Source organism: Dipodomys merriami, unplaced genomic scaffold (genome assembly GCF_024711535.1).
Source record: "Dipodomys merriami isolate MVZ:Mamm:240054 unplaced genomic scaffold, mDipMer1.0.p SCAF_41, whole genome shotgun sequence".
Classification (NCBI taxonomy): Eukaryota; Metazoa; Chordata; class Mammalia; order Rodentia; family Heteromyidae; genus Dipodomys; species Dipodomys merriami.
In genome coordinates, this window is record NW_027205715.1 from 1,440,696 (window position 1) to 1,584,874 (window position 144,179).

The 144,179-nt window shown below is 44.1% G+C and overlaps 1 protein-coding gene and 1 long non-coding RNA gene across 6 annotated transcripts; one reads left to right on the forward strand and one right to left on the reverse strand.

The window, feature by feature from the left end:
• Positions 1-49,057: 49,057 nt before the first annotated feature.
• On the reverse strand, positions 49,058-89,751 carry LOC138806896 (uncharacterized). Of its 5 annotated transcripts, none has more exons than XR_011365999.1 (6): positions 87,580-89,217; positions 85,809-85,947; positions 84,125-84,252; positions 78,364-78,495; positions 66,366-66,554; positions 49,058-49,439 (listed from the first exon to the last, which is right to left on the reverse strand). It is a non-coding gene; the product is annotated as an uncharacterized lncRNA (long non-coding RNA). The 5 variants fall into 5 exon arrangements; XR_011365998.1 differs by lacking the exon at positions 87,580-89,217 and adding an exon at positions 89,392-89,751 and having other exon boundaries at positions 49,063-49,439; positions 78,364-78,434; XR_011365997.1 differs by having other exon boundaries at positions 49,063-49,439; positions 78,364-78,434.
• Positions 89,752-91,399: 1,648 nt separating this feature from the next.
• Irx5 (iroquois homeobox 5) lies at positions 91,400-95,132 on the forward strand. The gene is made up of 3 exons (XM_069992316.1): positions 91,400-92,098; positions 93,161-93,566; positions 93,750-95,132. The coding sequence occupies exons 1-3, from the start codon at positions 91,850-91,852 to the stop codon at positions 94,544-94,546; spliced, it is 1,452 nt and encodes a 483-aa protein (XP_069848417.1). The 5' UTR covers positions 91,400-91,849; the 3' UTR covers positions 94,547-95,132.
• The last annotated feature ends 49,047 nt before the right edge of the window (positions 95,133-144,179 follow it).

A 144,179-nucleotide genomic window follows, 5' to 3' on the forward strand; every position in this document is an offset into this window, starting at 1 on the left:
GGAAGGGGTGAAAGGCTTAAAATACAGAAGAAAGATTTAAAGACTTGACGGTTATCTACTTCTGGGATGGACTCACAGTTGCCAAGCCAGGCAAAGTGGAGCTTTGGCTCTAGAAGGATTCAAAGCTCTGTAAATCCCCAAAGCCTGGATGTTAAGAGCAGCAGCTTCAGTAACAGGATGCAGTAGAAAGATAAAAAGCCAGGTGCTGGTGGTGCACACCTGTAAACCTAGTTACTCAGGAGGCTGAGATCTAATCATCATTCGAAGCCAACCAGGCAGGGAAATTTGAGTCTCTTTTCTCCAGTTATCCACCAGAAGGCCAGATGTGGTAGTGCTCAAGTGGTAGAACATTAGCCTTGAGAAAAAAATAAAACAAATAAACAACAACAACAAAGAAGCTTGGGGACGGAGCCCAGGCCCTCAGTTCAAGCCCCAGGATCAGCACAAAAAAAAGAAAGATTTTTTTTTAAAAGCTTGACTGTCAAGATTAGGTGGGGGAAAATTGTAAATGTCTCTATGGGATTCAGAGCAACAAGATTGCTTTCACTCTAGATGGGGTTCAGTTGGAACGCACAAGTTGAGTGGTTTCAAACCGGCAATATGCAAGGAAGGATGCGTGACAGAAACACACATATGAGAAGGATATAGTGACAGATTTGACCCTACAAGGTTCTTACACGTGAAGTTCACCAAAGATGAGGTCACATGCAAAATTACAAGACATAGGAATGAAAAATCAGCATCTTATGAACACAAAAATTTGAGCCTTCATGCTTTCTCCTCCAGCAACCAGGAAAAAAAAAAAGCCTATGTCTGAAGGAGATTTGTCTTTTTATCTTTCCACTGGCTGCATGTACAAATCTGCCAGCTTTTTTTTTTCCTCCATGAACATGACTTCTAACCCAGGACCCTTCATAAGCTCCATGTGAAAAGCTAGCAAAAACAGGGAAAAAGAAGTCTCATGATCATGAGTTCCCAGTTCCCAGATCTCACCAGTCTTAGGTGCTTGTCCACTGAGAGCTCAGCTTTCTCTGCTTGGGACAGCTTCTGGCACTGAATATGATGATTCTTTTTTTTTTTTTTTTTTGTCGGTCGTGGGGCTTGAACTCTGGGCCTGTGAATATGATGATTCTTACAGCAGTCACGCTGAAACATGGAGCCCAGATGGCATGGATTCCTATGGATGGAATTTTAAACAATGTAAGGTATACTCTGGTCACACTTCTGGGCCTGACAATAAAGCCAGTGAAATAGCTGGCCTCAGCTAAGAGGAAAGAACTAGTTTGAGAAATTGCAAATTCCTACCCAAGTCACAACCACTCACTTGCCTGAGGTGTGGTTAGATATTTTTATTTCATGCAGAAACTAATCAAGCCAGGCACTGATTGTTCATGCCTGTAATCCAGGCTGAGATCTGAGGATTACCATTTCAAGCCAGTCCTGAGTTCAAAACCCCAAGGCCAAAAAAAAAAAAAAAGCACTAATACAGTCAGATTAGTTATTTGACACATAACCACACACACACACACACACACACACATACACACACACACACACACACACACACACACACACACACACAAGTGTGTTCACTCTTCTGAAATCTTGAATGGATCTCTTGGTAACTTCATTGTAATTATTGTTTAAAAAAATTAGCTAGTAGAGGCAAAATGGAAAAAGAAATTAATGCAGAAATAGACCCTATCCTGAGCAGCCTAGTCTGGTTTTGCAAAGATCACTCTAAGAGATTTTTTTTTTAAATCCGACAAAGTTGGAAATGTCTCAAGTGTGGACGATCAAAGCTCTTCCTGTGGGATAGTGCTTCATAATTGAATCATGCAAACTGCCTAGAAGCTTATAACCAGCCTGCATTTTCTGTGATGTTAACCTATTATTCCTGGCCCCCTTGTGTACTTATATTATCCTCAAAGATATCTAAATAGTCCCTTACGTTCTATTTTACCAGTCAAACAAACATGTACAGGAGAAGTTGAATGCATAAATAGTCTCGGCTCATCTATTTGCAGTTCAAAAGACTAGCCCACAAAGGGGGAAAAGCAGACTTGAAATGTTCTCTTTAGAAGTGTTTAGATATTCACAGAAGAGACAAAAACATTTATTTTGAGGAAAGACAGAAAAGCTATATGTACACTCTCTGGGTAAAGATACATGTGCTTTTTTGTTTGTTTTTATGTTTTTTGTTAAAGACTGGTCATTATTTAGAGAGATCTTACTAATGCATTTTTGTTTCAGTCTTGTCAGAGGTGAAAAAAGCCAGATTCTCATTTGGAGTATATGAAAATCTTCTCACCTTTAGGTCTGAATTAATCCCAGACCTGAGCCAATCTCTTCTATCTGACACAAGGGGAAACAGAGTCCTAAGGATATAAATGTACTCTTCCAAATTCAAACAACAGGATAGTAAAAAAAAACAGAATTTCAAACCAAAATGTAATTCTTTTTCTCCCTCCCTCCCTCCCACCCTCTCTCATTCCTTCCTTCCTTCCTTCCTTCCTTCCTTCCTTCCTTCCTTCCTTCCTTCCTTCCTTCCTTCCTTCCCTTTCCTTTCCTCCCTCCCTCCTACCTTCCTTCCTTCCTTCCTTCCTTCCTTCCTTCTCCTTCTTTCTCCTTTCTCTCTTTCTCTTTCTCTCTCTCTTTCACCTAACCTAGCCTTGACTACTGATCCTCTTGCCTCAGCCTCCCAAGTTGAAGCCAAAGTTCTTAACTTAAGCTATCCCTATAGCTTCCGGGCCCAAGTGAGTTTAGACATATTTTCAGAGTCCCCTGGACTGGTGCAGGGATGGTCATGTCTACCCAGAAGTTGGCTATAAGACAGAAGTAAAATCTGACTATAAAACAGGTGTGAGGGAATCTCCACGTGTGAGGGAATCTTAGCCTCCCTGGACTTTCCGAGGAGAGACTAAGCCTAGGAAATACATTTTCAAAAAGGATTCAGGAGTTATCTTTTAGCTATGGGCACCCTAGAAGCTGAGGTCCACAACACCCTTGGGAAACCAATGTTCTGTATAAGTTCAGGACTGAAGTCAGGCAAGAAGAGATAGGGCTGCAGAAGAGCTAGGGCCAATAGAGTCATGTCAGAACCAGTTCCATCCCCAGGACCATTATGAATCCCATGAGGTCCCCAGTGGGGTCACCCTGCTGCCAGTTTGAATCATATAAGTAAAGCTCTCTCACCAGTCCCCTCTAGCTTATAACTATGTACTGTACAATTATGGCATATTTTTGAGACCACAAACCAAACATTTCATTTCTGTCCATAGAGTAATATCATAGCTGGCTACCGGTGGCACATGCCTGTAATCCTCGCTATTCAAGAGGCTGAGATCTGAAAATCATGATTCAAAATCAGCCTAGGGAAGAAAAAAAATCTGAGACTCGTATGCCCAGTTTACCAGCAAAAAACTGGAAAGAATGGAATGATATGTGTCAAGTGGTACAGCACCAGCCTTGAGTGAAAAATCCAAGCAAGAGTACATGGCCCTGAGTTCAAAGACCCTAGTACTGACACTAGATAGAAAAATAGATAGATAGATAGATAGATAGATAGATAGATAGATAGATAGATAGATAGATAGATAGATAGAAAATCTTCCTTCCACTCCCAGGTACCCAGAAGGCACAATGTTATCAGTGGAAAAATTGCACATATTCAAATCTTTCCAACTTTAATGTTGTTCCAAAGGAAATGACATCATTTATTTCCCCTTGGAACCAGCCAAAATCCCTCTAGGTCAGAAGGAAGCAGTTGTAATTAGTCAACTAATATGGACAAATGATAGAGGGCCTGTTTGCCCAGATTATACAAATAATTGGATGTTGGTAGGCATGTCCCCCAAAATAACATAATCAGCGTAAGTTTGAATCTTGTTGGTGATTGTGCTAAAGGAAATAGCAAATTACACTATGTTATTTGGAGAGACTGTCTTTTTTTTTTCCTTTTTCCTCTTTCTTTCTCTGACATTAGATCGATTGGAAACTGTGGCAAGAGAATTCCACATGGGGAAGAGAAAATGGGTTGCAATTAAGTTAGAAATGCTAACGAGCTTCCTGAGTGAGCTATGAAGCATGCCAGGATAATACCATGTCCACAAAGAAAATATTAATTTTAAACTCAAAGAAAAAATATCAGAACGAGAACTTAAGTAGAGAGGAGAATAAGAAAAAGTGTCAGGACACTTATATAAACTGTCAGCCTGTGTTTTCGTGAAACCTCTTGCCTCTAAGCAGTCAGTCAACGCTCTCTGTGATCACAGCCTTCATCCTGATTGAATGGGGAGCTGTCAGCTGAAGAGAAAAACATGTGGAAAATCTGTTAACCACGTGTGTCATTTCCGATGTCAACACGAAGGAAAGCCAGGAGAGGCCCTGCATTGGTGTGTTTCTGTGCCAGCCCCAAGCATGCTAAGGAGCACTGTTAGCATTCTAAAACATCAATTTGTTAATAGGGCTTGGGACTACCTAAGACTTTTTTTTGGAGTGCTAAGGACCAGATCTTTTCTTGGAAACACTGAGAATTCTTTTCTATTCCCTGGTCTTGCTTTTGAACTGTTTTCCCAATAGTGCAGGGTATAGAACTCAAGACAGCTCCCAGTGAGAGTCTTTGCAACAGTGATGTTCAACAGCTGTGCTGGGTGCCAAGGAGAGCAGAGGTGGGCAGTCAGAGCTGAGTTCGGATAGAGGCTGCAATAATACCTCATCTTTGTGACCCTGAACCCCTCTGAGCCTTGGTTTCCTGCAGAGTTAAAGTTTGGTTCAGAGCAGTACTTAGCATACCATAACATATATGTAAATCACCTGGGTTTCCATCTTTCTTGTCCAATGAACTTTTTAATTTTGTTGTTGTTGTTGCTGGTTGTGGGGCTTGAACTCTTGGCCTAGACACTGTCCCTGAGCTATTCAGCTCAAGGTGAGTGTTCTACCACTTGAGCCATAGCGCCACTTCTGGTTTTCTGGTGGTTAATTGGAGAAAAGAACCTTGCAGATTTTCCTGCCTGGGCTGGCTTTGAACTGTGATCCTCAAATCTCAACCTCCTGAGTAGCTAGGATTACAGGTGGGACACCAGCCCCGGGCTGTTGTTTTTTGTTTTCAGTAGTAGGGATTGAACTTAGGTCAGGATTTTATTGCTTGAGCCATACTTCACATCCTTTTGCTTTAGGTATTTTGTTGAGATGGGGTCTTTAACTTTTGCTTGAACTGTAATTCTCCTATCTCTGCCTCCCAAGTAGCTTGGAATTATACATATGCATTATACATATACAAATGCATATACATATACATTATACCACTACCCCTGGACCCAATGTAGATTGTTGTTCAATAAGTCTGGGATAGCACCCATGACTCTATGTTTCTAATAAACTCCCAGCTGGTCACCAAAATGGCTGACCCCAGACCCCACTTCACCCTTCCAGCAATGAGGAATACATGGGTATTTCAGTGCACACCTAAAACACCCTACTTCCTGTTGGAGAGCTGCACTGATTTTGACCCCCAGCTCCAAAGAGGTTTTCGTATGCTGGACTGAGCCAATTACTTTATCTCTGCGATTGGTGCACACGTAGGCATGTGATTCATGCAGTCCAAACCAACACAGGTCTTTTGCTGCTCTAACTAGAGCAAAAAATAATGTTCTTTTAGCTGGTGTTCCTAAACTATAGCTAAGGTATTAGTAACATGAAAAAGTCTTTTTAAAAAAATCCCCAGAATAATGATGCATGAAAATAGAGAAGTAAAGCAGAGTGATCCAATGACAAATCTGAACCCCTAGATGCAGCCATTCCTGAAGACACCTAACAGTGGTCTCTTCCATTATTCAAGTTACCCTAAAAATGTGATAGTTGTAGGCCTGGTACTCATACATGTCATCTGTATTTCCAACATTATCACCTTCAGGTATATCAGAGATCAGTGGCTAGTCTGCAAAGAGGCAAACAATGGCTATTTCAGGCTTGCAGAACATATAGCCTGGGCACAAATTACTTATTTTTGTTGGGATAGCATTAAAGTAATTGTAGATAATATACATACAAATGTTCCCGCAAGCTTTCTGTACTAACAAGACATCCAGTCTGTAGATCAGAGTTTGCCAGACCCTGGTCTAAATAATCAACAAAGCTCCCATTTGTAGTGTCTGCTCCTTTCCCGGGTGCATCCCCCTTCCCTTCCTCCCTGCATGGCTGAGATCATTCTACCAATGAATGCAATGTCACTGAGCACAGAGCATGTAAAACACAAAAACACTGGGCTGGGTGCCGGTGGCTCATGCCTGTAATCCTAGCAACTCAGAAAGCTGAGATCTGAGGATTGCATTTGAAGCCAACAAAGGCAGGAAAGTCTATGAGATGCTTGTTCTTAATTAACTAGCAAAAAGCCATTAGTAGAGGAGTAGCTCAAGTGGCCGAGCACCAGACTTGAGCAAAAAATCCAGGTGATGCTCAGGGCCTTGAGTTCAGGCTCTAGTCCCAGCACACACACACACACACACACACACACACACACACACACACACACACACACACACACACACACACACACACACACACATTTTCCCACAGAGATAAAATAGGTAAACTTCAGAAATGAATATAATAGAAAAATACTTTTAAGTATTTATCTTTGCTTTGACATAATGTTTTTAATTTTAAGTTTATGACATTTGCTCTGTGTGTGTGTGTGTGTGTGTGTGTGTGTGTGTGTGTGTGTGTGTGTGTGTGTGTGTGTGCCAGTACTGGGTCTTGAACTTAGGGCCTGGGCACTTTCTTAGCTCAGCTCCTTCTGCTTAAGGCTGGCACTATACCACTTGAGCCATACCTCTGCTTCAGGCTTTTACTAGTAAATTAGAAATAAGGGTCTCACAGACATTTTTGCCCCAGCTAAGTTCAAACCAGAATCCTCAATTCTCAGCCATCTAAGTAGCTAGGGTTACTAGTACCCAAGTTCCTGGCTAATGGTTTTGTTTGTTTGTTTGGTCATGGGTCTTAAACTGAAGAGCACTGCCCCTGAGCTTTTACACTTAAGACTAGGACTCTACCACTTTGAGCCACAGAGCCACGGCTGGTTTTTTTTTTTTTGGTCGTTAATTGGAGATAAAAGTCTCACCTACTTTCTTGCCTAGGCTAGCTCTGAACAGTGATCCTCAGATCTCAGCCTCCTGAGTAGCTAGGATTACAGGCGTGAGTCACCAGTGCCCAGTTAAGTTTTTTTTTTTTTAATTAACTGCTTTATCTAAGCCAGATTGCAAATTTTCTGCAAATTTACCAGTGAGATCTTGCAAGCAGTACGGACCACCTCCAAGCCCCTTCACGTCACCCTCTGCAACCCTTTTTAAATAGTTCAAAAGTGAAAATAAGCCAGGGTCCAAAGATATCTCGATAGTAGATCAAAGTTTGGAAAGGGATTAAGACCATCTTCAGGAATTGTAGTTTAAAATTCCACTGTCTTACCCAAGGCCTTTTTGAAATGGTAATGTCTCCTACCTGAGTAGAAAAGACAATTAAGATAATGTGTTAATTTTCCCCTCGAATCTGACAGTAATATTTTGATCCCGTTAATTATCCAGAGAACAGAAGCTCTATGTGATGTGATAGCTGTGTTCAGAGTTGACATGCTGGCTGCCTACTTAAGCAGGCATGCTTAGCCCATAATTAACTGGTTGGAATGCAATTTCCATTCTTCCCTAAATACATATCCACTGAAAAATAAGCCCGCGTGGTGTTTCCGAGTGACTCCAAGCTGATTCTCCTCCCCCACCCCACCCCAGAAGGCAGCCAAATGAGTATTTACTAGAAGTTATCCCCTTTCAAAACTATCAGAAAACAGCAATCCATTCACTAATGATTTCTGGCAGGTGAGGGTTAGTCGATGCTTTAAGCACACCATGAGACCATGTCATTATAACACCAGCAGGCTCGCCTTCTCCCAAGGATAAACTTATCGATGTCACTAACTGGGCATTTTAATGAGAGTTCATTACAGAAGGGCAACCTCTCCAGTGGGCACATAAATCCATAAGAGGGCTAAACGTGGATGCCGAGTTATTTCTGTAAGCTGAGACATCAGGCCTTCTGCATAAGAAAACATACTATACCCCGGGTAGATACAGATTATGGGATTCAGGACTTGGCTGTTCTGATTGGCAATCCTAGCTGGTTTGGATGGGAATTTTGCAAAATGCATCATATTTACTGTTCTTAAACACACACACACACACACACACACACACACACACACACACACACACACACATTCCCTGTATTTGTGAGGGTCTTTTGAGAGCCAGAACCCTTAGGCTATGGATAGATAGAAAGAAAGAGATTTATTATGGGCATCAGCTCACATGATTGTGGAGACTGAGATCTCATGATTTGTCATCTGCAGACTGGAAGAAAGCTAATGGTTTGGTTTCAGATCCAACCATACAAGCTGAGAATCCAGGAAGTCAGTGGTGTAAATCCCAATTATAGCCCACATAAAGGCCAAGAACCTGGAGCACTAGGCCTGCGGTTGGGAGCAAGGTGGGTGCCTCAGCTCAAGCTGACACAACATTCACCATCATACAACCCCTTCCTCTGTTGGAAATCTCATAAAGGAGGTGAGATCTTTGATCAGGATGGTGGCGTTTAGTCTGTCATTTAATCATTTGTATCTACCTGGGGCATAGTATGTTTCCTAGGAAGGCACAAATCATAGCTCTCTTGGGACCTGCCTGTGACAACTCTGTTGTCTGGTATTTTAAGCAAGCACATTTAACGTAAAAATAACACTGGGCCTGTGGTCCAAACTCATTCTAATTGTGAAACCTTAAAAGAGATAGGTGCATTCTTTGGCCATATCTGTGAGCCAGGCCATTAGACCATTAAGGAAGCAAGTTCTAAACCACTTGACAAGGGGCAGGGGAAGGCTGTCATTGCCTGCCCACAAAAATCTAGTTTTGCAGAAGCATCTAGAAGATATGCATTTGTGTGTTTAAGACTCTTCACAGTTAAGCCAGGAATCATACACAGCTTGAGATCCCTCATTCTAGGGAGCTTGACCACATGGGTTTGAATCCCAGCCTTACCACTGCATAACTATGTGACCTTATATAGGTGACACAGCCCAGCATCTATAAAATGAGAAAATGATAGCCTTTCTTTGGACTATACCGAAGGCGAACGACAAGTCAATTTCCTGCAGCAGAGCCAAGGTGAAGCACTGTGCATTACCACTGTTACTATGATCATAACCAAGCCCCGTGCTGCATTCCAAGTCCTACACTCAGAGCCCCACAGTTCCTGAGAACTGCAGTAATAAGACATGGCAGCTTCTTCTTGAACCTCTGCCTGGGTCTGCGGGGCCTCCATTTAGATGGTCGTTCACTGTCCTCTTCCCTGCCCTGTAGCTAGGATCTGCTCACAGAATCCATTCCAGGAGCCCCAGACACGGGAGGGGCAGATGCAGGCTGAGGATGGCAAGAGTGAGGGACGAGAGCCATGTTCTTCCTGACTAACACTGGCAGCAGTGAGGACCAGCTTCCTCAAGCTGTGCTGGTGATAATGAGGCCTGTTTTCTTTTTTGTTGGCTATGGGGCTTGAACTCAAGTCCTGGGCGCTGTCTCTGAGCTCTTTTGCTCAAGGCTAGTGCTCTACCACTTTGAGCCACAGCTCCACTTCCAGTTTTCTGGTGGATAATTGGAGATAAGAGTCTTATGGACCTTTCTGCCCCAACTGCCTTTGAACCACAATTCTCAGATCTCAGCCTCCTGAGTAGCTAAGATTACAGGTGTGAGCCACCAGTGCCTGGCTCCCCAGTTTTCTTTCTCATCTCCAAACATGACTCCTGTCATTGGCCAGGTAGAAGGAATGAGGGTTGTCTCTAGCTTCTTCTGTTCAAGGTGATAACTCATCTTTTCTGGAGAAGGTCCTCCTCTGGGACCCTGCACCCTTATGGAAGTAATCTGCTTCCTATGGGCCAGATGGCTTAGAATGGAGCCTACTATTCCTTCTTCCTGCATCTCAAGCATGCCTCCTTCCAACATCCCTCACACATTCCCCGGAACACTCCCTTCTGTGTGAACCAGAGGACGTGTCTTTCTCAGCAAGTTGGCCATCCTACCAGCTCCTAGCTAACCTCAATGCCACTGGACTTCACATCACGCCTGGGGGAAAGTTGCTCCTCAAGCACTGCACCCTCAAAATGAAAATGTGTTTTCCTCAGCAGCACATCTATCTTCACAGTGTTGGGTGCACATGGCACAGTCCTGGCTGTCCAAGGGTTTGGCCCTCCATTCTTCAACTCCACCCCCAGGAAGGAGACAGGGAAAGAATACTTTGTCTCTCTAGGGAGAATTAAATTTAAAATCTTTAAAAAAAAAAAAAGAAGAAAAGAAAACTTTATGTTATTGGAGCTTGAACTCAAGGTGTTACACTTGCTAGGCTGATGCTCTACCACTTGAGTTGTGACTCCAGCCTTGCTTTTTGCTGGCTATTGTAGAGATGGAATCTATCAAACTTTTCTACCCTGGCTAGCTCTGAATCATGATCTACCATATCTCAGCTTCCTGAACAGCTAGAATTACAGTCATGAGCCACCAGTGCCCAGATTAAGTCTATTTCTGATTATACAATTAAAGTCCTCATCTTCTGATAGAGGGTTCGGGTGACAGCATGTTTTCAAGACAAAGGAACCTTGCAAGTTCCCCTAATTCACAGACATTCTGTAGTCCTTATTATGCCTTTATTCATTAATTGAATAAACATCTGTCAGGTCCTGCTCTATGTCCAGTATTGTTCAGTCTTTTAGACATAAAATGATAAAGAAAACCCAGTCTGTGCTTGGAGTCCAGGAGGGAGGGGTGGGGTCCAGACTACCTGAGGGGTAGGGAGAGAGGGGCAGAGGATCCTGGTAGGATTAAGGGGACACTGTGGCTGGTTGTTGGCCCACTGAGTTTTACTGTCACTTCAGGGGCTGTCAGCTGGGCCTAGTCATGCCTGTTACAGAAAACCAAGGGGGTGGGCCATCATCAATGACACATGAACCTTTCCTTCTCATATTCCTATCAGCCATGCTCTCCAAATGAATCAGCAGAGTGTGGATGGCTCACACCTGAATGCTAGCTACTCAAAATCTCAGTTCAAAACCAGCCTGGATAGAAATGTACATGGGACTCGTCTCCAAGTAGTACAGCACCAACTTTGAGTAACAGAGCCACGTGGGAATGCAAGGTCCTGAGTTCAATGTTCGTGCCCCAGTACTGGCACTAACACAGAACAAAACGAAACAAAACACAAAAAGCAAAACAACCCCAAACCCACAAAGTTCTGTGTTGTCATAAAGGCACCTCAATCCTGCTTATATCTTAAAATCTAAGGCAGTTAATGTATTTGGGGGATCTTATTATGAAGTGGCATTTGTTTGGAATTCCCAAGTCTCCAAAGGACATTTTCTTGAAATACAGTCAGTAGTAATACATGTACACTGTTGCCAATGATTATAATTATAGCTCTGGGTTATTGAGAAATGGCTGAAATAAACTCAGAAAAACTGGGAAACTACCAAAAAGTATTCTAAAACAATTTTTAAACCCTTCAGCACTTAGATTTAACCCTCTAAGGTTTAGATCTCTCTCTTTATTTTTTTTGAGTGAAACTCTTACTCTTATTGATAGCAGGTTAATGGTCTTCTCTGTGTATGCTTGACTGAATTAAACCTCGGCTTACTGTTTCTCAAAACATTTGTAAGAGCGTGGTGACAGAGGAAGTATCTGGATTTGAAAGGAAGTCTTTAGGGGTTGTGAAGTCTCAGGAAGGTTCTTAACTGACCTAACCAGACATTTGGGAGTCTGATATATCCTTATCCCCACTTGAAATTCATAACAAAGTCAAAAGCAATAGAGTCAAGTGGATTCTAAGCTGCCTGTTATAACAAATCTGACTGTTGACACCAACTGACGTTAATACAGCCCAAGGACCACAAAACAATGAGATGCATAATAAAATTTGAGTATGAGTAAAACTTAAAATAAGTCCTTGGGGGCAGGGGAGGGGAGAGGCTGAGAGAAGAAGATTTTTGAGGCTCTAGGAAATCAAGCAGAAGAGCCAGGCTGCTTGTCCTAGCTCTGCCAACTTGAGCAAGTTGTTTGACCCTTTGGCCCCTGGGTTCCTCATCTGTAGAGTTGGGATAAAAGTGGTATACACCCCATTGGGAGCCTCTGGGGGATAATGGAGACTGAAGTGTCTAGAATACAGTTATGGTCAATAGGTTTTAATCTATTGTTATGATTTTATTTTCTTTGAATGTTAGTGCTCACCAAAACAGTGACATTATGGACAAGTCTTGTATTGGTCATTTTATACTTAAATAGCGGACATATTTAGTTTTTTTCATGGTTATTTAAAGAATAGGAAATAAAAGGCTCCTTTAGTGGATTGATTGGTCTTATGTATTGGGAGAGGTTTTTGGTTTTGCTTTTGTTTTTGCTTAGGATTGAACAAACATTTATTTTAGAAAAGATCGATACCCTAGTAGAAAAATAAAAAACAATCTGACTAAGGAAGTTATAAAACAAAACATAAAAATGGCATATAAACACATGGAAGATGTTTATTTTCACTAGTAATCTATGTAAATTAAATTAAGGTAAAACAAGAAATCAATATTTTTTTCATATTCAACTACATAATAGAACTAACAAAAGAATTAAAGTACCACTGCCCTATCAATTAAACTTCTTACTTTTTCATTTTTGTAAACTTAAAATAATGTAAGAACCTAAAATAATTCAAGGAAATTTTAATAAAAGTATTTCCTGAGCTGGGTAACAGTGGCTTATGCCTATAATCCTAGCTACTCAGGAGGCTGAGATCTGAGGATTAAGGATTTCAAGCCAGCCTGGACAGCTCTTATCTCCAATTAGCCATCAAAAAGCCAAAGTTGGAGTTATAGCTCAAGTGGTAGAGCATTAAGCTTGAGCCCAGAAGGTGAGAGCCAGTTCCTAGGCCCTGAGATCAAACCCTTGACCTGGCACACACACAATTTTCTGTATTTTTAAAAAATACTTTTATAAAGCCAGTAGTGTATACCAAATACTACAAGTATTTTTTTAAGTTATTCTAACAGCTTTAGGTAATTTTCAGGGACTTTTGCTTATGCGTGTGTGTGCATGTATGGTACTAGGGCTTGAACTCAGGGCCCTCCAGCTCTTATAATTATATTCCCTCCTAGCTGATGTTCTGTGCTTGACCCATGCCTCCATTCTGGAAATTATTTTTTCTTTTCTGTTTATTTGTTTTCGTACTGGTCCTGAGGCTTGAACTCAGCACCTGGACACTGTCCCTTAGCTTTTTTGTTCAAATCTATTGCTCTACCACTTGAGCCACATCTCCACTTCCAGCTGTTTGGGTGGGTGATTGGAGGGAAGAACTTCTTGCCTGGGTTGGCTTCAAAGCTCCATCCTCAGATCTCAGTTTCCTGAGTAGCTGAGAATGCAGGCATGAGCCAACAGTGTGTGATGGCTTATGCCACAATGAAAAACTTGGCATTTCTAACCAACAAGTCTGCATTACTCCTCTGCTGTCCATGAGAAAGGAAAGAAATGAGGAGAAGGCACCTTCAACTTAAGAAGACCCCCCCCTTCTAACGTTCTGTTTTGCTTCAGTTCCAGACCTAAACCTCTGGCTCATGTTGTACAGAACTTGCTGAAGCACTCAAATTTTCTTTTGTACATTTGCCAGATAAACTACATAGTTCATTGAAATGGCACTATGGAATGTGACTTATCATTGTTCCCGAGAGAAAATGATCTTAAGGCCATTTGGAAGTGGCAAGGGGACTGTCATGGTCCCTTGGCTCATCTCTCTAGATTTCAACTCCTCTGTAGCCCTCCATTCTTCAGCCACCACCTCTGCACTCTGCATTGAGGAGGTGCAGGTCCAGAAAACCTAAATGACATTCACAGGAGTTCGTGGAGGGATCAGCAGGTCTAAAGGTCATAATGGTCATCCCACATATCACCCTATGTGAGCTTAGGGTGTACAGAGGCTCTAGTGGCTTGAGACACCACCAAAATGGGTAGACAATCAAACAAAATGGTATGGAGCCATGTCCACTCCAGATTCAAAGCTTGGCTAAAAGACTCATGCAAGGTGGAAGACACACTGAGTTGGGGTCTGCAGGTCTAATTTGCATCATGGTTGTTTCCCCAACTCGATGGCTGACCTTCCAGGCAAGTCACTTCCAGTCACCGGGATTCAATTTCCTGATTCACAAAGAAAATGGTGTGGGCTAAATGTCCCAGTTCTCCAGGCTCTCAATGTTCCTGGAAGGTTGCTTGTCTGAGAGTTCAAGTTATAGACTTGACCTTGGACTTGAGCTCTTAGCATCGTGATTGTTCTGATCCACAGCCCACAGTGCACTCAAGCCGGTGTCTCACATCTCCCTTGTCCTCAGTCCTCAGGCACCCAGGAGAAGCAGCTTAGAACACACATCCTGCTGACTTGAGTTCAAGTGGTGTCATGGTCCTAGGAAGCCCTGCTGGCCCCTCCCCCCACACTGTCTGCCCCCCCCCAAGAGTGGAAACCACTTGACTTCAGTCGAGCTGGAGAAATAAATAGGTGATTAGCAATAGCTCATTCTTTTTGAGGACTCCAGGATGAAAGTCCAAGGTAGAAAAACAACACAACAACCGCCAGCATTTGCACACTGAATAGACATGAGCTGCCAGGAGCTCTGAAATGAAGATAGTGTCATCCCTTCTTTATTCCTTCTCTTTAAAACCTGCATTAATTCCGATTTCTATTTAAATAAGAATGATTAAATTTTATCAGCTGAGATGGAAATATTGTGATAAACACTGGCTCTTGGCCAAACTAATCTCCCAAGCCCACAGCTTAGGGCCATTGTCTTGTATAGATATTTGAATGGCAATGGGCTTTTATCAGTATTTCTAAAGGCACTCATTTAATTACGTGGTTGTAAGGATTTGCAAAACCCCAAAGAATACCATCAATACATATTCATTTCTTGGATTAATTCAACATTAACATCAGAAAAATATTGTTATTTAAAGGATGCTCTTACTTGTTTTGGTGGGGTTTTTTTGTTTGTTTTTACAAAAAGGAAGTGGGGGCTTCAATTCTGATCACAATGACATTTGAAAATTTTTCTGTTCAACTGAAATGATGGAAGTACAGCTGGGATTTAGACATCTGGGGAGGGAGGTGAAATTCCACAAGTCTTTAACAAAGATGTATACTTTATGGAGGTGGGATAATGGCAGGGAAACTGAATGTCTGAAGGAGGAAGTTTCTATATATGTGTGGATCTTGTCAAGGAAATATAAGATACTTGAGAGGCTCAGAAGATGAATAAAAGTGTTTAGGTATACAGGCAAGCTTGTCCCAAATTTCCATACCCAGAAAACTGAGTGATCTATATGTCATCAGTGAAGGGGATGTGACCTTTTCTCAAGAGCCTATGAAAGATACAGAAGTATATCTGATAGGCTTATCAGGAATTTAGGTCTCTTAGAAGCAGATGTTCCTTTGTGCCATTATGTGAAATCTCTTCCTGAAGCTGAGACTCACCTAGACTGTCTTCAGCCAGAGGTTTTCATGTGTCAGATCAAGTGAAGGGGACAAATCCATTCACTGGCCCAGCAGCCCATGGGACCAATGCCTGCGAAGTCTGCCATTGCCCTTTTCATTTGCTCAAACTGCCAGTTCAAGCAACTGTGCTCATGGTGGAGAGAAAGTGCAAACCCAACAGGGGAGGAAGGAAAGAGAAGTAAATGCATGCTGAACCATTGTCATTTTTTATGACATTAATACATTTTAGAGTGACTAACTGTCCTAGTTTGCTTAGCACTAAGGGACAGAACAATTGTCCAGGTTAGTATCAAATTCTCCAGGCAAATAGGGAGAGTTACCTACTCTTCTCTGTTTTTCTTTTGCCCTAGGTTTCTAGGTCAAGCTTTCTACAGGCTCCCTTAGATGACAAGGAAGACATTTAGATTTTCTTTCTTTCTTTCTTTCTTTATTATTTTTTTTTTTGCCAGTTGTGGGGGCTGAACTCTGGGCCTGGGTGCTGTCCCTCAGCTCTTCAGCTCAAGGCTAGTGCCCTACCACTTGAGCCACAGCACTACTTCTGGCTTTTTTCTGCTTATGTAGTGCTGAGGACTCAAACCCAGGGCCTCATGCATACAAGGCAAGCACTCTACCACTGAGCCAACTTCCCAGCCCCTAGATTTTCTTAGGGGTAAGAGAGTGGTGGGATTCCTGGCAACACAAAAGCTACTTGAACTCTATGGAAGAAAATTATTTTATAAGATCATAGAAATGAAAACATTTTAAAAAAACCAGTTCTGTTGGATGCTGGTGGCTCATGCCTGTAATCCTAGCTATTTAAGAGGCCGAGATCTAGAAAAACGAGGTTCAAAGCCAGCTGGGGCAGAAAAGCCCATTCATCTGTTAAAAACCTGGACTGGAAACATGACTCAAATAGAGTCTGAGACCTGGTACCAAAAAGAAAAGACCCATTTCCTTCAAAGTGTACTCAGTGGAACACAAATTGCATAAGAAGGCATTCAGTTTTATGTAAAAGATAAAATGACTTAGAGACCAAATTAGTTTGTGTTAGTTGAAACGATTTCTTTATTGCAGAACTTGTCGGAGCCTTTGTTAATCTCATATACATGTTCATTAATAGTACATATTGTTAAATATCTTATCCTAGAACTCTTTTATGCTAAGAAGCACCTTCTTGGGGAACCTACTTAAGGGCACACTGCTCTAGGCTGAATTCTTCATTTTAAAGCAGGAAGAAGGCTCAGGTGTGGTTAGTTCCAGTTAAGTTTGGAACAACAGTCATTTCAGACTGTAGTGTGCCTGGGCCTCCTCTCCTGGGCATCTTATAGACTCCAGAAGCCTGGCCTGGAAGTTCTGCATGTCTCACAACCTTCCAGGTAGTATTAATACCTCAGGTTTACTCGCTGCCTTGCGGCTTAGTGAAGTGAGACTCCAGCAGGCAAGTCCTGGCTTTGGCCTTGTCCCTCTCCTCCCCCGCCTGTTACTGCTTTGTAAGAGAACCAACCACCTGTACTTCTGTCGATGCCATAAGGTTGATTGCTCTGGCTTTTTTGCTGAGCTCATGTTTCTAGTTCCTCAAAGCAAGTTCCTACAGTGGAAAAAAGATCACATAGCAATGAAGGAATTTTCTTTTCTTTTTGGTGGTACTAGGATTTGAACTCAAGTCCTTGAGCTCTTACTAAGCAGGCATTCTACCACTTGAGCCACAACACCTCCCCCACCCCATCCTCTTTAGTTTGGTTTTAGATACACAGAAGCTGGTCTTGGGCCAATTTCCTATATCTATTTCCCAAGTATCTGGAATTGTGAGCATGTATTACCACACTCAGCCCCCACAATTAAAAGTTTTTTCCTATATTAGAAAGTAGAAACAGACTTAAACTTTGAAACAAAGTGGTATATTCTAAGGCTGTGTGTTGAAATTTAGGTTAAAGTTAGACATGGTTGCACACCCTATGGTCCTTGCTACTCAGGAGGCAAAAATAGAAGGACTGTGGTAAGAGGTTGGCTCAGGAAAAGTTAGTATAAAACCCTAAACTGAAATCAAAACGGCTAAAGATATAGTCCCATTAGTAGAGCACGTGCCTAGTAATAGAGACACCATGAATTTAATCCCGGGGGTTAAGGGAGGGGAGAGAGAGAGAGAGAGAGAGAGAGAGAGAGAGAGAGAGAGAGAGAGAGAGAGAGAGAGAGAGAGAGAGAGAGAGAGAGAGAGAGAGAGAGAGAGAGAGAGAGAGAGAGAAGAGAAGGGAAGGGAAGGGAAGGGAAGGGAAGGGAAGGGAGAGGGAGGAAAGCTTAGATAAAATCCATCATTTAAGATAATTACTTGACTGAATTGAATCAATAAAAGGACACATTATGGCCATTTTCACATGTTTTTTTTTGAACTCTGGAAAAGCATGGCACTCATCTAACCAAACTTTGCTCTGTAAATGTGCAACTCTTTGGATACTGCCAAAATCTGAATAGGCAATGCTGCCAGATGTGTGTTCATTTTGAAGAGCCCCTCCTGCCAGGAGAACGCATTCATTCTTGACTCTTGGGGAGCTTCAGCCCTGTATCATCTTCAGACTTTCTTCTTCTTGGTGTCACTAAGAGATGTCAGTTGATGGAGCCTTGTCTGCTTGGGGGGAGGGGGGTGGTTCAGGAGACTGATCCAACGTGTCTGCTTACTGTCTCAATGTTTTTCTTTCCAAGCAATTTTTGTGGCAAAATTCAAAACATGGATGAGGTCCATGTCTCTATTTCACTGAAACAACCAAAAAATAAGCAAAGTTGCCACCAAAAGGCTGGGTGGGTCGTGGATAGAATGTTATTCTTGCTTATAGGCCAGCCTTGCCCTCCAACATGCTACACTGAGCTATTTCAGCCTCTATCCATGGCAATGCATATTTGCTTGTCACCCTACAGAGAGAGCAAAAGGGAATGAGGTTCCTAAGTGGCTGCTGGGGAAAGGAAGACAGACTGCCATCTATCTGCAGGTGCAGATCCTGAATACCTGCAGCAGAATTCAACCCCAGAGCCAATGGTAGTGGTATACACCTGTAATCCCAGTTATTCCAGAGGCAGAAACAGGAGATACCTTCTGCTATGTCCCAGGCAAAAGCATAAGACCCTAACTTGAATGCAAAAGAGCTAAAGGTGTGGTCAAGATAGTACAGTACCTGCTTAGAAAGTGGGAAACCCTGAGTTGAACCCTAGCACTACAAAATGATAATAATAACGTTAATATTAACAACCCAAATCAACTCCAGCAGAAAGTTCAAGGTGCCTTCACTTATTTTTTGTGGTAATCAGGGAGTCCAACAGCCGATAGCCTAGCTCTGGCACTAACACTTCCTAGTTACTGCATCATTTTTGGTTTTCTCATTCTAAAATTGGAAATTGTGCTATCTCACCAGAAGTAGAAGAGGGTTGAATGAGGAAATTTAAAGACATACTTGAGAGCTCATAGCTCAAACCTCCTTCTCCATTTAGCAGATTTCATGCCTGTTCATTGTCCATTTGTTCAAACCAGCCACAAGTTAATAATGAATGAACCCCACCCATGTCTTCAAGAATGTCTCCTGGATTCTGAGGGAGGCCAACATTAAGATCCTGGGTTCTTAGGGAGGCCAGCAACCTTAGGCAAGGAAGTGAGGAGTTATTGGGTGGAAGTACCTGCCGGAGCTTCCCATTTATACCAAATCAGAATATAGCACTTTGTTCCAAAGTTTATCTCTGCTTATTAATTTATACCATAGCCAAAAGGAGATTTATTTCAGGGGGCAAGAAATACTTTCTTAATCTCTCTGTGAGTTTCTGTCTCTAGAAACTGGCTTTGGAAAATTGGAGGGAGGATCAAAAGAGGTGGGAAGACAGTCTAGAGGAGGAACTTTCTCTATCATGTCCCAATGCCTTTGGATATCTCTTCTCCTAGTGGCTAAAAATCTTATTCTAAACCCATTCTCTTGATCTCACACTCTGAATGCTGCCACCTCTTGCTCCTTGGCAGATTTGCATTCCCAACTTGACGTTTCTCTGGCTAAAAATGTAGTGAGGAATTTGAGAGTAATGTCTGTGAACAATAGAAAAAGGGGTTTTATTTAGCCATCACTGGTAAGAAATTCTCACCTTGTTTCTCTCACAAGGCTGCAGTCAAGTATTAGCTAAAGCTCTGGTCTCATCTTGAAGAAGGAATTACTTCTGGATCATGCGGGTGATTGGTGGCAGGATTCAGTTCCTTGCAGATTATTGATTGAAGGCCTCGGGTCACTATCAGCTGTTGGTCAGAATCTGCCCTGTGTGTCTGCAGCCTGTTTCATTAGAGTAAGTACACAGGACCAAAGCCAAGAATATGCCAGGAAAACCAGCTAGTCTTTTGCCACCGAACCTCAGAAGTGCTATCCATCCCATCTGCTGGCTTCTGTCTGTTAGATGTGAGTCACCAGGTTTGATGACTCATGGAGCAGGAGTGCTTGAATATCTGTGAGTGTGGGAGAGGGGTGGGAGGCGTGAGGCACAGAGATCCTTAGAGATCTAGCAGGCAGCATAGGATTAGGGAGGAAGCAAGGTTGTCCAGGGAAAGTGTTTTATCCTGACACAGACCCAACACTTGTGGATGGAAAAGGAGAAGGAAGTGGGATTGGAAAGAAAGAGCTCAGACATGGTATCATATGATAAAGTCTTAGCCAACTCAACAGGAATTCCTTGCCCATTGGAAGAGCATAGAACAACATGAGCAAAAATGACTAGGACTTGATCTTTGGCTGAAAATTGCTTAAGAAGAGCCCTGGCCAATGCTGAGGTAGACCTAATGACCAATTGCTAGAGATTGTTGGGTAATTACTTCCCTTGAAGCTAACTACCAAATTCTGAATGAAGAGTAGTATGACTTCATGGCTGCCATTCAGAAAAATGCTTCCACTACATATTTAACAAACGCATGACTTATTAATAGTGATTATTCAACAACCATCATTTATTATCTATATGGGATGAATATTCATAATCACATTGAGACAAGTGGCCAATGGATGAGCCATGATACATGGAGACACCCAATGTTTTTTCTCAGATCTATTTTGGTACATCCTCAAAAGTTCACTTCTTTACTTCAAACGAACTTGACTTTGTGCTTATAGCCTTGAAAGGGTGGCTTGTGTGAACCAAGGCAGAATTTAATCTGATGAGTCTGTCCCACTGTTGAACCTATATGCTTTTTCCTGAGCATAGAAACTCCCCAAAATGCTGTTGGTTGGAGGAGAATGGAGCATCCTTCTCATGGCAAGTATGCCAGATACCCTTGTACTCCAGGAGCAGGTGATAGGACTCATGTATCACCCAATCACCCTAAAAACCACATGAAAGTTTGACTAACTAAGGCTTCATGGACCCAGGTACATCTCACATACCTTATCTTGTGGTGGAGTCCTCTGTGGAGTGTAATTACACAGTAATAGTTGGGGATCATCTGTCAGATGTCCATTGTTCTTTTAGACTGTAAACTATTTGAGGGAAGCAATATTTTGGATGCCTGACATTAAGTGCTGAGGCAAGAACAGTGTAGGTTAGGCTGGGTGTTGGTGGCTCAGTCCTGTCATCCTAGCTACTCAAGGGGCTGAGCTCTGAGGATCACAGTTCAAAGCCAGCCCAGGCAGGGAAAGCCCATGAGACTCTAATCTCCAATTAACCACCAGAAAATCAGAAGTGGCACTGTGGCTCAAAGTGGTAGAGTTCTAATCTTGAGCAAAAGAGCTCAGGGACAGTGCCCAGATCCTGAGTCCAAGCCCCATGACTGACAGAAGAAAAAAAAAAGAAGCACCTTGCATGGGTGAGTTGTAAGATGTGATACTCCTTGGTTTGGCTTTTCATGTATAACAGTCTGGGTAAGAAGGTGTTCTTTATTTCACAGTCTCCTGAGCATTGACATAAAGCTCTTGTCTAATTCTGGGGCTCTGAGATAATTTACAATTTCTTCTTGGTGCTGGTCCTGGGGCTTGAACTCAGGGCTCTCAGGTGCTGTCCCTGAGCTTTTATGCTCAAGACTAGTACTCTACCATCTGGACCACAGCTCCACTTTCAGCTTTTTGGTGGTTAGTTGGAGATAAGACTTTCCTGTCCTGGCTGACTTTGAACTGAAATCCTCAGATCTCAGCAGCTAGGATTATAAACATGAGCAATCAGCACCTAGCTAATATATTAATTTGATCCAGTTAATGATCATGTGGTGGTTTGTTTCCATTTTGTTTGCTGAAAAGCATCCTGATTTGCATCTATCCACACATCAACTGTGTACCAATCTGAAAAAGAGTGAGTGATTGGAAGTGATTGTCTCTTTTATCCTATTTAGTAATTTATTTTCTTCATTTTTACAGATTTTGGTGTCCATATGTCCATTTGTTTATTTACATACATCATACTTTATTCCAATAGGGTTTAAAGTTGATTCATAAAATGTATAACTATAGTATAAATTACAAGTAGGTTAGAAATGTAAACAAAAAACATGAGCTGAATACATCAGGGCTGAGTCACTGATAAGCTGAAACATCTCTAATAGTGGAACTCTAGCAATCACTGCAGACATTCACCTACTGCAAAATCCCTGTCCCCAATTTTCTACATTACATCAGGATACATCTTTTTTCTCCTTGTGTTGCGGGTGTATTTCAGGGGCTTTTCACATTTCAAGGATCTCATTCAATAATATATTCATTCATTCACTGGCAAGCACTCTTGTATTTATGAAATATTTAATAAGAGCCAAGCACTGTGCTACTAAGGAAAAGGTCAAATTATCACAGCCTGAGAGATATCATCAGTATCTCCTATAGGTATATGAGTGCTAACAACTCAAGCACTATTTCCTATTGAATACTTTGAAAATGGTCAGCCTATCCAGGGGTGGTATTACATGTCTATAATCCCAGCATTGGGAGCCTGAGGCAGGAGGGTCATGAATTCAAAGCCTGCCTGGGTGACATAGTAAGAGTTTAGAAAGAAGAAAGAAAGAAAAAAAGAAAGAAAAAGAAAGAAAAAAAGAAAAAAGAAAGAAAGAAAGAAAAGAATGAAAGAAAGAAAGAGAGAGAGAGAGAGGGAGGGAAGAAGGAAGGAAGGAAGGAAGGAAGGAAGGAAGGAAGGAAGGATGGAAGGAAGGAAGGAGGAAGAAAGAAAGGGGGAGAGAGAAAAAAGAAAGAGAAAAAAAAGTAAAAAAAAGTTCAGGGTTATGTTCTACCTACTCAGAGGCTAAGATCTAAGGATTAAGGTTTGAAACCAGCCCAAGTAGAAAAGACATTGATCTCCAATTAACCAGCAAAAAAAAAAAAAAGCCAGAAATGGAGCTGTATTTCAAGTGGTAGAGCACCAGCCTTGAGGAAAAAAGCCAAGTGAGAGTATGAGGCCCTAAGTTGAACACACACACACACACACACACACACACACACACACACACACACACACACACACACACACACGCCTAAATAAGACCTAAATAAGAGGTGCTTCTGTAATGGAATTCTTGAGTTAGCAAGGATTTAAATGCAGTCATTCTACTGAATTAGGCCTGGTAATAATAGCACTCATGGAGCTTTGCAAAGTCTAGGTGCAGTTTGAGACATTTTACGTGCATCATGTCACTTTGGCAGCTGCCCTGTGGAACACTAATCGGTCTCATTATTGCCTCATTTTACTGACTTCTTACAGAGAAGTTAAGCATGTATCTTACATGGCAGACCTGAGATTTGAACCCAGAACCTGCCTCTTTTCCCCATAGCCTGCCACCCTCCCTCCAGTATCAGACTTGTGGCTCTCTAGGCATTTTGGTCAGTTGTGGCTTTGCCATCGCTGTCATATTGCCTAGTTTGTTTATAATGCAAAACCAGGTCAAGGTTCACCCAGCTACAGGAACAACTTCTTACAACTGATTTTGACCCCAACAATCTAATTTTGATTCCCAACCAAAAAGTACATGAAGATAATTTCACTCTAACCTTGGGGTTGGTGACTTTTAAATAAAAGGCCAGAAGGCAAAGGTCTTAGGCTTCGGAGCCTAAGATTATTGGTCCAATACTTGAACTTCCGTGACAGTGGAGATGACTATGACCATATTCCAAGGAAACTTTATGGACATGAACTTTTAGATTATATGTGATTCTAATGTGTCATAAAGTAATACTCTTCTTTTGACATTGTGTGTGTGTGTGTGTGTGTGTGTGTGTGTGTGTGTGTGTGTGTGTGTGTGTGTGTGCTGGAATTAGGGCTTGAACTCAGGGCCTCATGTTTTTTCTTGGCTTTTTCTGCTGATGGCTGGTACTCTACCACTTGAGCCACACCTCCACCTCCAATTCTTCTGTGTTTTTTTTTTAAGAGTCATTTATAAATGTAAATTTAAAAAACCATTCCTCCCTTGGAGAATGAACCCAACGGGCAGCTTGGCCCTGGCTGGAGTTTGCCTTCTCTACTCTGGACCAGCCACTAAAATCTCATTCCATGTTTGAGATTGAAGAGAGAACTAAGAACAGTACAGTCAATTCCCTAATCCCTTTGCAATATGAATCTACATTCTCTTAGCCACAAGTCGTTGTCTTTTCCCGGAGATGTAAAATGTCATGTGGCTAAATACTTAACCATCAAAGAGGTTAGAATTTCTTTTGAGCCAGTCAACACAAGTCAGGACTGTTGTCTATGTTTTTTAGATTTTTTTTTCAAAATTCAAACTGAAGACCAAGTAAAATATACTCCCAAATATCTCCTGACACACACATGAAATAGAGGTGTATTTTAAAGAAGAACCTAGCAGAAAGCGCTTCAAATTTCCCCAGCTAATGCAGGCAGCTAATCCTATTTACATTCATATTAGTCTTGGTATCTTTTCCCCCTAAGATTTACCTATTTGTATGCTTGCATGAGTTAAACTGCCTTTTGCATGATATCAGTACTTTTGTAATTTAAATCTATAAAAGGCAATTGCTTTTAAATATACCTCCTAACAGTGAGTGAAAGCAGCCCCCCGAAGTTATTTGAGAGCTGTACACCCCAGTAAACATGTGCACAGAACTCGCAGCACTGCGGAGAGTGGGAATTAATCTCAGACGATAGAAGTGGAGCGGAGAATAAAATCGAGGCTAGGAAGACACAGCTGTTGAAAAGAGGTCACCGGACATGTTGTTGAAGAGAATGATGTGGTATAGAACTGCTGTTTTGGCAAAAGAAAACTTTCTCCCTTTCCGTGAAAGTGTTTAAGACTGTCTTCTTCTTTTCACGGTGATAGATATTTTATTTTTTATTTTTATTTTTTGCTACTCCTGGGGCTTGAACTCACGGCCTGGGCATTAAACCTGAGCCTCTTTGTATCCAAGGTTAGTGCTCTACCGCGTTAGCCACAGTGCCACTTAGGCTTTTTCTCAGTAGTTTATTCAATTAAGAGTCTCACAGACTTTCCTGCCCATGATGGCTTCAAACTGTGATCCTCAGCCTTCTGAGTGATTAGGATTATAGGCAGGATTCACTGGTGTATTTTTTTGAACATCCCAAATAACTTTACTCATATGATAAACAAGTTTGACGATTGAACATAGGTGTTGGCTGACCGTGGCTGTCCCTGGGTGGCCAGGGTACAATTGGAATGTCCATAGTGACAGCGCAGTGAGAGGTAGTACAATTGGGTGGTGAGCTTGAGGGCCTGGGAGAGGGGTAGAGGAAGGCAAAGAGGGAGGGTGAGGAGGAGGGTTCAAACCTACAGCACAGACTCACTGGGGTTAGAATTATATTTCCCTCTCATAGGGTTCCTATTAAATGTCCATCCTGGCCATCTCCAGTTGACATAAATGAGATGTAAATAGGTTAATGTATCATCTTGTCCTCGAAGAAGTAGCATCTTCCTGGTATGTAGGACACACACCTCAGTGTTAAGCAGAGCCTGATTTTCCTAGCAAATGGCCCAGAAGTATGGAATCCCAGGTGAGGGACTCCCAGATGCTGCCGCCCCTTCTTCTGGCTCATTGACCATTGTTCTATCAAGAGAGCCAGCCCCGAGGTTCTTGACTGGTTCCTTACACCACCACATGGCTTCTGGAGCTAGCCAGAACTTGGCCTTAGGGGAGCCAACCAGGAAGCCAGGAAAATAGTGTTCTAAGCTGGACCTTACAGAGTGATCAGTCTGAGAGGCATTCACAGCCCAGGAAGGAAGCTCATCCCTCTAATCTCCAAACTTTGTTCCATTCCTTTCCCTCTGGCATGCTGTCCTCACAGAGCTGAATATCTAAAGGAAAGTAGGACATTGCTTTTTTTCTCTACCATTATAGTTAAATAAAGTTTTAGTTACTCATTAATGTCCACTGGACACACCACACACACACACACACACACACACACACACACACACACTCACTCAAAACACATCACCCCCAAAAAATGCCATTGTAAATGTTTCATGTGGAATTTTCACAACCTGTCAGACTCACCAGAGTTTTCAAATTAACTCCCTTTCTGCCCAAGGGGGGATCACTCCAACCTTCTCCTCAAGAAAAAAAAAAAAAGAAAAGAAAAAGAAAAGAAAAAAATCTGAATTTGAAACAGCATGCAAATAATGCATTTTGACTCCCTAATCAACAAATGGGATCAACTTGAATTGATTAAGAACCTTTGAAATGAGCTGTCTTTAATTCTCTCCAAGGCCTGCTGCTGGTGCTCTGAAGATAGGAGTGTGTGTGTGTGTGTGTGTGTGTGTGTGTGTGTGTGTGTGTGTGTGTGTGTGTGTGTGTGTGTGTGTGTGTGTGTGTGTGTGTGTGGTATGGTAGTCTCTTTTTTTTTTTCAGAACTCACATCATGGTCTTTTACAAAATGCCTTTTTAAAAATAATAATGGTGACGCTACACTGTATTCACCCGGTGTAATTATGTGGCTTTTTTTGGGACTATATTACCAAGTTACTTGGCTTGAGTAAACCAACACAACTTTAGTGAAAAGTTAAAAAAAACTATAAAATCTGAAATGAATTCATAAATAATATGCAACTGTCTAGACAGTGTAGGTCACTTGCAAAGAGAACAGGTCGGGGAAAAAATTGTCCATCAGTCAGACAAGCATAACTGATTCTGATGCTAAATAATGGCAGAGATATTCCACTTTCTCTCTGTGCCGAAGGCTCCGCTGAGCACGCGCTCTTCTCAGGCCAGTGCTCCGCTACTTATCTGGCGCTTTATGCGGCCTTTGGAAAATGCACTTGCTATTTAAACATTAAAATTAATGCCCGAAGAATAGCAGTTGAGCGGGGAAGTGCCACGGGCTTATGTGATGGGTCTTTGGTGAAGCAAAAATAACCTTCCCTATCAACAGCTGGAGCTTCATGAATGCACAGAATCTTAAGCAGAGGTAGTTAATGTGAACTTCAGACTAGCAAAGGACCAGCACGTGTGTGCGGGCATGCGCGTGTGCTCACACACACACACACACACACACACACTTCAAGAAGCCTTTTTGCTCTCTAGTAATAACCTGTAATGACATGTTCAGGTATATAAATGTTGCATTTTTAAAATATAATGATATTTGTACATAACGAAAGAAAAATGCTTGCAAAAAAAAAAATAAGTCACCCTAAGCACATTAAATAATTCACAGAGAAACCCAGTGGCTCTTTGGTCCCTGTCCTCTAAGATGGCAGGATGAACAACACTCAGCAGCTTGTGCCCAGAGCTGGGGACAGCTCCCAGCTTGTGTCTATCCTCCCTGTCCTTGCATACTTCTGAGAGAAGACTCCAAAGCATTAGTTCTGGGATTTAGGCCCCACATCCTCAGGAAGAGGCAGGTAGTAAACACAGGAGTTTCAGTCTCCCTACTCTGACCTGAGCCAGCCTCCCTTCCCAAACTGGGCAGACTCTTAAGGAGGCTGGAGATAATCATAATTAGAATAGCAGCTGCTATGTACTGACCACTTTCTTAGCAATAGACATGGAGCTAAATAAGGCAGAGATGGGGTAGAGTCTCAGCCCTCGCAGAAAACCTGCAGAGTTGTACGATTTATTATTTTCATCTTACATTTGAGGAAGTTGGGGATCAGCCAGGTTAAATAGCTTGCTTGAGGCCAAACAGCTAGTAAGTGGCTGGATGCAAGTCTGACTGCAGGTCCATCAAGCTAAGCTCACTCTCTTAACCCCATGGTAATTCTTTCCTCTTCTGACACCTCCCAGAGCTGCCCCTTCCCACACAGGACCAATCCTTTCCCTGGCTCAGTAGAAGGGCTACAAGCATGTTCTGCCTCTTGCAATAAACGAATTATACTTTGACTGTGTCGATATAAAACAAATATAATCAGGCACTGGTGGCTCACATCTGTAATCCTAGCTAGTCAGGAGACTGAGAACTGGAGGATCAAGGTCAAAGCCATCCCAGGCAGAAAAATATGCAATTGACCAGGAAACAAAGCTAGTTTGGAAGTATAGTTCAAGCAGTAGAGCCCCAGCTGTGAGGAAGACACCTGAGCACAAGGCTTTGAGTTCAAAGCCAGTATCACAAAAAAGCCTATGTAGGCTCCAAACTTATCCTCTATGTCTTTTCAACTACAGCATTCATAAAATACAATTTTTACCTATTTATTTTTTTAGTGGAGCAGAGTCTGAGGAAGACAAATACAAGATTCCTATGTAATCCTACTCTCCACTGGCTACCAGAGATCATTTGGACGCAATCTTACTACCTTTCCCCTTTGGGAAACTGAGGCCCAGGACAATACAGGATATGTCCTAGATCATCGAGCAAGTGAGTGATTGCATCTACACCATTTGGCCTCCATCTCATTTCTGACCCATTTCTATTCCAGCTCAGTAAGTCAGAAACTGCATCCAGTTTCCGGCCCCGCCCCTTCTCGTGGTTTTCACTGTAAACTTGTTAGGAGTGAGTAGAATGACACTTGATCAGCTTTTGTTTTCTGTAATTTCTATTTTATTTTTAGTAGTTGTACAAAGGGAGTTCAGTTCAACAAGTCAGAATACAGTGCAATGCATGCATCTTGGTCAGTGTCGCCCTTTCTTCCATTCTCTCCATCTTTCCCCGTGTTTTCTGGAATTTTATGCCTCACAACTTTGTCTCTGTCATTTAAATAATAATAGTAATAATAGCAGAAAATGATGAATGAGGAATAAGTTGACTCCAGGTGTTTCTCCTCTTGAGTTACTCCCTTTGATATGAAATCTAATCCTGAAAGAGAAAGGCGCAGAGAGGGCTACAAAGTCCTCATGGCTGTGAATGGGATTATTATGAGAAAGTCTTTACTGGGTTGCATGCTTAGAACTGAGAGATGAATGCATTTTCCTTTAAATGCTGCCAGTGGAGATTCTGGAATGCCTCCGTCTTTGGGTATTAAATTTCTTAGGCATGCCCTTCTCTGGCCTCTTTATCCTGTGCCCTGGTGGCCGGTCCCTGCACCCGGAGGTCTTCCTCAGCCATTTCTCCCTGTTGAGCTGCTTCCTCCAGGCCAGGCCAGGGACAAGGCCGGTCTCTCCCTTCCTTCCAGTGAGATTTATTTTGAATGCCTCAGATCCATTTCCTTGTTTTAACCAGGCAAACAGCACACGGGTGCTGCCACCAGGAGGAGGAGGCCATGGTTGGTTGACAGCATTCTATTTGTCCCAAACCTAAGGAGGGAGGGAGGGCAGACTCCCCAAAGCCTCAGTCTCAAGTTTCAATTTCAAAGCTTTATGCTGAGCTTTGGGCATTAAAGATTCACAGGCTGAATTCAAGCTTTCCTCTTTAGGGGAGGCACCATTATAAGGCAAATCACGTACGTTCTCATTTTAGACTCAGGGGCTCTTACAATTCTCTCTCTCCCTCTCTCTCTCTCTGTGTCTCTCTGTCTCTAGCTCTCTCACTTGCTAAAAGCTCAATTACATCAGTATCACTCGAGACCCTCCAAGCACTAAGCCAAAAGCTCAGCTTCTAGGTAGCCAGATTCCTACTGCCTTTCAAGGATTAACTTTCCACCAACCCATGCCATTCCTCTCACTGGTCAATTACCCCTTTGCTTATAGCCTCTCCTGGCTTCCTGATGCTCCCAGAAGAAGTTTCAACTCCTCCCTGGGTTTTGTAAAGCCATTGATAGATTGGGTCTTAGTTGAAGGCATCTCCTGTTCTTGACATCAAAGGAGATCAAGCCTAACCCAAAGCATCAGCCTTTCGTACCAGAAGCACCTTCATGTTGCAAGCTCTCTTTAATTCCTAGACTAGATTATCACTCAATCTAGGGTTAACAGCTTCCACAGGGATCTGGGGGCTTCAGGAATTCAGCTTATCCAGCCACACTGTGTGTCCAGAGACAGTGGATGTCTGAACCAAAGGGTTCAGCACAATGGCAGGTCACTCAGGAAATAATAGCAAGTGAATGAATGAATGAATGAATGAAGTTGTACCAAAGTCATAGGCATTGTGACCAACACAACAGAATCACCAATAACTATTCTGGCTAAGCCAGATGGTGGTGTACTCCTGTAATCGCAGCACTTGGAAAGCTGAGACCAGTTTGGGATATATAATGAGACAGTGTCAAAAACAAAAACAATAGAAAAAAACAAAGCCAAATGAGTCAATCATTGTTGCCAAGGACAGAGGCTCCATTCGGATTCCCATATTCAGTAAGTAGAGCAAAGCCTACACATATTCAAGAAATGCCAAAAGCTTTTAATATGGTGTGACCACAGTTAGTACCCCCAAATACTGAGTCTATCTGTACCCCGCACTTCTTAGGTCTGTGCTGTGGAGAAGGGTGGGCACTAAGGATGGGTAGAGATAGGGGAGACCTGTCTTTAGTGTAGATGAGTCAGTCCCTTGGACGTCTGTAAGTGTTAAAGAGTTATTGTAAAAAGGACTAACTTCTAGTCCTTAGGAAGGAGGAACATGTCATGGACAAGAGCCATAGGAAGGTCGAAGCATGATGCAAAGAAATGTCTGCCAGTCATGTCGGCACAGGCCTATAATCTTAGCATTCAGGAGGCTGAGTCAGGAGGATCAAGAATTCCAGACCAGCCAACAAATAAATGCCTAGGAAAGGAAAGTTTATAAAGAAAGAAATCAAACATGGCCAGAGTCCAGTGGCTCATGCTTGTAATCCCAGTTCCTTGGGAGGATTGAGAGGATCCCCTTTGCCACCGAGAGTTGGATGCAGTGGCACACACCTGTAATTTGCACCATGATAGGAAATGTAACATAGGCAGATGGTGGCCTAGGCATGGGACCAAGCAGGAAAAGAAAAAGGCAACCACAAAAATAACCAGCCCCCAAAAGGCTGAAGGCATAGTATAAGTGACAGAGAATGTTCCATGAGCAAGCAAGTTGAATTGGAACTTGAGGCAGGCCCTGAGTTCAAACCCCAGTACCAGCACACACACAAAATGGTCATTTTCATTGGACTGAACCAAGGACATTTTGCAGAAGGAGACACTAATCACTTGTGCAGTTGACCAAAAGGGTGCACTTTCTAAAGGAAGCCCAGGAAGGACAGGGACTAGGGGACAAGCCAGCAGGAGGCAAGGGAGGGAAGCTAAGAATCCAGCCCCAGGACCCCAGGCCACGTTTTCTAACTGAGTTGTTCCAGCGATGATGCTGATGTTTTGATTTTCATCTTTTGATTCTCCTCACTCCTCTTGACTCTGATGTAGAAGGAAAGCTTTCAACTGGCCACTTACGAATGTATCACTGGCATTTGTTTGGCTTGAGTCAAATGACAGGCCTTCAGGCCACAACTGGAAGGCGTGGAATGTCCTCTTCCTGGAGCAAATATTTTGGATTTAAGGGGGTCTGCTCCATTTGGCCCCACTTGGAAGCTCTGTTTGCTGTAGTTAAAGAGATCTGGAGCCTTACCTAAGAGCCAGAAATGTGAACAAAATCAACCTATGGATGGTTCCCTCACTACCACCAACCCCCACCTCATACCCACACACAACAAATCATGTTACCATGGTGAGTTGTGACCCAAACTGGATCTAGCTTGAAATCAGTCAAGAACCAGAAATCGATTAAAAAAAAAAAAGGTTACTAAACAGAATCTAACCTACGTATTTTCTTTAAAAAAATTGAAAAAAAGTCCAAATTTTAAAATAGTTCTGAATTAAGGTGATATTTTACTTACTCCAGCATCTAATATACAAAAGGGACAATATTTTCCATTCATAGAAAAACTGTTCAACAACTTCAGTCGTGTTTCTTGTTTTTTTTTTCCTCCCTCATTCTGTCAATTCCCTAAATTAAATCATGTTCCGTTTCAGTGATCACCTCTCATTTCTCTCCATTTTTGGCAGGACATATGTGTGAATGACCAACTAGAATAGTGAAAAGATTTTATCTAAGTCGGCATAATAAGTCATGTTTTCTCAAAGAAGAAATTTCGAAATTCATGGCTAAAGCCCATATCTTGATGGAATTTCCTCTTTTTAAGCAGCTTTAAAGAGTTTTTGAAGAATGATCTTTTAATAGATTCCAAAAGAGATGAGACCTGCCCCAGTGCCATCCATGCAGCTTGCCTGGGGGGCTTCTAGTTCTGACACGCACACTGCTCAAACCAGGAGGGAGAGGATGATGAGAACAAGAAGCTTGGGGGCGGGGGGGACATCCCAAACCTGCTTGGGCCTTTGTTCATTTGCTGGTTCATTCATTCATCCACAAATAATCAGCAAAGTGGAGGTGATCTGGGAGAGTCAGGACTGACTTCTCCAATAGAGAAAAGGAGAAATATTGGTACATAGCTCACAGATGTAGTGAAGAAATTTTAGAAGTCATTATGTTTCTGGTTAGTGATACTGATCATTTATTAGCCATTGGTGAAATACCTATTTCTAGTAAATTCTAGTTTAAGGAAATGTTTATCCATCTCCAAAAATATCACCACTCAGGAGATATTTTTAACGCCTTTAAAGCTCTGTGAGCAGTATCAGGTTACAGAAGACAGACAGCAAAGGAGCCCATGGTTAGGAATGACATAAGCTAACAGTTGTAGCCAACTCTCTATACACTTACTTTGATCCAGGCAGTCCACAACTCTCTAATTCACTCACCCTCAAGACCATGCTGAATAATGGATACTATTCTAAACCCCATGCACAGAGGCTAAACCTGAGACACAGAGATGATTGTTCCTATTCTCAATGCAGTACCACTCATAGGGGCTCTCTTGCGTGAACACTTTGCTACCATTCCCTTCTCAGTCATAAAAGTAATTTGTGCCATGCACAGTGATTTACGCATATAAATCCTCTTAGCTAGACAGAAAGTTGAAATCTTGAGGATTATGGTTCTAGACCAGCCCAGGCAGAAAAGTTAACAAGATTCCTTTTCCAAAATAACCAGCAAAAAGTAGTGCTGGGAGCTATAGGTGCTGATGGCTCTTGTTCGTAATCCTAGCTACTCTAAAGGCTGAGATCTGAGGATTGTGATTCAAAACCAACCCAGGCAGGAAAGCCCCTGAGACTTTCATGTCCAATTAACCACCAAAAAGCCAGAAGTGGAGTTGTGTTTCAAAGGGTAGAATACCATCCTTGAGTGAAAAAGGTACCCAGGCCCTGAGTTACCTGCACCAAAAAGAAGGAATGAGGGAGAGAGAGAGAGAGAGAGAGAGAGAGAGAGAGAGAGAGAGAGAGAGAGAGAGAGAGAGAGAGAAGCAAGGTTTACCAGAATTAAATAACTACCACCCCTCTCACAACAAAAAATAATTCTACATAATTGTGTTTCAAGGATTGGAGGTTTCTAGGATAATAGGACACTTTTATTTTCTCAAAAAAATTAAGCTTAAAAAAATTAAGCTTTTCACTTATTAATACTCTCATGTGGGTATAAAATACACAGCTTCTATTTTTAAGAAGGAGCAACTTAGAACTAAAGGGTAAGAAATGATGTCATGAAACTTTGTGTAAAAGATATAAAAGCAAAAATGTAATTTTCCCTTGAGGAGACAATTTCAGATAAAATCAGTAAAGTTCAAGTCCCTCAATTCATTTAAGAAATATGCACATTATGTAACTATAAAATTCTAGGCTCTCCCAGAAGAACCTGTGAACAAGGCCTTTCTGTACTTTATAGAAATGTACTTTTTTTCATTTCTTTATAGAAATGAAAGAAGAAAGGGATGGGAAGGGGAAACAAAGGAGGAGGCTACAATGCTTGATAAGAAATGTACTCATTATCTTGCCCATGTAATTGTAACTCCTCTGTACAGTATTTTCACAATAAAAATAAAAAAACAAACAAACAAAAAAGAAATGAAAGAAGAAACATTCATTGAATCATGAAATAAAGATTTCAAGTGTCATCCAGACTGGGGGACTGAATCTTAACTACCCCATCCCTAATTCTCAGCATTAGAAATTTAAGTTGTTAGTCCATCAATTCCACAAGTCCTATGTTCCCCACACCTCTCCCAAGAGGGAAGAAACTTCTCACAATGTATTTGTCAAATTAGCAAACTCCACTTTGGAAAGTGTTTAGGAGAGATGTAAAAGAACGGAAGGGGCGAAGTCCATGATAATCAACGATGAATCTTCTCATAGCTTTTCATGATCTTTGGAGAATGCTACATCTTGCTGATTTGTGGGAGCTCTTTACATATGTTAGGACTGTTTTTGCTAGCATTCCTTCTCCTTTCTTCTGGTAACAGAATCTCTCTGTGTAATGAGAAATACTTTCCAGGCTTTGGAAATGTTCAGCTCTTAATTGTTACATTTGGATAAGTTCTAATGAATCCATGAAGCTGTGTAACTCATAGTCCTACCCTCATTTCTGCTGTTCCAGAAAGTTCCTTCCTGTCTTCTCAGTCTGTTGTCATGGACAGCCCTGCTCTAATAGCATCACCGTTCAGATTTCTGTCACTAAAGAGTCGGGGTTTTCTTTCTCTTTGTTTTTGAGATCAATTCACATACCATTAAATTCAAACTCAAAGTAAAGAATTTAGTGGTATTTATTATGGTCACAAACCATCATTACCACTTTCTAATTCCAGAACAGTTTCATCATCCCTCAGAGAAACCATACCCCCCTAAAGTCCTTCCCCATCCCTGCCTCCTCAGCCCTAGCAGCCCCTAACCCGCAACCCCTGTGCTGTCTCCCTGGATTGGCCGAGTCTAGACATTTCATGTAAATGGAGTCACATGGTAAGTAGTAGTCTGTGTTTGATAGCTCACCATGCTTGTAGATTTATCTGCATAGCGTGTATGCACTCTTCAGGACTTTTTTCTTTTGTGTGTGTGAAATATTTTGTGGTATGGAATAATACATTGTGTTCAAGCCTCCCCATTGGTAGATAGGCTGTTTCCACTGTTTGCTTATTATGATTAATTCAGCTATGAATGTGGGTACACTCATTTCTGTGTAACCACATGTTTTCAATTCTCTTGAGTGTATACCTAGGATCAAAGGTGAATGTTGCCTGTTATAAAACTTGATATAAATGCAGTCATATAGCCCTTGTGTCCAGACTCTTTCTTTTAGCTTGGCTTTCTGTTTGTTTTTGAGACAGAATTTTACTATGTAGTCTAGGTTGACCTCAGATTCATAATCCTCTGCCTCAGCCTCCCTGAGGCTGGAATTACAGGCTTGCACCACCACAAGTTTGTGGCAAAGACTGACACCCGAAATGAGGTCAAGTTGAGGTGATGAGTTCAAGGACAAACAAGTTATCTCATTATCCAAGCTCAGCTAGTTTGTCCTACTTTTTAAAGCTGAAAATTTTGGTGTTTCTTTGGACCAACAGTCAGCAGAAATATTAGTTCTATTATTATCCTTTGTGTGGTACAATTTCCCTAAGACTTCAGTAAACTCTCATTAGAAGTCTTAGCTCCCTCTTGGCCAGGATATGGGCCTGCATTGTGTGTGTGAGGAGTGGAAGTCTGGGAAAGAGTGGAAAGTCAAAGAGGAGAGAACAGAGCAAAAGTTACTAACCTTTGGTTCAAGTTTCAGCCAGCTTAGGGGTTCCTACAGAAAGATGGGGAAAGTCATAGGAACAAAGGCTGAGCTTTCTGGGACAGAAGGAAGGAGGAGGCTTAGTGTTGTTTGAGTATTAAAGGTCTGCCCGAAAGCCAGTGAACAAAGAGGCCTCTGGGCTACACGTATTTCTAGGTATCCTCCTAGATTCCATGGAAAAACAAATGCCAGCCTCAGACTTGAATTCATTTCTTTGGAACTAGTTTTCATTCCTAACCCCAGGTGTTCAATGTTAGAATTCCTTATGCTTAAGCTCTTCCTCAATGGAAGGCCTTACCCAATAGGTCCCAGACCTGAATCTAGCACTTCCTAGGCAGAAGAGCCCAGAAGCTGTCTTACATCTTCTGAAACGTTGCTTCCCCCCGGACTTCTGTAATGACAAGGGAGAATTCAGTGAGATGCTTTCCATCAAGAAGGTTGCCTATGACTTTTTCTGGGCCTTTGGCACTTTCCTCCATACAAAGGACTAAAAGCCAGCCATAGAATCCAGCTGGGATTCATTATTACAGTCATCATTATTGCCTTCGTTCTCATATATAACATTAATTTTTCATTCATTTTATGATTCTTTTCATTGACTTTAAAAATGATCTTTAAAGAAGTTAAAAAATTGTCACCCCTGGCTCCGGGTAAGCACACACCAAGTACCTTCACAATTTTCTTTTCTTCCCCTTTCTCCTCCATCCCTTGTCTAAAGAGAAACGTTCAAAAACTTTCTAGTGGCAAATTAAAATTCAAGGAATAAAGTGGAAAGGAAAGGTTGCCCATGCCAGTGGGTATCTGTAACAGCAGGTTTCACTTAGAGTGAATATCGCTTTACTGCTTTTAACAAACTTCAAAGAAAATCTTGTAAGGCCATTCATTGTACATGTCTGTTTCACATCACTCACTATTATGTCCCAGCCCCAACTCTCTCCCCTGTTGTACCTCATAAATCCCACAACTACGGTGGATGCGGAGGGCATGGATTGCATTAGGAATTGTCAGAAGTAGGCTGATAATAAGCATTTGCTGTCACTTCCCGCCTTCTGCCACATCCAAACCCCTGTGAAAGTACCTTAATCCATGGCACCCATGTACCTCTGGGAAAGGGACCCTATGCCCTTTTCCACCATCCCTTCCCAACAAATGGACTTGCTGCTGCCTCGAGTAAATGGTAGCACGGATGACTATGGATCTGCTGAATGGTCAGAAGATAATGGAAGTAAAAATCCAGTTGCTTCTTCTGAGACTGGAAATCTCACCGTGGCGGGGGAGAGAATGTTCCAGTGTCAGCAGGTGAGTACAGCCCTGAAGATGGCTTTCTGGAAAAATAGTGTAGGATGGGAAATGTTTCTTCCAAAGGCTCTCAATGAAGGAGACTTTTCTGGAATTCTAAACAGCACTGTTCTCTGCTTTCTCCTTTGTCAGAGACCCCCTGGGTGTCAGCAAGTACCTCGCTCATAAGGACACAGCTACAGAGATGGATTCTTGAATCTGCCTCTAGCAGCCCTTTGAAGGCCTTCCTTCCTCTCTCTTCCTCTTTTTCCTCCCTCCCTTGCTCCCTCTTTCCCTTCCTCTTTCTCCCTCCCCCTCCTGCTCTGGGATTTTCATTCGCACTGTAAAGAACCAAGGAAGTTACTCATCAATGGCAGACAACTTTTTTCCTGTTTAAAATGTATGTTTTTTTTAAAAAAAGAAAAGTTATATAGTTAAAGAGTATAGATTCCATGTCCCAAGTAGAAGAGCTTAATAGATTTCTACTTATTGAAGTTTAACACAGTCATATTTATCTGACAGTGTGAGGGAGAGAGCTGTTTCCCACATGTGTTTTTTTTTTCTCCTTCTTTTTCTGATAACCCAAGCTTTATTCATTTTTTAACAGAAAAAAATTTCCAAATATGTCACATGCATTTTAACAACCTTTAAAAAGACATCTGGTACAGGGATCTTTCTTGAAGGTGATGGGGTGGTTTTCTACATATACATGACAGCCATGATGAGAGAATGTTCTGGAACCAGCCAGAATGGATTCACATAAGACCCCACGCTGCTAGACTGGCCATGGGATCTTAGGTAGTCATAAATCACTGGGTACTGCCACAGTCCCATCCACAAAGATGGAATGACAGATCTCACCTTGGAAACACGGACCTGTTAAATATTTATAGTGTTTAGCATGATGCTCAGAAGATAGTCAGCATTTGTGATAACAGTGTCATAAAAATAAATGCACAATAAAGCAAAATTAATAAGCAAAATTAAAGTGCAACAACACTGTAATGAGCTGAGCAGTGCTGGGGTATAGAGATGTCTTCAAAAGCTTTTTGGTAAGCACAGTTAATGTCCCTTCTCTTAGTGGCTCAGGATCATGATGCTTCTGGGGTTGCTTGTCTCCTTTCATGCTTTTCCTAACATTTCTTGGCACAATCTGGCAGCAATCCTTTTTCCCAGGGGCTGGAGCTCACCTGTGGTGACATCTACTCTAGGATCTTGCTTCTAATATTCTGTGAGTTGGGAAATGACATAAGCAAGGTGCATAGAAATATTTCTAAGTAAGAGCAAGGAAGCTCTAGGGTGTACTTTTAGAGATTTTGTTCCCCCTGATGGGAGGCATGTGAAGTTGAACATACTTTATGAGTCAGGATGGGCAGGTTTCGCTACTCTATCAATGAACTATGAAATCTCAGAGGGGTGAGCAGAGTTTCCCATATATTTTAAGTGTCCACTTGCATTTCCAGAAGGATCACTGGGGTAACCCAGGCTGACAGAGGTTCCATCTCAACATGGGCTACCTTAATGCACAGGGCAGGGGAAGAGAAAATAGCCCTTACAACTTCCTCAGGAAATCACACGTGTCTTCACCCTGACCTACTAAATAACATAAATATCACGACAACACCTAACTTCTGGAGAGGAAAAAAATGCCATTCTATCATGGACAGATAATGGAGAGGGGAGGATGGTAAGTTAACCTGTGAATGGCTTTAGGTTTATATACTTTAGCTAATAAATAAGCCCAGCCTCCACTTACTGAGTGTTTTTATACTACATGCTGTTGTTATAGCCTGAGTCAAAGATGTTCTCCCAAAGGCTGGGTGCTAGGCTGCCAGCTAACAGTTTTGAGTTTCTTGTTTCTTTTCATGGCTTTTCTAACTTTTCTTTGTAGTCTTGGATCATGAGCACTGATCTTGTTTAAAATTTAGTTTCTTGTAAAGATGCTGTACAGAGAGGTTACGGTTACATGAGTAAGGTAATGAGTACATTTCTTGTCAGGCATTATTACCCCCTCCTTTGTTGTACTCCCACTTTCCCTTCCCTCCCCAACCTCCCCCACTTCCCCCCCCAAAGTTGTAAGGTTCACTTCCAACATAGTGTCTTGTGAGTATCATTGTTGCAATGGGTCATCCTGTGTCCTTGTTTCAGCATTTTGTTATTCCCCTTCCCAAATTAGATAAATGTATATACAAGATGCAAGGTTCCAAAATCAAATACAGTGACAACAGGGATATACCATAGGAGGAAGAACATATAAAAGAAACAAAGAAAAAAATCACATAGTACATTAAAAACAACAACAACACAGAAAAAACTTTTGTGTCCATATCTTGGGGTTTATTTCACTTAGCATCATCTTATATGGTTGCATGTACATATGTACACACCTTTTGAGCTTTTCTGCTCAAATAAGATTATCCTAGACATATACTAATTATTGCAAATAAAGGAAACCATGGGACCTATATTTCTTTGGGTCTGACTTACTTCATTTAATATAATTTTTTCCAAGTCTTTCCATTTCCTAACCAATGGGGCAGTGTCATTCTTTCTGATGGAAGCATAGAATTCCATTTTGTGTGTGTGTGTGTGTGTGTGTGTGTGTGTGTGTGTGTGTGTGTGTGTGTGTATCATGTGAACACTGACCTTATTGATGGAATTATTCTATTGGTGGGTTCATCATTGGATGGACTATTGGGAGGGGGGTGTATGAGTTAGTCTTGCACTGTGAGGAAATGCCTGACACTAACAACTTAGGGAGGAAGTATCTCACAATTTCAGAGCTATCAGCCCTTGGCCAGCTGGCTGCATTGCTTTGGCGTCAGGGGAGGTAGAGCATCATGGCAGCAGGACCTTGTGGTAAGGAGGCCACTAGGAAGCAGAAAGAGGAAGAAGGGGACAAGACCAGTCATGCTAGAGCATGCCTCCAAGGACCTACTCCTGTGGGGACCCATTCCCCGAGGACGGAAATCTATGCATGGGTGAGCCAAAGTCAGTCTTTCCTTCCTTGGGTTGTTTATGTTGGGCACCTTGGAGTTAGAAGCATTGGAGTTAGACAAGTCAAGTCAAGCATCCACCACCATACAGAGAACACCAGCACCTAAACTAAGATCATCTCACATCTAGCTGGTCAAAAAAGGTAGGTTCAGGTCACGCAAAAGGCCATGTTCTGAGCCAGTATTTTCTGCAAATTGGTTCCAGATTACTAAGGTTGATAAGTAATCTGGAGATGAGTGGATTATATTATTCTATGGGTTGTGTAATTTATCCACCAAAGAATGATCAAAACTTCCTTTGTTCATTCTCTTTTCCTTGTTGCCTTGCCTCTACTGGGACTGCTTTCAATTTAACTCCCGTACCGAGTTCACCTGACTTTCCTGATGATCACGAGACATAATCAACACCAGCTCTTGACCTCTGAGATTCTCGAATCTTTTTACAGGAAATACACTGAATAAAAGAAAATAATTAGAGGTGAGAGATCCGGCATGAAATAGTTAATATAAAAAACAGCTAGAATAGAATTAGGCGCCTTGTGCTATACAAACAGCTCTGCTTGCTGTTGGCACTATTGGTTGAAAAACTGGCAGGGTCTGAATAATGAAGGCACAAATCCTAAAATCAGCAAGATATGTAGAAAAAAGGAGGAGACTGCCTCACCTGGATGGAAAAGAGTGGCAGGAGGAAGGCAGGGCACAGAGCTGGTGGGGGATCGTAGAGCCGTGTCATGTCCTGAGTGCCTATCAACAGGTACCCTGGCCTTGTCACAACTATTTCAGGTCAATCTGAAATTTCCTTGGTGTCCCACCCCCTTCCTTCATACAAATACCTCTCCTTCTTCTAAGAAGAAACGACTATTGTGATCACATGGGTAATATTCCAGCTCCTATATGCAAACAATATGTTCTTGTTTTTATCCTTGTTTTGGTGGAGGCTGTACTGGGATTTGAACTCAGGGCCTGGCACTTGCTCAGCACGCTTGCTTGGCTCTTCCACTTAAGCCATGCTTCCTGTTCATGAGAGATAGAGTCCCATGGACTTTTCTGCTTGGCTAGTTTGAACCACGCCACTGAGCCTCCTGAGTATCTAGGATTACAGGCATGAGCCACCAGTGCCTACATTTGTATGCATACCTAGACCAAATTCCAAAAGATATTATATACTTCCTTCCAAATATGATATGCTCTAACTCTGATTTTCTATGTCACCCTTCCATGGTTTTATTACTTAAAAATGTGTTTCTATTGCTCACAATGAGCTGTTTTTAATTAATATTGAGGATTATTTAACTCTGCTAACATTTTATTCGTTTTTAAATGTTTCTTGCATAGTTCTCTTTTTCATTTTGCCAAAATACATCTTGACTCCCTGCCAAAGTAGCTTCCTGATGTCTGAAATTGACTTTATGTTGCTTTTAATCAGGAGTGTTTTTATTTTATTTATTTATTTTTTGTCAGTTTTGGGGCTTGAACTCAGGTCCTGGGGTGCTATCCCTGAGCCTCTTTGTGTTCAAGGCTAGTGCTCTACCTGTTTTTACTTTTTCACTGAGCAACTGAAATACTTTTTCCACTTTGTTCTACAAGCTATTGTTGCTTTCTAAAAATTGCCCTCAGAAAATTGTCTAATTGTCATTTGTTTGTAGATCATTTGTTTTTCTCTTATAGTTTCAATGGTTGATACTTTGAAGCTAACTACTGTATTTTTAAATGGTTTTGTTTTTAATTACACTTAATGGGACCTGATGTACATCTTGAATATAGCAGAAATCTGTGTCCTAGTACCTCTTTGCCTCTGGTTATTTTTAGTTGGAAGACAATAGACAAAGTTGGAGTTTTACTTGCTAATTCAATCTTCTCTTTGGTGGTATATTCTGGGATATTTCCTCAGCTCTGTCTTCCAATTTATTTATTCTCTCGTCAGCCATATCCTCTTTATAGTCTAACTGATCTAGTGAAGGTATAATGTTCAATTTGTAGAGTTTTCATTTTTAAATTATCTCCCCCATCTTCCTGTTGTTTTCAAATAATTTTTACTCTTTGTTAATAATTTCTTCTTCATGCTTAGAAATGCTCAAACTTATCTTTTTAGACTGCCGTTACTCTGCATTCTGGAGATGAAAATTCTCCATTGTCTTTCCATCCTGTGTATCTGTCATTTGCTTTATTCGTTCTGATTTTGTTTGGTTTGAATGTCTTAGAAACATCCTTATAGAGATAAGGGTGAAAGGGAGCCCATGGTAGTTTCACATGTTTTAGAACATCCTTGTGGAATACTTTTAAATTTACCAATTCTGGGCAAGATTTTAAGGCAACTTCTTTGTTTTCAGTCATTGCAGCAGGAGTGATGGGATACAGGCTTATATCACTGGGGGCACAAACTTGTTTTCTTTGAGGTGATCCCCATCACTGACTTGGCTTAGGCAAATTGCAAGCTTCCTTGCTGTTTCCTTGGGCTAATGGATGGTTTGTCTGGTCCTCAATATAGAAGATGTTAGATTAGCAGCCCTAAACTCCTGGCTTTATGCAGGCATTCCTGAGGTTTAGGCACTGGCCTTGATAGTCCTGTGAACAGGACCTTTGGAGCTTCAGCTATGCAGATATCTCTCCATCTTGATGAAAGTGTGAGCACTTTAATCTCACATATCTCCTCATCACCACCTTAACTTTGAGTCTCTTCTTTGTATCTGGTACTTGAAGACATTTCCTTTCTTGGTTATAAGTCTGAAAATGTACTAAAATGGGAGCTGGAATTTACATATTTGTGACGTGGGAGGAGTTTCTTATCCTTTGTTTTGCATGAGCTCATATTAGTATCGTTGACTACTGAGAAGAATATTTGAAAGGGAAAAATACACAGATATTAGCAGCTGATCACACAGAGGTAGCTTATTTAAATTTGTGTCCTCCTGTCCTCCTATAAAGTTAAAAGTGAGAAATTAATGTAGGGGCTGAAGGAAACAGAAAAGAAAAACATGAGAAAGATAGAAAAGGAAGGAAAGGGAATCAATAAGGGTGTAACTGCTCCAGTTACTATTCTAAAAAAGCTGGCCCTCATTCTCCTGGAGAGCTCCAGGGGTGTTATCCTACCCCAGGGATGAGGAGACTATGCTATTCCAATGAACTATGACATGTCCCAGGTGAGGAGTGTTTGTACTAATGTCCACAGCCTGACATGTGGATGAGCTTAGTTCTATTTCAATGGGCTATATGTTATACAATAATCAATATTAATCATCTCATGCTGTTTGGGAGGGTTGGAAATCTGGAGCTAGCTACTAAGTTTGGCTTGGGGCACCTCATGAGATTGAAGAGAAGGAATAGGCTGAGCTGTAGCATCTCAAGGCTCAACCAGGCCAAGGTGAGCTGCTTTACATGGCTGGCCAGGCATGTGCTGGCCGTGGCTAAGGGACCAAGTTTCTTACCAAGTAAAACTTGCAGTTTGACTGTATGAACCTTTGCTTTATTCCAGTGTGAGTGGGGAGGGAGGGAGGGAGAGGGAAAAGGGGGAGAGAGAGAGAAAGAGAGAGAGAAAGAGCCTTTTATGGCATAGCCTTGAAAGTCAGTCATTTCTACCACATTTTGTTTGACAGAAGCCAGTCAGTCATGAAGTGTGACCCACATTCAAGAGGTGGGCTAGGAGGAATCTGTGACTGTGAACATATTTTTTAGCCATCACAGTAGGCAAGTGGAGCGTTGGCAGATTATAAACAAAGCCCTGGGGCAAAAAAAAGGCAGGTGGTCTGTGGAAATGGGGCAGGCTGAGGGCTGGAGGAGGGGCATCAACAGCGCCCTCTGCAGGAACAGGTTAGCATCAGGCCAGGCCACTGCCAAGGTGAGGGGAACAAACAGACCTGGCAGGCTAATAAGTTGCAGTGCCCAGTGCAAGAGCTATCAGGATAAAAGGGTGAAGACTTGGTCCATACCACATCCAGGACATAAGTAAGTCATTTTATTTCTTTGACTCCTATTTTCACCTCTGCAATGTGGATATAAAGTATAACCCTCACTCTCCCACAATCAATTTTAAAAAAATGAATGCCAAATAGGCTTAAAATTTAAAAGCGCCTGGGTGCCAGAGACTCACACCTGTAATCCTAGCTACTTAGGAGGCTGAGGTCTGAGGATTGCAGTTCAAAGCCAGCCCAGGTAGGAAAGTTTGTGAGACTCTTATCTCCAATAAACTACTCAGAAAAAGCCAGAAATAGTGCTGTGACTCAAGTGGTAGAGCTCTAGCCTTGAGCAAAAAGAAACTCAGGGACGTGCCCAGGCTCTGAGTTCAAGCCCAGGACTGGCAGCTAACTAACTAAATGAATAAATAAATAAGTATATAAATAAATAAATAAAATGTGATTGAGATATGAGGTTTCAGCTCGGTACCAATGGCATATACTGGTAATCCTAGATACTCAGGAGGCTAAAGGATCATGGTTTGAAGCCAGCCCAGGCAGGAAAGTCTAAGATTCCATCTTCAATGAACTAGAACAAAGCAGGTCTAGAGGCATGGATTAGATGGTAGAAGGCCAGCCAAGCAAACCAGCTGATCAAGTGCAAGGTCCTGAGTTGAAACCCAAGTATTACAAGAAGAAAGAAGGAAAAAAAGATGGAAGGAGGGAAGGAAGGAAGGAAACAGAGAAATCAAGGTGCAGTGTGTCATCAATGTTCAGAAGCAAGTATAAAACTAACAGATAGTATGCATAGTATGAAAGCAAAAAATCTTTTCTCTTTGGAAGTTCAAGAAAGTTACTGACTATGCATGCTTAGTCAAACTGGAATAATTCCTGCCTTTAAAGACATATCTTTGTGCTGGTACTAGGGCTTGAACTCAAGGTCTGGGCACTGTGCCTTAGCTTTTTGACTCAAAGATACCACTCTACCACTTGAACCAAAGCTCCACTTCCATTAAATACCTATCTTTGTCAAGAGACAAAATAGGGGAACAGAAGAAAGCAGTTGGAGAATTGGGTGTAGTCCTATACAAAACAGATCCTGCTTGTAAATGCATGTAGAAAGAAACCCAATAATACAATTAGCTATTTTGTTTTCTCTTTCCTTTTCTTTTTTTTTTGTGCCAGAATTGGGGTGTGTTCTCTTTCCTTTTCTTTTTTTTGTGTGTGCTAGTATTGGGATTTGAACTTGGGACTTGGGCACTGTCCCAGAGCTCTTTAGCTCCAGCCTCGTATGATGCCCCAGACATGGGAGACACATACGTCTCACAGGCTGAGTGAGCAAACCTGGTTACTGTTCACACATGGCCATTCATAGCTCATGTCCACATGAACCAAGACAGAGACCGGACAGGGAGTTTTTAGCCAGAAAATCCAGGCTGTCACCTGGGGAGTGGAGAGCTCCCAGGATAAAGAAATGTCACACACCTGAGCAGGTCTGATAGATTTCCCTTCTGCAGAGGACAGTGGGATCCAGTCCCAGGCTATTCATCATGTTGCTAAAATTAGATCCTGCTTAGGAAGAATGATACATTACTGATTACATAATAAAGATAGCTATATTTCTCATGAGAAACAGAAGGGAGAGATATATTTAGGTGTAGGGCAAATATATCCTTGATATGAAAAATGGATTCATTAAGTATTTAATCTTTATACCATTCCTATGAAATAAATGCACACATACATCACACGTGTTTTAAAGTGACTTGATAATTAATATTGTTACACTTGAGAAAAATCCTGCCTCTCCATCCATGCAGGAGTCATATGAGTCAGATAGGGCAGGCTGAGGCATGCCTTCTGCCTAGCTCTGAGTTCAAAGCCTGGCTGTACAGGGCTCCAGGTAAGCTGTCCCACCTCCTATCTTCAAGGAGAGGGTGAGTCACAGGTTTGCATCTCAATTTCATCCTACATTACTGGGGCCCCAGGAGAGTCACGGAGCCTTTGTGGAGTAAAGAAGGCATCGTATATTTTCCAGGGCAGTAGCTGAAAGTATCTCCTGTACCAAAGCCCATGTTGAAAGGCCTGTGTTGATCAGGATGCATTCATTGGGCTTTGTCATTACTCACTGTTTCTCCACCATCGCTACTTCACAGGGAAGGACACACACTTTTTAAAACCTGTAGCTGTCGTGAGATTTCCAGATATCCTGGCCTTCTGACTAACAGGAGAGTGTTTCATTGTTGCAGTTTAAACAAACACACTGACTTGTAGCACCTCAAGTGTCAAAGGGCAGGAAAAGCAAATCTGAGTGATACAAAAGAGCAACACCATGTGAGAATAACATCTCTGAGCTGCAGATTGATGTACCTGCATTTAAAGGGAAGAGTGCTATGAGGAAGATGACACTAAGGTCTAGGGGTTGGGGACTTGTTCTCTGTATATCTGGGTTACAGGAAAAGCAACATATGCCATGAAGTCAGCTCAGGTGAGTGACTGGGATTGATGAATGGAAGCCTACTTTAGCTCTGCTTCTTCCTCTGCCAAATCACTTTGACCCTCTGGCTCATTTGCATGTCCAGCTGCTAGGACTGATGTGCCTGATGTAGAACAGAAAGTCAACAGGCAGAGGGTGCCGTCCCATCTCCATCTACTCTGGTCTTCTGGTTTGGAATGCAGGAAGTGTCTTCCTAGAACTGGCTGTACATGGAGCACCTGGCAGCATATAATAGGTATTATAGTACATGCAGTCCATGGTACAGTATGTGATATGTTACAGTAGACAGTAATAGAGTCCTACTGCATATAAAACATATATAGCATAGATACTATTATATGCATACATATAAAACATATATCCTATATTACATTACAAGATAATAATAGATATTATTACACATAATGTAATATATTCTAAATACTATTTGTGTAACATAGTATATTATAGTGTAATATGTAATGAATTAAAAATAGCATAAAGTGTTAAAATAGTATAGTATTATATAGTAAAAGTATTTAATGACATATATAATATAGCATATATTATATACTACATATAGACTATACTGTAATATGTATACATTATCAATACAAGGTACAATACAACAAATTATATTGTATTACATACTATATATCCTATATACTCTCTATGTATTACACAGGAAGGAAATGCCAGTCTTTTACCCTCTCTTCATGATAAGAAACAGCAATGAATTGCTTCTCCCTTCATCAGGCTGTAAATTACAGTTCTTGAGAGCTCACAGGCATACATTCATGAGAAAGTCCTCTGAGCAGTCAGGCTAGGGCTGGCTCTGCTGCAGTAACAAACAGTCCAGGGCACAGTGGCTCTGTGCCTCTTTCATGCTCCATGTGCAGTGGGAATCAGCTGATGGCTGTGCTCAGTTCAGTCCTGAGAGGCCCATGGTTCCGTTACTGGGCGAGGCTCACAGGGAGAATGAAAGAGCACCAGAAGCAAGAGGTGGCTTTTGTATGTTTGCTCCATGAGGTGCTATGGGACCTTCTGCTTACATTTCTGAAAAGCAGGAAAGTACAATTCACCCAGTTGCCTGGGAAAGAGGAGAGTCTGAAAGAGGAGGCTCCCAGTCAGAGCAGAAATTGAATGTGCCCAGAATCAAGTCCAGGGAGGTTCCCCAGGGGGATGGAAAGGAGCCCCTATCCGTTGCTGTAAGGGCCAGTCCTCTGCTGGCTTCCCGGGAGAACCCTGCTGTGCTGGGAGGGGGGCCTGCAGTCACTGCCAGTGCCTGGGCCAGGCTCTTTCCCTCCCTGTGGAGACTTAGGGGTGTAGTCCACTCTGGGGTCTCCATGACTAATAGGCCTGTGCAATCTGTACCTTTCACAGGTCAGGGCCGGGTTGCCCACCTCTTGAGTGCTTCCCGACTGCATGATTGCTGTGCATCCCCAGATACCTTATTTTTATTTCAGATGAAAGTAACCCTCAGGTCTAGCCCACATCCCTAAAGGTGTTTCCTTTGGCAGAAAGGCTCAGGAAACACTGTCCTTCCTTACTTCCCTGCTGTGGGTGCCTGATGACCTTAATGGCCCACATTTTCCACCCCTGCTTTGTGTTCAGGTCTCTTGCTGATGAGGTAGAGTTCATTTTTTCCATGAATCAAGGAGGTGAGGGAATGCTTCCTGGAAGGGCTCTCGAGTTCAAGGAGACTGACCCATGGAGGTGGTGGGCGGCAGCAATAGTTGGGGCTGCCATGACTGGGGAGAAGGTCCACTGTGGTTCAGCCTCTTAGAACTCTTCCCTCTGAAGGCCTCAAAGGAGCTAAACCCACAGCTCTGGATGAGCAGGCAGAGGTTTGGGCCAAGGGTTCAAGATGGCAGATGAAGCTGAGACCAGACACAAGCTGCTGTTCAGCTGGAGGTGGGTGGGGCTGCGGTGCTTGCACCGGAAAGGAGGGGGTGGGGTTAGATTGGCAGCTGCCTCCAGGGTCACCCACATTTCTCCGGAGTGGATGCCTAGGAGCCTCTGATGCTCTGGTTCTCATCCCCAGCGGCGCTCTCCATTCTGATCTGACTTGGTCCCATGGTAAGGTTGTGCTAGAAGAAACATGCAGTCTGGGTTGAGAAGCACTTGACCCCTTTCCTGCTCACTTCCTCCTGGAACAGGTCTCACACTTGACTTTCTAAACCAGTGTTGTTAGGTGCCTTTCTAAACCAGTGCTAGGTTGTGCTTGAATGAAGACAAGAACTAATTTATATAGGAAGAGTTTTCCATGAAGGGGGAATCCTCTGCAGAAGATGCATTGCTGAATTAGCAAAGAAGAAAGAAGTATCAGCTTGTGTGTGGTGGTACATGCCTGTAATCCCAGTGCTTACGTGGCAGAGGCAGGAAGATCAGGAGTTCTAGCCAGCCTTGGCTACACAAAGGCCAGCCTAGACCACAGGGCTCATCTCTCAGGAAGAAATTGACAGAGATAGGAAAAAGGAAGAGAGGGAAAGGAAATGAAAAAGGAAGGAAGAAGAGGACGAAAAGAGAAAGGGAGAGAAGGAAGGGAGGGAGGGAGGGAGGGAGGAAAGGAAGGAAGGAAAGAGGGAGGAAAGGAAGGAAGGAAGGAGGGAGGGAGGGAGGGAGGGAGGGAGGGAAGGAGGGAAGGGAGGGAGGGAAAGGGAAGGAAGGAACAGAGGGAGGGAGGGAGAGAAGAAAGGAAGGAAGAAAGGAAAGAAGAGAAATCAGGATATTCACTTCAGTTAATTACCCCAAATGCTGAGCACCCCAACCTCTTAAAGAGCAGAAAAGACTTGGAAGTAAATATAGGTAAATATGTTTAAAACCTAACACAGCTAGAGTTATGCATACTATTCTGGTGACAATATGTTCTCTTGTATAATATTTATGAAGAAGAGAGTCAGGTTTCTCTATGAGTGATACAAAATAATCTTTTATTAATATTATTCTAAATGTGTTACCATTGTACATGATCTCAGAAGACCAAGTAGAGAAGGCATTATAGAAATCAAAGGAATAAATGAATATGAAAGAAAAGACAATTATATGCCCAAATAAAAACTGGTGCCCATTCTGTTACACTGCTACACATTTTGTAAATTTAAATATTGCACATGAATGTTACATAAATATATAAATATAACCTTCCTCTGGGTTTTTGAAAACAAGCATCTCAGTAAGCAGAGCCAGTGTTTTGTATTTCCATGTTCTCTCAGATCCACATTTTCCAGACACTGACAATTGCCTCAGGGATGCCAGGATCTCTGTGGGGATGGCAAGGTCGATGGCTGGAACCCTGGGCTAAGGGAAGAGAGAAAGAGGTATAAGTTCTTACATTGTCATTGGGAGGCCGGGACAAGGCACATCAGCTATCCAAACTTTTGAATGTGTAAACTGGGATGACTCTTCCCACTTCAAGTGGTTGTAGTTGGATCAAAGGAAGTGGTGGTCATTACCAGTATCACCTCGCCAGAGGGCCTAGTCACACATGTGGTCATGTAGACACAAGCATCCTGAGGACAGAGTGGGCCAACCACATGGCTCCTGCCCGCAGACTGGAAGAGTTGAAAAGAAAACCCCTCCTCCAGCGATGTCACTCAACCCTGAGCAGAAAAGAGCTCAGGAAGTTGGATAGCAGCTTATTGTCAACTGATCACATATGCATTCAGCCTCTGGGGTTAGACTTCCAATTCTGTATTAAAGAATTTGACAATAATCTTAAGAATGGTTTCTGGAGAGAATTCTTGATGAAACAAGATGTCATCTGAAAACACATACAGAATTACACTAATCCATGTTAATAGGATGCCAGCTACAGTACATTGATTATGCAGTATTCAATCTTAAGAAAAATGGAGATCAGGTTTACTCATGATGGAGAAGGCTTCTGTGTGATTGGCAGCAGAGATTTCAGCACATTTTCCCCCCTTTGCATTCCAAACAAAGTTGACTTGTGCATTAACGACTTTAATTATATAGGGAAGGATTCATTCCAGGTAACAGTTTGGGACACAAGTTAAGGGGACAAGGTGCTAGTGGCTCACATCTGTAATCCTAGCTACTCAAGAGGCTGATATTTGAGGATCATGGTTTGAAGCCAGCCAGGGTAGAAAAGTCTGTGACACTCATCTCCAATTAACTATCAAAAAGCCCAAAGTAGAGGTATGCTCAAGTGGTAGAGCACCAGCATGGATCTTAAAAAGTCAAGTGAGAATACCAGGTCCTAGTTCAAGTGATGGTATTGGCACACAGAATGGAGGGAGGGGCTAGTGAAGAACCTGTAATGAGGGTACACCCACCAGTACCTCATCCACTAGTGGCAGTGCCCTGGCGGGAACCACTGTGGGAGGTTCTGAGCTGTAGTGACTCCACAGCTCTGGGTCCCTGTGGAGTGACTGAATGAACCTCAGCGGACCACTCTGCTTCTGGAAGCCTGGAGACCTTAAAGTCTGAGATTGTATTCATCAAAGGAGTTGTGCACACCTCCAGAGCATCAGTGTGACAAACTTTGAGGGTTTAGAATGTGGATTGTGTTGTGTGGCTGCTGCAGCTGAGTATGGAAGTAGCTTCTCTAACATGTGTCCAAAGCACTTAATAAAAATAGATGGATTCCACAGGACAAAAAGACTGTTGAGGCTACTGGGGGGAAAAAAACCCACAAACATAATGAACCAGAGTAAGGACCTGGGTTTAAGTCCCTGGTTGATTACTGAGTAGCCCAGTGACCTTTGGACATGATTATTTCATTTCACAGCATACGCTTACCATCTACAAAATCAAAATAGTAATATTTATGTTAATCTCCTCTCAAGACTGAAAACTCAAACAGAGCCAGAGACCAGTAGCTCATGCCTGCAATCCTGGCTATCCCAGAGGCTGAGATCAAGAGGATAGAGGCTCCAAGCCAGCATGGACATAAACGTCTACAAGACTCCATGCCCCACTAACCAGCAACAAAACCGGGCTGAAGGCATGGCTCAAGTGGTAGAGTGCCAACTGTGAGGAAGAAAGTCGAGTGAGAGTGTGGGGCCTTGAGTTCAAGTTCCAGTACTGGCACACACACATATGCACACACACATATACACGCAGATTTAAAGGGTATATGTGGCGTGTGTGGAGGTATTGTGAAAATGGAGAGGAGCTGCTATGTACGTGTTGTCCTTATTACCCATTTCTAAGACTTGCTGACCAACAGCTGACACCTGCAAGGCAGAGCTCATTCCCCAGGTGCCAGGCCCACTGTCCCTGGCTGCCTTCCTCCTCAGCAGGTGGGTGCCACCAGGGCCTTCCTTCTCATCTCCTCCTATACACCCAAACAAACATCCCTCTAAATCCTGAAAGCGCAGAAAGGGAAGCACCCGAAGCAGGGAGATGCCTAGGTCAGTTTTCCCCATACTTGTCAACATTTTTTAATAGATCAAGCCTCCCTCAGTCTCTCCACAGCAGCAGTTATTTGCCACGATATATGTACTAGCATTTACTAGTTAGCATCAAGATACGTCTTGATAGAGAACTATCCATTCATTCATTCATTCATTCGTTTACAGTATCCATACAGGGAGAGTTTCACTGTTATATGACTGTTTCCAGTCATATTTACAACATATTCCAGTAGTTCTCACCCCTCCATTGCTCTCCCCTCTCTTCAAAACCATTTCCACAGGTTTTACTGTCCTACTTTCATAGTCGCAGGTAATCTACTGCAATCATATTCGACCTCCTTTGTCTTTCTCGTTAGTCAGGCTCCTCCATTAGTTACCACTCCCCACACAGCCAGCTTCTCTTCCCCTAGTGATCAGCAGCTTTCATTGAGGGCATTTTTGCTATTTGCATAAATACCTGCAAGGTATTACACAATTATTCACCCTCTAGCTTTTCCCCTTCTCTCAAGCAGTCCCTTAGCTAGATTCATCTTCTATGTTCATCCAGTAATTATGTACATGGATATATATATATATATGGATATATATATCCATAAATGTATGCACATGTCCAAGAACACATAGGTCTTTTAGGTCCAGCATCCACATAAGTGGATACATACATAATACATATTATATATGACATAATAGATATGTAAAATAGATTTACATATATATTTGAACTTGTCATTATGATGTCCTCCAATTACATCCATTTTCCTGAAAAAGATGTAACTTCAATTTTCTTTTTCCTTATGACTGTGTAATATTCCAGTGTGTGTGTGAGAGAGTGATAGAGAAAGAGAGAGAGAGAGAGCACTGATGTGGAACCTTTTATTTAATCTTCACAAGAAATGTATGACGTAATATTACTGCTCTGACTTTGACAATTAAAACAGAGGTGAAAGAATTTCCCTGAGGTGACAGAGATCTAGTAGGTGGCAGAGATGGCCCCCAATCCCAGCTCTTCAAAGCCCCACAGCACATGGCCTGGCCACTAAATTGTGAAGTCTTTGCTGAGAAACTGCTCTTCTGTTGCTGTTAGTTTGGTCTGGAATCTACTTTTGAGACAGAGTTTTACATAGCAGCTACAATTCTCTCAGCATCAATCTAGCTATAGTCAACTGATTCACTTTTCTAGCCAATAAGTATTTATTTGGTGTCTACTGTCAGGGGCTGCACAGGGAGGAGGAGGTCACCGGACACAGCTTTCTTCCTCAGTCGGAACTCTAGTGCCACCGAAAATAAATGAATAAATAACAATAATAAAACTCATTGACTTTTACATTTAAAAATCTATGAATTCCATTGTATACAAATTATACTTTTAAAAAAAGATTAAAAAAACATCTTCATGGTAAGTGAAAGCAATTCACATCAATGTGATACCACTTACATAATATTCAAAAGGAGGCTACTAGTAGGCTGGATCCCCAGCACCCAACACACAGGCTCCACCCACAGGAAACAGCGAATGGATATATTCCTCTCTGGGAAATTATTTCCTAAATAATCCTTTACTGGGTTAGAAGTGTTGCCTCCTGAAATTAAAACCCTACCCCTTTGACACTTAAAAATCTGTGCATTGTGACCAATAAAAACAAAGACCAGGACCACAAGCAGACTGCTGAGTTCAGCTTCCGTAGAGGATGACTGACATGTATTTCAAATCCAAAGTTTTTTCTGGTGAGTGAATCTGGAAGAAAATCAACCCAGGGACAGAGTCTACTAGCTGCTGGTTGTAATACCTGGCACCTTGTTACCAGCCAGGCATGAGAGTAAGAGAAAGTACTAGAAAAATGACATTAAATTAGAGAGGGAGCAGATTGTGACAGAACGCTCATCTGCACTTCCTAATTACTAAGTCCCCCTTCCACCCCGCTGACACCATGTGAAGTGGAATTAGATATCGTCTAATTAAGCAAATCTTGAAGGCCAGGATGAGAGACGAGGGGGCAGATGCAGAAAGCCTTGGCTCACCAGGCCCCGGTTACCCAGATCTGCCTGCTCAGCCCACAGCTCCAAAGTCTCCACACATCTTCTTCTCAGCTCTGCTGGAGTATTTACAGAAAAAGACAATGTTGGTATACAGGCTCACACGGGGAGGTGTGAGAATCGATGGGGTTCAAGCCCTGATGGCCCCCGACGAGCTGCCAAAAGTTGTTAGGAATGGCCGAGTGACAGGGTGATGGGAGACAGGGAACATAAATAACCCAGGCAGCTCAGGAAAAACACAGCATGGAGAGACGAGGCCCAGTGGCCGGGCATGAGAATGACAGTTCAGATAATGGAATTTTGGAAGCTTTTCATCAGGGGTCTCCTCTGCACAGTTACTCTGTTAATTCATTCTTGCTGAAAATACTGAAACTGTCACCTTATTTTGACCCCCCCCAAAAAAAATTATTTATGGTTTTCTGAAGAGGCAGGGCTAGCCTTGCACTCGGGGTTGCTGGTCAGTTTTCCATCCTGGTGACTTTTCCCCAAGCAGTTAGGATCTTCATGGATACAGACTTAGATCTGCCATTGAAAGAAATAAAACACCCTCTTCCCAGCTCTACTACTGGAAATGTTTTGAAGTGTTCATCCTTCATTTCTTTCATTTGTAAACCATTTGCCACAAAGCTTTGATTAGAAAATAAATATTGGCTTGCACACACAACTGCTAATATTTTAAAAGAGAACAGCTTAACTGTGGCTGAAGTCAATTTCCAATTCTCATAGCCCATTTCCAGTTTATTTCCTTAAATGAGGCGTGACCAGGCAAGAAAGCATCATCTTGTTAATGTTTTGCCTTTGTACCCAGTGGTTTTTCATGAAGCCCACTGCCGTCTCAGTAGAAAGGACCTTCTTCTTAATGTTTGAGGAAGTAGAAAGATACATGTAAACACTCCCATAAATCCCACTCCAACAAGTACCAAGAGGAAGGGAAGTAAAGAACTAGAAGAATGAGGGCAGGAGAAAATCCTCCATAACTTTGTGTGTGTGTGTGTGTGTGTGTGTGTGGAAGGGAAGTAAAGAACTAGAAGAATGAGGGCAGGAGAAAATCCTCCATAACTTTGTGTGTGTGTGTGTGTGTGTGTGTGTGTGTGTGTGTGTGTGTGTGTGTGTGTGTGTGTGTGTGTGTGTGTGTGTGTGTGTGTGTGTGTGTGTGTGTGTGTGTGTGTGTGTGTGTGTGTGTGTGTGTGTGTGTGTGTGTGTGTGTGTGTAATTTTAGCCCAAATCAGAACTTCCATTTTAATGACTTTCCATGTGATTCCCATGTAGATCCAGGTTTGGAGAAGCTGTAAAATTTAGATAACTGATTCCCCTTAATAGCTTAACTTTTTTCGTTGCTATAAAGGTTATGTATTTGCTCCATGCTTTACAAACATTTGAAATTGTGTCATTAATTATTTCAAGTTCTCTCAAAGTAAAATTGAATGTCTTCACTCATACTTCGTATTTCCTTCTCTTCCTCCTGAAGGAATCTTATAGAATGTTCTTTCGGGGCAGAGTATGGTGGCTCATGACTATAATCCCAGATACTCAGAAGCAATTGTGGGAGAATAGTGGCTGTAGGCCAGCATAAGCAAAACCTAAATACCACCTGAAAAATAATTTTTAAAACTGGACTGTGATGTGATTCAAGTGGTAGTGTGCATGCTAGCAAGTGCAAGGCCCTGAATTCAAATCCTAACACCATTTAAAAACCAAAAGCCAGCCGGGCGCTGGTGGCTCTCGCCTGTAATCCTAGCTACTCAGGAGGCTGAGATCTGAGGATCGCGGTTCAAAGCCAGCCCGGGCAGGAGAGACCGTGAGACTCCTATCTCCAATAAACCACCAGAAAACCGGGAGTGGCGCTGTAGCTCAAGTGGTAGAGCGCTCGCCTTGAGCTGAAGAGCTGAAGGACAGCGCCCAGGCCCAGAGTTCAAGCCCCACGACCGACAAAAAAAATAAAAAATAAAAAATAAATAAATAAAAACCAAAAGCCAAAACCAGTGTCCTTGAGCTTCCTATGTCTTTTAAGGAGATTTATCTCTTCCTCAGTCTTTTTATTTTTATCCCAAATATTCAGAGTTCCATTCAACGCATTTCAGACAGCTAGTCAGTGCGTGCTGTCTGGATTTTTTACCAAGGTGGTGAAGCTTAAGAGTTCTTAGGACATCCTAAGACATTTCTCAAGTTGTGTCTTCATTATAGGACCAGCTGTTTCCATGCTTCAGTAGAAGGGAGGGTGGCAAGGTGGCCTTTGCCTCTCTACCAGGAGATGCCATCTCTTTTATGTATTATGCTTATGTGTAGAGTTTTCCTATACTTGGCAGGAACTTGAGGGCTAAGCCAACAAGCTTCCTGAGCATTGATCGACTTAAATAGGTATTAATTTTAAAACCATGGCCTGAAAGGAAAATGACAAAAGACCAAAGTTGAATCAGAGAAAAGAGTTGCAATGCATATTTCTTATAAGGGTTCCTTCCCTTAATTGAATAGTTTGTGTGATTTGATTGGAAAGAGACACATCCACTGGAAAAAGAAAAATCCCAGAGAATAGATGTACAGAGGGCTACTCACCTTCTCTCCTAATTATAGACGCACCAATGAACGCAACTACAGTTTACTGTCAGACTGACACAGAAATAATGACATCTGATGACACTAATTATAGGCAGAAAGGGGCATTCCCATCCCATCCTGGTTGGGAGAATGAGTTGTTTCAGCAGATTTGAGGAGCAACAAACAAAAAATCTGTCATAAGCAGAAACATGCGCCTACATGCACACACGCGTGCATACACACACACACACACACACACACACACACACACACACACACACACACACACACACACACACACACACACATTTCCCCAGCAATTCCATGCTAGGACTCATCAAGGAAAACAAAAAGGTCTTTAATGGCCCAGGGATCTGCAGGCTGCCTGGCTATAAATGGACATCTGGAGGTAGCCTCAGGGAGTACCAAGTATGGAGGCTGAGCACCCTGAGGCACAATGACCCGTGAGGGGCCGCCTCCCCACTAGGTCCCCAGCTAGATCAGCACGTGCTCTTCTGCAAAGACCTCACCAGCTGCTCAGAGACAGAGCAGAAAAGCGGGGGAAAACACATTTACCACTTCATCTCTGTAGATCAGGTAAAAAAATACACATGTTGCTGGGTTATGGTGGTGTGTGCCTGTAATCCCAGCACTTGGGACGCTGCAATAGGAAGATTACAAGTTAGAGGCCACCCTGGGCTACACTGCAAGACTCTGTCTCATATATATTTTTTTAAAAGTCAGGCTGGGAAGGTGGCTCAGTGGTAGAGCGCTTGCCTTGCATGCATGAGGCCCTGGGTTCGATTCCTCAGCACCACATAAGCAAAAAGAAAAAAGCCGGAAGTGGCGCTGTGGCTCAAGTGGTAGAGCACTAGCCTTGAGCTTAAGAGCTGAGGGACAGCGCCCAGGCCCAGAGTTCAGGCCCCATGACTGGACCCAAAAAAAAAAAAGAAAAAGAAAAGGTTCTATTAGTAGGTATTCATATCTTTTCTTCATAGCAATGTTTAACAAGGATTAGCTAGTGTAGAAAGCTGTACAATTTTAATCAGGAGCTGACATTTCCTAGTCATGTGGCTGTGTGATAGGGAAGGCATGGAGATGGTGAGCCACCCTGTCCCAGGGTGACGGCAGTAGGGAAAACTTTGGGGTGCAGTGATTCTCCCTGAGTTTGTCTTCCCATGGCATTGCCACATACCAGCAGATTTTTCTCAAGCACCAAAGAGCCAGACTCTGCTACAAATCCTGCCTCCTCTGGCATGGTGGAGGTGATGATTTGGGAGCTTATAAAAATCTTTGAGAAGCTGAGAAAATGTATGGCCATAAAAACTTAAAATTCTGGATTCAATTTCAGGAATTCTGTAGAATTCCCCAGACAGACGATTGAATGCGGCTCCGTATCTCAGGGAGAGATCAGCTGCCCTGGAGAGTCTCCAGGGCAGAGCAACACCAACTTTAACACCATTTTGGAGCCTCTGCTGGACTGGCTGCCCCGTGCTCCCATGGGCAGCCCTCCATGATTCTCACGCTCAGAGCAGCACCACTCTGGAAAAGCCCAAAGGGACCATTCAGTCTTCTCCCTGCAGGACTCAACTCGTATCTTTGCAGTGGGAACTGACAACTGGGCCCTCCATGTTCTGAACACATGGTGCCTGGAGCATTGAGCATAGCTCTTAAGCAACATGCAAGAAGTATCTGGTGACTGAATACATTTTAGATAAAACCTGTGTGCTTCATTTGAGCAAATTAGGATGATAGCTCTATTGTTGTAGAAAACTGGTCTATCCAGAAAACTTTCATACTGTATTAAAATTTCTGCCAAAACTTTGTAAATTAAAAAATATATATGTATTTTTTATTTTAGAGGAAAGGAGAGAGGGAGGGAGCAGAGGAGAGGAGAATGCAAAAGTCGGGCAGGCTAGGCTACACCATGAATGTGCTGCAGTGGCTGAGTGCTGGGCAGCCAGCCTGTATGTTATTCCAGCTTGATTTCCAGCAAAGCACTGTGAGGGGTGGTAGATGGCACATTTCCTGAGCCACTCTGTAAGTGGTACCTCTGTGGGCTGGGTTTCTCCTGCTTCCAGCAGAGCTGTCTTATAGCAGGGAAACGGCTCCAAGCAGCGGCTTCTTCCTTAGAGATACAGAGTCTCAGAGTCAGCACGGCTAGTGTGTGGACCTCTCCAAATAAAATTACAGTTAGTTATGCTTTAAGAAAATGTTGCTACTAGGCAAAAACAATCTGTCATTCAAATGTCACTCTGAGTTTCTAGAACCCTATCGTGGGACACTCCTCCAAGTCCTCACCCTTCTGCTCCTATAGTGGGGGCTGGGGGAATTGGTCATCTCCTCTGCCGGCACAGCAGGCCTTCTGGAGTATTACACCATGGGAGGTGAGGACTGACTTGGCTGCCAGCAAGCAGAGAGATTCAGCAAGTTAACACTGGGCTGCATGTGGCAGCTATGAAAAGACTGAACCCATCAGCAAAAGGTGCAATGTGCGTACTTCCATGGTCTCTCCTCTGCCCTTCTAGCTTCCCAAGCCCCAGGAAGCAGGGGTGCGGATGGAGGGTTGTGGGGGAGTGAACTGCAAATGTGCACTGCCCTGTACATCCAGCAGCCAGGTCCTTCTGCTTTCATTCCATGCATCTAACTTCATGTTATGCTTTACTTTATGCACAGGGGCATGGGGTAGGGAGAAAGGCTGCAAAACAACTTCTAAAATATTATGAAGCTTCTGCTATCTTAAGTGGGAAGAAAATACATAAAGCCAGCTGGTGCCTTCCTCAAGCTAAAGCAAGTACAAGTACAATTAACTAGCTTGCTTTAATAATCAGATTCAAGATACTTTCCCTATGTTCGCGTAAGTAATAGGTTTCATTACAAAGGAAATCTGATCCAAATATCCAATCCAAAGTGGAAATCATGCAGATTCCATTCTTGAGCCATATTGGTGGGGAAAGGGGAGGAGACAAGAGATGAACAGTAAATAACAGCCTTCTCCAACACCCTTTCCTTCCCTAAGAAATACTACTCCACTCACTTCCTTTTTTCCCCTTTATTTTTCTTTCTTTCTTTTCAGGACTGAGGATTAAACCCAGGGCCTTATACATACTAGGCAAATACTCTATAACTTAAGACATGTTCCTAGTCTAAGTTTAAAACAAAATTTTTTCAAGATAACTCTCTGAAGCTGGTTAAGGTAATACACACCTGTAAACCTTAGCACTTGGGAGGCTGAGGCAGGAGAAACCCCTAATCCCAGGAGTTTGAGATATGTAGCCTGGGTAACACACTGAGATCCTGTCATACATACATACTGTATTTGGATTAAAAAAAAGAATAAAAGTATAAGTTACAAACTATTTAGTTGAGAGAGAAAATGAAATCAGTACATGGAAACACTACTATACACAGCCAAAACTGAAGTTAGAGGATAATTCATAGCCTAAGAATATTTATTAAGAATCACCAGAGACTAAAAAAAACTAAACAAGTAGGCCTTCAGACCCACAAAAGGTCAATCAGAAAACTAAAGCAAAATGAAAGGAGGCCAGCATGGTGGTACATGCACTCAGCAGACTGAGATGGGGAAATCTAAGTTTGAGGCAAGACTATGAAAGGAAGAATTGGAGTGTGGTAGAGTTCTGAGACACTTCATTCGATACCTTGACAAAGGACAGCACAGTGGAAGCAAAAGCCAGGCTTACCTTCTCTCACCATAAAACCCAGGAAAACCTCTCTGACCTTCTGCCCCAACTTCCTGAAAGCCTTCAGCACACTGGTGTCCTGCCTACACCCACAGGGCCCTGCTAAGCTCCCCATGTTTATTTCTGGCAGGTCTTCTGATCACAGTTCTGCAGGAATGGACATTATTCTTCAAATCTAAGAGTAAAATGCATATACTTCCCTACTCTTTGGGTTCTTTATTTATGAAAGCTCAACTAGAATTATATAAATGCATGTAGTAATCTCTTCCTCCCCTACTCACAAAAGGTGGTCCAAGTAATTCATAAAAAAGGCTTTAATAAAACCCAAATCTTTTTTCTTCTTTAATGTAAACACCAATAAAATAAAACTTTGGCAATGGAGATAAAGAAAAATAGTGGAGAAGCCAAATTCAACCATACTTGGATTGAGCCAGTACATCCAATTATGGATATATGAAAATATGTAGACGTCTGTGAGGAAAAGTTGAAAAATCTAAATAGAGTTATTTTGAGAAAATAAAAATATTTTGACATTAATCCTTCCTTCAACAAGAACAAAATAAAACACACATTTGTTAACTCAAGGAGTGTGCATTATCTATTCCCGTGGAGAGCCAGAATGAGGAAGATGTCCCCTTCCCCAAATTAACCTGCCATCCCTTCCTCCAATTTATTTAGCATCTCCCTAATTACTCAACCATCTCCCCAAAATTAATCTCAACACATTCCCAATCAGAAACCTAAAAGATCTTAAAATGAATTTGAGAACTGATTCTCTTTCGCAAACAGAGTGGGGGGGGTGCTTTAATAAATAACCAGTAAAAGTTTCTGTTGTAAGATACCCTGCTCAGTGGTTACCATCAGGAGGTAGCTGGCAGTGGGGAGGAGGCCAAGATGAGCAGAAAATGGGGAGAAGAGTTGTTCTCTCTGACTTTGCATTGGTTTTCTGTGACTTCTGGGCACAGGAGCTCAAGTTTATTATACCCTCAGAAGGCTGAGCTGAAGAATGGAAGGGCCACAGGATCTGGTTCTCTTCAGAACCTCTGGAGGGGCGGGTCTTTCTTAACCTTTTTGGGTTCTTGTCTCTGTTCCTTCAAGTGTGAAGCCATCAGGTCTCTGGGCTGAGTCTTCTCCCCTTGCATCTCTCTCAGGCTGACCCTCCTGACTCCTTTTCCACATTTAAGGTCTGACCAGATAATCTAGCATAATCCCCTTTCTTAAAGTCAGCCAGTCAGTAAATCTAATTCCACCTGCAACCTTAATTCCCCTCTGCCATGTGACACCGTCACAGATTCTGGGAATTTGGACATGGAGGAGTATTAATGTGTTGCTACCACAAGTTTCTACCTTTCTGTGTGTGAGGTGTCTGGTTATTTACGGATGTGTTACCTTTATATTTAACAGGGAGTACCTGCTAGGCAATGTGTCATTAAAGGTTAAAAAAAGGTGATAAAAAAAAATGGGATGCTGCAGGAGTAGAATACTTAAGTGTTCCATAAGAGGAACTGGCCACATAGAGACATGTTGGTGGACAATGTAGATGCTGCTGGAAAGAAGAGGGTTGATCTTCATCCACATACATGCAAAAGCCCTTTGTAAGTTAAAGATATTTCCTTGAACACAATGAAAAATAGTAGAGAAAGATGTAGGTTAAGCATACTTGTCACCTTGGGGGTGGTGAAAGGATTCCTCATGTCCCAATCTATACAGCAAACTTTGGTGACATTACAATAAAACAAAGTGAATACACAGGTAATAGGCTGAAAGACCTGCAAACATGTCACCAATAAAGACTTCTCTGTACTCTGACAGGACAACACTAAGGGGAAATGAGCCAAGGAACATGAACAGGCAAATTCTCTGAAGAAACACAAAGGCAATGTGTGTGTTTGCACTCACTTATAAGCAAAGGCAAATTACAAGAAAAAAAATCAATGAATGTCTTGGTTGAGAACTGACTCTGATGTGCCAAACCTCACAGGTTCCAAGCCAGGCCCTGCTGGTTTCTCTTCCTGTGGCTTTGGGGAAGTCAACCTTTCTATGCCTGAGTTTCCCTACATGGAAAGTATGGATCATAATCTTTTTTTCTTAGCAGTATTGGTGTTTGGTCTCAGGGCCTTGAACTTGCTAGGTACTCACTCTAATGCAGGAGCTATGCCTCCAGCTCTTTTCTGTACTGGTTACTTTTGAGATAGGGTCTTTTCCACAGGCCCATGGTAGGACCTAGATCTGTCTATTTCAGGCTTCCTGTTGTTGCTGGAATGATAGGCAAGCATCACCACAGCAGTTTCTTCCACTGAGATGGGGGTCTTAGTAACTTTTTCTGGGCTGGGCTGGAACTACAATTCTACTAATATCAACCTCCCATGTAGCTCAGGACAACAGGCTACCACATTCCCAGCTATCAGTTAAGAATGGAGTCTCATGAACTTTTCTTACTGGGCTGGCCTTGAACCATGATCATCCTTGTTCTCAGCCATTAAGCCCCTAGGATTAATACTTTTTAATCATAATTATCGTAAGGATGGAATAACAAATGTCTTGAATAATTCCAAGCACAGAACAATCACTTGATAAATGGCTTCCAATGTTTTGTTATTATATATGCATGGAGATACATGCCAATAAAGAGTTACACATTCACACCTTATGCCCCAACAGCCTGGGAAAAACACTAGCAAAACAAAGAAGGCGTAGTGGGAGATCCCTATATATACCACTTCCAGCTATGGAGGAAGCATAGGTAAGTGGATCAAATAAGTAGGAGGGTCACATTCTGAAGCTGGCCCAGGGCAAAAATGTGAAACAGTATCTAAATAATAACTAAAACTAGGGGCCTGGCTCAAGTGATAGAGCACCTGCCTAACAAGCACAAGTCCCTGAGTTCAAATCTTATAGATAGATAGATAGATAAATAGATAGATAGATAGATAGATAGATAGATAGATAGATAGATAGATAGATAGATAGATAGACTGATTAATGATGGATGAATGGTGGGTAGATGGACAGATGGAAGGTTGAGTGGGTAGATGGATCAATAATAGCACAAGAGCACAAGGATGCTATGAAGTACCAATACAGAAAGTCACAGGCCTATATGTAATTGCCTGCATTATGTTGCCCAGTTATGCTGCACACTCTACCTTATATGCCAAGTAAAGTATGCTCAGAAAAATGTTACAGAAGGACTTCTTCAGATTGTTAGCACAGGAGACAGCAGGTAGGGGAAGAGAATTAGCAAAGAGGGGCTAAAGGAGAGTTTATCAGATACACTACTCGTTTTTTCTTTTTTCAAGTAAAAACTGCTTAAAAGTAAGAAATCATAATCAGTTACAATAAACCATTTAAAAATGGACACCAGAAAATGGGAAGCAAAAGAACCTTATGCAATTATCTTGCAACTCTCTCTTCACAAGAACCAATGATTGGCAAAGGAATTAGTCTAGTCATGCTTCAAAGAACATCAGTTGAAATATGAGGTTCACAAGTACTTTGAATGTGGCCTAAGAATGCCAGCCACACATCTCTCAACAGCAAGCTGGGATAGTAGAGTTTCCGAGCCTTGCTTCCATGGTATGCAGTATTTCGTAAGTTTACATCCCCAGGAAGTAATGTTTGCAAATTCAAGCCGTGCACTTTCCATATTACTTAGATGACATAAACAAATTAAAATAAGGCCAACCTAAGCCAGTTGTGTTTATCAACCTGATCCCCTCTGAAAACGAGAAGTGAAGGCAAATACCCTTTAATACTATTTATTAGTGGAGTAATATAATACATTTTGACAAGTTGAACAGTTTTAACAGGCGGCTGTTAAGGTCTCTACAGAGGCTGCTTGGAATGAAAACAGGAATGAGAGACAGCTCTATAACTGGGTTTTAAGAGCAGCTCAGCCATCAGCTATATCCTCAGCAAGTACTTTTATCCAGTTAATTTACCGAGTGAATCCCTCAGGGTCTCCAGCCGTCTACCCCTGTAGCTCATTAGAGCCAATATCCAACTTTTCTCACTGTAGCACTGAATGCATGGATGCTTAAAATGTAATTAAACTTAAAACAAACAAGATCTTTTATTCCCTGACAGTCCTGCTATTTTTAAATTGACAAAGGCACGAACTTATATGGGATTATTTAGAAAGCATTATACATTTCAGCCACTTACGGCAAGACATTTGCCCAACTGTTCACCCTGCATGCAATTAGAAATCTAAATACTCGGGCAACGGGTTTCTACTGGGAATTAAACTTGCAGATCTCTTACAAACGAGTAATGTGGTAAGACTTGCTGTCCAATGAGGTGTCTTATTGAAATATCCCAGGCCGTTGCGTTTGTCACAGCTGTCCTCGCAGCCGCTCACACTCTCAGTGTACAGCTTTCATGACGAAAATAGAAATTTGTGTCCTAAGTACTGTTACATTACTAATGCTAAATATTTAATTCCCTAGGGTTCCAATTATGGTTGAGCACTGGCAACACTGATTCCACTTTTTAATAACAACTGTAAAAGCAATTTGAGCATTTTTCAATTAATTAAATACATAGTGAACGAGTAACCTCTTGTCATTTTACCCTCCAGGACCTAAGCTAATTGGTGTAGAATAAAATGTTTTGAAATTAACTGATTCTGGTCTATACACTATTACACTATTAAATTACTGTTTGCAAAATGAAATTTGTCTTTGAATAGCTACATTCCACATAGTCCTGGGTGGGAGCCAGTACCTGTGTGTTAAGTACTTAATGGGCCTCCAGTTGGGGCCAAGTGAAAGTCCAGAGCTTTCTCTACGCAGCAGCCAGCATCAATCACACTGGGCGGGCACCGTTCACAGATAAAGGGAACACACTTCAACATCTCACCTTCCTCCAATTGCATGACATGTGTTTACAGCAGAGCTGAAATGTTTGGAAAGCTTGCTCAAAAAAAGAAAAAAAACAAAAACAAAAACAAAAAGCAACCTCCCTCCAATCTTTTATGATATGTATATAGAAAAGCCCAAATACGAATTTTGGGATGCTTTTCTTCACAACAGAAAGTTGCGAATCAAATGCCTGGGCAGGGCCTCACTTTTCCAGTTTCCCCTTTCAGCATGGACCAGCCACGTCATGAGCACACTGCAGGGTGGCATCTGGGCCGAAAAAGATGAGTCATAAGAGCAGAGCCACATTTCAAAGGAGCCTTCTTCTGAAGTGCCCTGAAATGAGATTAGAGCCATCTCCTTTAGAAAAGCAGCACTGACAGGTGCTCATCCAGTGCCTGTCCTTGATTGGCCATAATCAAAAAGCCATGCTTGGAAAGGGAAAGCTCTGGGCAGCTGTCTGTCTAACAGAGATGATCCCTAAACAGGCTGCACTGAATTAGGTGACTCGGTAGAGGGAAGGAGACACAGAGAGTGAAATTAATCACTCTGGGAGAGAGGGGAGAAGAATAAGGAAAATGTAATCATTTCCATACCAATCTTTAGGGTTTAAATCTTTAATATTTCTAAGATTACAGTAACATCTTTGAGAAATGAATCTTAATTACAGGATTAACGTGGTAGCACCAGTCAGTTAATATACATACATCAGCCTAGATTTCCCACTCTTCTTAAAACTAAACTGGATAATAAAGATGTTTTAAATTCTGGGGTTGAGTCAACTTCTTGGGATCATCAGCAAATACATTTACTGCATTCTCACAAAATGAAAAGAAAAATACAAGTTGGTAGAAGGTTTATTTAAATATTAACCTATATAGGATGTAGCATCTTAACAGACCATCAACAACACTGGCTTAATATGCTCTATTATTAACAGTTCTTTTATATTGAGATGTTTCTTTAATGAAACAAATGTCAAATGCAGACATTATTAGAGCGCTAAGATGTTTGGGCTCTTTTTCCTTGTTCTCATCACCCAGTTCCCATTCCTGTCAACTTTAGCTAGGAGAGTCATTTAACAATTCTTAAACAATTACCCAGAGAATTTGTAAATGACATAGCAAATCAAGTTATACAAATTATTCTTGCCAAAAACACTTTTTCCAGCCCAAATAATAGCTGTATTTTAAAATCTAAAAACAAAAATGAAGTTTCACTTTCAATACAAGTGCTACAGATTTTCCTTGTATTAAGAATTAGATTAGAATTCATTTCTGAACACTTGGGTACCTAGTTTTAGAAAGTAATAATTTCATTATCTTATTACTAACATATAGCCAAGGCTGGGTATGGTCGTACAGCAGAATAACTTGGAAGCACAGACGAGGTAAAGTGGAGCCTGGACTCATAATTAATAAGACCTTGTTTCAAAAACAAAGCAAAACAAAACAATATAGCTAAAACACAGCTAAACAAAATACTATCTAGTTCTCTAAAAACACTGGACCATTAACTACAGCAATAATTAAAGCCACTATTTAGTCCAGTGACTCCAAACTATTGTAACCACCTGGCCAGCTGCAGTGGGTCCTCAGATCCCACAAAGATATCTCCCCTGAGAATCACACACCCAGGATCAAGTTTCCCACCCTTCCCTGTCTGCCACGTGCTCCAACCCACAGTCAGAGCTAAGTCTTCCTTGTTACTCACCATTAAGTGTGTAGGACTGGCTGGACAACTCCACTCCACTGGAATTAAGTGTAGACAGGCAGGTGATCAGGACCCAAACCAGAGAGTGTTAACAGCGATGTGACCTTGGACAAGTCATTTGAAGCCTGGGCACCTCTGGACTCCTGGCTCTCACACCTTGGAAAATATCATTCCTGTGTAGGTGAGGGCCTGAAGAGAAGGAACACTGATAATGTGGGAGGAACAGGCAATAGAAAATAGAAGACCCCAGGGCCTCCAGTCTAAGGCTCACCTGCCTCAGACTGAATGCCATCACATTCAACAAAGCCATTCTCCCTGTTACTGTGCTAAAAACCTAGAAAAAGGCACATTCTGCACCTATGATATGCACAATATGATAGCACAATAAAAGGAACAGTTAGAATCATTAACACTATGGTATCATACTGGACAGGCATTGTAGAATAAAGGCATTAGCCCCAAAGAACATGTTCAATGAGGCCATTAGAGGCTGGAGAAGTAGCTCAGTGGTAGAGTACTTGTTTGCCTTGTATGTGCAAAGCCCTGGCTTCCGTCCCAAGGACTGAAAAAAGAAAACAAAGAGGGAAGAGGACATTATCACAGTACAGAACTCACTTAATAAACTACAGATTTAAAGTCAGGCCTGTTTTCAACCTAATTTTTATTCGAGGGTGTGTTCAACTAGCTAAGCAGGTCCAAGAAGAGGCCCAAGGACCACAGCTCCTCTCTCCTGGTTAGAATCTTCCTCATCAAAGCTCTGGAATGCCTGGAGGACCAGAAGGGAGTTGTTAGGACAGAGCTCCCTGTCTTACCACCCAATTGATAAGATGCACAGAGCCCACACACTAGCCAGTAAGGCTTTTGCGAGCACACACCACTGTGGTCTGTAGGGAGTGGCCTCTGGCGGCCTTGCTTACACTGGTTAGGCTGGATCTTACGCAGTTCCACCCCTGCTCTCCAAGTATGAAGAGTACGGAGGCAGCAATGGGGAAGAGAGGGAGAAGCACAGGTAGTGCCGGTTAGAAACACAGCCGGCAGTCATCGAGGAAAAGCAGTCTTAAGAAATGCCTACTAGAACTAAAAGAAAACAAAAGTCCTTTAGTGAGAACAAAGTCCAGTCCTTACTGTTTACCATGGGTTATAATCAGAGCTAAATGAGACTCCTTATATTGTTTTTAAGAGGTAAAAAAGACACAAACAGTTAACTTTAATTCCTAGATCCTGGGTATCTGGAATAGCCCACTCCCCGGGGGTTCCAGATTATGGTGGTTTTACTGTAGCTAGATAGTTTTATAGTTAATGTACTGTGGTATAAATAAATATAGCTTAGCCTAAGCGTCTCCACTGAAAATATGTAGGCCATAAAATGACATATAAAATAGGTCAATAACTGAAACCATGGTAAATGACTCAAGCATAAAAGTACGTAACATTAGAATGAACTAAGATGTATTTGTCCTCTTCAAAATTATAATAAATTGATTCAAAATAGACTTTCAAAATGAAAAAGCTAAATGTGCCAAGTAAAATGGTAAGAAAATAAATAAAACTGTGAACTTATATAGAGGCTGGAGGAAACCCAAACTTAGCTTATGTATCTGTGTGGTGATCAATTAATTATACACTAGTCTGGCCTGGCTTGTCAAAAAGAGGTAGCAGATGCTCAGTACAGCATCACTGAACTACAATATAGCTGAAAGGTAGTTTGGATGTCGGATAAGTCAGAGGTGAGAGTCATCAGAGGCACTGTCTGCTTTCCTTGGGGATGTTAGGGATCTAAAACATGGTAGACGGTATGAAATTGTCATAACGCTAATGCACACACCGACTGCATCTGGGGGGCGATGGCTTCTGGCTGTCTCACGTTGAGTGCCTTTTGGCACACCTGAGGACACTCACTCTGAATAGGGCCAGGCAGCAGCAAAGTCAGAGACCCAGACTCCCAGCACCTACCAGAGCTTCACTACCAGGTGGTGCCTTTCCATCAGGCTGACAAAGGATGTCCTGGTGTTGCTTTGGAGGAACTGGGAGGAGGCGGGGGAGGGAGAGGGGGTCTATGTGTGGTAAGTGAGCCTCCCTATCCTCCTTCCTGGTGCCACTTAAGTCAGGCCTTAGTGCCTCTTCTGTCCTGCATCTTAATTTGCATAGCAGCACTGGAGTTTGAATTTGGAGTGTCCCCCATAGGCACATACACATGTTAGAGGCCTCATCCCCACAGTGGGGGTGTTGGGAGCTAGTAGAGCCTTTACGAGGTGAGGTCTAGTGGGAAGTATCATATCATCTGGGGTGTGTTCTCCAGCCTCTCCTTTATTTCCCAGCCAGAAGGAGAGTGAAGGCTTTGCTCCACCCTGTGTTCCCTACCACAAGGAACTGTTTCATCACAGACCCCAAACAACAACAGGTCATGGACTGCAACCTCCAGAGCTGTGAGCCAGTCCTCTTCACTCACAGATTCTCTCTAGTATTCACTGTAAGTCACAGAGAGCTGACTAACATAGCTAGCTACTTGGTCTGGACATTCTGTAGAGTAGATCAGATCACCATATAAGTTAGTACACTTGTTTTCGGTGTCCCCTGTTTTGGTTTATGCATTGCTATACTGTCTGCCCTCTACAAATTAATAGATATTAGTAGCCTTGCATTTCCTCATAGACTATGTGGCATAGCTAGCAGTGTACCATAGACATGGCATCCTCTCTCTATCCTCGCTCAAGCCTCACTTCATTTTACAAGCAGCCAACCTCTAATCTCCAGGTTAAAAACACAGGCAAGACACTGATGATGACACGGAGCCACTTTATGGCTCATTTAGTCCTCAAATGATGTCATTCTAATAATCTCCTAGTCTCATGGACCCCACATTACAGATTTCACAAGTGCAGGGTGCTTGGGAGGTGCCACTTGCCTGTCCTTCACCTCCTCTGAGGACATTCAGGCCTCTGCATCTTGGGACAGACCAGTCACTGTTAACGCTCGTTAGGGGAGAAAAGTTCTAGGGAGTTTGGAATTCAAAATATAAATGTAGAGCAGCCTGACAGTTAAGAGGCAGGGTAGAATTCTTTAGAATCAAGTCTACAGCCTGTCTGTTAGTAGTGCTGCAATATTTCTGGAGAAAGGGATGTCACTGGAACACAGTTGCACTCCTGATCTATGGCTGCTTTTGTAATACAGCAACCAGGTAGCTGCAAGAGAGACTGCCTGCTCTAGAAAGATAATTTACAGCAAAAGTTGGCCAGCTTCTGCCCTGGGGTGTCTCCTGAGGAGGCTAGCATTGCCAGCAAAGCGGCCTCCATCTGGGAGCATCCCCTACCCCACCCTCAGATGTTCATGTGCTGACTTAAGTCTTTTAATGATTCTGAGGGTCTGAGACATGTGCCTCTTTCCATGTGTGAAGAGTCTCAAAAAGAAGCATGCTGGCTGTGTGGAACTCAGTGGTAGAGGGTGCTCAGCATGAGCAAAAGTCTAGGTTCTATCCTTAGCATCAAAAACAATTTTTTTTTTTTAAGAAAAAGCACTAAGGAACATGTAGAGTTTAGCGAGGGGAGGGGGAGAGAGGATCCTAGAGAGAGAAGCAGTGGAAGAAGTGCAGACACAGAGGTGACAGTGCAGTGTCCACTTTAGCAACTGGACAGGAGGCTGCAGATGGAGAGGAAAGTGGACAATGCCACCTCCACCCGTGGGTGGTAAGGACTCTGTCAACGGCACTGAGACTGAGATGTGCCAGGCACGGGGTGCTATGATGGGATGGAACTGGCAGCAGGAGTGAAGTCGTGGGGAATGGGGGTGAAACTTGACCATCCACTGTATAAATGGTACGGCCTATCTGATTTCCTCTCAGCCCCATGCTGCTTCCATTCGCAGTGGAGGTCCAACCACTGCTTTGTCCATACTCTGCTTTGTATCCGATTTCTAATCTGCTGTGGTGTTAGTCGGCTCGCTGTCACTACAACAAAGTGCGAGAGATAATGAGGTTCTAAGGAGAAAAGGCTCACTTTGGCTCACAATTGGAGGGGTTCTGGTCCATGATCCGTTGGCCCCTGGTCTGAGCCCGCATAGAGGCCACACTCACTTCACGGTGGGAGGGCATGGTGGACTAACCTACGCAAGCCAGGGGGCTGGCAGAGAGGGAGACACCCTAGGGTCCCACAGCCCTTTTGAGGGCATGTCCCTAGTTAATGCTTCCTCCTAGCCCCACCTCCTGGATGCTCCAGCACCTCCCATGGCACCTCTGCAGGCACCAGCCCTTTCACACACAGATGGGTCTTGGGAGGACATGCAAGATGTGTCCAATTTCTGTTTTGCTGTTATAGTATTTTAGTCACAAACTGACTTTTAAAAATGTTTGTAGATTTCTAGTTTCCAGCCTGGCACATAGAGCTTGGAAGCTGCCTTCCATCCTATCAAGTAAAAACCTGAGCAGATTCAAAACACTAATGATTTTCCTTAAATCTGCAAAGTGAGACCACAGGGAGAGACAGACAGGTAAGTGGTACAGAAATCAACCTAGCAGACACTGCTGAGGAAACCCTGAGCTGCAGTGACCTATGCCGTGAGTACAAATCTGACAGGTGACATCTCAGGACAGTCTCGTCACTGGAGCTCTTCTACTCATTGCCCAGGTTCATCTCCTAGAGTTTTACTGGGCTATCACAATGAATCTGGAGAAAACTCTCCATATAAGATTTTGAAATATGCCAAAACATTTTAGTTCATCTGATCAAGAGAAACTACACAGAGCTAAACTGATGGGGCTTTATCACCTTTCCACTCACCTGAAGGAAGCCAAACCCCAACTGTGGGCCTCTCTTGCCTTCCACATAACCATGGGTGAAGACCCAGCCTCTGTCCCTCTATTCAGCTTCTTCATCGGTGGGGATGAGTCTGAAGTTCATGGTCCTGAAATGCTGCATTTATATGGAGTGCATCCCTCTCCCCACACCTGACCATCACACTGTTCCTTCAAGCTCAGCTAGCTGGAAAAATTCACAACGCTACTAAATGGGCAAGAACAGTTTGGTTAAAGGTAGATCAGAACCATATTCAAATGTGGCAAGGATGTTGGAATTACCAGACTGGAAATTTAAAACGACAAGGACTGTTATGACTTGGATGGTTTTAACCCTTCCCCAACTTGTGTTGGCAACTTCCTCTTCCGTGCAACTGTGTCTGGAGGCAGATGCCGATGGGAAGGTGTCACAAATGCCTCCATGCTGCAGCGACAAAATGGGTTCTTCTGCCATATGAGTACCCAGTACCATATCCAGCACTGTCATCTTAGACTGTCAACCTCTGAACCCTAAGAATCAACTTCTTTCTCTTCCTCTTAACTGGGTCAGTTTATAGTTTTCTATTACAGCAACACAAACCATCTAAGACAATCACTAAAACTTTAACAACTCTAATGGATAAAGTAGGTAGCACATGAGGACAGATGAATATTGTAAACAGAGACAGGACAATTCTTTAAAAAAAAAAAAAGAATGAAAAATTCCAGGTGCCGGTGGCTCACACCTGTAATCCTAGCTACTCAGGAGACGGAGATCTGAGGATCACGGTTCAAAGCCAGCCCAGGCAGGAAAGTCAGTGACACTCTGGTCTCCAATTAACCACCAGAAAACCGGAAGTGGCACTGTGGCTCAAGAGGTAGAGCACTACCCTTGAGCTGAAGAGCCAAGGTATAGCACACAGGCCCAGAGTTCAATCCCCACAACTGACACACACACCAAAAAAAAAAAGACTGAAAAATAAGTGAATGCTTGGGACCAAAGTCATTGAACAGAAACGAAAGGTGCCTTGGATTGGTGGATTACACTGAGGATAGAACTACGTACCTGGATGATATCTAAAAGAAATTGCCAAAACTGAAGTAGAGATAAAAATGACTGAAAAACAAAACAAAAATCAGACCAGAATACCCAAGAACTGTGGGACAGCTACTAGATGTAAGGCACGTACAAGGAGTGCAGCAGGGCGAGAAGAAACAGAGCAGGGAACAGAAAAAATATCTGAAGCCACAATGGAGAATTTCCCAAAATCAATGTCAGATCCCAAACCACATATCCAAGAAGCTCAGAGAACACCACACTGGATAAATACTAAATAAACCAACAAAAAAAACCTATACCAAAGCATATCATAGTGAAATTACAAAGATTGTAAAAACTCAAAGATAAAAATCCAGCAAGAAGCCAGAAGACAAAACATCTTATAGAAAAAATAAAAATAGGAATTATCTTCTCAGAAACTATGTAGGCAAGGAAAAAATGGATTAAAATTTCACTGGATGCTAGTGCCCCACACCTGTAATCCTAGCTACTCAGGAGACTGAGATCTGGAGATCATGGCCAAACTGGGCAGAAGTCTGTGAGACTGTTATGTCCAATTAAGCGTAAACACAAACAATAAAAGCCAAAAGTAAAGTCAGTCAATCTTAAGTGGTAGAGCACTAGCCTTGAGCAAAAAAGCTCAGGGACAATGCCCAGGCCTTGAGTTCAAGCCCCAGGACTAGTACAAAATAATAATAACAACAATAACAATAATAATGATGATGATGATAATAGGGCTGGGAATGTGACTTAATGGTAGAGTGCTTGCCTAGCATGCATGAAGCCCTGCGTTCGATTCCTCAGTACCACATAAACAGAAAATGCTGGAAGTGCTATACTGTGGCTCAAGTGGTAAGAGTGCTAGCCTTGAGCAAAAGAAGCTCAGGGACAGTGCCCAGGCCCCAAGTTCAAGCCCCAGGACTGGAAAAAAATTAATAATAATAATAATAGTAATACAACGCTAAAGGTGAAAAACTTACCAGCTTAGAATTCTATATCCTTCAAAATTATCTTTCAAAAGTAAAGGAGAAGGACTTCTTGGGGCCCACTCAGAACGGTCTCACTATTTCCTTTCACTTTTAAATAAACTTATTCTATTTACCTTAAAAAAGAAAATGCAAAGGAGAAATAGAGACTTTCTCAGACAAACGAAAATAGGCAACTCATAGACTGACCTTTTGAGAAATGTTAAAATTCTTCAGAGAAAAGAAAAATTACATGGGACAAATATTTGGTTCTACATTTTTAAAAGGAATATTACAGAGGAATAAATGAAAGTAAAAGTCCTTATTCTTTCTCTTTATTTCTTCTTTTTAGAGGCGCATACTAGGGTTTCAATTCAAGGCTTCTTATTTGCTAGGCTGGCACCGATATGCCTGAGTCACACCTCCTGGTTCTGATTGTTTCAGGGTTTTGGGTTGTTGTTGGATATAGTATCTTGCCTCCTGCATGGGTATGCCTGGATGAGAGCTACCACAGGCATGTGCTACCTGCCACGCTCTCAGTTGAGAAGGGCGTCAGGGAGGCCTAGGAAGGAATTTCGGAGGAATTCTTTTTCTTTCGTCCTTCATATACTTCTGAATCCCCTCTTTAAACAGACATTGTCCAAAAATATTAACCAGTTTGTCTTGAGACTTACCATACACACCATTACAGTTGTATTATGCACAAAAATAGTAAAAATGATGAAAATGCATTTTCTTGAGAAATTCACTCCTTGACTGGTAAAAGTAGTGCAGCAGTATGAAAGAACAGATTGTGAGCTCCCAGCATCTGGGATATTCCACAAGTAGCTCAGACCAACATCTGGACTTACTGAGTGGACCCTTGCCTCCATACCTGTCCCTCCTGGGTTCGCTCTCCAAGCATCACCATTACCACCTTATCCACGTGCCCTCAGGATGCCTTTGCAGATTGCTTTGCCCTTCTCTGAACAGAATCGGTCACTAAGTCCATTTCTTTCTAGCCCTTGAATATCTGTTATTCATTTTGGCACATCTTACCCTGTCACCTTTCCTAGACTTACAAAAATCTAACCGGTTTCTCGACATGCAACCTCCTTGCCTTCAATGCACTCTCCTTGATGGGCAAATGGATAGTTTTAAAGCAGGCCTGATCAGGTGAACACTTTGCAAGATGAAGTCCAAGCTCTTCAGCTAGGTACATGCAGCTCTCTCCTCATCCCCTCCCCACCTGCCTGCCCTCCTCTTTTTTCCAGCTCCAAATACTCACCTTGCATTCCTTCCAAGATGGACCTCTCAGAGGCTCCCAAACTTGCCATGCTCCCCTGGCCTGGAGTCTTTTCCCCTTCCCTCAGGGCTTAACCCAATGACCCCTTCCCTTCTGGTCCAGGAAGCAGTCCTTGACCTCCCCACTCTTTACGAGGCTGGGCCAAGGATTGTACCTCTGAGTTTCCTGGTGCCTGCCTGGCTTTGCTGAGCTGAAATGGTCTATTTACAGCTGTCTCTACAGGAGATGCTAAGCATCAGCACAGAAAGGGAGAAGACTACCTGCTGATTGCCATTTTACCTCCTGGCTCCATTATGCAGAATCAGAAGATGACATTGTCAAAGTTAATTTTCTGGACTTTTATCACAAAATGAGAACATAGTAGGTATGCACAAATAACAATGGACAAATAAAACATTATATTGACTGAAATTCAGTTCTGAGATAAATACATTCAGGCCTGCTACTTGTACCCACATTTACATTTGGTGCCACCAATGTGACTACAAATTAGCGACTAGTCAGTGGACATTTATTCTTGATGGTCACACAGTAAGCATGACAGAGAATGGGCCCTTAGGCCTAGAGGTGAGGCTCAGTGGTATCCAGCCAGCCTAGCAAATGCAAAGCCCTGAGTAAAAGCAAAGAATGAAAGAAACAAAACTAAAACATGGGACTGTGGGCCAAACACGTGCAAACAGACTTTCCTGCAGCTGAGGTGGGGTCTCTCTAGCTGACGGCATTGGCTCTGAAGTTAAGGTCAAGTTTAAGCCCTCCTTGTCACTTACCAAAGAGGAAACATTCACCTTCCTGGGACTCTGCTTCTTCATCTGAGAAACAAGTGCCCAGTTTAAAAGCCCACAAGTAGGAATGGTCTGTCTGCTATTTTTATGCACTGAGTTTGAAGGAGGCTTGAATAAGAGGGGTCCCGGAAAAAATAAAATAGTCTACCAGTATACTAAATATACTGTCGTATATTTATACGTAAAGTTGAAAGATAGCAAATAGGTTAAAGTAATTTAGCAATAGGCTGTTCTAAAAACATTCTGTGGCCAAAATATACATAAACAATTACCGACAAAATTATAAAGTCTCTGGTGTTCTGAAAGAATACACAGAGCCTACAGCAATCACTTCAGAGTCAGGAAGTCTACTGCTACCCAACCTATGATTTACACTATTTGTAAGTTTAAAAAAAAATGGTCTAAAATTGCACTGTTTTCTTTCCTTTTCATTTTTTTTTAACTGCTACATAAACAGTATGACAAGATGATTCCACAGTGCTTTGTCATTATATACACTGAGAATTTTTAAGACACTGGCTTAATGCAGCCCTGTTATAAAACAGTTCATTTTGACTTCATAGTAGGGTGTGTAGCTGAAGATATGGGAATCTATATACTCACATACAAAATCACGAAAATCTTAACTTTCATATCTTTTATAATACATGGATTAAATCTGTGATTGATATAAATCACAAGAAAACTTATAGAAATTCCTTTGGTTTTCCAAATTTTTGTCAGTAGGTCAAGGCAACCTCAGAGTCCTTAAAATGGGATGCACATTAGCAAGGGCTCTTAGTTCTCTCTTGTTACCTGTATACTTGTAGGACAGTGTGCAGCAATATTTGCATTTTCATCACTTGCTCAAAGAAATTTCTTAGTGAAGCCCCCAGCACTGTGTTTAACCTTGTGAATATGGTCTTTTAATCTGTGTATGATCTTAGTTTTTAGTTCCAACATTATTCCAAAAGGGCTTAAGTTCTTTTAGTACTGAAGTTCTCCTATTTAACAACAAAAAAACAAAACCCTAAATAAATGAAAAAGTATTATAGTCTTATAGATTGGGCCTATAAGATACCATCAATGTATCTTATTATTCCAAAATACCTTATTGCTTTTTATCATATATAAAAGGAGCAAAATAGGTTGAATCTCATAACCTAAAGGACTTCCAAAACCTACTTTCATGAGAAAGTACTCATCTGATTTTCACTCAAACCCACAGATTTATTGTTAGTTAATTAATTACCTTGCAGAGCTGCAGATCAAGCTCAGGGCCTCTCACATGCTAGGCAAACATCCTACTACTGCATAGAGATACTTCTGGCCCACAAACCCACATAATTAAATTCACAGATTACTTTTATTTTTTTTTTGTCAGTTGTGGGGCCTGAACTCTGGGCCTGGGCGCTGTCCCTCAGCTCTTCAGCTCACGGCTAGCACTCTGCCACTTGAGCCACAGCCCTACTTCCAGCTTTTTCTACTTATGTGGTGCTGAGGAATGGAACCCAGGGCCTCATACATGCAAGGCAAGCACTCTACCACTGAGCCACCTTCCCAGCCCCACAGATTACTTTTTTAAAGAAGAATGCCTCATTTTAGGGGCCATGTATAGCAAAAGGATATTATGCTTTTTAATTTCTTTTTTAAGGGCCATGTATAAGAAAAATAAATGTTTTGTTTCTTTTTTCCTAGAAAGTGCTTATATGTTGGATTAAATGAGCATTTTCTATAACAACAATGAAATAAGCATAGTGCAAATGTTATAATTCTACAAAGAAAAGTTTTCAGGGCGAGGTTCATACACAAATTCCCAGCCATGTAGGAAGGAAAGATTGGGTAGACTGTGGGTTGAGGCCAACCAGTACAAAAAGTTAGCTAGACTTCATCTCAATCAACCAAGTGCATTGGCCTGTAGCTATAATCCCAACTACAGGGTTCAAGATCACTCTAGGAGAAAAGTGTAAGATCCTAGCTGAAAAATAACTAAAGTAAAAAAAGGGCTGAGATATGGCTTAAGTGGGAGAGTATATGCCTAGCAAATACAAAAGCCAGAGTTCAAACACTAGTAATTCCAGAAAGAAAGAAAAGGGAAGAAAGAAAGGAAAGGAAAAAGAAGAAGGAAGAAAAGAAAGGAAAAGGAAAAACACAGAAAAGGAAAAGTTAGCTCACACTAAATCCTAGCTACGAGAGGATAAAACTGTGACAGTCATCACAATTCAAGACCAGGTTGGGCAGTAAAGCCCCCTACACTCTGTCTCAACAAGCTCGACATGGTGGCACATGGCTATGATCCCAGAAACAGGTGAAGCCTAAAATAGATGGATCATACATAGTTCAGGTGCATGCCAGGCTGGAACTGAGATCCTATCCTAAAAACAACCAATGAGAATCAGGGCTAGAGGCATGCTCAGCAGTAGAGCACCAGTCTAGTGAACAACAGCTTGTGTTCAAACTCTGCTACTGCCAAAAACTAAAAATAGAAAAAATAAAATAGAAAAAAGAAGAAAAATGTCAGCAAGATGGTAGTGACAAAAGCTAGAGACTACTGGCTCAGAAATGATCACAATACAGGGTTTGTTTGTTTTTTTTTCCTTACAGTGAATCTCAAGTCTATTAAACTTGGAAAACTGGCCTCATATTTCCTCAAGTAACCTAACAGCTTTATAGTAGAATATTGCTGCCTGTATTTGTTTACATAATTATTGATCACTAAGAAGTAGTCTTTTCAGCAGTGCTTCTCTAAAGTAACAAAAATCCAGATTCTGAAAATTATTTTCTTATATCTGACTATTAATGACTCAAGATAGTCTGCATATTTAAAATCATAAGCAGAGCTGGAGGTGTGGGTCCAACCGAGGTCCAACCCCTCAGCACTGTAATGAAAGAAACAGAAACTGAACATTTAAAATCAGAACCAAATCTAGGTAATGCAAAATGCACTGCAAAGTGTAGTGTTCTGCCCTCCATGTTACCCTCTACCTTTAATCAATTCTAGTCTTAAAAAGAAATACTCCATGTAATTAACACATGACCCATAATTTCTCTCCTGGGCATTTGTCCCAGGAAAATGAAAACTTGGGATTCACAAAAATGTGCTTCATGAGTGTTTATAGCCGTTTTATTTGTAATAGTCAAGACTTAGTGCTAACTACTAACCTGCTCCAGGTGAGTCTCCAGAAGACAGTGAGGCACAAAAGCATCCAATTCCAGGTTGTTTGCAATGACTCCTGTTATGTAACAGTCCACAGGGAAAATCAGAGATGGAGCAAGGAGGAATACCGGCTAGGGCTGCGGAGAGCATGAGACTGGGAAAGTAAGCATGTGAAGGAGGGCAGCAGGAGGCTTCTCCTGGTGATGGAAATTCTCCCCCGCTAAACCTAGTCCTTTCAAAGTTAAATCCCTCTCTACATTTTTACAATTTGATTGCCTGGGAACCCGCTACTAAAATTAGGGCTAAATTGTAATGGTTATTATTAGCTTAGGTTTATCATTTCATATTTGACCTGGGCTTTAACTTTTCATCCTACTCAAATGAATTCAATTACTTACATTTCTTTTGTTGTAAACTGGTTCAAAGTTACCTTAGAAGTAAGTAGGGGTCAAATAATAAATATATTTTTTGAAGAAAAAAAACCCTTAGGTCTTGACAGTAAACAATACATTACAAAATGTTATTATACTTTGTAAAGCAGGTTAGCCCAAGGATCTCTGTTATTCTGTACAACTGCATGTGAATTTATACTTATTTCAAAACATAAAATGTAATTTAAAATAAAACCTCAAAAGAGTAACATTGTAGCCTACTAAATTTTCTTTGCAATACTGAGACCTAAACTCCACAACTCACCAGGGCACTTGGATTCTTTGTAAGAACTGTGAAAGTAGATGATGTATGAAGTAGGCTGCTCACCCAATGACTCCTAGCAGTTTTTGTAAACATCTCAGGCATCTGTGAGTCTCCCCAGTTCCCACTAGGGGCAACCTCTGGCCAGACAAACACCTTTCAGAGTTCACATCATAAGGCGGGAAGTCTGACCTTTCCTGGACTGCTACAAAGAATTCCCCAATGACCAGGGAGTCAGTCACCTCCTGGTCCACCCAGGTAGGACCTCTTCAGGAGACCAGGATGTCAGCCTTCATGTGAATGTACTTTCTTACACAGCAAAGGCTCTGCCAGTTACAAGAACTTTTTCTACTATCTGCATTGCTTTAAATCATTTGTTCCAGAAGGAAATGCTCTATTCCAAGGGGATTAAAAAATATACATAGACACTTGTCTAGTCTTTTTCTTCCAAAAATGTAATAGATCATATTAGAAAGTGATTTTAACCCACTTTAATAACATCTGATTACTAAAATAATTATATGATAGATTTCAAAGTCCTCTTTTCCAAGATTAACTCTAATGCATTAATATGCACTAAATAAAAACATTTTAGAAAAAAAGAGTAAGCATATAAAATGTATTTGTTTTCTTATGCTGGGGTTAGAGACAAAAGTGCTCAGCAGTAGTCTGTAACATCACGCATTTTCAATAAAGTTGGTGCTGGAGAGGGGTTTGCCTGCTGCGTGACAACTGGGGCCTTTAATTGGAAACATACTGTAGTCCATAAATGGGGACACTTGGTTTTCCACATCCTCTGTATCTAGTCTAAAACAGATCACAGGAAATGTCAAAGACCAATGGCTGAATCTAAAAGAGCAAAGCATCCTTTAGTAGTCACAGTTAGTCACCTCCACTCCTATCTGCACTGCTCTGACTGGGCCTCCCATGCACTACTTACAAATGCTACCTCTAAGAGCCTTCAAATAACTTAGCAGTGGAGAGGATGGCTCCTCTAGCTGCCTACTATAAAACACTTACACACCAAGACTCCAATGAGAGCAACTGAACACTTGCAAACGCTGAAGGCTGCCGTCTACACAAACTACCCAACTACCCACTCAAAATGGAGATACAATTCTGCAACTACCTCAGGTTACATGGAAAATAGAATTATATGCTAATTTGTTCCTATATTAAGTTATCATAGAAGGTCAGACGAAGCACAGTAAAATGAATTCTGGAAAAAAATTAACTAAATAGATTGGTATGTACCGTATCAGAGTAAACTGTTTATCTTAATAGATATAAATACTAGAGGATTTTTAAAGCAGGGTACATTCTCTTTTTCAAAACTAAATGCTTTAACCAACCCCGGGCAATGACTTGCATGATTTAAAAATACTTTATATAAATAATTGTTCCCTAAAGGAGAACAGAGGCAGGCTCATTTTTATCAGGGGAGGAAAAAAATAGATATGGGCATAGCATCCAAAACTAATTTCCTCAGAAAAGCTTCATTTAATCTATGTATTTCTTAAATTTAATCCACATAAATAGTTCTGCATGTACTGTAAAATGAACACTCAACTTCATTGATTATAACTTATTTTCTGTTTCACTCCAGAATAAGCTAATAAACAACTAAGTGTTTTGCTTAATGAAGACTTTTCTGGAGAAAATATGCTTTCTTTTAAAAATCAAAATCAAAATGTTACATTGTCTTTTTTGTTCTGGAAGGCAGAAGTAATTCTGTGGATACTCCATTGACTTTTTTTAAAAGTATAAATAAAATTAATGGTTGGGAAATTTGGCCTTTGACAGAAAAAGGGACCCAGAGACAGCCGATGATGGAAGAGTGACATCACAGGTAGTTACAAAGCAGCCAGATCGGTACAGGACACAACAAAGACAAGGGACTGAGAGCATCTGTCTCCGGCCCTTAGGCAAATTCCCAGGAAAAAACAATAAAGCAATAATTTTGTATTCTAGAGCCTAGCTTCGTCTCATTAAGAGGTATTTATAGTTTCTATTTTATTTCACCATTTCCAATACCACGCAGTAAGAGCTAGCTAGCATTCACAGAGTCAGAGTCATCTGGATTTCCATGAAATCATAACTCACTTTTCATTTCTACAGGGTTTACCTATTGATTGTAATGATTTAATAACTACTAGTTACCATAAAATGAGTTAGGTTCCCACGGAACATCAATTTGACATCTTGTTCAAATACTTACTTTTCAGCTATCCACTACCAGCACTATTTTACTTGATTTTCTCCTCACCAGGTCAGATAGAGAGACACTAATACAGATGTAAAACCTTCAGACACCTTGATATGTAAATATACAGGTATCTAAAAGACTGAGAATTACAGTAAAAGGACGAGAAAAGGTCTGACAAAAACGAAAACATGAAGAGTCCTGATAAAAATCAGGACTTAAGTAAATTAATCTTCATTCCCAGTGAAAGCAATCTGATATGCGGAGACTGAGGGTTAGTCTACCATAAAATATGGCACATTAAATACTACAATAACCCACTTGAAATGTCTTAATATAATTATGTTGTCATCTATAAATGATTGTACGTATAATTATATTTTAGTATTCATTACCATGGTTCCAATGCAAAATATATTGAAACTGTAAAAGATACTGAGCCAAGTTGGGATAACATCAAACAAATTAGTAGCTATTCTATGACTAAAACTGAGGCTCAAAAATCTTTAAACACAAGACATTTGGACCATGGTTATCGCAGGTGACAGTCATTTCTGCTGGCTTGCTTATATTCCTGATGGTATTCCCCCAGCTAGCTGAGAAGAATAAGAATCTTCTTACACCCAGCTAAAAGGAAAGTCTTTACCATGCCCCTTGAAAAAGCTCATTTTCACATTACTCAGGCTTCATTATGCTAAATCAATATTCGTTTAGTCACTAGGGTTATTGACATATTTTAAAATAAAAGTATACCCTTCAGCTACTGCACTCATTACAGGTAATTTGTCTTGTCAGAGAGCAGGGAATATTACCCTAGTCTTTCAGGGGCTGACAGCCCATGGAAATACCTCCCCATGGTTACAACTGTAAATAATTTTAAGGTAAAATATTGAAAAATCAATGACTGTTTCCTGCAATCTGTCACAAACAAATCAATCATAATCTGCACTGCCAGAGAGTATGATTTGAGGGAGATGGGAGCAGATGTAATTCTTGGCTGGAATCTCTCATTTCAAAATCACTTCACATAATGGTGTCATCATTTAAACACTTAACAGTCTAAGCGACTGCCACTGTAACGTGGTGTTGGACACAGCCACAGGAAGAGGAGGAGAAAATGCCACCGCCATTATGTTAACAAACATTTCATTTCAATGGCTGGAGCATTAGTAAATTTGCTTGCAAACAGTTTTACCTGCCCCTTTCACAGTCCTAAATTAATCAAGGCTGATTTTCTGTGTTCTGATGCCTAGGAAATAGCCCACGACCCAAATTATACTCTCTAAAGCACATGTGCCTTTTAATTTAAAAGCCCATTATAGAGAATAAAATTTGGAATTAACAAATAAGACATTTGGGTTACAGCATATTGATAATTCTATGTAACAATGATGAAATAGTGTCATTCATGCCAAGATCATATCTTTATGACTTAAAAGTAGGTTTAAAGGTCTGTGGCTGACGTTTCACTTTATATTTTTCTATTGATAAATACTGTTCTCAACTTTCTAATATTGTAGTATATTCTAAAATAACTGGTAAACACTTGTCATTTTAAAAAACTGAATTCCATACACAGGCCATACCATAGACTGCTATTTTAAAAGTCGGAGTAATAATAACTCAAATATACCAAGTGTAAAGTCTTGATCAAGGTCATGATATTAAATTGTTTCACAATGTAAACTGCTTTCCAAATAACCACTTGAATATCAGCATTTTTCCTAGGCTACATTTTAATGGCTTCTCTAGCTCCTTACACCTTCTATAGAGGGAACAGTAAAAGAATCTGAAATGGATATATTTTTCTTTTCTAAAGATTAACCCCAAACACTGTTTGATGTAGAGTCCTTTCTAAAGAGCTGTGTGTTTAAATGGAGCCCAGTTCCTTTCATGGAAGAAATCAACTTGAACTATCACATTTCTTACCAATTGCCTCCTTGTATAATTAGACACCATGAAGCCCTTTATTGTAATAGTAATATTCTTCCCTAGATATAGGTCAGGGGTAGATATTTTTAATGACTAGAAAATTCCTGCATATCATTTGCTTTAAAAGGAAAACAAATAGATACAAATACTATTATACAATTTAAGCCTGTGTAAACATTCTTAGACAAGTAATCAGTTCTGATTTAGAACAATTTCTAATTTACCCTACATCATCAAGTGGTTAACACGACATCAGAGCATAAACCTCTGATAGACACAAACAGGATCCCAATTTTTCATCAAGAAGCTTAGATTCTGTTAATACCAACAGTTTTAAAATGAAAACACATAGTAAATGATCAAAGACAACATGCAGAATAAAATAGAGCTCTCAGTTCCCTGTGAGTCTTTGCAACAGGAGAGTAAGGAGTAAGCCAACCTAGAGAGCGGAAGAGGAAAGAGCTGCCTACAACCTAGAACTGCAGGAAAATTGGAAAGGGACCCCAGGTCTGAAGTAGGAAAAGAAACCACGCTAGTGTCCCCAGCTCTAGTGAACTTATACTAGCTCACCCCAGGCTTGGCCTAAAGAACTTGCCAACAGAGCCTGGGAACAAGCTGCCAACCAGCAAGTCTTGCACTCAGAGCCTAGACAACCCCCAGATAAATACCACAAAGAGCAAAGAGGTAAATGAGGACAGTTCCACATGCTAAATACATGACCATCAACCACCAAGTGAAATGTCATCTATCAGAGCTGTGCAGGACACTACCTTCTCAGAAAGAAGCTATTTTAAGGGCGCTGAGCACGCCGAAATGATATTTCTCAGCTCTCGCAACACAGCCCACAACCCCAGTGACACCGGCTCCGAAACTCAGCAGAGGAAGTCAAGATAATTTACATACCCAAATTTAAAGAAACTGCTATCTACTGGACATACCTTGTATGTAGGAAAGGTTTGAGATTACACAGAAAAGTATTCTTGCAAAAGAGATATTAGTAACTCCAGGTCCTCAGAATCTTCTCCTCCAAAGAAGCCAGTACGAGAGGCTCCATTAACTGCGGAAGCTTGAAGAGAAAAAACAGCAATAGTTAGGGTCATCTCTCCTCACTTCCTTCCTTCAAGCAATTACAATTTAATTACCAATACTTCAATTGATTTTATTCCTGTATGATACATTTCTCAAAAAGCACACTCTTCAGCTATTTCCACTAAGGAACATTTAGTAGAACCTTCTCAATTAATCAAGCATAACCCATTACTACTGAAAGGATGTTTCTCCGTAATCTCAGAACAGTGGCAGACACCCCTCCATCTATTTCCTACAAAAGAAATTGCATTTTACTACATTTGTATACCTTTCGTGTAATGAAATAGGAATCTTAACAGATCTGGCCAAAAACAGATATGAAATTGGACAAATCTGCACATACATTTTTCCTTTATCCTTAGAAGGTAAAAGCCCCCAATACCTGTGTGTTTTAATTTCAACAACTATAGATAGATAGATAGATAGATAGATAGATAGATAGATAGATAGATAGATAGATAGATATAGAGATAGATATAGATGCTTTAAAAGCAAAACATACAACTAAGCTTTTTAAAGGTAAACAAAAAGAAGACAGGTTGCTGGTTGCTGAACATTTTCTTCCTGTCTGTATCACACGTGTATTCTAACTTGTGTATACTTTCATAGATGAAGCCCATGTTTGTGAGCCCCAATTATTTCATAGGGACACAACAATGGATGATTACTTCACATCACGGTCCAAACCACTTCCATGCCTTTGAAAGTATTTTCAAGAAGCATGCATTTTGTTAAAGGCTACGTGACTGAAGTTGCTTCAGTAAAATGAGCCTCTTTCATCAGAAAATAATCATTATTACTTAATAAAATGCTCTGCATCACTAATCTAGCTCTTGCTCTGCCTACTAAATATACTCTTCAAAATAATTCTAACAGCTTTTCTCCTCCACCTACATTTATAGCCATCTTTTTCTTTGTTTTTCTTATCTTTACGTAGTTGTACAAAGGACTTGCCATTTAATGGAGTAGTTTATGAATATAATGCATCTTGATCAATGTCACCCCTTTCAACATTCTTACCCATTCCTCCCAATCTAACCCTTCTCTCACTTTTCAAAATTTTGTAGGATATCCCTACTTTCTCCTCTTCATTCTTACAACACCCCCTTTTTTTTTTTTTTTTACAAGAAATGGCAAGATGAGGACAGACCTATTTACTCTTTGCCATTTAGAGTTTGGAACCCATGACTGGAGCTGATACCTCCACTAAATGTATCCTTACAAGAATTACATAATTAAAAATTGTGATTTTGCATAAAAAGATTATTTCCTTTAAATAATAGTTCTACTTATATAAACTATCGCAATCTAGGTTTGAGTTTTACAGTGTGTTTCTAAATCTCACTGATAACATTAAATTATTCCATGTAATTCCAAGATGAAAAATAAAATTAAATTATTTGATGGCATTCCATGAATCAAAGAAAATTATTCACTCCCCTCTTATTTACTGCATTAATAGAGTTTTAATCATCAGAGGTCCCCAGTAACATACTCCATATTCTATACTTGGCCCTGTTACCTTTTACCTACCTATGCTTGGGTGAAGCCAGCAGACACTGTGTGAAGCTATTCCACACTCAAGTAGAGCATGGCTTGAAGATGAGCCTTAGCCGTGCAAGGACAGATTTCTGCCATGTGAAGGAAGCCCTCTGCTCCGGAGAGAAGTTAGCTGGAAACATGAGGCACACTTAGGACCTGCCAGAACCACAGTAAACCAGGAATTCTTTGGGGATATTAGATATGACTATCTAATCTAATTTTCTCCAAGGTATCACTCTGTATTACGGCAAATAAACAAATGAAAGCTGTATCAAGGTGCAGAATATCATTAGCCTGAGAAAAAGCTAGAAAAATGGATTACATAAATGACAACTGTAGGAGAAAATTATATTCTCTTCTCCTGAACAAATGTTAAGTGCATCCTCACTAATAAAGGCTTAAATTCAAACTACATTAGAAAATACTGTTTTTCAATTTTGAAGGGTCTAAGTTAATTTGACAAGCTAAATTGGTGTTTAGGTATACCACAGCCATAAAAACACTGTACATTTATGCAGAAATAAGTTACCAGGATCATACCTCAGATTAAAGCTGTGATACTGTCCAAATAAAGGGAAAAAAGAAGTATTAGATTTTATATGTGCTCAGGGTGCACCAGCTGCTGTTCCCTTAAGAAAAAGTATTCACCAACAAACAGCTAAAGACCAAAACAGTATTTAAATACACAAGCCAATGCAATGTAGAAATGGGGGAGAAAGAGACAAAGATATTGAGATACTACCTCTCAAAATAGACTGTGCTATTTCAGAATTAAAACAGTATTCCAAAATATGACACTGTGTTCATAATCTATTTTAAACAACATGTTTAATTCAGTCAGGATTACACGATTTCATTTACTCCCATCTAATCATCTAAAGAACAGTTCAATTTTTCCTCAGATTTCTAGAATGTGTAAACATACCGAGAAATATGTGGTGTTATTAATTAAAAACAGATGACACCTAATTAGTTCTTGCCTCATTCCATGTCTTAAAACACAATATATCAAATTTAAAAATAATTCATGGACAATAGCATAAGCTTGGAGATTGTAAGTGCCAGAGGGAGGAAGAAATTGATGGTGGAGGGGAGGTCGAGAGATAGTAATCATCTTAAAATTAACGCTCTTGTTTTAGTTTCAGCAAACAAATCTAAATAAGTCTTCCTTTGATTTTAGTTTACCATGTAATTCTAACCAGCTAATTATCCTTGGAGTCAAGAATGAGCTGGGACTCTACTCTCCACCTGGCTTTTCTCATCATATGGCTATGGTCTCCTTCACTTTCATTTCCTTTTTCTACAATGGGGTTTAATATTAAAGGAAAACACATGCTCATACTGATGGACAGGCAGCATCCAGGAGCTACAAAGAGAAGGGCTGGAAATGTGACACTTATGTTAAAGGTGCTGGGTTAGCCAAGGGTGACAGCCTCCATACCATCCCTCATGCCACTGATTTTTGCATTCAGATACTCTAAATGAAGCACAACAGTATTATTTTAGTGATTGCCCAGGTTATGGTTCAGCTTCTTCAACTCATCCACTAGCTTCATTTGCTCAGTGAACTCAAATTTGCATAACACTATTTTGGAAGAAAAGTTTTTGTGTATTTCTAGACATAAAAATGAAGTATTTCATAATCTTCAGAGCCAGGTACTTGATATAAAAAAGAAATTGTTTTGGATTACTGAGACATTCTAGAGACTATTATTTCTTTCGTTAAAAAAAATCAAGTGGTATAAATTTCTTGTACATTTACCTTTCCATTATGTTCCTGATCCTGCACATTAAGCATGTTCTTTCTCTACAAATTTATTCTGAAACACTAATACACATTTGCTTCATAAGAGGCTGTTCTGCTTTTTCTGCTTTTCTTTGGAAATTAGAAACCCTCATTCCACAAAGGTAAAGTACAAAGAAAGCCGACACAAGGTACTGCCAAAAAGCCACAAGTACATGCCAGAGCACTTAACAGTAAACTACCATTTCTCTGTAAAACTTCTGCTGCCAAGCTGCTCCCAAAATCTGGAAGCTTGGAGACAGGTTTCAAGTGCAATTAAATTCTCCCAAAGTAAAACTGTACGAAAATATGCCACCCTTCTTCTGTCTCCATTTATAGACAACATTTTCTCAGGATCTTAATTAAGATAACGATGCACACCTGTGTCAACATTCTCTGGCAAGACAGCCTTATCAATCATAATCCTTTAAGTACACTGAAAACAGCAAAGCGATATGAAGGAAGCAATCTGTTGCCTTTCTTGGGGTTGGTGCTGTCTCTCTCCCACAAGGAAGATGAGATCTCTAAAATACAGGCAGACCTACTTTTATGAGCCTTTAAAGTTTTAACTGTAAACAGCTATTACACTAAATAAACAGGAGTCACCTCCTCTGCGCTTGATTGAAACAATGACAACTGTGCTTGTCTAAAACTTGAAGGGCAAGCCCCTTGGCCCTTGTCTTGGCCGTACAATTTGTGGATCGTATTCAAAAGCTCTGCTTAAGAGTTGTGCGTATCTGGATTCTGCAGACATGACAAACCAATAAAGCCTTAGGAAGTTTTAAAACGAAGTTTAGTGGCTCTACATGAAAAGCAATCAGAGCAGACCTATTCCTGGTGCAAGTTAACATGTTTAGGGAAAAAAAATAATACAAAACACAATAGGGAGGAAAAACAATTCTTCATAACCTGGGATGAGTGGGAGACAGATCCCACCTCTGCGCTTCAGCGACCAGACCGCTAACAAGTAAACAAGTTCCCAAACGCAGGGGCTGCTGAATAGAACGGTGAAAAAGCGAGGTGGGGGGGGGGCGGACGTCACCACTATCCAGACAGAAAGCTAAAACCATGGTGTTCACCCGCAAAAACGTGAAAGCGTCTGTAATTAAAAAAAAAAAAAAAAAACAAAAAAAAAACGGAGAGACCCCGCCAAGATGCGATCTGAATTCCGCCTGCCAGCCGACGATCAGCCCTGGGGTCTCACACATTCAGCGCGAGTCTATATCTCAGACGCCCGGGCGGCCCTGGCCAATCGAGCAGCCCAGCCATCAATGTGCAAATAAAGCAGAAAATAGAGACATCCTCAAGAAATGAGCCTTGGATTTGACGTAGAGCGAAGGTGACAACCAGAGCCACCGACACACAAACTCTAAACGCTCCAACGTCTTGCAGGCGTCTCTCCGGTCCTGGCCACAGATAAAAACCTTAAGACAAATGAAAAAGGAAGGAAGGAAGGCAGGAAGGAAAAGCAGAAGAAAAGGAAGGAGGAAGGCGAGGGCGGAGGGCGCGCGGGGCGGCGGGGGAGGAACGGCCTGCGGCCCGGGGCCGGCGGATTACGCAACCAGGCTTGTCTGCGCCACGGATTCGGATTCTCGCGGCACAGACCTCCGTGGCCCGGTTTCAGAAGTCTCCAGTCCTGGACCAGAGCCGAGGGGGAAGCGGGGAAGGACACGCGTGGCCGGAAGGGACACGCCCCCGCCCGGGGGCCGTGACCCCCGGAGAGGCGGGGCCCGGTCCCGTCCGCCGCGCTCCGGCCCGCACTGAGCGAGGCCCGGCGGGGCGGGGACTCACCTCTCCGCCCGCCGCTGCCACCGCGGCGCGGGCGCGCGGGCCGCGGACGCTCCCTCGTGGCCGGCGCGAGTCCCCGTCGGGCGGCGCAAGCGGGCCGCCACCGACCGTTAGCGCGACGGTCTGCGGCGGCGGCGGCAGGCGGAGCAGGGGGGCGGCGAGGCCGCGGGAGGCGGGAGCCACCTTGGCAGGGGCGGGGGACGCTCCCTGGCGCCCCCAGCCCGGGCCTAGGAGAGCGAGCCGGAGAGGCCGCGCTGGTCATTCACGCTCGGCCCGTCGGATCCCCTCCGCTCAGTCCAGGCGGGCTCGCAAGTCCCCGCGGCCGGGAGATCCCCGCCACCAGAAAGCAGCTGCTGGCTTCTGGTCTCCATGACAATAGCGCAGCCCAAGCCCCGCCCCACTCCGCCCCTTCTGAGCCTGGACTCTAAGGGAACGGGGCTTACGTCATCGATAGGCGGGGCCTGTGGAGGGCGGTGTCCAATCCGAAGCGAAAGCAATGGAAGGGAAGGGGCGGAGCTAAACGAGGGGTTCTTGGAGAATGTAGTCTGACAGCGAAGGGGGTGTCGGAGGGGGATGTGGGGGGGGGAGAGCGGGGGTCAATCAGCTTAGGAGGCGGAACCCGGATCGGGAGCAGGCAGAGGGGAGGAGTCGGCGCGCGTGCGTGCGTGAAGGCGCGCCGCCGAGTGGGTGCCCAGTGGCCGAGGTGGGCTAGTGCGAGTGTGTGCCCAGGCTGGAGCTCCGCGAATAAAGTGCGCCTCGCTCACCCAAGTCACCGCGAGAAACTTTTGTATACAGTTTGTGTAGTTATGCTTCGGTGGCCCCACTTGGCCAACACGTCCATGAAAGTCCCAACTCGGGTGCCGAGACGGGCCGTGTCCTGGTTCACCAGCGCCCCTGTCTGTCCCAGAGTTCGAGTGCGTCGGTGACTTGGGGCGGTGGCGGGGGGGTGCGGGAGGGGGGAGACGTGGGGAGAGGGGCTGTTTTGTATTCTCACGGCGTGGCCGTGGTGGGCAAGGACTCTGCCTGTGACTCCATGGTGAGTGTTTGCCTTGCCAGCGCCTCGCTGAACAAACAGTGTTTGGGTTGGGCACTGCTCTGCCGAGTGTTTGCAGTGGCGCTTGGGCGGGTGCAAGCGGAGGGGAAGGCGCCTTGGTTGAACAAAAGGGAAAGGGACCCCGCACCTTCCTCCACAAGGGACCCGGCGGGCCGAGCTGCTGATGGAGACCCTGGAGAAAAGAGTCTGCGCGGCTTGGGGGTGGCAGGAGGGCGGGGACAGGCCGGGGAGCCACTGGGTTATAGCTGCTGCTTCTCCTGACAGTTCTTGCTCACCATCTCTCCCTTAGAGAAGGGCTAACCTGGTAGTCGCAGCCCCACCCCAGCCCCGTAGTGTCTCCTCCCGGTCCGGGGATCCTAGGAAGGGAGGCCGAGCCAGAGACGTGCAAACGTCCGAGTCCAGGCCTGGCTCTCGCCCACCTGCTGCTGTGGCTGGCGCTTTGGGGCAGCCAAGCCGAACTTCCTGCGCCCTGGGCGCAGGCATCCGTCGGCACTACCAGGGACCTTAGTTGCGATCCTTAGGAATGAGAGACGATCTGCCTTCAAGCCCAGAACCCAGTCTCCGGAAGAACCAGCAATCCCCCAAGTTTGCGATCTGCGGCGGCAAGAAGAGCGCAGAGCCTTCATCCGTTCACAGTCCGTGGCCTCGATCCCTTTGTGCTTGCGAGCACTCGGACCCGCTATCTGGGCCCGCGACGCGTCGAGCCTGCCGCTCCGCCCCGAGTTAGCTGGGGAGGAAAGTTGGAAGAGGTCGGCGCTCTTGGGATGTGATTGTCATCCTGGGGCCGGCGCTCGAGAGTCTGAGAGAAAGAGAGAGGGAGAGCTGGGGACGGGAGGGGGGAGGTAAGAGAGAGAGAGGAGAGGGGGGCCGCGGAGGAGAAGGCGGGAGCTAGGGAGGGGCGAGGGGAGAGCCAGCGAGCGGGAGAGGGAGCCGGGAAGGAAGAGGGAGAGGGCGAGGCGCGCCTGGCGGCCGGGTTGGCTGTGGCCGCCCAGAGGCTCCTGCCAGTCCTCCCACTGACTACACCCCGGGAAGGAGGAGCTTCGGGCGCGCACAAGGCGTCAGAATCCTCAATTTCCAACTTAGCATCTTGGCAGGACCTTTGCGAAGCCAAAAGCAGAGCCCCCCGGTGCAAAGAGCGAGGGGGAAAAGAAAGCAGCCAGGGAAGGGAGGGGGGGGAAAGCCGAGCCGGGGCGAGTGGGGCGCGTAGAGGAGCGGGCGCAACCATCGCAGCCGGAGGCGCGCGGGAAGCTAAAGAGGAGGCGCTGCGGGCCGGAGCCCCGGAGCCGGGGCTCGAAGAGCAGCGGCCCAGGGCAGCCAGAGGCCAGGTGCCCGCCCGATCGCCCTCGCAGGGCGCCGCCCGGCTCGTTGGCGGCCGCGGCGCGGCGCGCCCCATGCCCGTGTGTGGCCATGTCCTACCCGCAGGGCTACTTGTACCAGCCGTCCGCTTCGCTGGCGCTCTACTCGTGCCCGGCGTACAGCACCAGCGTTATTTCGGGGCCCCGCACGGATGAGCTCGGCCGGTCGTCTTCGGGCTCTGCGTTCTCGCCCTACGCTGGCTCCACTGCCTTCACGGCGCCCTCGCCGGGCTACAACTCGCACCTCCAGTACGGCGCGGACCCCGCGGCTGCCGCCGCCGCCGCTTTCTCCTCGTACGTGGTGAGTGAGTGGGATCTGAGACCAGCGGAGGGCGAGGGCAGCCGAGGCCAGCCTTGCAGGCGGGGACTGCTGGGGACACGGGCCTAAGCGCCACCACCGATCTCCCCGCCAAGCTGAGCGGGCCCGGGCAAACTTGCGCGATTGTCTCACTCGGCTTCGCCCGGGCCTCGAGCTCAGGAGTTGCTCGAGCCAGGATCGCAGAGCTGGTGGGGTTTGGAGGGGAGACGTCATTGCAATTGAAGAGGAATCTTTGGTTCAAACATAGGCACTGGCCCGTCTTGAGAATTGTATTTTTTTTTAATTTTCCGGTGTTGGAAAAGTAGTTCAAAAGAAATACACCCGAAATCTGAACAGAAGCGTGCTAAATCTATGCAAATGTGGTTGCCCTCGCCTTTAATTAATCCTCCAAAATGTTGCAAATCCGTAATCCTATCTTCGCAATCCGATTTGGAGGTATTAAATTTCTGAAAAGTCGTCCGAGCTGCGGTGCATCCGGGATTTTTCGGCCGGGCGCACTTTCTGGAAAAGCGCAATGGCTTGAGTTCGGGGTAGCATTTTTTGGAGTGTGGGCGTGGGAGTTGAGACTTAGCTTGTGGTTTGAGATTCTTTGAAGATTAAAAGAAAGAAAGAAAGAAAAAGAAAAAGAAAAGCCCTGACTTCTCTTGTTCTACCCCCTTGCGCCCAACATGCGGCCGCCTTGGTGCTGCTCACAGAGTCGCCCAGGCCTGGCCTCTATCTGGAAGGTGGGCCGGGCCACGGAGGCCCCGACCTGCGCACCGGGCACGGACCTTCCCCGACAGAAAGGGGCCACCAATGTGGCGCCGAGGCCCGGACAGTTTCCGAGGTCCCACACTCTAGAGTTGAGGGGCCCCCCGCTGTCTACTAGGAGGGAGGAGGGGCTGCTCTTGGGTGTGAATCAGCCAGCCCTGCCCGAGGGAAAGCTGGTTTGCGGGCCTCGCCGTCCCGCAGACCCCGGAGCACAGGGAAAGTGTGCTTCAGCCTTTCCGGTGGCTGTGAAGAGCTCGGTCCACACTCACCAATCTCTCTGTCTGTTCCTTGCAGGGTTCTCCCTACGATCACACACCCGGCATGGCGGGATCCTTGGGGTACCACCCTTACGCGGCGCCCCTGGGGTCCTACCCATATGGGGACCCCGCGTACCGGAAGAACGCCACACGGGACGCTACAGCTACCCTCAAGGCCTGGCTCAATGAGCACCGAAAGAACCCCTACCCCACCAAGGGCGAGAAGATCATGCTGGCCATCATCACCAAGATGACCCTCACCCAGGTGTCCACCTGGTTCGCCAACGCGCGCCGGCGCCTCAAGAAGGAGAACAAGATGACGTGGACGCCGCGGAACCGCAGCGAGGACGAGGAGGAAGAGGAGAACATCGACCTGGAGAAGAACGACGAGGATGAGCCCCAGAAACCCGTGGACAAGAGTGACCCCGAAGGCCCGGAAGCAGGTTGGTGGATGTGGGACAGGGAGTGTTGGGCCGGATTGAGAAGGAAAAGGGGGCCTGGAGGGGGCGCGCACGGGTCTTGGAGGTTGGGAGCAAGGGGGCTCGGACTTTGCGGGCAGAAGCCTGGGTCCCACCGCGTGGCTTCTGTCCCCCCCCCCCTTCTGACAGCCTGGGTTTCGCTCACAGGAGGAGTCGAGGAGAAGGCGGCCGCAGGCTGCGAACGGCTGCAGGGGCCGCCCACCCCCGCCGGCAAGGAGACCGAAGGCAGCCTCAGCGACTCGGATTTTAAAGAGGTGCCTTCCGAGGGGCGACACGATGCGCAGCCCGGGGCCCCTCGCGCCGGCGGGCCCTCCCCAGCTGGGCCAGCAGCGGCGCGGCTGGCGGACGACCCAGCCTCTCACTACCCCACGGGCGCTCCGGGGCCCGGTGCGCACCCGTCCTCGGGAGAGCTGCCCCCAGGCCCCGGCGGACCCTCGGTCATCCACTCGCCGCCGCCACCGCCGCAGCCAGTGGTGCTTGCCAAGCCCAAACTGTGGTCTCTGGCAGAGATCGCCACATCCTCGGACAAGGTCAAGGACGGGGGCGGCGGGAACGAGGGTTCTCCATGCCCACCGTGCCCGGGGCCCGTAGCCGGGCAAGTCCTAGGAGGCAGCCGCGCGTCGCCATCCCCGGCGCCGTCGCGTTCGCCCTCGGCGCAGTGTCCTTTTCCCGGCGGGACGGTGCTGTCCCGGCCTCTTTACTACACCGCGCCCTTCTATCCCGGCTACACGAACTATGGCTCCTTTGGACACCTCCATGGCCACCCCGGGCCTGGGCCAGGCCCCACAACCGGTCCAGGCTCTCATTTCAATGGATTAAACCAGACCGTGTTGAACCGAGCGGACACTTTGGCTAAAGACCCGAAAATGTTGAGGAACCCGTCTCAACTAGACCTGTGCAAAGACTCTCCCTATGAATTGAAGAAAGGTATGTCCGACATTTAACGCGGGCTGCGTCGGTCCCGGACTTCCCTAATTTATTAAAAACATGGCCTTGGCAGTTATTTTCCCCCCATCACCGAGAGAGAGAAAGAGAGAGAGAAAGAGAGAGTGAGATAGAGAGAAAAACTACCCTTCCTATTCAGAAGTTTATAATCAGTGGGGATGGATGGCATAAAAATGTAAAACATCTCCACATACACAAAAATGTCTTAACCAACTGAGAAGAAAAATTAAAGAGAATTTGTATTAAATCTTATTCTGTATATTTAATGTAGCATTTTTGTATTTAAATTGATAATTCAATATCTTTGAAGTAAATTATGAAATCAAGACACTTGTACAGGCATTTAATGTTTTTTTGTAATATAAATATATACATTTGTGTTCCTCCCTCCCAAAACTGTTTCATAGTTTAAAAAATACAAGTTTAATTTAATTTTTTACACCTATTGATTTTTCTGGGTATGAGCTAAAGTATTATTACAGAAAGGAAACAGGTTATACACTTAGATTTAAAAGGTAAAAGAAACTGCAGCCGCCTTTGTAAAAATGCAAAAAAAATATTTAATTAAAAGAGATTTTAACATAATCAGAGCTACTCTTTACTTTTTAGAAACCTCAATAAACTGTCCGTTGCCTTGGTCAAAAACTGCAACTGTAACTTTTTTCAAAGTGGGGTGTGAACAGCACCACGGACCCTCTCTAAATATGCTAAGGGAAATTGTCCAGTAATTAGAATACATGCCCCGGGGGATAGCCCTGCTGGGGAATGAGGATTTGGGTCATTGATGCGGGCTACTTAGGGGAGATTGGGCCCTGGAGAAAGGAGAAGAGAGACCCAAGTGTGTGCCCAGACGGGAGAAAAGATGGCAAAGCTAGCCACAGACACGCACCACCCGAGCGCCATCGCTTAACCTAATTACTTCCAATCAGTGTCGTGTTTTATGCAAAGCAATCAGCTGGTGAACTTTGCTAATGAGTTCGATTTTATGCCGGATTTAGCCCTTATTACTATTTCAAAGGTGCTGCTGGCTAATACGGGCGGGAAGCGTTAGATGCCAAAGGGAAAGCTTTCCCAAGTCACTGCCTTCTCTGTCTCTTCAAAATTGGGCATTGATCTCTTCTTTGGATTTGATTAAATCAGTGAATGCTCCATCCTCGACTGTGAGGGTGGCGAGCCGCCGGGGAGGGTGGGGGGGGTGCCGGAGTGGCAAAACCCACCATGGGACGGTACCCCCCTTTCACAGGTAGGTGTCACACTTGTTCTGAATTTCGAGCCTGCACTTAGCTGAATCGGAGATCCGAGAGGGCAGAAGAGGAGGGGAGGGTGGAGCTCCAAAGCCCCTGGGTGGAGAAGTGGGGGAGGGAAGAAAGAGGAGCCCCGAAAGGACTCGGGAGAACCCTCCCCCAATGGGCCTCTTTTTGGACAAGTGACTTCAAAAGCCCAAGGCCATTGCGTAGATAAGGCCATTGTGGGCTGAACGAGGGTTGTCGACGCTTTGACACTTTTCCTACATCGGATTCAAGAGTCGGAGTGGCTACAGAAGCATTTTTGAGGTTTTGTTTTCTCGTTTTAGTCCCGTGTACTTGATTTCAAGATGCAAACTCCTGTTGCACCTCAGTTCTAAATCAGAGAGAGTCGCACCACCACCCTTCGCCCAGGGCCGGCCAACCCTGTGGGTTCGGGTTGGGCTGTGGCTCTCGCGTCTCCATTTTACCGAGGAGACTTGGAGCTGCCTTGTATTCGTGGGAAAATTTCGGTGGTAGGGGAGAGGCGGGGTGCATTACAGCAAAAACACACTGCCACGAGGGAATTAATTTGCTCTATTAAACCCCAGCTCCAGTGTAGTGACAGAATGTGTTTGCTCGTAACTCTAGTTTAATTAGGCTAAATCAAAATGCACATATTTGCATCTTTACTCCAGATGACTTTAACACTGGACGTTTCCTAAACACACCTCAAAGTTTCTCCGCCGTTGCTGCTTTTTGCTTTAAAAAAAAATAAAAGAAAACCTCCCAGCCGGGATCCTTTAGATTATTTGCATTTAAACAAGTTTGAAAGCTGCATTGTCTAGGTCTACCTCAGGGTTTAAATTAGTGACAAAATTTACGCAAGGAGAATGGTTTTAAGGCTGGAAATGTGAATGATTAAATATGCATGAGATTATTGCATTTTATTTTGTCCCTTTAATTATAAATGATTTTTTAAACAATTGAATTCCAGAGATGACTTGCCCTCCCTGACCCTGCGCCCAGTCCCCTCCATCTCCCCTCCCCCCTCTGCTGGGTTCACAGATACCCCCTCCCCACCCCGGCCCCCCGTTGAAAATGCAACCCCAGGAGTCACCTTGTTTAGAAAAACAAGAATAGACCAGTCTCTTAAGAGAAAGTTTAAAGACGACGTTAACTTGGTCCGCTTTGGTCCTAAACCCTGCCCAAAGATTTTTAAAAGAAAATTACAGGCTTTCCAGTGTTCCCGGGAATATGCAAATGACGCCGCGCGGCTTCCCTCGCCCCACGGCGGAGGCTCGGGACGGTGCGCCGAATGCTCGCCGGGCTGCGGCCGGGGATCTGGAACTGCGCACCCCGGAGTGCCGGGCCTTTCTCCCCGAGGAGAGGCCGCAGTGAGAGGACTCCCAGCTGGGGCGCACCAAGTCCGGTAGCTCCGCTGCGGGTGATCCTAGTCACCGTCCTAAGCCCACATCTCTCCTGCCCTGGGCCTCGGCAGGGTTACGATTTTTTTTAAAACATACTTCAGCCCAAGTACAAACTCCTAATTAAATCTGCTTGGTGGTTTGTATGTGTGGGGGTGGGTGGGGGAGGGTATTTAGATCTGAGTTTCGGTGGCTAGTGGTTTTTTCTGGGGTTTAGAGACTTTCTAATTTGGAAGTGGCCTGCGGGACTGAACAGGGTGCTGGGCTTTTAGGAAATTGCCCTCCACTTAATCCCAGGAGGAGTTGTGTGTCTGTGGAGTCCCAAATACCTGCCCGAACCTCCGTTTCATCGACCGTCTAGCAGACGACACATTTTAAGAGTGTAGGGGCTGGGGGGACTACCTGTGCTTGCAGGGTTGGGGCTGCTCACGACCAGCTGTCGAGCAGCAGTGCCCGCGATACCTCGACGCTGCGGTTGCGCGGGTGTTGGCCACCTGCGCCTGGCTAGGCCAGTTGCGAACCACAAGGAGCAAGGAGCGCCTGGCTTGACTTTTAAGGGCAAGGGCATGGTGGCGTTGAATGCGCAACAACAAGGATCCTGGGATCATGGAATAGCTGTCTCCGGAGGCAGCGCCCATCTGGATTCCTTCCCTAACTCCTCTTTGCCGGACGAAATCAGTTAAAGTCTTTTGGGAGAGAGGAGGGAATAGCCCACTAGAGTCCCAAGAGCAAATAACGCGGGCTTGGAGAAGCTGCGAGGGGGGCCTTGCCCTTCCAGCTCCCAGATTGAGTACCCAGGGCCTTGCACGACTTAGTTCTCTAACTCGGGTCCAAGGCCTGCTGCGAGGCCTCGTAGTTTGCACACCCTTCCGGCCCTCTCCTTGCCATACACAGGCGCAGCTCTAGGGCCTGAAAGGAAGAGAGGGAAGAAGGGCCGTGCGTGCGACTTCCGCCAGGGTCCCGCCTCGCAGCCCACCTGTCCCCCACAAGTAGCTGCCAACTGGGGCAGAGGCCCGGGGCGCGCGCTACAAAGCGCTCCCGGTGGAATGATCGCGACCGCGCTCCCCAGAGGGCGCCGGGCACGGATGCAGTTCGGGAAGGGCGCCGCCTGCCGGTCCCCCGAAATGCCGGGGTTCTCTGGGGGAGCGAAGCAGTTTAGTCCTGCCTGCCAGGCCCGCACCCACCGCAGGGCTTAAGCTCTGAACTTTGAACTCATCTACCTTAAGTCGCCTTTGTCCTTGGAGCCCAGGATCTGATTGGCATTGGGAATTTGGGGGCGCAGGGCCTTTGATTAAAACAGTTCTAACCCTTCGGATTCCCGCCCCTAGCCTCCTCACCGTTTCAAAAACTAGGTAGAAGGCAATGGAGAAATATGCCGGCGACTCCGTAGCAGGAGGTTGGGGACTTCGGGGACGTGTCCGGGCTACCCTGGGCTTCGGGATCACAGGATCACACACTTGTACGCCTGGTGCCTTGCGTCCTGTGCGATCTTGTTTGAATTTGGGGTTTGCCATTTCTGGGGGATGTCTACCATGCCAACGGATACCCCAAAATGCCGTTGTGGGTCTGAATAGCTTCTGACCAGTGGATGGCCAGAAGCAACACAAAATAACACTACAAATGAAGATGGAAGAAAAGCAAATAAAACCAAACTACCCTCCACTGCGTCGAAACTTGCTATTTCGAAAGCACCTTTCAATCTTCCAGGCAAATCATACAGAGCTCTCTCCTGGGAGACCTCCCAACTTCCGGAAGTGCTAGTGGGTGCTATTAACGGGACTCCCTAAGGTGCGAGGAAATGGGGTACCCGCGCCTCTGGCCTGGCTATTCGCACCCCTTTCTGCTTCCTCGCTGAACTGGAGAGAAATCGGGTCCCGCTGGTACCCCGCCGCCTGCCTTCTCTAAAGCTAACCAAAACTTTAGAACCATCCCTAGACCGTCTCTGCAGGTCTCTCTTTGTGATCAGGCCAGGGCCCATCTCCATTTCGTTTTCTTCTTAAATGCAACTTGGATCCTTCCCCTCCCCCCGCCCCCTCCCCCGGGCCCGGATCACGGCCTAACGGGAGAACGCATCAAGACTAGGGTTGGAGCTCTGACTCCACTCCCTGAGTTGGTCGGACCCTCGGGGCAGGGGAAGAGGGAAGCCGAACGAGGGCTGCATCCCTCAACTCTAGGTCCTCCAAAGCCGTCTGCCTAGCAGCGCTGGTTTCCGGAGCCCGAACGAGACCAGCGCGCCCAGACGTCGCTTTCCCAGTGAAATCTGCTTTTATTTGCTCCGAGCAAACCTCAGGCTCTCAGCGCTCCCCGCCTGATGGATGCAAATGCAAATGTGCACTTATTTAATTGGATCAGGCCCCAAGATAAAAGAGATAAACGGCTCCCCGTTTGCTAACTTATTTTCCGAGGCGTGCAGCGCCGCGTGGAGGGGAAGTTAATGAAGGGGCCGGGCGTCGCTCAGCGCTCCAGCTCTCCGCGGCAGGGGCGCGCGGGCCCCGCGGCTCCGCTAGGGCCGCGCTTCCTCCCCGCGCTCCTTCACACTCGGCCTGAACGCCAGGTGGGGTTCCCGCAGGACCCTGGGTGCCACCGGGCTGGAAGGTGAGACGGCCGGGCCCTGGCACCCTGCTCACGAATACCCGATGTCGCCGCAATGTGCTTCACTTCGCTTTGTCCCCCATCTCCTTTCTCCATTTCCCCGTGCTCGTGCTTGTCTAGTATCATTTTAGAGGTCTTTCCCTCTCACCCCAGACATCCTCTTCCACCCCAGGTGGCGCTTAGCAGCGAGAAAAGCCTAAGGGCTTTGGAAAAGACAGGACATTCTTCTCTGGCCACCAGAGTCTGTCTGGTGGAGCTGTATGGACGCACAGGCCGACTCCCTTCTCTGTTCCCAGATAGCCTCCTTTTGGAGCATGGGGCTTCGATTCCCAATAATTAACCCCTCCATTCTTTCTCCGGATAGTGCAGGCATGCAATACCATTGGACCTTCCATAATAATCAAGGGTTCGGAGAACCTGGACCAGCAGATATAGGAGGAAAAAGCTCTTCCGGGCTCTTTTCTCCTGACGCAGTTAAGAATTCGAATTCCTGAGCACACTCCTGAGCCTCCGATTCCTGTCCCAATTTTGGACATCGGCGCTTTACCAAAAAGTTAAGTTCCTTTCTGCTGAGGAGAGCTGATTTGTGAGAGAGAGAGAGAGAGAGAGAGAGAGAGAGAGAGAGAGAGAGAGAGAGAGAGAGAGAGAGAGAGAGAGAGAGAGAGAGAGAGAGAGAGCGCTTTGGTGAGTTAGCCCGTGGAAGATGGGTGCAAAGTAACCAAGAGAGAAGGATGCCCTGGGCAGAGACCTTCCACCAGTACCCCCCCTTCCCCATGCTGGCTTGGGTAGGGCCATGGGAGCTGGACAGGATGTCCCGGGCCTCGCCCCTTCCCCATGCGCTGATGGATGGGCTTGTCAGGAGAGCTCTGTGCCCGGAGCCCATCAGAAAGCACTTACCTCGCTAAACTGAAATTACTGTCTTTTCAGGGGCTAATTTGTGTAACTCCCATGGAGGGGCTTGGAGGGGGTTTGATGAGGCATAAAATGATGATTAATGAATTTATTGGCGGCTGTTCATCAAACAAGGGCTCAGAGCTCTGGTCCACACTGGCAGCCTGGCGGCGGCGCTCAACAAAATTGGGTTCACCCTCTGGCATGAATCACCAAGTGCCCAGCTGTGGGCACTAGGGCGGTCCAGGTCCCAGTCCGGGTCCCAGTCCAGGAGCTGGGGAGCATAGGTTGTAGCCACCTCCCATGACCCTTTGGATGCACGCCTGAGGGAGACTGGGCCAGTTGTAGGCCCACCAGTGGGCAGCCACTTCTCATTGAGTTGGAGCATGGAGCCCTAGGAAGTACAGAGCAGTGACTGGAGACTTTACTCTAGGGTGCTTGGCCATGATGACTCTGCTTCTGAAATGTGCCCTTGGACAGGTCCAGTAACCAGCCTGGGCCTCCGTGTCCGCATCTGTGGAAAGGGTTCTGTGTGGGGAATAGGATGGGGCACATGAAAGGTCTTCAATACCATAGTGCTGTTATTAAAGGCATGCTACTGTAAAGACCCAAAGTCCTTGGAGACACAAGCCCAAATTGGAGGTAAAGCAGGGTGAGGGATCCTATCAGAATGGCTGTACCTTCCTAGTACTCCTGCTGTCCCCCCTTACATCCTTTGGGGAGCAACACTTCCTAGGGCTGGGGGCAGGAGGCTCCTGGAGCTTAGGAAGTCAGTGATACCCACAAGTGGCCTGCTCCAGGCTGTCCTTCATGATGTCCTTTATGGGGCAGAATCCAGTTTCAGGGGAGTTCCAGGGGCTCTGTCCCCTCTTGACCAGCCCTTTGATAGCAGTCTCATCTTCTGGAATTTATACACAAGGACCTTTTGTCTGTTCTGGCTGATCTCAGTTAAGAACCTTCAGTCAGTAAGTTTAGTTCATCTGAGGTCCTTTTCCTGTAGCTATAACACCTTCCCTCCTCCTCCCATTCTGTCCCTCCCTGGCCCAAACACTCCACTTCTGACTCCACAGGACAACCTGCCTTGCTGAAACAGAAGGCAGCAAAGACCTTGGCATTGGCTGGTCTCCTTGTAAAGGTAGCTCTTCTTCAACTCCCCTCTCCTCCCTTCCACTTCCCTTTCCTTCCCCCAACCTATGTTCCTTGAACATCTAGCATATGCTGCCAGTGGGGCGTGAACAAAATAAAATCCCTACCCTCCAGGAGCTTACACTTCAGTGGGAGAGACAGTGTGACCACAATGTGTCACAGCGTTCAGGTGATTAGGGCTATAAAGGAAAATTAAGGAGTGAGCCCTTTCAGTGAGGACCCCTGGGAAGCCTCCCTTAAGATGTGGTACTTACTTGACCAGAGAATAGAAATAAAACTGAGAGTAGGCCATGCAGATATTTGCAGGAAGGGAGTTCTAGGGGGAGGAAGAATACATTGAAAGATATTAGTGAGGTAGCAGGGCTGAGCAACAGGAAGGAGACCTTCAATGAGGGGAACAGGGAATGGGAGCAAAGGCAAGGAAGGGGCTTTGAGGTCCTGAGCAAATCTTCGGAATTGATGGTGATGGAGAGAAAGGGATAGGTGTTGGGGGCTTTGGGAGGAGTGACAGTCTAACATGTGTTAAAGGCATCCCCAGAGGGTGGAGCTGAGAGCCTGGGCAGCCAAAAGGAGAAGCAGGAACCAGTTAGGAGCTGATGGAAAAGCCAGAGGAAGATGGTGCTACCTAGGGCCAGCATCAGAGCCAGCGAGGTGGGGAGAAGCTGGAAGGCTGGGGCCATTATTTTCCAGGAAGATGCTAAGGGTTTGTCTGTAGGGGATGAGAAAAGGGAGAGAGAGAGAGAGAGAGAGAGAGAGAGAGAGAGAGAGAGAGAGAGAGAGAGAGAGAGAGAGAGAGAGAGAGAGAGAGAGAGAGAGAGAGAGAGAAAGGGAGCTCTGGATACTTCCAAGAATTTGGGGAAGTAGAGCTGCCTTGGGTGGAGATGGCAGCCATTAAGGGAGGAGCTGGGATTGTTTTTTCTCCCCCAAAGAGAGGGAAGTAAGACCATTTATGATATGACACCCCCCCAAGCCCTTTGGCTTACAGTAGCTGCTCTTGTGAGCATGATAGACAGCCAGGGGCAAAGGACCCCAAAGTCCACACTATGTCACCCAGGCCTGGAAAAATTTTAAAGCAACCAGATTATCTCTCCTGAAACCTCAGATCTTAGCATTTTTTGACCATGCTTTTCTTTTTGTTCCTGTCAGTCCCACCCCTCCACTCCAGTGAAGAAAGTTAAGCAAGGTTCAGGAAGTAAAAAAAAAAAAAAAATCACATGACCAAGCTTCTATGGTGAGTTCACAGGCAGAGCCCAATCCCCAACCCAGGCCTCTCAACTCTGCCTCCTGTGAGCAAAGTTCTGCAGGAGATCTGTGTTTTCACTGAGAACTCCTGGAAACAAAACGCCTTAACAGAGAGGAATGAATTCATAATGGTGGAATCTCAGACACGGTGACAGGTTGTCAAGGGAGATATTTTGAGGCTGGGCGGGGAAACATCTGAGTCCTCCTCAAACACTGCTCACAGACCCAGTGCGTCCTCAGGACTCTGTGTGTGAAGTACAGATGGGAAGGAGCTCAGAATGTGCCTTCTCTCTCTCTCTGAGACTCAACAACAAGGCAGAAGAGGGACTGAGTCCCTGCCAGGGAGCCTTGTCTGCCCTGAATAATTGCTGTCTGAAAGGCTCTACTTATTTCTCCGATCTGAAGTGACTTCCGCCTGCTCACAATTATCTCATGTAACTTAAGTAAAAATGAATGTTCTTTTGCCCATCATTTTGCAACGCAAATTCCATCAAGCAAAGATTCCAGTTGGGGACAAGGCTGTAAATCATGGGTATTTTATGTGTTTATTTTGAACTTTTTTTTTTTGACATCTCAGTTTGACTGCTTTTTTTCTCTCCTGTTATTCCTTGACTTTCTGTATTGTATAGCTTGGGGATATTTTTTTTTCCCTCTCAGTAAACTATCAGTGGCTTTGTCCTTTGGGGGACCCATAAGCCCTTAGGAATATCATTGCAACATCTTTCCAGCAGAACAAGGTATCTGCTAGCCTCTCAGTGTTGAATCCTGTCATGATTCTGGAATGTTTCAGAGACTTTCCTAGCTAACACAGTTTTACATCAGGGTCACTGTGCTGTTGTTTTTTAACATTTTTTTAAAGATCCAAACCACAAGGGTTTAATTTTGCTTGTTTGCTTGTTTTATTTGCCCTCTGTTTATATCAACAATCTAAATCCAGACCCTGGGGTAGTAAATACCTCTTTTTTTTCATATACACATAAGTGAAAATACCTTCACTAGCAGAGGAGGGCTAATCACATAAAAGAGCCAAAGAAAAGGTATTGTTTGGAATAAACAGCACCTCCTTTGCTTTTGTGAAGAGTGTGGCAGAAAATTCATTGGCCTGGCTTATTTTGGTTGGTAGAGTTTTAAATTTCCTTTAGGTTTTCCCATTGAATTTGGTAACATCTTGCCAAGTCTCATTGCAGGTGGGAGGAATGTCCAAAACAGTTCTGCAGAGTTCAAGGCTGGATAGAACTAGGTGTCCTTTGCTCAGAGCTCTTTCTACCTGCTGCTTCTGCCCTGTGCTCCACATCCTAACTGTGGAATGGGCCTGTACAGAATCAGATCCTTCACACTTAGTCACAGCTTACTGAGTTTGAAAGGAATATTTATACTGCTGTGATGGCTGAAACAGGAGACGGGGATAACAAGAATTTAATTCAGCAAACTTCTTGGACCCTTGGTTTTGAAGGCAGCTGGCACCTTTGAGATCTCTCAGACTCTCTGACTATTCCCAGAAGGCTCCTTCCTCCTCTACCCCCTCCCCAACCCTGTTTCTTTTCCCTCACAGGCTTTCCCAGATGTAGTGTGTGTGTGTGTGTGTGTGTGTGTGTGTGTGTGTGTGTGTGTGTGTGTGTGTGTGTGTGTGTGTTTTAGTGTGAGGGTTCAAACACAGGGCCTTATGCATGGTAGGCAAGTGCTCTGCAATTGGGCTACACCCTCAGCTCTTGTCTTCACTTTCCTCACTCTCTCCCTCCCTTCCTACTTCCCCTAGTCTCTCTCCCTCTTTTCTACATGTCTTTCTTTCTTTCTTTCCTTCCTTCATTCCTTCTTTCCTTCCTTCCTTCCTTCTTTTTTTTCTTTTCTTCCCCCCTCTCTTTTTCTTTCAGCTGGCTTCAGACTCCTTAAGAGATCCTCCTGCTACCTCAATCTCCTGTCCTGAGTAGCTAGGACCACAGGCATGCACCACCACAGCCATCTCTAGACACAGTTTTACCATACCTGGGAAAACTCCATCTATTCTTTTATAGATAAGGAAACTGAAGGCCTTGGAGCTCAGGCATCTTGCTTAGGATCAAGCAGCCTGTTGGTGATAGGGAGGGTAGCTCCATCCATTCCCTCATTGGTTTCTTCTGAAAGCTCTTTCTTTACAAATCCCTTGCACAGTGATTCTCATCTTGGGTATACTTCCAAGAAGACAGGACTTGAATGGGAAAGCTCCCACACACCTGCTGAGCTTTGGCTTCCCTATCCCCAGAGGTCCACAGTACCACTCTCTTTCCTGTCTGAGCTCACTCTTCTGGGCTGAAAGCCAACAGCCCCATATACTCTTTGTCACTGGAAAGGCCTTCTGTGGGGAGGATGGGGGGTGGCGCTGGACCTGCAGCTCTGAACCAAGTGTGGTAGAGGCTGGGAGAACGTGGATCTGGAGGACTCTGAGGCTGGATTGAGTTGGTGTCCTTTTTACAGCTGCTCACAAGTGAGGTCTACTATCTCCGACTTCCCTTCTGCAGCCAAACACAGTGGCACAGAGCACAGGGTTCTCATCAACATCACTGAATGGGACTGCTGAATTCCCAGTTGTAATATCATTAAAGTTCTGCCTCCCCTTGCCCTGTGCCCTTCTTTCCTCCTTGTGTGGAGAACCAGGCTAGTCCTCCTCTACCTGGCCCTGCAGGTGGGCTGCATTCTTTGGCTGTGCTCTAGTCATACCTGGCTTAGTGTTCAGATTTGTCCTCACTCTGACTCTAAGCCACACATCCACTATTTCCGGCCACAAGGGCCACATACAACTTATCTTCCACATGCCTGGCCCAAGGACCCCTCCTTCTCTGCTGTCACTCTGGCCCCACCTCAGATCAGCAGCGGATGCCATTATTCAGTCCCCACATGGGAACTTTGGAAGCCGACACTGCAGTCCCTATCTCACACATGGCTACTCTACATGGCTTCTGGATCCTTCCATTCCCACCCCTCCTCAGCTCTGCCCTGAGCCTCTGACAGGTGTGGCATGCTGTCCCAGTGGTCTTTCTGTCCTAACAGTCCTGGGATGTCCTGGGGATTCAATAGATACCAAAGGAAATGGTAAACACACATCAGTGGCTTAGAAGCCACCTTGTCTTACAGGATGTGTCCATGAATTTAGCAAGAGCAGCTCAGGAGTCACCTGGATGTGGGTTCAAATCCTGACAACTCCTGCCTGTTATTCTGGGTGTGCTTGGATCCAGGTTAAATGACCAAAGATCTGAGCCCAGGGCCTGTGGCAATGTGAAAAGCTCCAGAGCTACCTGGGCCTGTGAGGTTCCTCCATCTCTGGGAACATCAGTATCAATGTGCAGTCTCAGATGACAGAGGAGAGGAGGGGTACAAAGCCTAGGATTGCATCATAAATGCAAACTTGAACCCTTAACATTCAATAAGTTCTGTTTCCTACCATGGAGACTGACCAAATCTGGGAACTTCTCAGACTGTGTAGTATGTTTCTATACACTACTGGCATCTAGTTGGGTTTTTCTTCATTTTTTTTTTGCTGACCTACAATGTTTAAGTTAAAAAATAAAAAGAAGAAAAGCTTATTTTAGGAATTACTCCTTGAAACATTATTTCATTAGTGAAACTTAGTGCTGACTCATCTGTCCCTTGGTAACTGAGTCTTTCTTTACCAATAACTTTAATTACATCAATCACTCATCCTCAAAACAGCTGAATAATGAAAACCCCAGAGGTGACACCACAGACTTCTGTCACACAAGCAGGGACTTGTGGCCAGAGAACTGGCTTTCCTTTCTTTAAATAGCATACAGTACTTCAAATAGGAAGAATGTGTTACATGTTTTGATTTACTATCTGTCTGTGGCACTCTGTAGCTCTCTATAACTGGCAATCTCTATAGCAGGAGGAGATGACAATTCATGTCTTCTTCAATTTGCTTCAACCATTAGCATTTCCAAGTTCTCAGGCCCAAGTCTCTGCCTCCAAGGGTAAATAAATGGTGCTTGCCACCAAATCCAATTCCTTTGGTAAAACCTGCTACTGTCATAGTTCAAGGCGGGGTGAGCAATTGTTTCCTTACCAGTAATAATAGCTACCTTATTAAGCTCTCTTGGAGCATGATATTTTTTAGTAAAGCTGTCATTAGTTGGTTGGTGGGTTTTTAGAGCTGAGGATTGAACCCAAGGCCTTGCACAGGCCAAGGAAGGCCTCTACTACTTGAGTTATGCTCCTAGCACTTAAAAAAATTATTACTCTGTTTGCAAGACAGGGTCTTACCTTGCTTCTCCCTTTGCTGACCTTGAACATTCGATCCTCCTGCCTCTATCTGCTGAGCAGCTGGTTTAGTCAAGTTTTTTTTTGTTTTTTTGTTTTTTGTTTTTTGTTTGTCGGTCATGGGGCCTGAACTCTGGGCCTGGGTGCTGTCCCTCAGCTCTTCAGCTCAAGGCTAGCGCCCTACCACTTGAGCCAAAGTGCCACTTCCAGCTTTTTCTGCTTATATGGTGCTGAGGAATCGAACCCAGGGCCTCATGCATGCAAGGCAAGCACTCTACCACTGAGCCACCTTCCCAGCCCCAAGTTTTGTTTTGTTTTATGCTGGTACCTGGGCTTGAACTCAGGACGTTGTTCACACTCACGCTTGGCTCTTTTGCTCAAGGCTGGCCACTGTACCACTTGAGCCACAACTCTAATTCCAGATTTATGCCAGTTAATTGAAGACAAGTCTGACAGATTTTTCTGCCCAGTCTGGCTTTGAACTTTAATCCTCAGATCTCAGACTCTGGAGTAGCTAGGATGACAGGCAAGAGACACCTAACCCAGCTAGTGTAGATTTTATACACATGATCTTGGTACACAGCCCCATCAAATTTAACCCATTGCTGTCCTGGGTCCATGCGTTTTTGATGAAGTTAATTCAGGCATGTGATTTAAGGATGGTCATTGTTCTACACAGAAATTGGTTTAGGAATCTGCACATGGCCCATAGTGGCACAATGACATTGAGACCAAGGATTGGACTTGAACTATGAACTTGGGGGCGATGAAACCTGAAATCAAGTTCCAATGGAAAGGAATGGAGTTCAAGGGAAGGAGACTAGATTTCAGAGCTTTGACTTCTGGTGTCAACTTTACCTGAAGACTATTGGAGCTGCTCCTGCTTTTTGGTTTGGGGAGTCAGTATTTCCTTTTGTTTAAGTAGCTTAGATGCCCTTTCATTATCTGCAACCCAGAGGCTCTCAACTCAAACAAAGAGATCTCTTCTGGATCCAGAATGCAGGGGTCCTCAGAGAAATAGATGTTAGGGTCACTCACAGAGTTTACAGTTTTCCTGGCCAATGCTAAGATCCCTGGGCATGGCATGGCTTACCCTGCCAACTAAATGTAAGTAGCAGTGACTGATGTCACTTCTAGGTGGGCTATTGAAAACTTAGTGTGTGATTCACCCTCTGCTCTTCCCTTTCTGTAATCATGTTCTAGATGGCAGAGCCTCCAGATTGAAGACAATGTGAAACAGACCTCTGCTGATCTCGATGGATGTGGACAGTGAATGAGAAATAAACTTTCATTGATTGAAGCCATTGAGATGCTGAGTCATTTGTTACAGCATCAAACATTAGTCTATCCTTACTGTAAACTCAGAATTCACACCTTCCTCTTCCTCCTCTCTTTTTCCACCTGTTCCTTCTTTCTTTTACTTCTCCATCTTTTTTTTCCTCATCTTCCTTTCTCCTCATCCCTCCTCCTTTTTTCCTCTTTATCCTTTTCCTCTTTCTTATGCTCCCCTTTTCATCTTCTTTCTCTTCTTTTATCTCCTCCCTTCCTTCTTTCCTTCCCTTCTTCCTTCTCTCTCTCCTCCCCCCATTCCTCTCTCTTCTTTCTTGCTTCCTTGCTCTGCCTCACAGTTTTATCATTCTATTTCTTAACTTACTTCTGTCAACAGATCATTAAAAGTCTTCCATGATTGCTCATTTCCTGCATTCCCAGTGATAGCCAAGTGGACCTTGGCAGGAGATAACCAGCTTGCCCTGACAAAGTCGTGCCCCTGGCATCCTCGCCAGTGCCAATCAATTATAGCTGTCAGTCATCCATCCTCCCCAGCAGGGCCCTGGCTGGCTAACTTCCTAATCATATCACTGGACTCACAGGATTCTGAGTTCTGCAGTAAAACTTTCTCCAGAAATTCCCATTCATTAACTTACAAAATCCAACAAGGATATGAAGTTGGTGGCACAGTCTTTATAACAGACCATTTTGCATGATAAAACCTAGACGACTAAAACCATCACACTCATCGGGACATCAGGTTTGGCTGTTCATAAGCGATTTCTGCAGTTGACTAGTTAACGCAATCAGTGCACAAGATTCTATGATTGGAGTGGAGGTTTGGAAGCAACTAAGTAGATTTGAAAGCAGGGAAGGAGAAGTCAGCCATTCCTGAACTAAGATGCATATGTTCATCCTTAGGAATCACTTCAACACTTGTAAGTTAGGGCTCTCAAACTCACCTGCCAGAGAGGGCCAGGCTGCCTGGGTCTACAGGACAAAGCAAGCCAAGGGTTAGGCCGGGAAGTTACAACTTGGACTTGACATTGGAGATAAGGTGACACTTTACACTAGCTCTAGCAAATTGTCACCACATAGGAATTTGGACCTATTCCTTTCTTCCAGGAGAACTGGGAATTCTTACACATTTCCAACCCTATCATATTTTTTTAATTGTGAAAATACTGTACAGAGGGGTTACAAATACATGGGCAAGATAATGAGTACATTTCTTATCAAGCATTGTAGTCTCCTCTTTTGTTTCCCCTTCCCATCCCATCCTTCCCCTCCCCACCCTCCCTCACCGCACCAAAGTTGTGAAGTTCATTTTCCACATAACGACTTGTACATCTCATTGTTGCAATGGGTCCACCTGTATCCCTATTTAAACGATTTGTTTTTCCATTCCCCTCCACAAATCATACCAACATCAAATACAGTGAAAGCAGGGGTTATACTGTGGGGGAAGGACATACAAAACAACAAAAAAATAATTTTATAAATGTGTTAGAAATAATCTCATGAAAGAAAAAAAACATTTGAATACATATCTTAGGGTTCCTTTCCCTAACATCAACTTATCTGACCTTTTCTGCTTGACTCAGACATATACTAGATATTGCAAATGAGGGAAACCATGGGACCTATGTTTCTTTGGGCCTGGCTTACTTCACTTAATATAATTTTTTCCACGCCTTTCCATTTCCTAAAAAATGGGGCAATGTCATTCTTTCTGATGGAGGCATAGAATTCCATTGTGTATAGATACCACATTTTCTTGATCCATTCATCTACTGAGGGGCATCTGGGTTGGTTCCATATCTTAGCTATGGTAAATAATGCTGCAATAAACATAGTCGTGCTGGTAGCTTTAGTGTGGTCTTGTTTATAATCATTTGGGTAAATGCCCCACAATGGGATTGCTGGGTCATAGGGGAGCTTTTTGTGGAGTCTTTTGAGGAACCTCCATACTGCTTTCCAAAGTGGTTGAAAAAGTTTACACTCCCACCAACAATGCAGTAAGGTTCCCTTCTGTCCACATCCCCTCCAGCATCTGTTGTTATTAGCGTTCTTGATTTTAGCCATTCTAACTGGAGTGAGGTGATATCTCAATGTCGTTTTGATTTGTATTTCTTTAATGGCTAGGGAGGTTGAGCATTTCTTCATGTGTCTATTGGCCATCCTTCTTTCCTCTTCAGAGAAGTTTCTCTTTAAGTCTTTAGCCCACTTGTTTATTGGGCAGTTGTTTCTTTGAAGATCTGTTGTTGGGGGGTTTAATTTTTTGAGTTCCAGGTATATTTTAGATATGAGACCCTTGTCTGTTGTATGACTAGTGAAGATCTTCTCCCAAATCCGTGGGCTTTCTATTGATCTTGCTAGCTATGTCCTTTGCCATGCAGAAGCTCTGCAATTTCATGCAATCCCATTTGTCCAACCTTTCTTTGATTTGTTGTGTTTCTGGCAACCCTATCATATTTTTCCCCCAATACTGTAAGTTCCAAACTTAGTTGCTGACTGTGCTGGAGCATTTGATAATAACTAGCATACCATTACTCCTAGTCTTCCCCTTTTCTGCATGAGGTCCATTTTACAGATTAGGAAGTTGAGATTCAGGGGGGCCAAGAACCTCACTAAGGAGCATGAGCCTGTATCTTCAGACTCTGCTCTTGAGGTATTCTCTTCCTCCTATGACACAGCTGTTTCCTCGTAGCACATACAGGATGCACACCAGGGTTCCCACTCAGCAGAGGAAAGCAGTTCTAAGCCAGGACCCATATTTCCTATTTCCCTTCCAGGGGTTGTCCTGGGGCTGATAGGCAAAAGACAATGGGACACTGGGGATGTGGCTCCATGGTAAGAACATTTGCCTAGCATGTCTAAAGGCCCAGCCTGGGTTTCATCCTCAGCACAACCCCTCTTCAGCAAAAGAAAAAGAGCCAATTGAATATGACAGGAAGTGATCTGTGTTCTTCCTATCAATAGAGTTATGAAGCAGGTATGTCTTCTCCTCCCAGTTTGCAACAGGTGAACACAGCCACCTTGGAAACCACTTGTTGCAAAGAAAGAACTCGACGATAGAACAAAGCTGCCTCCCTGAGTTTCCACTTGGAGAAAGCCCATCTCCAATCAAGGGCATCCATTTTGGACTTGACTTCAGGAACAGATGCAAGCCTGTTGTTATAGCAATTAGCATTATCTTAACCAATGCAAATATACACAGATCGAAAACCTTTCTCTTTGGCAGGAGACATTCGTAATAAATGATTATCCACTTGGATCCATGGGGCTTAGGTAAGGAAAGGACTCAGATGAAGTTTGGCTTCTGGAAATTAGTGGGGGCACAGAAGCCTGAGGGTCAGCATCCCCTTGTTTTCGCACCCACCCCAAACTTGGCTTTAGAAGGGTTTGTTCCAGTTTCAGCTAGAGGTGAGCACATCAGGATCCAGGTCTCTTAGAGGAAGACAGCAGACTAAACAAGCATTTGGCCTGTCCAGGCCCCACACCCTCCACGGAGATGGGAGTCAACATGTTTGAGAACATCAAAGACATGGGTGATATCTTAAGCAGAGAAGAGATTAACATTTACAAAGGTTTGCCCCTCGGCTTGTTCCCAGGAATCCAGCCGACACAGCCAGAAGGGATACAATTATCCTCATCCATGCTAGGGTCTTTGGGCATCTCACATTAGTAGATTTTTTTTTGAACTTGCTTCTAGATTGGGGATGTAAGACTAAGGGAGGGAGGATGGGCTCAGACTTGAATGAGAATCATTTATACAGAGGAAGATTCTGAATTGCTGCACTAGGCTTAGTCTGCCCTACAACTAACTGCAAAGAAATAGACAGACACAGAATCCAGCATCCTATACTCAGATTCAGTGCCCTGCTACACCCACTCTGGGCCCAGAAGGAGGGTGGGGCAGCTTGCCTGGTGGAGAAGGGTAAGGCACTGGCTTGTCTCTGCAGCAAGAGGCCAAGAATACCTCAACACACGCCAAGTACCGGCAACAGTAGGCAATGGATGGGGACCAAAATCCCTCACAGCTGTTGGAAACCCTACCCTATTCAGAGATAATTGGCAATTAGTTAAACAACTCCCGTTTAGAACACTTCTCCTCCCCGTCCCCCCCCCAAGACAGCTGTGTTTAAAATGGGGTGGGGCAAGTTTTCTCCAGAACTGTGGAAACCTAATCTTCCAGTCAATAAAATATAACAGAGCTCATGGAGCGAGTGAGATTGTAAGCTATGTCCAGGCAAGGGAACGTCTTTCTAAATCTCATGGCTTTGTTTGTCTGTTTGTTGTGCTCTATCATCCAGAAGCACAGTCTTTGGGGTCAAGGAGACCTAAGTTTCAATACCTGCTCTGCCACTTACCAGCTGTGTGGACTTGGGTATGTGGCTTAGACTTCTGAACCTCAGTTTTCTTATCTGTAAAATGGGAGTGGTAGCAACTGTAATGTGAAGATTTGGTGAGGTTAGCAGGGGTTTGGCACATAGTAGGGCTATGGAAGTATCGGCTCTCAGGCATTCAGGCTTATTTTCTCCATCTCCAAGGCATTCTTCCAAATTTCAACCTACTTTGCGTCTCTGATGGTCTAAGGGCAAAAAGCACCAACTTCCCAGGTCTCAGTTTCCTAATCTGAAAAATGGGCCAATACACCAGCTTCTTCCTTGGTCCCCATCCCTATCCCTAGTCTAGGCCTTAGAAAAATCCCCCCCGCCCCATGCCTTTGGTCACAAAGTTCCCTCAATCTAAAACCTTTCTTCTCACCTCTTCTTACAAGTCATACCAGACATTGAAGGTCAGGTTCCAGTGATGCCATTAGGCCTTCCCATGAGGGGTTAATTCTGTCATGTATACCAGCTCCAAATGGAGTTGTAAACTAGTGGCACTTTTGTTTGGTTTCATGGAGAATGGCCTTCAGGGACTCAAGACATGAAGGTAGGAAAGAAGGAATAACCATCACTAGCTTAATCTGCACTGCATTTTTAAAAATCAGAAAATCCCATCCATTATTTGATTTCTTACATTTCTTTACAGTCAGAAGCTCCGGCGATGGGTGACTGCTGCCCCCTGCAGGTGGGGCGGCCTGCCATGATTTCTCCACCTCTGAGACCTCCTGGATCAATTGCCTGGAGCTCAGCAGGCAATCCAGTGCCTCCTGCCCACCTTCCTCTCCTTCTCCCTCCTTCTCTTGCTTCCCTGTCTGTTCTTCCTACTCCTTTCTAGGGGTTGTTTCTTATTTCTTGTTTCTTACCTTCTGTTGGAGTTATGGATGCTCAAAAGCTTCTTCATTTTCTGTACTAGACTGTGATACCTCGAAGACGAAACTCTTTTACCTATGAAGCCCAAAGGACATGCCCCAAATCTGATTGCAAAGAGCAAATGAACTGGGCCCTTCATGCAAGCAAATGCCACTTCCTAAAACATGCAAGTAGCCCTGTGATTGGATGATGGATGAACGGAAGATAAACATACATCTAGCACTTGCTGTGTACCAGGCATTTACCAAGTACCTCCCAGATGTCAAGTGATTTATAAAATCAATGAATTTAGGTATGAGTCTTGCATGGATGGGTCCCTCTGCTTGGCTGTAACTTAAGGCTTGTGTCCCCTCATTTTTGGGAGATCTGACATGTATCTCCAGTTCAAGGCCATGGGTGGCTTGAGGCCTCTGTCCCAAGGGCTAGGACTTGGTTTCAGCAAATTCTCTCACAGCCATGGAATGGGGGCAGGGGCAGTGAATACTGCAATCATCTAACCCATTAAGGTTGCTGATAATCCAACCATTGGTGGAACCCCAGGGTCACTAGGCAGGGGTCTTGTAGCCATGAGTACACGAGCTATACTGTCTGCTTGATTTTTTTTTTAATTCAGTACCACCCCAAACATCTGCCTGCACATTTATCTCAGTCCCTGGGGTAAGAGAGAGAGAGTAGGACACTGTTTCCTGTACATTTAGAACTTCAAAGTACTTCCTCACTCACGATCCTTTCCCTGCCCCCTTTTATGGTGCTGAGAGATGGGGGATTAAAGCCAAAGACTTTTTGAATGCTAGGCAAGAGCTCTAGCTCTGAGCCCTGCCCCCAGCCCTAAATTTATTCTGTATTTGTTCTTGACAAATCACTCATTTCTCCCTTGTCTCCAGTTTCCTTCATGAGGTATGTAAAACACTTGTCATCCTATGCCCATTAGACAGATGTGGAACTGAGGCCAAAAGATTAGAAAGGATGGGCTCTAGGGAAAAATGATAACTTGAACTTCCAGCTCAGATCCATTTTCTAAAATGTTTCTTGGCAAAAATTTATCTCACTGAGAACACATGTCCACTCATTGGCCACTAGTGTGTCATGGGTAGAGGGCTGGGCACATAGCTGTGCAGATTGAGGTCATCAGACTGATAGCCAAGGGAGCAGGGGTCTGGCTGGCAAATACCTTGAGAAGGGAGTCGGGGCAGACGCAGCAAAGGGACAATGATTGTAGAGATGATGGGACACAGGGAACAAACTCTAGTAGACTCATATAAAGCCAGGTTCTGGTGGCTCATGGTAATCCTGGCTACTCAAGAAGCTGAGATCCTCTGATCTCAAATTGTAGCCAGCTCAGGAAGACAAATCAGAGAGACTCTCATCTCTAATGAACCAGCAGAAGTGGAGATATGGTAGCACATCCGCCTTGAGTAAAAAAGCCAAGTAAGAGCTGGAGGTCTTGAGTTTAAGCCCCAGTACCAGTGAGCACACACACACACACACACACACACACACACACACACACACACACACACACACACACACACACACGCACATAGAAGGGGAAGACTCAAAGAGGAAGAGCAGGTGTCGCAGAACCACAAAAGGATGACAGAGCAAAGCCAGTAGGAAGACAGCCTCTGTATCCAGCAGACAGGTAGGCCAGACCTCCCTCCCTTCCAGCCATGGGCCTTGAATGACTGGTTTTGCCTCTCTGGACTCAGTATGCTTCTCTGCTTCTATGCCCAATAAGGTAGTTGATGAGTGGAGAGATTAATCTTAAGTGCTCAATACTTAGTAGCTATCACAAGCATTGGTGACTTTGCTTTCTTGCCATGGATTCGAAGGAAGCATTGTCTCACTTTATAGTTAGAGTTGTTGCAGACTTTAATCCTCCTCTTCTTCCTTTTTTCCTCCTCCTCCTTCTTGTTCTTCTTCATATCAGTACTGGGGCTTGAACTCAGGACCTCACATTCCTTTTTTTGTCAGTCATGGGTCTTGGCCTCAGAACCTGGATGCTGTCCCTGAGCTTTTTTGCTCACAGCTCATGCTCTACCACTTTGAACCACAGTGCCACTTCTGGTTAATTGGAGATAAGAGTCTCAAAGACTTTCCTGACCAGCTTTGAACCTCAATCCTCAGATCTCAGTCTCCCGAATAGCTAGGATTACAGGCATGAGCCACCAGTGCCTGGCAAGGACCTTACAGTCTTGCTTAACTTTTTCTCCTGGTGCTCTACTACTTGAACCACACCTTTACTTCTGGCATTTTTCTGCTTAATTGGGGATAATAATCTTTCATATTTGTTTGTTGGGGCTGTACTTAGTCTCTGATTCTCAGCTCTCAGACTCCTGAGTAGCTAGGATAAGAGGGGTGAGCCATTGGTGTCCAACCTACTGCTCTTTGAACACATTGCTTAGGGTGCAAGCAATGAAACCCACACTTAGCACATTGATTTTTGTGCCTGCTGTTTCCTTCATGCACAGTGAGACCTTGGCAAAGTAGCCATCAGCCTTCAAGGTGGGGGAGATTTCCCGCTGCTGCTGACCTTGCATGACACCTTCAGTGTTTTTCTTTTCCTCAAGAAATAAGTTCCTGGCTTGCAGCTGAGGGTAGGTTCTGGTGTACAGTGACTACACTGCATTTATAGCCAGCAGCGGTGGCCTGAATTCTAAATCTGCTGCCCTCTGTCTGTGTCTTCACACCCAGCTGCACCCTTGCCCCTCTGAGGCTCATGAGAGTCAACTATCGCAGAGCCATCGACAAACAGAAAACACACTGAGAGAGGAGAGAGAGAGAGAGAGAGAGAGAGAGAGAGAGAGAGAGAGAGAGAGAGAGAGAGAGAGAGAGAGAGAGAGAGAGAGAGAGAGAGAGAAGAGCAGATGCATAATTTATGGAATGGCAGAGTGTGAGTGACAGCAGCAGCAGGAGGCTTCAGCACCTTATCGATCCTTTCAAAAACCCTGAGAAAGGGTCCTTGCTGAGGGCCAGGGAGGCAGGGAAGGTGCAGGCAGGGGCAAGGCCATTAAAGACGCACTGTGGCCAGGCCAGCTGCCGTGGGTGGGCAGAGGGCGCTCTGGCAGGTGGGGCACACACGGGCTTCGGATCGATGACATAGTGTCAAAACGTAAAATGTATGCTTTACCTCTTAAGCCAAATGTGTGTGAGCTTTTTTAAAAGCATTGATTCAGGATGGATCAATGAAAATCGAGGCATCCTTTCCCCCCATCCCCGGGGTAAAAAAAGGGGTGATGACACATTGCAGAATGGAGTTTTGCAAAGATGGCAAGAATAAATGTTTGGGGAGGGTGTCTTCCTCTCCAGTGGCCATCAGAAAGCTCAGGAACAAGCACTAGGAATCTGTCTGCTTTTCCTTCCAGGTGCAGGCCCTGCTGTGGTGAAGGAGTGAAGACCTTCCTGGTCCCACCCTGGGTGGACAGACACAGACTCTCTGTCTTCTGACTCACTCTGTCCTCTGACTCAATTTCTATGAAAACCCTGCGAATTCTGCCTTCAACATCTAGCCAGAAGCACCAAATGTGGTTGCTTACACCTGCAACTCTGGCTACTCAGGTTTGGAGAAGCACAATTTGGTGCCAGCCTGGGCCAAAAATAAACAAATAAAGCGAGCAAGACCCTCATCTCAGCCAACAGCTGGATGTGGTGGCACATGCCCATCATCCTAGAACACAAATAGAGGATCACTGTTTGAGGCCAGTCTGGGTTTGGGATTGTGTGCAAAAAGTAGCTACAACAGAAAGGGCTAGAAGCATGGCTCAAATAGTAGAGCACCTGCCTAGCAAACACCGGCTCTAAGCCTAAATCTCAGTACTATCCCCACAGTACTCCTCCATTTTACCTTCTCCCTTTCTTCTAGTCTCACCTACCTACCTGGCCTGTCTCAGCCCTCCCCCCACCCCCCTCCCCCTGTCCCACCCCGCCCCTGCCTCTATTGCCCATAGCTACAGAGCCTGAAGGACCATGCTGCTCCTCTTCTAGCTTCCATCCCACACCAAAGTCAGGTTCTGGGCAACCCGATGATGCAGCCACTATTCTGTCCCTTCCTTCCACTATTTGGCTTGTGCATAGACAGCTATGATCTGTCCACCTACTACCTCCCCCCTCCCCTGCCTTGCCCACTGCACAAAGCTCAATCCTACCCAACCCCTTGGCCCTGGTATAGATATGGGAGGGGAAATTGAGAGAGAGGAGGGAGACGCGGGGGAGAGAGGAGTTAGACCAGATCCTTTTCTCTTCCCCCTACCTCTACGCAGGCCCCATCCTAGGATGGAAAATGGCTCAAATCATCTTATTTTGGCTAGTGCTCAAAAAGACAATTATTTAATTATCTTTTGCGAAGCCAGCTTCACTCTATTTATTTACAGAACCACTCAGTCAAGTGAGCCAGCACACAGGGCAGAAGGCAATGGGGTCTGGAGAAGGAAATATGCTTTTCTCTCCATTATTATTATTATTGAATCTTTGAGTCCTCGGGATTGAACCCAGGGCCTGACACTCTCTCTTTTCCTTTCTCTGCAATCGCTTCAACATGTTTCTTCTCCCCCTTCTCTCAAGTCCCTAGGCCTCTCCTCCCCCTCCCATTTCTGTCCTCCCCCTTCTCTCTCTTTCATCTTTATTCTCCCCTCCTCTCCCCTCTCCTTTGATTGGCCCCAGCCTGGCTCACAGACAAAGCTGACCTCTAATGGCTCCTGGCAGTGGACTCTGCCCTGTGCAGAGCAAGGTGGCCGCCTTCCCTCTCAGCAGCATCTTTCTGATAAAGCATTTCCTAGGATGTATGTTATAGAGAACCTATCTCTTTTTTAATACAGCAACAGCCCCTGGGGCATCTCATTCCTGTCCTCAGTGTCCCAGCTGAGGGAGCCCCTCTCCGTACCCCTAGCCTAGCTACACTGGACAGCACTGGGCATCTCTCAGGGTCAGAGAGCCCGTGGTCCTCTGGACACCTCTCTCCCTGCTCACATCCACACACTGCTAGAAGCTCTTTATTTGCAGGCCTCAAGAAGGGCCTGGTCTATCAGACTCCCAGAAGAGCCAAAGGGTTCTGGGTTCTGGAGCCAGAGTGCATCAGCTGTGTGATCTCGGGTGAATGACCTGACCTCTTTGGACTATGGTTACCTCATTTGCGAAAACAGAGGCCAGTGGGACGAACTTGGTGGGAGTTTATGTAAGAATTGCATGTTCTAACACCTATGAAGCGTGTTAGCTACTGTCAGTCTCTGTTGACTCATGTTGCCACATCTGGAGCAGGGCCTGCTTTGGCAAGCTTGGTGCCATCTCCAGGTGCTGGGCTCAACATGAATAGCCTGTCAGCTCACTGGGAACAAGACTCCTTCTACACAGCACAGATCCTGGCCACCTGTGACAACAGTGTGGTGAACAGGATACACGAATGCATGTTTAGAGCAGACTCCAAAGTCAGGCTCTGTCACTTACTAGCTGTGTTGCATTGGACAAGTTATTAACCTCTCTGTGCCCCCATGCGCTTCATCTACCTGTAATAGTCCTGCTGCACTTCTTAGGTATATAGGAGGGATACAAAGCATTAATTTGTATAAAGCACTATCGCTCACAATGTGGTGCTGAATGACAGGAGGGCCGTTGTTAGTTATTCCTGCCATCTAAGTGCCACACATACTCCCTAAAAACTGTCCCTTGCCTGCCTGTGTCTCTAAAATGTCCTTCTCTTCTGACTCCTCCTGGTAGGTGGCTCAGGGCCAAATGGTTTGGACTGATTGTCTAGCGAGCGTTAGTTCTGGAGGCAGAAGGAGGAAGTCAATGTGGTTGAAGAGCGGTTAAGGGGACAGAGCTGACCTAAAGCCAGCCCCCACAGTGTGACTTTGGATGATCCTTGAATTCTTTTGGCCTCAGTGTTCTGATCTGTCAATGGGATGACTCTTTTCTCACATCTATCCTCAGAACAATACTCGCAGAAGGCAACCAGCAAGAAGATGGCCTGAGCCTGGGAAAAATGTCAAGAAGCTGCCTGTGCCAGCCAGGCTCTGCTGAGGCCAAGAGACGGAGCTTCACCCTGGGGATCTTACCTAAGGGAGGTTCATGGGCAGCACCCAGAGAAGAAAGGGGAGCCAGCCCTGGGAATGGCAGGATGGCTCAGCCCCAAGCAGGTGTGTGTGCATTGCCTGTCCCTGTCTGTGCAGGCTTACCACCCTTGCAGTTTGCTGCTGCTCCTCACACTCGGCCTCCCAGAATCCCTTGTTTCTCCACTTTCACATCTCAGAGGTTTTGCACCTTGAAAACTCTTCGCTTATGACATGCCTTGCTTGGCTTCTCGGTCCTGTCAGTGGCACGGGTCACACATGCGCATGTTCACTTCCCAATGGATCCATTCTATGGGAGAGGTGGCAACACAGCCTCTGGATGATTTGGAGGGTGGGTGGTTACCTGCTTGTTGACACTCCTGTTGTCCTGCTTTGGTTTCTTCCTATACTCTGGGAGGTAGTGACAGCAATCCCTGAGAACTACATTTCCCATAATCCCGCATAACAGACTGCCAGCGGGCTCAGCTAGTAAGAGGTTCCATTGGAAGTGAGAAGAAGGGAGAAGTCAGGTATTTCTTTCCTCTTCTTGTGGATAGCTGCCTGGGAACAGTTGTTTCCTCTCTCCAAGGTCCCAGGTGTCTCGAGGAAAACCCCCAGGATTCCAGCTTCTGCTGGCAGTCTGACCTAATCTCTGCACACCTCCTTCTGTCCCAGCTCTAATTCAGAGCCACTCACCATTGCATCTTCTAGCATCTTAGGGACTAAGATCCCAGGTTAAATTCCCTCTGTAGAGGACTAGAGTGGCTTTGCTTTCCCATCATGACCTGGTCTTATCTTCTTAATGCTCAGGCAAAGCCAGATATCTGGGTTTACATACTATGCCTGAATTTTACATGTTAGTGATGAATTCAAATTTTAAAGTGACATTCTGAAGGCAGAAAAAAATACGGTCCATAGGTTCTAGTTTATCAAAATGCACACTTTATCATGACCAAGCGGGTTGCCGTTACATCCTCCCTTGCTGTTTCCTGGGCAACCTGATTCTAAGGAAGGGAGTAGGATTGGTCAGCTGAAGATCACTAGGTCAGGTTGGCCATTGGCCTCTCAATGGCTTTACTCCTTTGTTTAGGCATGTCCCTTTATAGGAGCAGTGAAGGGCAGGGGTCTGGGTGGAGTAAGGCTATCCATTTGGCACAATTTGTCTTTTAAGCTCATGTTCCAACCACTTCCTCTTCTTCTTTCTTTCTTCCCTTCTTTCTTTCCTTCCTTCCTTCCTTCCTTCTTTCTTTCTTTCTTTCTTTCTTTCTTTCTTTCTTTCTTTCTTTCTTTCTTTCCTTCCTTCCTTCCTTTCTTCCTTCTTTCTTTCTTTCTTCCTTCCTTTCTTTCTTTCTTTCTTTCTTTCTTTCTTTCTTTCTTTCTTTCTTTCTTTCTTTCTTTCTTCCTTCCTTCCTTTCTTCCTTTCTGTCTGTCTGTCTTTCTGTCTTTCTCTCTCCCTCCCTTTCTCCCTTTCTCCCTCCCCCTCTTTCTTTCTTTCTTTCTTTCTTTCTTCCTTTCTTTCTTTCTTTCTTTCTTTCTTTCTTTCTTTCTTTCTTTCTTTCTTTCTTTCTTTCTTTCTTCCTTCCTTCCTTCCTTCCTTCCTTCCTTTCTTTCTTTCTCTCTCTCTCTCTCTTTCTTTCTTGCCTTTCTGCCTTCCTTCCCCCCTTCCTTCTTTTATTCTTTCTTTCCTCTTTCTAAATAGGATTCAAAGCCAGGGTTATAACCTACCTCTCCAGACTTAGGTGAACTAATTATGATTTTAGGACTTCAGCTTATTTTTTCTGAAAGATTCGAGGCCTAGGCCTTCTTTTGGATCTTTCTGGGCCTACTAAATCTATCTTGTGAAGCTGCTCTTTGGCAACATTTCCCATCCAGGGACTGTCTTCTACTATGTACCAGGCACTGAGTGAGGTGATGGACAAAATAACTAATGAAACCCACTAAGGAAATTACAGTCCTTGTGAATTAGACTCTATGAAATATGAATGAAATAAAGAAGAAATACATAAATGTCTATATTGGGGTAATTTTATAACTGAGAGAGCTGAAAAAATGTACTTTTGTCTGGAACCACCATCTTCCAGTAATTTGCCAAAATTTGCCAAAACACAAAGGGAAAGAGGGATCAGGGAGTTCTCAGGCCCTCTACCATTGGCTTCAGTTCGGGCCTATCTAATGCTAAGGAGGGGGGGGAGGGGGGGTTTCCCACTATGACACCCTGCTCCACCTGGTAAGGCTTTGAAATCTGCTCTTTCAGTCTGTTCTCCAGGGCTGACAGTGGGAAGATGAGGTGTGAGGTCAGGAAATTCACTCTGCTGGCTATAGGTAGGCCAAACTGTGGATGTGAAAATCCCAACTTGGCACAAATTGCCAACTTCCTTGAGCCCCAAAACCCATCTGTGAAAACAACCCAGGGGCAGTGCCCTCTTATGTCAGCTAGGAGCATTAAATGAGGTAATATGTGACAAGCTAGAGTTTAGCACATCTTAACTCTTTTCCTCTATTAATGGTATCATCAAGATCAGGACCTTGGCTGGGCCTCAGTGGTTAATTCTTATAATTCTAGTACTCAGCAGGCAGAGATCTGAGGATCAAAGTCAGGAGGCAGCCAGAGAAGACAAAACTGAGAGAATCTTATCTCCAAATTAACTAGCAGAAAGCTGAAAGTGGAGATGTGGCTCAAGTTGTAGAGTGCCAGCCTTGAGCCAAAAAACCAAGCAAGAGTAGGAAGCCCTTGAGTTCAAGCAGCAGTACTGACAAAAAAACCCCAAAAAGATCAGGACTCTGGAATCTGGGTGCTAGTGGGAAGAGGAAGGTATGGAGCTTGTAAGTTTTATTTTGTCTCAGCTCAGGGCTCAGAAATAGGCACCATTGCTGCCAGGACAGCCACCACTGGCCCCAACTTACAGGTGGCCTCAGGCTCCTCACTGTGAAGGAGGGAATGGATTCATTGCCCTCCATCATCCCAAGACTCAGCCCAGACAGCACCAGGGATGGCAGTGAGTTTGCACCTATATTGTGGGAAAGTTGCTTATCCCTGGAACTCAAGTTTGGGCAGAGAGTCACCTGCATGCTTGGGGTAACCCAGGGTGACTTCCTTTGCACCTGCATAGCTAAGCAAAGGTCTTTAGTACCCCTGTGTAAAATACCAGTCAAGAGATAAGAAACCTAATTGCTTAGATCATTTCAACCTACCAACGAGCCCACCCACCTAACATTTATCCATCCATCCACAAATAACCAGACTTCCAGAATACATGGTATTCCCAGCATGGTGCAGGGTTACTTCTTCATAGCTCTTTAAAGTATGTCTCTGAAAGCTTGGCTCACTGTAGCTCACACTTATAGGCCTAGCTACTCAAGAGGTGGAGACTGGGAGAAGATTGGGTCAGTGGAGATTGGAAGCAAAAAGCTGAGCATGACGGTATGAAGCCTGAATCCCTATCTGACAAATAACAAAAGCAAAATAGGCGTGGGAGCATGGTTGAGCTCTAAGCCTCATGAAGTTGGAGGCCATGTCTGCTGTGCTTATGCTGTGCCTCCGACATCTAGTGCCTGACATAGGTGCCTGACACTCAGAAGTACCCACTAAACACTGGTTGAATGGATGGCTAAATGCATAATGGAGCTGAAGCCCAAACATAGGCTGACTTATAGCCTAGACTCTTAACCCTCCCTCCCTACCCTGCTATCCTGAGACTGCCAGTCTGGTTGGAAAAGCCGATTATACTGGGACAAGAGAGTCTTCTTATCAGAGGAGGTCAAGGCTAAGACGAGTGGGAAAGGATCAGGAAGAAGCAAGGGTTCCAGATGTGCAAATTTCCTTCAATGAGGCAGATGTGACCCAATGATTCCACATCAAGCATAACCATTGCCTCTGATTGCTCGTTTCCATTAAAGGAAATGTAGCAGCTGCAAAAACCGGAGATTATCCCAAGAATTAAGATATGAAAAGCATGTTATATCACTAAACTCCAATTAGGGAAATTAAATTGTGCACACTCCCCTCCTGATGCAATATTGAGAGCTTGCATTAGCTCTGGGCTCCGGTTCTAATAAAATTAGAGAATAACACTTTAATTGAATTGTGCTTAAAAGGATCATGCCGACAAATGTGATTGTATCTGGCTACGATGTACACCTTCTCCCGCAATTATGAAATCCAATGAAATGCCAGGCTCCAGATCTTGACAGTTTTCTGAAGCAGTCTGTGAACCGTGCTGTGTCTTGGAGTATCTAATCAATTTAGAGCTGCCTCATTAGGACTTGGCTACTCACGGCTACTTAAAAATCAAAGCAAATTACTGCGCTCCATGGATAACTAGCTAATCATATCGATACAACATGGCTGGATTGTGTTGCGACAATTCATTCCCTCTTTAAGAATCCACTGTCACCTATAATTTGAGGATTGAGATTCATAAGCCTGATGCAGACAGCTCCAATGTCAAAGATTTTCCCAGAGCAGAGGATCCAGGGGTGCCTGCCACCCTGGTTAATAGGGTAAACAAGAATCAGCCTCTTGACTCTTGTCATTCCCACCCTGCCTACTCCTCAAGCTCACTCCAGGATAGTAAGCTCAAGACTCAGCCACTTCCATAAGGAATTGGAAGTTCAAGATGAGAAATATCTTTCTAAGATCACACAGCAAACTAGTGACCTTTGGTCTTTTTTGTTTGTTTTTTGACATGTCAGGCTTCGAACCTAATTTTAGCTACATTTTTAGGATAGTAATTGCTTTTTTATCAATAATGTCATTGCATCCTATTTTAATAGTCTTGCTAATAATAAAGAATCGTATCACCACCACCATCATCACCATTATAATCATCATCATCACTGTCATTGCCACCATCACCACCACCTCCACCAACATTATCATCATTATCACCACCACTATCAATACCCCTCCCCCTACCCCCCCCAACATAATCATCAAGAACCTGTACTTGTACAGGATCTTTAAGAAGTACAAATCATCCGTTTCTCTCAGACATCTCTAGGGGACGTATCTCTGATTATTGAGGTAGGCTTGAGTGTTGTTCACCAAACATTTCTGAGTCTTGTAGTATGACTATAGTTCATGGTTCCTTGTGGTTGGATGAGCCAGGGAACTACTTTCAGGCAATGTGGTTGAAGCAGACAAGATGTGTGTTATTTACAAGGCAGAGCACTTAGTTGCTCATGCAAAGACTCCATCCTTCCTTTTTCTGTCTGGTTTGTCAATGAGTAACATTTTGATTTGATGGCTGCTCTGAACATAGCACACAGTGCTGTCGTTTGGCTCTGACCCTCCACCAAATGCCTGTGTGTTAAAGGCATAGTCCCTAGGGAGGCGCTATTGGAAGATGTGGAAGGGTTAAGAAGTGGAGCCACATGGGAGGTCATTCAGTCCGTGGGGGTGTGCTCTCAGGGATTACTGTGGCTCTTCCTCTCTTTCACATCCTAGTCATGAGGCTCTTCTCCATACCATGAAATACTATTTTGTCACAGGTCCAAAACAACAATACCAACTGATCATGAACTAAAACTGAGTTGAAATAAACCTTTTCATATAATATGATGTTTATCTCAAATATTTGTTATAGTAATGGAAAGCTGACTACCACACAGATTCCTGCCTGACCCCAAACAAACTATGTTGCAAGAGTGAGAAATACTCCTATATAGCTAGAAGCCATGAATCTTGGGGGCTATTTGTTATTACAGCATAATCTGTCCTACTGATGGAATCAACATTATCATTTCAGATATGAAGAAGCAAACCAAGGAACAAAAATCACAATTTAAATGACTTTAGGTCACACTTAGACATAGTCAGCAAGTTTCTCTATAGCTCAGATATCTCCCTGGACCTGCAGTACTCACAACGACTAGCTAGGGCCAAGAAATGCTCATCAGAGACTCCAGTCAGGCTATTTGCCACTAACCATGTCACTCAGCTTCTGCATGGACTGGTAGGATTTTTAACATTTTTTAAAATAAATCATCTGACCCATTGGCTTCTCTGCAAAAGCTACTCAGATATACACATTTTGTCCAGAAGGTACTTTATACAAGCCATTCATTGTCAAAAGGACTGGCTTGTGGATGAACAAATTCTAGGAAGAGTGGAGATCTACTAGGAAGCTGAAGTCAACAAGGACCTTTCTGCTTTCACTTCCCCAAGGCCAAATGGGAAGCTATGGATAGTAGTTGTGGGTAAAGAAGACTGCTGTTGTGTTCTCTAGAGCAAGGGCCTTGGGAAGCCTCTGCAGTGTTGGCTACTTGCAGTCCTAGAAGCCTGTTTAGAGGTGAGGCTGGAGGTAGGGAAACTAAGCCCCCAGACTTACAAGAGGGAGCATGAGAGAAAGTTTTCAGAAGTTGTTTATGGCTTCAGGAAATGTGTAGTCTTTGTGAGCCATCTCTGCATTGGTTAAGACAATAATTGTAGACCTCCCCAGCCCAGGGAGGGGGCAGGATGGCAGGGCCTGCTATTATCGTGTTCTCTCCAGCACAACAGCTTGTTTACAAGAGGGACAAGGACTACACAGGGATTGTCTGGTGGCTCCAGGGCAGGGGCAGCTCCTCCACCCCCTGCTTGTTCTTAGGTCCAATCCTGGTCATCAGTCCTAGTGCTCAATCATGGGGTATACTTGCCAGGAGGCTGAGGGGAGCAGCTGCTGGGGTGTGGACAGTTTACCAGGTGCCACTGTCAGCCCCTATTCATGCCATTGTCAGCTCTCTCCCCAGAACCAGAGAAAGCTAGCGTTGCACTAACTGGATGCATTGTTGGAAGTACTTGGAACCAAAAGGCAAGAAATCCATGTCCTGGTATGAGCTCCCCTTCTAACCTGCTATGGGCCCAGGGCAGTTCCTTGCCTTAGAATTCTAAGTCTCACCATTGTAAAGTAAGAACACCACCAGATTCATGCTCTTAAGCTTAGATTATGTCATTAACTCTCTTGTGAGTTTGAAGCTATGCATTTCTTGTGGATGTCAACATTTGACACATATTAATTTAATTTTAATATGATTTCATTGTTAGTGTATATGCTGCAAACAAACAGAAAGTAATGACAGCTAGTTGAAGGAGGAAGCATGTAATGGGGGGATAAAGGGCAATTTATTGAGTCTGCCTAAAGATCAGAGAGCAAAGATAGAGGCAAGTCAACTAATGGCAGAAGTGGTTCTACAGAGCTTGGTGAGAAGCTGATTCTAGCACTATCTCTGTAGAGGCCACCAAAGGCTAGACCCCAGATACTACTGCCTGAACCTAGTGAAATAGTTACCACAGCTGCCACCCTCCCCTAAAAGGCTTCACAGAATCTTTATTTCTGTTCCATGTTTTTGACCAAAAAATCTCATGAGAGTGCACTTGATTGGTGGACTATGATCATGTGATCCTGTTGTAGCTGCAAGAGAGTCTGACAAAGCAAATGCTGATACTTTTAGGTTTACCAAGAGGAAGTGGATCTTGATTAATAAAGTAAACACAACCCAGTCACAAGAAGGTTTAAATACTAGGTGACAAATGATCAGCAAGTGTCTTCTGCAAAACACAAACACAAAGCTGGCTTACAACCCTTATAAAGTTACCAAACACAAATACATTGAATTGGAATAAAACTAGTGACTTTCAAGTTGAAAAATATTTATACAAGATGAATAATAATGCTGTTTTGACTAAGCTATCTTTTAGTCAATGCTCTTTTGGATACTGAATATGTGCCATAATACACTTATCTGATGGTTCATGTTTGCCAGTAAGGCACTTTTTTTTAACTCTGTCAACTGGCAGTTTATTTTATTTTTATTTTTATTTATTTATGTATTTTTGGTCCAGTCGGGGGGGCTGAACTCTGAAGAGCTGTCCCTCAGCTCTTCAGCTCAAGGCTAGTGCTCTACCACTTGAGCCACAGTGCCACTTCCGGCTTTTTTCTTTTTGCTTATGTGATGCTGAGGAATTGAACCCAGGGCTTCAGGCATGCAAAGCAAGTGTTCTACCACTGAGTCACCTTCTCAGCCCCATTTAAAAAAAAAGTTTATTGTAGGAGTGATGTACAGTTACATGAGTCAGGGAATGAGTACATTTTCTTTTGAACAGTGTCACCCCTTTCTCATTTTCTTCTAGATTTCCCCTTCTTTTCCCCCAGAAGTTGTATAGTTCACCCTTTGTCCCACCATTTCTGTGCTTCCCCTTCTCCTCCTCAAATCATATAAACATATACAAGACAAAAAGTACAGAAATAGAAAAAAAACAGTAACAGAAGGGACTAAACAAAAGTAAAAAAAATGAAAGAAAAAAAGAAAAAAGAGAACCACAAACAGTATAATAAAAAATCTATTACTACCACCTCTTGGAGTTCATTTAGATAAGCATCATTTTATATGATCTTATGCACATAGCTATTGAGCCATGTGATCCTCTCCTAAGAATATACTCCTTTGTTTTCTCTGTGTGAATATTTAGATTTCTGTTTAATTAACTATGTCCAGGTATAATGATTTATCTTTTATTTTGTCCATTGGGTTTACTTGTAGATTTATAGCACATTATAGTTATTACAAATGAGAGAAAACATGTAGCCTATGTTTCCTTGGGTCTAGCTTACTTCATTAGTGTAACTTTTTCCAAGTCTTTCCATTTCCTTATGAATGGGGCAATGTCAAAAGGATATAGCTAGCAAGATAAATAGAAAACCCACAGAATGGGAGCAGATCTTCACTAGTTATGTATCAGACAAAGGCCTCATATCTAAAATTTACTCAGATCTCAAAACTTTATACCTCCCCAAAACAAATTCCCAAAGAAACAACCACCCAATTAATAACTGGGTTAAAGACTTAAAGGGAGACTTCTCTGAAGAAGAAATAAGAATGGCCAATAGATACCTGAAGAGATGTTTGATATTTCTGGCCCTAAAAGAATTGCAAAACCAAACAGCATTGAGGTTCCACCTCACTCCATGGCCATTATCAAGAAAACTGACAATAACAGATACAGGTGAGGAGTGGCCAAAAGGGAATGCTACTATACTCTTGGTCAGAATGTAAACTTGTTCAACCACACTGGAAAACAGTATGGAGGTTTCTCAAAAGACTAAACATAGAGCCTCCCTATAACCCAGCAATCCCACTTCTGGGCATGTCCCAAATGACCACAAACAAGGCCATATTAAAGCCATCAGCACAACCATGTTCCTTGTAGCATTATTTACCATAGCCAAGATATGGAATCAACCCAGATTCCCCTCAGTGAATGAATGGATCAAGAAAATGTGGTTATTCTAAGCTTCCATCAGAAAAAAATAAGGCATATTTTCATACTGAATAGTGTCTTCATCCTTTTCTCATTAGTGCTCATGACTACACTTATAAACATCAAAGCAGATCTGACTTTGGAAAGTAGATAGTTCTCAGTTATAAGGTGGAAGACCAGAATATTCTGAGAATATCAATGAATGTAAAAGCTCTTCACAATGTCTGAAGGATTCTGACATAATGGATTCTCTCATAGGCTTCTCTTCAAGCTTTAATAAGGAAGATATTAACCCTGCCTAGAGATACATCATTCGTTTGCCTTCTCTTCTGTGGGGTGGGGAACCTGCATTTCTTTGTCTCTTTGAAGTCATATGTAGTTTTCTCACTTGTCTAGACCAGTAAGTGCTGGTCTAGAAAGAATTTCAGAGTTAATTCTGGAATTTTCCTGTCACCATGATGATCAATGATGTTCCAGGTAGTCCCTGCTAGCCTATGGGAATGAAGATGTCATGGAGCATGAGAGCCCCTGCTATGTTTGATGACAGGTATTGTGAGGGAGTATATAAGTATTTCTTAGTTTGATCCATTGAGAGTTTGTGAGCGTTTTGTTACTCAGCATGACTTAACTTGTCCTGGCTGATACTCTTAGTAAGGTAGGGATTACAATCACTGTTGCTTCTTTCATATCCAACAAGGAATTCTGGCACTGAGTTTGAGAATCTTGGCTGAAGTCAAACAGCTAGAAAAATTCATACTTGACTTCTAGGTCAAGTCATTCTAAACTCCCCTCCCCCCCAGAAGTTTCTAGAGCTGAGCAAGCAAGGCTCAGAATGCCTTGGCAGCAGGATTTTAGAGCTGTGTGTGTAAGAGGTGAATCTGAAGGCCAAGTAAATTTCCATTTCTCCAACTCCAACTGTGAGCCACATGGAACCTTTATTTAAAGGGATGGTTCTCAATTTCCCTGTCACAGCCAGGGAGGGTGACAAGGTGATAGATGTACTTGGAACTACTGAGCTTCCGTTCCAAGAAGCACTTGGAGGTCATAAACCTGTTCACAAGGTGATGTCTGTGGGTGGCCGTGTAGCTTGCTGAGGGGGACTCTACTTTCAAGCTCCACCCACTTTCCTGTGGGAAAAAATGGCACCTTGTCTGGAAATAGATGATATGGCTTACAGTGCAGGTGGCCTAGCAAAAAGGCTAGAAATTACTGCTATGCTCCCAGCTGGTCCCCACATGATGATTTTGGAAAGAAGTAGGCAAAGGTTGCATATTTTAACCAGTATTTTCTCCCAATGAAGCAGCATTTATTGGGACTCAGAACTCAATTTTGGCGTTATAACTTGAGAACCAAGTGCTTTCTGGGAGTTGCTGAGCTGTTCCAACTTGTGCATTTTTTCCAAGCCATCTAGGCTGAGATCACATGTATTTGTGGCCACAGTTTACCAGATAAATAGAACCTCTCTCTCTCTCTCTCTCTCTCTCTCTCTCTCTCTCTCTCTCTCTCTCTCTCTCTCTCTCTCTCTCTCTCTCTCTCTCTCTCTCTCTCTCTGTATGTCTCTTGATCTAAACTCATTCATCTAATAATTTTAAGCAAATATTTATCTTGAGAACTCAACTCACATCTTCTATGTAACTGTGGGATTTAGCAAAGCACAAACCTAAAATTTCACCGGTAGGTTGCACACTTAGGTAAGGGTTGATGTTACAATCTAATGGCTGAAAACAGAATTTCTATGCTGTACTTTGCAAGCAGAACTCTTTCTCAGGGAAGTCACAATCTTTGTTCTTAAGCCCTTCACCTGCTTGGATGAGGTATATCACCCATTATAAATGTCAACTGCTTATAAATCTTAACCATATTTTCATACTTTTACACCTTCATAGCCAAGCTGGAGAAATGGCTCAAGTGGTAGAGTGCCAGTCAAGCAAGCAAGCTGAGCAAGCTCAAAGCCCTGAGTTCAAATGTCAGTACTGGCAAACCAAACCAATCTATATAATAACAACAACAAAAACCCTAGTAACATCTAGATTAGTGTTCAACCCAATAACCATCACTGTGGTGTGGCCAACATGACAAATAAAATGAGCCTGGCTATGAGGATTAATCCCTTCACTGGGCACTGGGGAGCAGCATGTGTGTGACAAAGGAGACCAGCTAAGGCCTTAGATGCCATGTTCACCCAGGAGAATTTCCACTCCTGATGCCTTCATACTCTAGCTACAACTCAGCTCCTGCAGGGATGAAGTGGGCTCCAGGTTACCCTGCCATATATGAATTTTTAAAAATTTTCTTCTCATACCTATGCAATAACACCTGCTTTGCTGCACATTTTCCTTCTTTCCTTCCTTCCTTCCTTCCTTCCTTCCTTCCTTCCTTCCTTCCTTCCTTCCTTCCTTCGTCCCTCCCTCCCTTCCTCCCTCCCTCTGCTTTTTCCTTCCTTCCTTCCTTCCTTCCTCCCTCCCTTCCTCCCTTCCTCCCTTCCTCCCTCCCTCCCCTTCTTCCTTCCTTCCTTCCTTTTTTTCACCCTCCCTCCCTTCCCCCTTTTGTTCCTCCATTCCTCCCTCCCCCTCTCTCCTCCTTTTTCTCCATCTCTTCTCTTTCTCTCTTTTTCTCTCTCTCTTTCTCTTTCTCTCTATTGTGCTAAAGATCAAACCTGGGCTCTTTTCTAGTGCTCTGCCATTAAGCTAACAACCTCAACTCTCCTTTTGTTGAGACACAGTTTCACGGCATAGCCCAGACTGCTTCATGTCTGCACCCCTCCTGCCTCTGCCTCTTGCATGCTGAGATTATATACATGTACCTCCATGCTTAGCTCCAACCAACTATTTTTTGAGGCAAGTGGAGTGTTAACTGGGAAGATGTTGATACCTTTCCCACTTAGGAAATGACACAACTGTGGCTCAAAGAAGCCAAATGACAGAGATAAGTCTGGGTCCCGCAGTGACAGCCAGACCTTTATTTTCCTAGGACTTCTTTTTATAACTTAAGTGAGTGTTGTTTCCTAGGTAGAACTTTCCTCAAACATCTGTTCTAGTTTTTGTTTTGTTTTGTTTAAAAAAAAGAGAGAAAAAAAGAAACAGTCAGAGAAGATTACTGGTGGTTTGTGTTCTAAAATGGTCTCCAGAGTGTTATTCATAGGAGTATAAGCAAGGCAGGAGCAGGCATTGTGGGCATGTCCTCCCTGGATGGGCCAGGCCTGGGGCTGAGCAAGGGACCAGTACCACACTGTTGGCACACTTGCTCACCAGGACCATGAGAAAGTCAAGATCCATGGATGTTCCCTGTTTGTTAGGATTTTCCCAGGACTCACTGAGGCAGAGTAGGGTCAAGATAGGAAGCATTTGAATTGGTGAAGGACTCACAGACTCTGGGGTCAACCAGACCAGGGGTCAAGTCCTGCCTCTGTCACTTATTGAAGGTGTGATTTGGAGCATGTCACTAATCTGTCTGGACCTCGGTGTCTTCATCTGTATCAGGGAATGAATATCCCTAAATCTATCGGGGACACAGTCCCAGGTTGCTGCTGTTCTGAGCAGGTGCTATTCCTCAGTTGCCACTTATTACATAGGTTCATCCTTCCTAGGTAGTCACCACCAGCTGGCATGGAGGATGCTGAAGTCTGACACAGCTCAAACTCCTACACCTCTGTGCTCTCTGACAATAATCCCCTTCCTTCTTCACAAAGGCCTCACCAAGGCCAAAGAGAGGAAAGAGAGCCACAGAGGCTAAACCTACCAGATGGAGCTGCTGAGCCTGCCCTGGGCCCTCTCTTTCTAGAGCTGCTCAGGTTATGACCCAGACAGCTTACTTATTTCTCTGTCCCAAAGAAAGTTGTCCTTAAAAAAGTCTGGGCTTGGTCCTACTCTTTCAGCTGGATTGGAAGAGAAGGTGGTTTGCGTCACCCCTGGCCCTTGTTTTGACTCCTACCGGCCCAGTTCCTGTGGGAATCCTCTGTAAACTTCACCTCTCGTCAATGGTCCCTGTTCAGGAAAATTGGCTCCTTTGACACCATTTTAGACAAACCATAATGTGTGTGGAGCTGAAAGCAGTTCTATTTACAAGTCTGCAGGAAATAGCCCTGGTCAGAGGATGGTAATTGAAGGGCAAAGGTTTCTAGGGGCTCAGACAAGCAAGGACCTGCCCCAGAGCTGGCTAGCCCAGCTTGGAGGGAGTCTAGGAAGCCCCTTCCCCAGGGCAGGTGCATGTGCAGGTGAAACAAGCTCTGGGAAGGGGGCAAATGTGGCCTACAGGGGCACCAGGATGTCAGAACAGGGTACCAGGATGGGCAAGAGGGGTCAGGGACAGAAGATTGGAGGTCACCTAACATCCAGAGGTGACAGAGGCAAGTCTCAAAATAGTCTTCTTGTTCCTGGTCCCCAATCAGGGTGGTCTCCTTTCCTCTCATTCTGTCCATTCTACTTTCAACTCTTGGCTCCCCCTAGGGACTGATTGGCTCATATTGTCACCTCCTTAAGACCTGGGTTCCATATCATCTTTCCTCATCACCCTTGCCTCCTCCCCCTCTTTTCCCTTTCCTCCCAACCTTTTTTTTTTCTTCTTTCTTCATGACCCTCATCACTTCCAAATCACGCGATTAATTTCTTAGTGCACTGTCTGCCTCTTCCTGGGTGCTTAGGACTTTGATTCGCTCATTGTTGTATTGTGTCACATGCAGAGCCTCCACATAAGCTCTGCTTACTCAGAGAAGTTATGGGATAAATAAACAAAGGAACCAATGGGTGAATGAGGTGAATGAATGAATGCCTCAACACCAGCATCAAAATGTTTAGCTTCTGCTCCCTCTTCTGATGCTTATATATTCTCTGGGTACAGATACAGGCTGCTGGCCTTGACCTCGAGATCCTGCCTAGGTAGAACTCCCAACAGGTAGGAGCCATGGGGGATCTCCCCGAGCTGTTTATAAGAGGTAAGAACCAAAGCCCTCAGGCTCAGGGAGTCCAGTAACACATTGGGGGGGGGTCACCTAACATCCAGATAAGACTGAGGAAAGCTCAAAATATTCTTGCTCCTGCTCCCAGGGCCATCTCCACCAGGGACTGTCAGCAGATGAGAAAGATGAGACCTCACTGCAGGGGTGCTGAAGGTGTTGGTCCTGGGCTAGTGGGACTTAGAAGTGGAACAGAGGCACCTGGGTGGTCTTGCCTCAGGGAAGAGTTGGGAGACCTGGGGAGGTGACATTGCTAAGCAACTTCCTCCAAGCTATATCCTCAGTGAGACTCATTCCAATGGACCAGCCTTTGACCCAGGCCTAGCTGTATCTCAAGCCTGCCCTCTGTGGTGTCTCTGGGACCTCTTTATTAATAGTGATCATGACTCATGCCAGCCAGAACCGAAGGATGCTGGGGTAGCTTTGAACCGTCAACAGTCTGTGCTCAGGAGACACCAAAGATCGCGTTGTCCTTACCAGTAGTAGGAGGCCAGGCCCCCAAGAGGGTAGAGCTTGGTTACCTCAGCCTGGCCTTGGTATTTTTAGCCATTTTTTCTTCCTTCATTCCTTCCCACAAGCCACTAGTCCACTCCTTGCCCAAATAACAGTCACCAAAATAGCCCTGGCAGTTGACAGAGGGGGCCTGACAGAGTCAGAGCCCCCTCCTTCCTGCTGGTCAGTCAGGTGTGAGCAGAGGCCCTGACTGGACCAGACCCAAGCCGAGGCTGTTAATTGAGCCTTCGGTCTGATAAAAAATAAAATAATATAAAAGCACTTGCTGCAGGCCAATGGTAGTGCTGGCTTGGAGGAGCTGCATGCCTGAGCTGCTTGGGGACATCTCAGGGCTGGGGACATCTCAGGGCTGGGAATAGCTCAGGTTTGGGGACATCTCAGAGCTTGACAGAGCAAGACCACCTTCCAGAAGTGGCGGAAAGTACCCCAGGGACTTTGGGGGAGTGTGTGGGGCTCCCCATGGAGAGGCTGTGTGGCTTTGGAGCTGAGAGTCCAAAAGAAAGTGGGTGCTCAGTGTCACCTCTTCAAAGAGACCATTGCCACTAGCTACTCTGGCTAAAACAGCACCCCCAACAGGTGTGTTTTGCATTGCTTACCACCCCACCAGGCAGGAAGCTGATCTCTTTGTCTCTCCTGTGTCTTAGACAAATGTTTTAAAGTCAGTCAGCAAATAATTCAATGAAGAGGAAAACCATCTTGTGCCACAGAGCCCTTCACCATTCTCACCTTCTCAGCTTGCTTGGTTGCTGCTCCACTACTTGAGCATGCTTCTGTAATGGCTTTTTGCTGGTTATTTTGAAGATGGAGTTTCAAAGATCTCTGAGGTCTCAAATTGTAGCTAAGATTACAAGTCTGAGCTTAATGCCTGGTGAGAGCATAAGCTTTTCTCTACTCTTTCATTTTTCCATCCATCCACCCATCCATCTATCCATCCATCCATCCATCCATCCATCCGTTCTCTGTGTAGCTGTCATCCCTTAAAAGCCCTTCTTATTTTCTCCACTGCCTTATAGTGCTCCCACATCTGTCCTAATCCCTACTCTATCTTATTTCAATTCCCTATGACATGTAGACCTCAACCTTAGCTACTCAACCTCTTTGGTCTTAAATTCTTCTGCTGGTTATAAACTCCAGGAAGTTATGACCCAGCCTGTCCATCTACCTCAGTGTCCCCAGCACCTCCTGGGGCCTAATCTAACCTAACATCTGGGGGTGGGGGAGCATATTAAAGGAGTAAAGCTCTTCTCCCAGCACAGGAGGATTAAGCTGAGTCCCCTCCCCCATCAGAGTGGTTTCCTCACTCAGGGCCTCCTGAGGAGGCAGCTCTTCGCAGGGCTGTGACGCAGATCACATGGACCATTGTGGGTCTCCAGGATGGATGGGAGGGTCTCCCAGGGAGCAGGAAACTACTTCCACCTACCACTTTCAGTGGTCCTACTGGCCCACAAAGCCTCCTCCAGGGTTTTGCTTACCCCAAGCCCATCTCTGCTCCACAGATTAATGAGGGTCTGCCCAAAACTTCCAGGAAAAAGTCCCATCCAATAATTCTAAGGTTTAGAAAAAAAAATCTTGCTTCAAGGTTTTCTGTTTGTTTTAAATGAAGCAGTAAAGTAACATATCATAGACTAGAGCAGGATCTGCAAACTATTTTTGTGAAGGTCCGATAATAAGCACAGACATTTGAGCAGTATTAGGGATCAAACTCGGGGCCTCGCACATGTTAGGCAGGTGCTCTACCACTGAGCTACATCCCCAACTCCAGACAGGAAGTATTTCTAGCCTGGTGAACCACGCCTCTCTGATTTTCATATTACTTCTCACCCAGAAACACCCATCGACAGGTTGGTATTGGGGCTTGAACTCAGGGCTTTATGCTTGCTTGGCTTGCTTAGCAGGTGCTTTTCCACTTAAGCCATACCTCCAGCCCAATTGACTCATTGATTATTAATTAGAGATAGAGTTCCTTGGATTTTTGACTCTGGCTAGCTTTGAACCTTGATTCTATATCTCAGCCTCCTGAGTAGCTAGGATTATAGTAAGCAGGGTCACAGTATGTGGCAATTAAACCTTTTTGTAGACACTTACATTTCATGTTATTTTCAGATGCTGTAGATTGTTATTCTTCTTTTACTTTTTTTCCCCCCAACCTCTAAAAAAGTTTTGAACAGTCTTACTGTCCCGGAACCAGATTTTCTGACCCCTATCGTAATGTAAATACTTGGGTTCAAGTCATGTTTGATTACCAGCTCACTGAGCAACATTTGCCTTTTGGGAGGTTCACTTTCCTTGACAAAGAAAACAGAGCTTGAGGGCTGGGAAGGTGGCTTAGTGGTAGAATGTTTGCATTGCAGGCCTGAAGCCCTGGGTTCGATTCCTCAGCACCACATAAACAGAAAAAAGCCAGAAGTGGTGCTGTGGCTCAAGTGGTAGAGCGGTAGCCTTGAGCTGAAGAGCTGAGGGTCAGTGCCCAGGCCCAGAGTTCAGGACCATGACCGGCAAAAAAAAAAAAAAAGAAAGAAAACAGAGCTTGACCTAGTTGTCTCCGAAGTCCAGCCCCTCTTTAACACCAGATGATGAAACTTCAAGTACTCTGTTGAGTTTAAGGAGACATTTTAGCCAACATAGGAAGAAAGCCTTCTGTAGATCTTCAAACCCCTCTCCTAAGGCCATGATAACTTGGGTATACCTAATCTCCTCTGTCCCTTAGCAGCAGTGAAAGGATCTGGAATCTTCCATGATGACCCATGGACAAAAGGATTTGGAGTTGGACATCCAAGGGCCACCCCTTCCCCCCTCTTAGCCCAGGCCCTTCATCCACCATTCATGCCTGCCCTCTCTTTCCTGCCGCCTTGCTTAACAAAGACAAAGACAGTAGTTGACACTGTAATGTTGAAAATTGCTTGTTTCAGAACATCCCAGTAAACAAGCCCCGTCTTTGTTTTAATCCCCGCCTAGCTTACTGTAGTTAATTATAGGAATTTCAGGCTATTTATGTGATCGGAGAACAGTCGAAAACATTCATTTGTCGGCAGGGTAAGTGCCGGGTGGGAACTGCCTCCAAGTGCAGAAAGGACTGTAGGTAGCATTTGTCCCAGGGGCTGTGCGGGGTGGTGTGGGGGCCCAGGTGTGTAATTACCCCTACTGCTCCCAATGAGAAGAAGAGGCTGCCATGGAAAGTGACACCTAATGACTATTTTCAGGGGAGTGGGTAACGGGAAAGGCCCTGGTGTTTAAGGCTATTGCCTGAGATGGAGACATGGCACCTGCCAGGTGAACAGGGTTATTTCTGGGCCTGTCAGCTGCCAGCCTCTATTCCTGTCCCCAGAAGGTCTAGGAGGCAGGAAGCCCGACCTAAGGTTCCCAGGCAGCCTGCTAGAGGGAGGGGGCTAGGGCTGGAGGCCGTGGGTGACGCCTCTTCAACCTCTTCTCCAGCCCTGGAGGAGCCGGGGTTAGTGAGGAATGTTAACAAAGAGGAGACAGTGCTGGCTAAACAGAGGCCCTGCGACAATTCCCAATCCCCACCCCCTTGACAGACAAGCCAGGCTTTTGTGCGGACTCAATAATTATCCTTCACAATTACCAGGGCCGTGGGGCTGCACTGGGGCAGGGGGTGGGCTGGGAGGGAGGTGCAGCTGGAACCCCAGCCTTTGGGGTAGCTGCCTGGCAGCTACTGGTCACAGGAGCCCCGAAAACCATAAGGAGCTGGGACTGGACTCCCCCAGTACTGCATTTGTGTCCCAGGGTGGTTTCAGGAGCCCAGGGGGCTTGGCTACATCTCTGTGCCACCCTAGCCAGCTGAGTGTCACACCCATCTCTCTCAGTGCTGAGATTTTTTTTTTCCAGTTGTGGAGCTTGAACTCAGGGCTTGGGAGCTGTCTCTGAGCTCTTTTGCTCAAGGCTAGCTCTCTACCACTTTGAGTCAAAATTATCCTTCCAGTTTTCTGGTAGTTAATTGGAGATGAAAGTTGCATGGCCTTTTCTGCCTGGGTTGGCTTTGAACTGCGATCCTCAGATCTCATCCTCCTGAGTAGTTAGGATTACAGTCCAGCCATGCTGAAGTTTTTGTCCTCCTAATCCCCCTGTCCCTGTGTGATCTGCATTCACAGTCCACACGTTCCCACCTCCAGACCTTACTCTTCGTGTTCCTCCAGCCTTCAAAGCCCGTTCATCCTCAGTTATCTCAGTCCAGGCATCCAGTCCTTGGTTTGTACCTTACTTCTTCCAGGGAGCCTTCTAGGCCTGCCCCACCTGACACTTACCTCTCCTAGTCTGACCTTTGACAGGTTAGTGGTTCTGTGCCATGCGAGAGTGTGCATATCAAGTGTACTCAAATAGGAGTGTGGTCCTCCAACTCAGTTACAAACTTAATAATAACAGTCATCATCATGACACTAATTACACCCAACATGTACTGGTTGCTTAGTAGGTGCCTGGCAGAATGCTGTGTTTCCCACACAATTAAATCACACAAACATTTGAAAAAGTAGGTACTGTTATTGGTTCTGGCCTACACAGATGCATAGAGAAGTTAATGAACTCATCCTAAGACACAGAGCAACAAATGATAGAGCCAGAGCTATTGGTGAACAGGGACCAACAGGGACCGATGGATAGTTCTTGTCTTTCTCCAACTCTATTTGGTCAATGTGGTGCTTTGAGATCAGCCCACTGTGGTAAGATTTACACCCGGAGAATCAGCAATGCCACAAATAAGGGCTTCCTCCCTTTGTCTCACCCCAGAAAACTGGTTGTTAGACAGCTACCAGTACATCATGAGATAGGCCTCCCAATTATGCAGTCAGTGACCTGCATTATGATTTAGGGAGGGGCCTACAAGTAGGAGGTGAGTTGTCCATCCATTCAGCTGTCTACTCAACGGAGCAGGTATTTATGTACACACTATTAGAGGGGTGGGAGAAGCTTAGCTTGCGGGGACAATACATGACTCCTATAGCACTCAAGTTTGCTTTAGTGTCAGGTGAACCTCAATATTCCTTCATGTGCCCAGAGACCAGGACAGCCAGGTTTCCCAGAATACTACGCATCCCCTCCATCTGACCTTGGCAAGGGCCCCTTCACCCCTGCCCAGCTGCAGACAGACCAATTAGAGGCTGCCTTCAGCTTAGCTTCAAAAGAGACCAGAAAAGCTGAGGGTAATGTTAGAAAGAGTCAAAGTTAGCCCTTTTCCCAGAGTCTCGGTGGGGCTGGCCCTGGAGCGTCTGTCTCAAGGGAAGTTATTTTGGTTTCCCTGCCTGGTGGCTGGGAGCAATTTGCCGGGCACCCATGGGCCAGAGGGACCAGGAGGCAGCTGCCTTTTTACACCCAGGTAATGATGGTTTCTGGCCTAGAGAGATCAACAGGGGCTAAAAATACGCTTCCTTCACATCTGGATGCAGCCTGCAAGGAGGGAGCGAGCTTGGAAATCACGGAGCCCAGTGGATCCTCAGCCTCCCTGCCACTCAGGGCCCAGACACCCTTGGCCCAACTGGGGCCTGGACCACTGGACCCTCAGGCCCAAGGGCAGCCCAGAGCCGGGGTGGGCTCTTGGAATCCACAACTCTTATCTTTGATCCTGGAGAAGCCTCTTAGTTATCCCAGAGCAAGAGTGAAGATTTGGGATGCAAAGGGACCAACCCAGTGTCAGCCCTCTTCTGGGCACTGGGGCAGGGGAACAGAAAGACACACACTCTTCTGCACCCAGGGAGTCCATCATCTGGGTGAGGAGACCTTACCTGGAGATGACCCTGCAAGGACCAGTGATGGCAAAAGGCAGGGCCCCAACACAGCTAAACAAACAGCCCACGTGGGCTATCACATTTCCTCTAGATGCCTGAAACTCTACAGGCAGCTCATCCAGCTCTCATGCCATCCTTATGGGCCTCCAGCAAGTGGTTCTTGCAATAATACCCTTGTACAGACCAGGGAAGCAAGGCTCAGGGCCACAGCTTCATAGTCATGTCATCCTTGCTGATGTGGTGAATGACAGCCTCTCTGCCTCCTGCAGGTGTTCTGTCTATAACCAGGGTGTGGCAGACCTAGATTTTAAATTTTCTAAGCTCTGCAGACTAGGTGGTCACTGTTTCACTCATTCAACCCCACGGCAGGGCATGAGGTCAGTCATAATGCATACAAATGAGTAAGTACAGCAATGTTTCCAATAAAGCTTTATTTACAAAAACAGGTGTCAGGCTGGACTGGGTCCACTGGCCATAGCTGATCACACTCTAGAGCTCGAAGTTATATCTTATTTTTTCTTTATGTTATTTTGGTCCCTGAGATGTATCTTATAATGGAACTGTCTTGAGGGAACTCAAATTCTCAAACATGGTACCTGCAGTTTCTAGTGTAGCCCTGCTTAATAGAAATAGAAACATAAGTTACATGCGTAATTTAATAGATTCCAGTAATTGTATTAGGAAGGAAACAAAAAATAACTAACATTAACTTTAATAAAATATTCCATTTAATCCAAAGGTGTCAGAATTATTATGATGTTAACAGGTAATCAATACAATATATTATTGACTTAAAAAAACTTTCTCCTTTCCTATAGAGCCTTCAAAATGTAATGTGTTCTTTTTATTTGTAGCATCCCTCAATGGATAAGTTGCCTTCTTTGAAGCTGTCAGTAGCTATACATGACTTAATGGGCTTCCTTAGTGGATGGTTTATCTCTGGGGTGAGGATAAGGTATTTGTTTACTGGCCCTTGGCTTAAGATGAAAATATGTGTAAAATAGAAGTGAGAGAAATTTCTTGACAGGTCAGTGTGTCAGTCAAGGTCACTGGGATATAGGTTTGTTATAGAAAGAGATCTATGATATGACATGACGAAGTCCAAGCATCTGTACAGGACAAACTGCTCATCTCAGAGAGCTGCCTCTGCCGTCCTGTAACTGGTTCAAGACACTAGGTCCAGGGGCCAGAACGTTCTTTGTCTCCAGAGGGAAAGAATTCAAGGGAAGACAGAAAGGAGACTTAAGTGGGAGCAATCTATTGATACAGAGCAAAGTTATACTCTCCAAATGGGAGGGGGAAGACTCAAGAAGGAACTGTGCAGGGGTATGAAGAGGCCCTAAGACCTCAGGCTTTGATTGGAGTTTGTGTCCCTAAGAATGATCAGCCTAGAAAATTGGATTGTATGTCATCAAGTTCTGTCACATACCAGGTAGGGGAAATTCTTTTTTTTTTTTTTTAAATAAGTTTTTATTGTGAAAATACTGTACAGAGGGGTTACAATCACATGAGCAAGGTAATGAGTACATTTTTTTAATTTAATTTTATTTTATTTGTGAACATACTGTACAGAGGAGTTACAATTACGTGGTCAGGATAATGCATACATTTCTTACCAAGCATTGCAGCCTCCTCCTTTGTTTACCCTTCACATCCCTTCCCAGCCTCCCCCCATGAGTACATTTCTTATCAAGCATTGTTGCCTCCTCCTTTGTTTTTCCCCTTCCACCCCTTCCCTCCCATCTCTACAACTACATTCCCCCATCCCTCGCCTGAATTGTAAAATTTGATTTTTTGAAATAGTGTCTTGTAAATTTCATTGTTGCAATGGGTCAACCTGTATCCCTATTTAAACAATTTGTTTTTCCTCTTCCCCTCCCCAAATTATACCAACATCAAATACAGTGAAAACAAGGATTATACCATGGGGGAGGGACATACAAAGCAACAAAAATATCACGTGGTACATTATAAATACATTAGAAACAATAGAAAGAACAAAACCACTTGTGTCCTTATCTTGGGGTTCATTTCACTTAACATCGTCTTTTTTTTTAAAACATCATCTTATCTGACCTTTTCTGCTTGTCTCAGACATATACTAGATATTGCAAATAAGGGAAACCATGGGACCTATGTTTCTTTGGGCTTGGCTTACTTCACTTAATATAATTTTTTCCAAGTCTTTCCATTTCCTAAAAAATGGGGCAATGTCATTTTTTCTGATGGAGGCATAAAATTCCATTGTGTATAGATACCACATTTTCTTGATCCATTCATCTACTGAGGGGCATCTGGGTTGGTTCCTTATCTTAGCTATGATAAATAATGCTGCGATAAACATAGTTGTGCTAGTAGCTTTAGTAAGGTCTTGTTTGTGATCTTTCAGGTAAATGCCAAAAAGTGGGATTGCTGGGTCATAGAGGAGCTCTATGTGGAGTCTTTTTTTTTTTTTTTTGTCGGTCGTGGGCCTTGAACTCTGGGCCTCAGCGCTGTCCCTCAGCTCTTCAGCTCAAGACTAGCGCTCTACCACTTGAGCTACAGCACCACTTCCAGTTTTCTGATGGTTTATTGAAGATAAGAGTTTCACGGACTTTCCTGCCTGGGCTGCCTTTGAACCGTGATCCTCAGATCTCAGCCTCCTGAGTAGCTAGGATTACAGGCATGAGCCACTGGCGCCTGGCTTATGTGGAGTCTTTTGAGGAACCTCCATACTACTTTACAAAGTGGTTGAACAAGTTTACACTCCCACCAACCAGTAGTGTTCCCTTTTGGCCATATCCCCTCCAGCATCTGTTGTTATTAGAGTTCTTGATTATAGCCATTCTAACTGGGGTGAGGTGGTATCTCAATGTTGTTTTGATTTGCATTTCTTTTATGGCTAGAGAGGTTGAGCATTTCTTCATGTGTCTATTGGCCATCCTTCTTTCCACTTCAGTCTTTAGCCCACTTATTTATTGGGCAGTTGTTTCTTTGAGGATTTGTTGTTGGAGGATTCAATTTTTTGAGGTCCAGATATATTTTAGATATGAGACCCTTGTCTGTTGTATGGCTAGTGAAGATCTTCTCTCAATCCATAGGCTTTCTATTGATCTTGCTAGCTATGTCCTTTGCCATGCAGAAGCTTTGCAACTTCATACAATCATTTGTCCAACCTTTCTTTGATTTATTGTGTTTCTGGATCTTTATTAAGAAAATTTCGAGGGGCTGGGAAGGTGGCTCAGTGGTAGAGTGCTTGCCTTGCATGCATGAGGCCCTGGGTTTGATTCCTCAGCACCACATAAGCAAAAAGAAAAAAGCCAGAAGTGGCGTTGTGGCTCAAGTGGTAGAGCGCTAGCCTTGAGCTGAAGAGCTGAGGGACAGTGCCCAGACCCAGAGTTCAAGCCCCACAACCGGACCCCCCCCAAAAAAATTAAAAAAAAGAAAATTTCAACTTGTGCCAAGGAGACCTATTTCTCCTATTCTGTCCTGTAAGGAGGAAATTCTTGACTGGATGGTCGGACCAGGGCTGTCATTTTCTACAGCTGTGGGGGCTACTGATCCTCAGGGCCATGGTGTGCATCACAAGCCATTCCGTTACCACCAGCAGTTCAGAATGTGAGGCTTTGTCAACATGCAAGTTGTGTTCAGCCTTGGGGTTTCTTAACTCTCTGTCTAATAGCAATAACAGTTCCAGTCTGAATCTCAAGGCCTGAGACCCAGGAGAGCTAATGTTTCCATCCACATCCAATGTCAGAAAAAAAGCCACTCTCCCAGTGTTAACAAACTCAGGCAGGAGCAGGAAGGTCAGCCTTTTGTTCTATTCAGGCCTCTCACAGATTAGACAAGGCCCACTTATAGTACAGAGGTCAA

Coding starts and splice junctions, on each gene's coding strand:
- Irx5 (XM_069992316.1), top strand. CDS start 91,850: ATGTCCTACCCGCAGGGCTACTTGTACCAGCCGTCCGCTTCGCTGGCG. Junction 92,099..93,160: donor CCGCTTTCTCCTCGTACGTG/GTGAGTGAGTGG, acceptor TGTTCCTTGCAG/GGTTCTCCCTACGATCACAC. Junction 93,567..93,749: donor CCCCGAAGGCCCGGAAGCAG/GTTGGTGGATGT, acceptor TTTCGCTCACAG/GAGGAGTCGAGGAGAAGGCG.